This window comes from Erpetoichthys calabaricus, chromosome 10 (genome assembly GCF_900747795.2).
Source record: "Erpetoichthys calabaricus chromosome 10, fErpCal1.3, whole genome shotgun sequence".
Classification (NCBI taxonomy): Eukaryota; Metazoa; Chordata; class Cladistia; order Polypteriformes; family Polypteridae; genus Erpetoichthys; species Erpetoichthys calabaricus.
In genome coordinates this window covers 5,998,818-6,142,996 of record NC_041403.2, presented here as the reverse complement: position 1 = coordinate 6,142,996, position 144,179 = coordinate 5,998,818, and the positions used below count along the sequence as shown (strand labels likewise).

The 144,179-nt window shown below is 42.1% G+C and overlaps 2 protein-coding genes and 1 long non-coding RNA gene across 12 annotated transcripts; 2 read left to right on the top strand and 1 right to left on the bottom strand.

Annotated features, from left to right (window-relative positions):
• Nucleotides 1-23,078: 23,078 nt before the first annotated feature.
• LOC114658749 (tapasin-related protein-like) lies at nucleotides 23,079-33,346 on the top strand. The gene is made up of 4 exons (XM_028810791.2): nucleotides 23,079-23,215; nucleotides 28,384-28,725; nucleotides 32,607-32,903; nucleotides 33,012-33,346. Exons 1-4 carry the CDS (start codon nucleotides 23,170-23,172, stop codon nucleotides 33,344-33,346), a joined length of 1,020 nt encoding a protein of 339 aa, XP_028666624.2. The 5' UTR covers nucleotides 23,079-23,169.
• Nucleotides 33,347-60,056: 26,710 nt separating this feature from the next.
• Nucleotides 60,057-93,108, bottom strand: LOC114658745 (cytochrome P450 2J4-like). Its single transcript, XM_051932733.1, has 9 exons — nucleotides 92,774-93,108; nucleotides 70,229-70,391; nucleotides 66,967-67,116; nucleotides 66,719-66,879; nucleotides 66,392-66,568; nucleotides 64,949-65,090; nucleotides 64,574-64,761; nucleotides 64,333-64,474; nucleotides 60,057-60,492 (listed from the first exon to the last, which is right to left on the bottom strand). The coding sequence occupies exons 1-9, from the start codon at nucleotides 92,978-92,980 to the stop codon at nucleotides 60,317-60,319; spliced, it is 1,506 nt and encodes a 501-aa protein (XP_051788693.1). The 5' UTR covers nucleotides 92,981-93,108; the 3' UTR covers nucleotides 60,057-60,316.
• Nucleotides 65,020-110,930, top strand: LOC114658748 (uncharacterized). 10 transcript variants are annotated; one of them, XR_003717456.2, is made up of 5 exons: nucleotides 65,020-65,157; nucleotides 74,966-75,147; nucleotides 81,716-82,051; nucleotides 102,408-108,265; nucleotides 110,585-110,930. It is a non-coding gene; the product is annotated as an uncharacterized LOC114658748 (long non-coding RNA). The 10 variants fall into 10 exon arrangements; XR_007936059.1 differs by lacking the exon at nucleotides 74,966-75,147 and having other exon boundaries at nucleotides 65,022-65,157; nucleotides 102,408-104,152; nucleotides 105,001-108,265; XR_007936063.1 differs by lacking the exon at nucleotides 74,966-75,147 and having other exon boundaries at nucleotides 65,022-65,157; nucleotides 102,408-105,145; nucleotides 106,167-108,265.
• Nucleotides 110,931-144,179: the final 33,249 nt, after the last annotated feature.

The following is a 144,179-nucleotide window of genomic DNA, read 5'->3' as shown; positions in this document are numbered from 1 at the left end:
CATGTTTGTTAGCGCCTCCACCTGTGCACTGAGCTGTTGTATGGTCTCATTACCTTGTTTACTGGAGGTCTGATCCCTTTCTTTTACTGGGACACTATGTGCATGTGTTGTCTTCTGGTGCAGAGCTTGACCAAGTCTACGCTGGTGTTCAACAACAACAACATTTATTTATATAGCACATTTTCATACAAAAAAAAGTAGGTCAAAGTGATTTACATAATGAAGAAAAGAAAAATAAAAGACAAAGTAAGAAATTAAAATAAGACAACATTAATTAACATAGAATAAGACTAAGGTCCGATGGCCACGGAGGACAGAAAAAACAAAAAAAACTCCAGCCAGCTGGAGAAAAAAATAAAATCTGCGGGGGTTCCAGGCCACGAGACCGCCCAGTCCCCTCTGGGCATTCTACCTAACATACATGAAATAGTCCTCTTTGTATTTAGGGTTCTCATGGAAGGACTTGATGATGATGGTCATACAGACTTCTGCCTTTTAATCCATCAATGTTGGAACATCACAGTGCTTTGGTAGGTGGTGGTGGAGCAAGCCGCTACCACAAAGCAACCAGAAAAAGAAACAGAAGAGAGAGTAGGGGTTAGTACGGATTTTAGAGCCTCCATGAATAGTTATTATAATGAATTGGATATACAGAGTATCAGGATTAAATTAAAGTGAAGTTATGAGAAGGCCATGTTACAGTAATGTGTTTTCAGTAGTTTTCTAAAGTGCTCCACTGTATTAGCCTGGCGAATTCCTACTGGCAGGCTATTCCAGATCTTAGGTGCATAACAGCAGAAGGCCGCCCGCCTCACCACTTCTTTTAAGTTTTGGTCTCGGAATTCTAAGGAGACACCCATTTGAGGATCTAAGGTTACGATTTGGAATATAAGGTGTCAGACATTCCGATATATAAGATGGGGTGAGATTATTTAAGCCTTTATAAACCATAAGCAGAATTTTAAAGTCAATCCTGAATGACACAGGTAACCAGTGTAGTGACATCAAAATTGGAGAAATGTGCTCTGATTTTCTTTTCCTTGTTAGGATTCTAGCGCCTTTAAACCTAGGTCTTTTATTGTCCGCTTCGAGCGACTACGATGGAAGCTTGATGTGGTGGCACTTCTCAGACGCAAGCAAGAGATTATATTCGAAAATAATCTTATTCGTATTTTTCCCGACTTCTCACCATCAACAGCTGAAAAACGCAGATCCTACATCGACATTAAAAAGTTGCTACGGAAAGCCGATATCAAATACAGTCTCTTGTATCCCGCCAAACTGAAAGTGGAAGTTCAAGATCAACATTATATTTTCTTAAGCAAAGAAGAAGCTGAAAAAGAACTAAAGAAGCTGTTTCCGACACTTTTTTGAAAGTTAATAAATTGAAAAGTTGAAAGTTAATAAGGAGCCATATTCTATCAAAGCACGGGAAGGACCTATGATCTGCTCTCTGGATCCATGTTTAAAGAGACTGGTATTATAATTATACATCCCTTTTTTTTTTTTTTTCTTTATCTGGACTTTATATGTTTATGTTTTAATCAGAGTTATAGAGTTATAGACGTGAGTGTGAAAATGTGGAAGTAATTAAAGTAGGATTTGTTTTTTTTTTTTCTCTTCTTTTTTTTTATTTTACTATACCTTAAAGTAGACTGTTTAACTTCATACCCTTGGTTTATTGCTTGTTCTACTATTTATACTATTACCATTATACTATTACAGTAGGAATTACCAGGTTTATCCTAGACTATTTTTTAAAATCATTCCCAGGGTTGTTTTCTTTATTTTCTTTATTTATTTTTTTTTCTTTTAATCTTAATATCTTAACTTAAAAGCGCTGAAGATTATTTCAAGCTTAAATATTGTTAATGAGAACATCTTTGGCAGATAGTATTAAGAATTTAACTGCAAAAGATATCTCTGTTTTAATTCTGTATCGCCGCTGCAGGGTGGGGTTTGTTTTGTTTTGGACATGCTCTGTCTCTTCGTATGTCAGAGGACCGGGACATCGCGAAGTGGGATCTAGCCTCATGTGGGGAGGCAAAATGGGGGGTGGGGGTGGGGGGATAAAGGGGGTAGAGAAGGAGAGCAGGTTATATCTAAACTATTCTTGTAATTCTTATAATTATAAATATCAATGCAACAATAGGCTAAAATGCAATAACTCATGGGGAATCTTGAAACTAAGATTAAAACTGCCATATTACCAATTAAAACTATAAATGACATTAAAAACTCAGAATCAATGTCTCCATGATGGGACAGTTAACTTTGTGAGCTGGAATGTTAAAGGCCTGAATCACGAATTAAAGAGAAAGAAAGTATGCTCTCACCTAACAGGCTTAAACGCTAAAATAGTATTTCTACAGGAGACCCACTTACTAACCAAGGATCAGTTCAGATTACAAAAAGACTGGACTGGCCAAATGTTCCATTCTAGCTTTATAAAGAAAACTAGAGGGGTGGGAATTCTCATACATAGAACAGTTCCATTTGTAGCATCAGATGTAGTGTCGGACCCTGAAGGGAGATATGTGATGGTCATGGGCAACTTATATAACAGTAAAATGATTTTGATAAATGTTTATGCACCCAATGTTGATGATAAGGAATTCATGCAAAATCTATTTGCATCCATTCCCAATGTGAACACTCATAAAATTATAATGGCTGGGGACTTTAATTGTGTTTTAAATCCACTCTTAGATAGGACTCCTGTGACAGGGGGGACGACATCTAATACTGCAAAGATAATTACACAGTTTTTCAATGATCACAACTTATCAGAACCCTGGAGGTTTCTTAACCCAAACTCAAGAACATATTCGTTCTACTCACCAGTGCATTATAGCTACTCAAGAATTGATTATTTTTTTATAGATAATAATTTCCTGCCTACAATTAAATCATGCAAATATGACACAATTGTTATCTCTGACCATGCCCCTCTAGTCTTGGAGCTAAAATCAATAAGCCCCTCACACTCACCTCGCAGATGGCGTCTTAATCCTCTTTTATTGGCAGACGAGAACTGCACAGAATTTATATCCAAACAAATCAGCTTCTTCCTAGAGACAAACGCGTCCACAGAGGTTTCTGCAGGAACACTCTGGGAAACTCTAAAGGCCTTCTTAAGAGGACAGATTATTTCATATCTTTCCCACAGAAATAAATTAGAAACCAAGAAAGTGTCAGAGCTAAGAAATGAAATTACTAGAATAGATGAAGAACAAGCCAGGAATCCAAATGAAGTTTTCCACAGGAAAAGGCAGGCCCTACATACAGAACTTAACATCTTAACAACTAAAGAAACTGAACAACTTATTTATAAGTCTAGACAGCATTACTATGAACACAGAGAAAAAGCTAATAAGCTTTTAGCTCAACAAATTCATAAACAAGAAGTTCACAATGCAATACCAGTAATCACCAACAAGAATGGAGAAGAAATCATCGACCATAATAAAATAATGCACACATTTAGAGATTACTATAAGTCTTTATATTCCACTGAGCCCAAAGAAGACAACACACAATCTAATGCATTTCTGGATAATTCACAAATACCACAAATAGATGCTTTAAGTGCTGAGGAACTGGATAAACCTCTAACGCTAACAGAATTACTAGACGCTATAAAGTCACTACAAAGCGGGAAATCATCAGGCCCTGATGGTTACCCCGTAGAGTTTTATAAGAAATTCTCCACTCAGCTAGCTCCACTCTTATTGGCAACATTTACAGAAGCTAGAGACAACCAAATACTACCTCAAACATTTCGACAAGCATTAATCACCGTCTTTTCTAAACAAAATAAGGACTTGTTACAATGTGCATCATATAGACCGATTTCACTCCTGAATAATGATGTTAAGATACTCTCAAAAATCCTAGCTAGAAGGATGGAGAAAGTGCTGCCCTCGGTAATATCATAAGATCAAACTGGATTTATTAACCTCTTAACCGCCGTCTGCCGGATATATCCGGCATCGTAGCATTATTGCTGACGCCTTACTGCCGGAATTATCCGGCACATTTGCCTGTGGTTATGTGAATGCCTGGCACGTAGTATAACTGACAGTTTGGCGTGGGTATTATTACTACGTTGTATTTCGACAACTATGTTGTATTGGCCGCTCACGTGATGTGATTCGAAAGTGAAAGCTGTGAATATGGCGAAACGTAAACTGACTTCAAGTGAGGTTTTGCAGGCGATTTTGGACAATAATTCTGATCATGATTGCAGCAGTTCTGAAGATTTTAGCGACAATGATGATCAGCAACGTGTGCTGCATGATACTGTGAATGACGACGCATCGGATGATGGCGATGAGTGGGTGTATCCCCAGCATCTCAACTGGACTGCTGCCCGTTATCTGAGCCAGATATGAAAGATCCAAACCGTGACCGCTTGTTCAAGCTACGTCCTTTGATTGACCATTTATTTGAAACATTTCAGCAGGTATTTCAGCAGGTAAATACTGCTTGAATAAATGTAAAGTAAAAAAACGAAAATTGTTCAGATTTCTCCTGGCATGGGGAAAATTTAGGGAGTTGGCGGTTAAAAGGTTAAAGGCCGACACCTATCTTCAAATCTCCGACGCTTGTTTAATGTTATATATTCACCAGCAAAATCAAACACCCCAGAGATATTACTATCATTAGACGCAGAAAAGGCATTTGACATGATCGAATGGAATTACCTTTTTACTGCATTGGAGAAATTTGGGTTTGGCCCGAATATTTGTGCTTGGATCAAACTACTGTATACCAATCCAGAAGCTTCAGTTTGTATTAATAACATTTGCTCAGACTACTTTAAACTAGAACGTGGTACCAGACAATGATGTCCCTTGTCGCCACTGTTGTTTGCAATCGCTATTGAACCACTGGCGGTTCACTGCCGAAATTCTTATCAGATAAAGGGGATTGTCAGAGAAGGACTGGAACAGAAAATTTCTCTATATGCAGATGATATGGTCTTATATATATCAGACCCAGAAAACACTGTCCCCGCTGTTTTAACAGCACTAACAGAATTTCAAAAGATATCTGGTCTTAGAATTAATCTGAATAAAAGTATACTCTTTCCAGTGAACTCACAAGCATATAATATTAGATTAGACATCCTACCTTTTACCATAGCAGATCAGTTTAAATACCTAGGGGTAAATATCACAAGTAAACATAAAGCTCTTTATCAACAAAATTTTGGCGTCTGTATGGAAAAAATTAAGCAAAACTTGCATAGATGGTCAACCCTTCATCTCACTCTAGCCGGAAGAATTAACATTGTTAAGATGAATATCCTTCCTAAACTTCTCTTTTATTTCAAAACATTCCAATATATATCAATAAATCGTTTTTTAAACAGTTAGATTCAACAATAACCTCATTCATTTGGAACTCAAAACACCCACGTATCCGAAGAGCGACCCTACAAAGACCTCAGGCAGAAGGTGGCATGGCTTTACCTAATATTCAGTTTTATTACTGGGCAGCAAACATACAAGCCATAAAAACCTGGACACAAATGTATGAACATACACAGGCTTGGTCCGCAATAGAAATAAAATCCTGTAGTACTTCTTTATATTCCCTGCTCTGCTCTCCAATAAATGAAAGTTATCGCAAATATACTAATAACCCAATTGTGCTTTACTCACTCAGAATATGGAACCAAATTAGGAATCATTTTAAGATGGAAAATCTTTTATCAGTGGCACCTCTGCAAGAGAACCACCTCTTTCAACCTTCGCAAGTATATCCAGTTTTTAATACCTGGAAAAGTTTTGCGATTAAAATGCTGAAAGATCTTTATATAGACAACATATTTACATCTTTTGAACAATTACGTTCAAAATTCAACCTCCCAGCTACACATTTCTTTTACTATCTTCAAATTAGAAATTTTGTTAAACAGAAATTACCCGATTTCCCCCACCTTGTACCCACCACAATGCTGGAAAAAATACTACTCAATTTCGAGGAAATAAACACTATTTCCGCAATATATAAAATCTTATTAGAGTCCCTACCTTTCAAAGATCCAAGAGGACATTGGGAAGAAGATCTCTTAATCAATATATCAGAAAAGGAGTGGAAGGTAGCAAAGCAGAGAATTCACTCGAGTTCTATATGCGCAAAGCATAGAATTATTCAACTAAAAATTATATATCGAGCTCATCTGTCTCGCTTAAAACTGTCCAAAATGTTTCCAGGGCAGGATCCAACCTGCGAGCGCTTCAACCAAGCTCTTGCCTCACTGGCTCACATGTTCTGGGCCTGCACCAAACTAACATCATTTTGGACAAAAATGTTTAAGTGCCTCTCAGACAGCCTTAGTATCACAATCCCTCCTAACCCACTAACAGCTGTGTTCGGTGTTCTTCCAGACGGACTTGAAGTGGAGAAGGACAAGCAAACGGTGATTGCATTCACTACACTTTTGGCACGCAGACATATTTTGTTAAATTGGAAGAATCCTAATTCTCCTCTTATAAGTCAGAGGGAAACCGATGTTTTATATTATTTGAAATTGGAAAAAATCAAATTTTCTGTTAGAGGATCTGTACAACATTTTTTCAAAACATGGCAGGATTTAATCAATATTATTTTAGAATAAGAGAAATAATTATTATTGCATTTAACTCCCTTCTCCATCTCTTATTTACATAGATATTTACTTCTCCCTTTCTTTTGTTTAATGTTGCCTTATTAAAAAGCCTAAAGCCATTTTCCTTTAGCTAAGCTCTCCTTCTCAGGGGTGGGGTTTGATTAGTCTTCAAATTTGTTGGGTTATAAATTGATCTGTTTGTATGGAATGATTACAATGAAAATTAATAAAATAAAAATATTAAAAAAAAGGATTCTAGCAGCTGCATTCTGCACTCGTTGCAAACGATTTACGTCTTTTTTGGGTATTCCTGAGAGGATTGCATTACAGTAATCTAGTCGACTGAAAACAAACGCGTGAACTAATTTCTCAGCATCTTTCAATGATATAAGAGGTCTAACTGTTGCTATGTTTCTTAAGTGAAAAAATACTGTCCTAGTGATCTGATTAATATGCGATTTAAAATTTAGATTACAGTCAACAGTTACCCCTAAGCTTTTTACCTCCGTCTTGACTTTTAATCCTATATATCCAGTTTGTTTCTAATAGCCTCATTGTATCCATTATTGCCAATCACTAAGATTTCAGTTTTCTCTTTATTTAGCTTGAGAAAGTTACTATTCATCCATTCAGAAATGCAAGTCAGACATTGTGTTAGTGAATCAAGAGAATCGGGGTCATCAGGTGCTATTGATAAATACAGCTGTGTGTCATCAGCATAGCTGTGGTAGCTCACGTTGTGCCCTGAGATAATCTGACCTAATGGAAGCATGTAGATTGAGAAGAGCAGCGGACCCAGGATAGAGCCTTGTGGAACACCATATAGAATATCATGTGTCTTTGAGTTGTAATTACCACAAAATTTTCTCCATGCCAGGTAGGATTCAGACCAATTTAAGACACTGCCAGAGAGGCCCACCCATTGACGATTTCTAAGAATATTATGATCAATGTTCATTTTCATCAGTGATTATCTTCATAACCTGACTTAGGATTTTCTCATCAATGACAAGGCTCTTTGAAAGGGATGGTCTCAACTGTTGCCTGATTTCTGTGTACTTTGGCCCTAGGCCCTGACAGATTGTATGGAGATAAAACTTCTTGGATAGTCTTGGGGTCATAGCGAATATCGGTTCTCACCTGCTTCAATTGGAAGAGAATTTTCTGTTTGAGTCCAATCATGTGGTACAAAAACTGCTGAGGGGACTCTTGATCGCTTTGTTTTGCGCACATGAGCTCCTGGAACAATTCATTGCTGGTCCTCTCCCCAAGATGTGACCTGAGGAAGCCCTTCATTTCACTTATGGTGATTTCATCCTGATTGATAAACATGTCCTTGAAGACACCTGGCTTGGCTATCTTCAGCACACCTCGGATCTCTTCTGTCTCGGTGAAACCTTCCTTGACGCCCTCATCAATCTGTTTGCAGATACTACTATATGTGATATAAAAATTGTGGTCACCAATCTGCCCCCCGTGTACCTAAAACTCCCTGCGTGGAAGGTAAGGGAAATTGCTTAGAGAGGCTATCCTCTCTGGGGCTGGCTGTGGTAGTGTATACCATTTTGGTGTGAGGGATTTTGGCACATCTCTATTGCTAAGCACAACAGGTTCAGTGCTGGTTATGCTTCTGAAGTGTTGAAGCTGCCCTCCCAGCCCATCATGGATAAACAGGTTCTGCTGTATGTTCTGGCTTGTAATTCTAGAATATGTACTACGTTTAGGGTGCTGTCATGTGGCATGCACTGCCATAGTGGTTGTGCATGTGTCTTGTGCCTGGGTTACCCCATTCGTAAGGGCAACTAAATCATGATTTTCAATAATTCTACATACTTGGTCATTTGACATTAATAACTTGTTCATACCTTCATCCTCAGAATTCAACAAGTCATCACATTGTATATACAGTACTTCAGTATATAGTTAATACATCCCTCTTCATCAGAAGTTCAATTGCGATGTCTCTGCAAGCTGGGAAGCTTTGATACCTTTGAGTCTATACAGATTTTTCCTGATGCCCCAGATGAGTTCTTTGCACACTGTTGTGTCAGAGGGAGACATTTTTTGTACACTGGGTGGTTTCTTTCCTCTCTTAGGCAAAGGAACATGATCAAGTCAAGTTTTGACTTTGCGTGCGTCTTGCGCTCTGACAGTTAAACAGGAGCTCAATGATGAGAGGTGCGCACGTCTGGTGTTTTTGTGATTAAAGTTATAGATGAAGAGTGTTTAGAAGTTTGAATTATATTTGGATGTTGTATGGGTTTTGTTATTTGTTACTGTGGATTTATTTTGTTTTTGTTTCAAATTTTAATGAAGTGTACCCTATGGTCACATTTTTATATTTTTTTTCTTTTTTTCCTGAGTGACTGAATAGGCTACATGAAATGTTTTTTTATTAATAAAATACGTTTATGAGTGGAATGATTTGTGTTTTTAAATGTACCTGTTGTTCTTTATTTCATGATAAGTTTGTTAATAAATGTGTCTTTATTTTAATATTTTTTAAGTGCATCCCTTACGCTCTGACAGTTAAACCTTAGCGCTATGATGAGAGATGGACTGAACAGGCTACACAAAATGTTTCATTGTTTTTTGTTTCCTAAGTGCATTCTTTAAAAAAATGTTTGACAGAATTCTGTGGCACTGAGACATTTTTTGAGTCTTTTTGGCTGTTGACGAAATTCAAAGCCGTCTTTTTTGACCAACACTTCAAACTTTGTGGAAGGGTATGCAGCATTACCATCCAGACACAGACAGCATCTCGGCTGTGTAGATTCCAGACTCACAGTTGAAACTGCAAACCTAATCTATGCACTGGGGATTCCACTGACAACTACAGTGCATCCAGAAAGTATTCACAGCGCATCACTTTTTCCACATTTTGTTATGTTACAGCCTTATTCCAAAATGGATTAAATTCATTTTTTTCCTCAGAATTCTGCACACAACATCCCATAATGACAACGTGAAAAAAGTTTACTTGAGGTTTTTGCAAATTTATTAAAAATAAAAAAACTGAGAAATCCCATGTCCATAAGTATTCACAGCCTTTCCTCAATATTTTGTTGATGCACCTTTGGCAGCAATTCCAGCCTCAAGTCTTTTTGAATATGATGCCACAAGCTTGGCACACCTATCCTTGGCCAGTTTCGCCCATTCCTCTTTGCAGCACCTCTCAAGCTCCATCAGGTTGGATGGGAAGCGTCGGTGCACAGCCATTTTAAGATCTCTCCAGAGATGTTCAATCGGATTCAAGTCTGGGCTCTGGCTGGGCCACTCAAGGACATTCACAGAGTTGTCCTGAAGCCACTCCTTTGATATCTTGGCTGTGTGCTTAGGGTCGTTGTCCTGCTGAAAGATGAACCGTTGCCCCAGTCTGAGGTCAAGAGCGCTCTGGAGCAGGTTTTCATCCAGGATGTCTCTGTACATTGCTGCAGTCATCTTTCCCTTTATCCTGACTAGTCTCCCAGTCCCTGCCGCTGAAAAACATGCCCACAGCATGATGCTGCCACCACCATGCTTCACTGTAGGGATGGTGCCAGGTTTCCTCCAAACGTGATGCCTGGCATTCAAACCAAAGAGTTCAATCTTTGTCTCATCAGACCAGAGAATTTTCTTTCTCATGGTCTGAGAGTCCTTCAGGTACCTTTTGGCAAACTCCAGGCGGGCTGCCATGTGCCTTTTACTAAGGATTGGCTTCCGTCTGGCCACTCTACCATACAGGCCTGATTGGTGGATTGCTGCAGAGATGGTTGTCCTTCTGGATGGTTCTCCTCTCTCCACAGAGGACCTCTGGAGCTCTGACAGAGTGACCATCAGGTTCTTGGTCACCTCCCTGACTAAGGCCCTTCTCCCCCGATCGCTCAGTTTAGATGGCCGGCCAGCTCTAGGAAGAGTCCTGGTGGTTTTGAACTTCTTCCACTTACAGATGATGGAGGCCACTGTGCTCATTGGGACCTTCAAAGCAGCAGACATTTTTCAGTAACCTTTCCCAGATTTGTGCCTCGAGACAATCCTGTCTTGGAGGTCTACAGACAATTCCTTTGACTTCATGCTTGGTTTGTGCTCTGACATGAACTGTCAACTGTGGGACCTTCTATAGACAGGTGTGTGCCTTTCCAAATCATGTCCAGTCAACTGAATTTACCACAGGTGGACTACAATGAAGCTGCAGAAACATCTCAAGGATGATCAGGGGAAACAGGATGCACCTGAGCTCAATTTCGAGCTTCACGGCAAAGGCTGTGAATACTTATGTACATGTGCTTTCTCAATTTTTTTATTTTTAATAAATTTGCAAAAACCTCAAGTAAACTTTTTTTCACGTTGTCATTATGGGGTGTTGTGTGTAGAATTCTGAGTAAAAAAATGAATTTAATCCATTTTGGAATAAGGCTGTAACATAACAAAATGTGGAAAAAGTGATGCGCTGGGAATACTTTCCGGATGCACTGTACTTATTGTGGTTCAGTGCTTTTTGCTCATTTGTTTTGATATAAATATAGAACTACAGTACATGGTTCATTTATGAAGTGTTGTTCCACACTTTATAAAAAGTTATCTTGAAACTAATATCCATCCATTTTCCAACCCGCTGAATCCAAACACAGGGTCACGGGGGTCTGCTGGAGCCAATCCCAGCCAACACAGGGCACAAGGCAGGAAACAATCCCAGGCAGGGTGCCAACCCACCGCAGGACACACACAAACACACCCACACACCAAGCACACAATAGGGCCAATTTAGAATCGCCAATCCACCTAACCTGCATGTCTTTGGAATGTGGGAGGAAACCGGAGCGCCCGGAGGAAACCCACGCAGACACGGGGAGAACATGCAAACTCCACGCAGGGAGGACCCGGGAATTGAACCCAGGTCCCCAGATCTCCCAACTGCGAGGCAGCAGCGCTACCCACTGCGCCACCGTGCCACCCTGAAACTAATATTTAAGAGTGAAATGTAAATGTATAAGCTGAATCTGCTGTCTCCTCATTCATAACAAATTATAAGAGAAAATGGTGTTTGTTGGTTTTTTGAGTCTGTGTCTGTACAAGAAAATTGATGTATATTTTGTGGGTGGGGTTAGACTTCGGATTCCCAGTCTAAATAAGCTCCCTGGCTGCACTCCATGTATACTTTGTGTCACACACATGTGCATGGGAGGCAGCTAAAGGGCTGGAATGAGGGCAACTCTGAATCAGACCGGGATGTGGCAGAGTGCACTGATTCTTTTTCTCGCTTTCCTGCAGACTATTCACACCCTGTTGACATTACTTCCGGGTCAGAACCAATGGATGAACACCTTTTCGGTTCTACCCCCCCTTGATGTCATGTCTGGGCCCAAGCCTATGGTTGAAGAGCCTTCTGGTCCCGGCCCCTTTGACGTCACTTCCTACACTGACCTTCAGAAACCTCCAACTTTTCCCTATTCCCTCAGTTCTGTTTTGGACTCTGATCTTTGCACACCAGTGCAATCACTTGTTTTTTCAATTTTGCAGCCAGGATACACAATAGGGCAGCACGGTGGCGCAGTGGGTAGCGCTGCTACCTCGCAGTTAGGTGACCCAGGTTCACTTCTCGGGTCCTCCCTGTGTGGAGTTTGCATGTTCCCCCCGTGTCTGCGTGGGTTTCCTCCCACAGTCCAAAGACATGCAGGTTAGGTGCATTGGCGATCCTAAATTGTCCCCGGTGTGTGCTTGGTGTGTGTGTGTGTGTGCCCTGCGGTGGGCTGGTGCCCTGCCTGGGGTCTGTTTCCTGCCTTGTGCCCTGTGTTGGCTGGGATTGGCTCCAGTAGATTCCCGTGACTCTATAGTTAGGATATAGTGGGTTGGATAATGGATGGATGCACAATATATGGGCGGCTGCCCCAAATCTTGCTATGGCCCTTGTTCGAGTTTGTGACACCTGAAATTATGCAATCAATCAATGTCATTGTCTGTGTTGCCATCAAGTGAGTGGAAAATCTACTTGTGTATAAATTTGTGTTTAAAGAATGTATTGTCCACAACAAGGTATCTCCCTGTTATTTGTTGTTGCAACAGCAAAGCCTTGTGGTCTGACTGTAGTTAATGTGCCCCACCTGTTTCCATCAATCTACACATTAAAGTCACCGATGAGTAGTGTAAAGTCATGCTTGGGTATTTCATTAAGAATGCCTTGTAATCGATGATTCTTCTTTATCTGGGTCCTAGGCCAGTTCAGTAGGTGCATATACTTGAATCAGTGAGATCTTTGCATGTTGTGTTTGCATTCTGGCTGTTATTATGTAATGATTTACCAGCTTCCAGCTCACAAGAGCCTTACCTGCTGCCTGGCTCAGGATGATTCCCACACCATGTGTGTGTTGTCTATCTTTGCCGGAGTATAGTATTGTGTATCCATCATTGGTGAAGCTGCCCTATCCTAACCATCTCATCTCGCTGACATGGAGAACATCTGGCTTGTATGACTGACTGCAACTCTTTCAGTACTTGTACCCTCTTCCCACACTGAAACATCATTCTGACATTTCATGTATCCATCTTGGTAATGGTGGTGCCGTTAAAGATCGGGGTCTTCAGCATACAGGCATCCTTGTGGCTTTGGCTCAAATCGTTTATAAGCACATTTTTTGATGTACCCAAGTATTTCTCTTGTCACTGACATTTACCAGTGTGGCTGCCTCATGCTGATTCTGTAGTAATGAGCGTTTTACAGAGTGAGGAAACCAACCTCATATCCTTTCCCCCGTCCATGTTTGGGACCAGTACAGAAGCACCAAGGGAGCTACCCAAGGTGGAATTTGGCAATACCAGTGATGAACTCTTTTTTAGATTGGATGCGATCATTTGTCGATGTTGTACCCCTGAAGGCAGATGGTGACAAAAGTTGACATTCAGGGTCAGAGGGCAACCATCAGTTATTAACGTCGACAAAACTTGCCATTACATTATAGGTATCTCTCTTTGCTAGGAGGAATGTTAGAATCGTTGACTTGACGTCTAATCCCTGTGTGAGTAAACAATGTCTAGGATGGCATCAACATCTGTCCAGAGAGCGAAGCAAATGGGCAAAGCAAAACACTCAATGCATACTATTTACTCATTGATTGATTGATTGATTGCATATTATTGCTGAATCGGACTCTGACTTATCAAATTCCAGTTTTGATGCAAGTGATTTGGAAATCGAAAATGAAAGTCAGGTATACCTGCATCAGCTGATCAATCCCCACTTGATCAAAGTTCTGAACACGCTCATGTAGCTGATGCACCTACAACAACACTTACCTGGGAGCACTACCCAATAGACCTGTGGGAGACGAGCTGGCTACTGGACTTCATCAAATGACATGGCGGGCTAGTGGACACTCTAGATTACCAGGAACTCAACTGCTTCAAGATGGGGTTTATTTTCCCATGAAAGTGCCTTTCATCTTATGAGTGAGGAGACAAACAGGTGTGTAATAAGTCTGTGAATTTACATACTGGAGAGGCTCATGAAACAGAGTGGTACTTGTCATAAATAAGTATTTTATGTTGATTTATGTGTGAAACCATTGCTTTGTGTGCTTTTTAGAAAACTTAGAGCCCTGGACAAAAGAAAAAAAAAATTACCTCTAAAAGAGTTAATCCAATAGTTCAGCAAGGTCCCTACTTTATTTAACTTACCACCTTTCATTGTTGTAGTCAGTGGACTGAAGTCTTTAGATTTATAACAAGGTAACTGAAGCACTCTTGTTTTAAGAAACAGAAAAAAAAAAAATTTATTGATAAGCACAAGGATTACAGAAGTGTAATAACTTGATGTACTGTATATGTGGACATACACCAGATGCAGACACACTAGACAGACAAATACATAAAACAGAGGATTTATTGGTATTTAGTGTTCTGCTTTATCTTGGCACTAATAAATAGTTTTGTGATACCAAGTGTATTATCGTGGTATTTCCCTCTACTTACCCTTTACCTGTTTTCTTCAAGGGTAACTGTACTCATCAAATTCATTATCGGGTTGGTCTATTGTTGCACTTTAAGTTGAACACACACATACATAGCTATACGTATACACACAGACCCTAACCACAGCAGTGCCCCATGAATGACACACACGCTGATTAACCCTTAGCACTTTAAACCACACAAGTGCTTTAGGAATAACACAGCCTGTCACTCAGCACTTCAAGAGACTTACTTATAATCGGCACGATTAACATACGATGTTTTAGTGATATCTCAGACCTAAATATTACTTTTGGTCTACATGAATACATTTAAACATACAAAGACTCAGCACTCTTGACCATAGGCCATTTACCAGCCAAGAATACCTTCTTTATGTCCTGTTCCAACTATTGAGTGGCTCTCCTCACTCTCAGCCAAATAAACCCCGCAGCACAGAAATAATGGCAAAAGTCCGGCTGCACCAGGTGCTCAAAGAAATCTAACTTATTACTTCAATCACGCTAGACATTAAGACAAAGCATAGAAAGTTAAAAGCAGCATGGTATTTATTAGAAGAAGAATAATAATACCACTGGAAACAAAGAATAATAGAAAATAGGTACTGATAGGAAAGTCTGAATATATATAGTCTTTAGGAAAAGCTTACGAAAAAGTTACAGAGAAGACAAGGATGAATGTCCGAGGAAGGCGTTTGATTTAGCAATCGATGTTCATGATGCTTTTCTGACGACCAGTGCCGTCTTCGTCCGTTCCTCTTCTTCTCCTTCTGTACTTTCTTCTTCTCCTTCTCCTGACATTGCTTTCAAATGAGGCATATTTATTATGAAATGTCATGCCGTGGTTTCACAACACATGCACCTGATTGGTTGGCTGTCAATATGATTGATGAATTTTGCTCAAACTCTTTAATCTATCTTTTCCCAGATAATAAAGTTCTTTGACTTTTCCTCATGTCCGTCTTTCCCAGGCCGTAAACTAAATTGTTGTCCCAGATGTCCATATCAATAGCCTGAGGTGTCGACTCGGTCTTCCTTTCCCAGGTTATAAAGTAATTGAGCCACCAGCATGTCTTCCTTTCAATGTTGAAACAGCTGTTTTAAAAATGAGGTGTACGAAAACCTGCTTTGATTTGCTTTAAATGTAGTTCATCTGTTCTTTTATCTTGACCAAAATATAATGGAAAATTAAACCAAAATGTACAGATTTTATACACCATAACACCAAGTCTTTATGGATGGTGTCCAGTGCTGTTTGGAGTTCTTGCTCTGGGTTTAAGTAGAAGATTCTTCATATGCTGGAGTGCCACTCTTTCTCATTCCTGTTTGATCCTTGTCAGAGCTGCTGCTGCTGCTGCTGCTGCTGCTCCCTCAGCTTGTCTTCTGCCATCTTTTTGCCACCTCATAGGGAGAAGGCGTCACTCGTTCTGGCCCAAGTGTTTAGATGCTCAAGTTCCCTTTCTAAGCAGACAGGGCTGAGTGTGTAGCTTGGTCAACTGGATATCAGCTCTCTGGATCACAAAGAGAAGAGTTTTGTTGGCTTTGGCTCATAGCTTTTAGGTTAAGAGATCAGGATTCAGATGTTTAAGTCATTTTTGAGAGTTGCCCCCAGAGAGAATCCCCAGGGAGTTTGGTGAGTGTCCGTTCTTTCCTCCCCTTGCTTCTTTTAATAATACCTTGAGAGATGAGGGTGCATGTGGATTTAAAAGAAGGTTGAATGTTCTCCTGATTGGATTAAAGTCACTTTCATGTTGCAAAATCAGTATCTTCTAATAGGCGAGTTCTTCTGTCCATCATAATTGTCATGCCTTGAATTACAGATCTTTGCCCCTACTTGTGTGAATTTCCCACCTTCTGACTCGAGAGGTCTGCAGAGGGGCCTCTGGAGAGATGTCAGGTCACCTCTGATTTACACCTTTGTTATCAGCTGAAGTCCAGGCAGATCCTGGTAAAAGCTGGAGTTCAGTCACTTAGTTTGGAATACAAGTTGGGTTTGGTGCAGCTAAATGCATGACTCCCTTTTAAATCTTCTTCGTAACAGGCCTGGTGTGCCACAAAAGCCCAGCAGAATGGACAATGCACACTTTGTCCTACATATCTCCCTGTTTGGAAGTTGACATCTGTTGAAGCATCCCATGCTTTGATTCACAAATTGTCATTAGGCGTTGGTGTCCACAAGGCAGATGTCAATTATTGAATCCAGTTATGCCAAGAAGATTACATCTAGCGTCTTTGGTTGATAAGCCAGCATATCACAATGGTTTGCACTGTTTACAATAAGTTGCAACAAGCAACAATCAAAGTTCTTCTGCCCATCTTAGTTGTCATCTCTTGAATTGCACCTCTTTGTCCTTGAGTCCATTTTGCAGATTCTCGCTCAAGAGGTCTGTAGAGGGGCCTCAAGAAAGGTGTCAGTTCAACTCTTGGTTTGCATCTTTGTTATCAGTTGAAGTCCAGGCTGGTCCTGGCACAAGATGGACTTCAGTCACTTACTTTGGAATGCAAGTGGAGGATGGTGCAGCTGGATGGCTGCTAAATCTGCTGCCTTAACTGGCCTGGTATGCCACTAAGGTCTAACAGAATGGGCAATGGCCATTTTAGTTCCAACCCTACACTGTAAAAAATGTCAGTAAATTTAACGGTAAAAATACTGTAAATGGTAAAAGTAAAAGACCTTTTCTGAAAAAAAGGAAAGTAACCTTATGTTCTACTGAAAAGTACCTGTATATCTTAAACAATACATTTCATTATTTTTTACAGCCAAGTTCCGTAAAATCGATATTTTTCTACCTTCAAAATATGCTAAATACCGTTTATTGATGTATTACAGTTACACTGAAAAAATCTGTTAATTGTACAGTGTAAAACTGTTAAATAGCGAAGGTACACAACTGTAAAATGGAAAATGATAAATCGCTGTTTCAGTAAAACCGGTTTGGATATTTGCATAAGGACACACCGCCTTTTAACATATTGTTCTTGGTCAACCACATACCTTTGAATAGTAGGGAAAAAAACTTAAACTAAGTTAGCAGACTTATTTTTCCCTGCGTGCTGAAGGTTTTTTGAGGTTATGGAAGCTGATTTATGGTGGGTTGCATTCGATAAGTAGGACACCATACATCACAAAAGCAAACTTTACTTCCCCACCAGACAACGTGCCATAACTTCCTTAAACATTGAATTGTTTTCAATGTGTATAATTAAATGGTACATGCTTGCTATTGGCTGTTGTTACTTTACTGATGCAAACTGTGTATTGGGGTTTGACCCTGACAATACATATTGTTTATTGATTGGCATATTTATTACACTGCGGTGGGTTGGCACCCTGCCCGGGATTGGTTCCTGCCTTGTGCCCTGTGTTGGCTGGGATTGGCTCCAGCAGACCCCCGTGACCCTGTGTTCGGATTCATTGGGTTGGAAAATGGATGGATGGCTAGATGAATTTCTGCTTATGGTTAAACATTCCCTTCTGTTGGAATTTGTTGCAAAGAACAAATAGGTTTTACTAACAAAATTATACTGTAGACCTAAAAATATTGTCACCTTACTTATTACAGTAAAATTTTGGCAACCCAGCTGCCAGTATTTTACCGTAAATGTAACATTTTTTTAAAGTGTACCGTAGACCAAGAAATATTGTCACCTTTTTTTTTACGATAAAATTCTGGAGACCCCAGCTGCTGGTATTTTACCGTAAATTTAACATTATTTTTTTTACGGTGTACACACAAAGCAGCGGGTCCAGATGGAGTATCGCCACGACTGCTGAAGGTCTGTGCATCGGAGCTGGGGGGTCCTCTACAGCGCATCTTCAACCTGAGCCTGGAACAGGGGAGAGTCCCGAGGCTTTGGAAAACATCTTGCATCACTCCAGTCCCAAAGGTATCACGTCCTAGTGAGCTGAATGACTTTCGGCCTGTTGCTCTGACATCACATGTGATGAAGACCATGGAGAGGCTGCTGCTTCACCACAGGTTCAACACGCCCTTGACCCTCTGCAGTTTGCATATCAGGAGAAGGTGGGAGCGGAGGATGCCATCATCTATATGCTACACCGATCCCTCTCTCTCTTGGACAGAGGCAGTGGTGCTGTAAGAATTATGTTTCTAGACTTCTCTAGCGCCTTCAACACAATCCAACCTCTGCTCCTTAGGGACAAGCTGACAGAGATGGGATTAAATTCACACCTAGTGGCATGGATCGTGGACTATCTTAAAGACAGACCTCAGTATGTGCGTCTTGGGAACTGCACGTCTGACATTGTGGTCAGCAACACAGGAGCGCTGCAGGGGACTGTACTTTCTCCGGTCCTGTTCAGCCTATATACATCAGACTTCCAATACAACTCGGAGTCCTGCCACGTGCAAAAGTTCACTGATGACACTGCTATCGTGGGCTGCATCAGGAGTGGGCTGGAGGAGGAGTATAGGGACCTAATCAATGACTTTGTTAAATGGTGAGACTCAAACCACCTACACCTGAACACCAGCAAAACCAAAGAGCTGGTGGTGGATTTTAGGAGGCCCAGACCCCTCATGGACCCAGTGATCATCAGAGGTGACTGTGTGCAGATGGTGCAGATCTATAAATATCTGGGAGTTCAGCTGGATGATAAATTAGACTGGACTGCCAATACTGATGCGCTGTGCAAGAAAGGACAGAGCCGGTTATACTACCTTAGAAGGCTGGCGTCCTTCAACATCTGCAATAAGATGCTGCAGATGTTCTATCAGACAGTTGTGGCGAGCGCCCTCTTCTACGCAGTGGTGTGCTGGGGAGGCAGCATTAAGAGGAAAGACGCCTCACGTCTGGACAAACTGGTGAGGAAGGCAAGCTCTATTGTTGGCATGGAGCTGGACAGTTTAACATCTGTGGCAGAGCGAAGGGCGCTCAGCAGGCTCCTATCAATTATGGAGAATCCACTGCATCCACTAAATAGTATCATCTCCAGACAGAAGAGCAGCTTCAGTGACAGACTGCTGTCACTGTCCTGCTCCACTGACAAACTGAGGAGATCGTTCCTCCCCCAAACTATGCGACTCTTTAATTCCACCCGGGGGGGTAAACGTAAACATTTAACATTATACAAAGTTATTGTCTGTTTTTTCACCTGCATTATTATCATTCTTTAATTTAATATTATTTATTGTATCAGTATGCTGCTGCTGAAGAATGTGAATTTCCCATTGGGATTAATAAAGTATCTATCTATCTATCTATCTATCTATCTATCTATCTATCTATCTATCTATCTATCTATCTATCTATTACTATAAATCAATGGTTTAATGGATGGTGCAGTGGTTAGCGATGCTTCCTCATGGTTCCAACATCCTGGCTTTGAATCTAGCACCGGGTCACTGTCCTTGAGGAGCTTTTAGGTTCTCCCCATGTCTGTTTCTGTATCATTCCAGCTTCTCTGATTTTTACTCCCACATTCTCAAAGATGTGTAAGTGAGGCTGACTGGCATTTTTGGACCAGTCTGATTTTCAGGGTGTGTGTGTGTATGAGTGAGCATAGTGATGTACTGGCCTAACCTGTCCAAGGCTGTCTCCATTCAGGCGAATTTTAATTTCCACAAACATAATTATGTAAATTACATCTTTTTTTTTGTTTGTTTTGTGTTTTTCTACCTGTCTACTTCAGGTGAGTGTGACTGTGTGCATGAATGTACTCTGTGATAAAGTGTTATTCAATTCTAGGGTTAGTTCCTGCTTTGAAATTCATGCTACCTGAAAAGTGTCCCGGTCATGTCAGCCTTGTAATGCAAAACATGGATTCTGAAAATGGATTGTAGGATATACAGCAGGGGCGGCACGGTGGCGCAGTGGGTAGCGCTGCTGCCTCGCAGTTGGGAGATCTGGGGACCTGGGTTCGATTCCCGGGTCCTCCCTGCGTGGAGTTTGCATGTTCTCCTCCGGGCGCTCCGGTTTCCTCCCACAGTCCAAAGACATGCAGGTTAGGTGAATTGGTGATTCTAAATTGGCCCTAGTGTGTGCTTGGTGTGTGGGTGTGTTTGTGTGTGTCCTGCGGTGGGTTGGCACCCTGCCCGGGATTGTTTCCTGCCTTGTGCCCTGTGTTGGCTGGGATTGGCTCCAGCAGACCCCCGTGACCCTGTGTTTGGATTCAGCGGGTTGGGAAATGGATGGATGGATGGATATACAGCAGACTTCTTTAAATATTGAAAACACTTAAATAATATTGAGGGCCGTATTAACAACCTCTGCATTTTTTCCAGTTGATTCTGGGGTTCATCAATGGTGTGTTCTGCTCCTACTCTGTTCAGTGCTTGTATGGACTGGGTGTTGGGCAAGGTTGTGGGGACCAGCGGCTGTGGGACACCTGTTGGTAAAGAAAGATTCACGGATCTTGACTTTGCTGACGGTGCTGTGATCTTCGTGGAGTCAATGGAGGCTCTGATCGGGGCACTCGAGAAACTGAGCGAGGAGTGTCTGGATAAAAACCAAGAGCCAGGCCTTTAATGACCTCCTGGGAACAGCCATCAGCAGTGTGTCTGTCTGTGGAGAGAGTGTCGACCTCGCTGAGAGGTTTACTTACCTTGGCAGTGACATTCATGACTCAGGTGACTCTTCCTGTGAAGTCAGTAGATGGATTGGGAGAGCATGGGGGGTCATGAGGTCACTAGAAAGGGGTGTGTGGCGCTCCTGATATCTCTGCAAAAGGATGAAAATCCAAGTCTTTAGAGTCCTGGTGCTTCCTGTCTTGCCTCGAGGCACAAACGCTATCCAGTGACCTGAGACGAAGACTGGACTCCTTTGGTACTGTGTCTCTCCGGAAAATCCTTGGGTACCGTTGGTTTGACTTTGTGTTGCTAATGGAGTCCCAAATGAGGCACATTACCTGCATTGTGAAGGAGAGTCAGTTATGGTACTATGGCCATGTGGCGCATTTCCCAGAAGTTGATCCGACTCGTAAGATCCTCATTGTTGGGGAACAGAGTGGCTGGACCAGGCCAAGGGTTCGCCCACGTAACACCTGGCTGCGGCAGATAGAGGGTCATTTCCAGAGGGTGGGACTGGACCACGTGTCTGCCTGGGGGGTTGCAAATCGGGATTCCGAGTTGTTTCGTCCTGTATTAGGTGTGGCAACGCACTGTACCAGTGCATGCTCCCCAACTTGACTTGACTTAACAGCATCATAGCCCCTTGGGGCAAAGTAGTGTTGGGGAAGGGGGTGCTGTTTTGATAGCAAAACAGAAATATACATAAGCATCAGAAGCATACTGAGCCCCTATGCTCCTGGTGCCCCCGACCAGTGGCCACTGTGCCCAAACGTTTAAATGTTCCTGAAATTTACCTATACAGTGGCCCTGAAATGTATAATCACGAGGCCCGATCTTAGGTATTAAGGGGCCCTAGGCGAAGGGGGGGTCTAGGGGCCCCCTGAGGGGGGTGGAGCCCCCCTGGAAGCTCTGTGAAATGCGTGAAAATTAGACCAAGGAGTCGATCCGGGGCCCCCCAGACGCCGGGGCTCTAGGCGGTCACCTACTTCGCCTATGCCTAAGGCCGGGCCTGATTGGGACAAATAATGCTGTAGTATATATGACAATTGCTCACTCTGACAATTTGTTTTGGGGGCCCCCAAGAAGGCGGGGGCCCTAAGCTATAGCTTGTGTAGCTTATACGTAAATCCTGCACTGATAATCACCCAAAAAAGGCCAAAGCATCACAATTCAGGATGGCATGCACGCTTGCATATATATAAATACGAGCGGATCGGCGCTGGCCAGTTCGATGTGGCCATGCACGGCTATGGCACGAGTGGGAATCTGCTGGCCTTCGCTATTCACGTTCCACATGCAGAGGACGCAAAATAAACGTGCGATCGAGCGCTTTACAGGTCTTCGTTCGCTCTGTTTCTGTCTTATCACGAGTTACACGAGTTATCCTCCCAAGGATAATTGTTTAGGCTGCAAAAGTGAAAGAAGGAAGTGAAGTTCTTGAAAACAAATAGCACGAATGTGTGTCAGAGCAGAGCAGGAAATCGCCATACATCTTAGGCATTAACTGCGCGTTACACCGCTGTTAACACCGAAACAGGACCATGGCAGTGGAAGGCTTGTAAGTAGTTACTGGGCTGTTCGCGTTGAAACTTGTTTTTTTTTTTGTTTTTTTTAATAACCGGCAGGTTTCGATAGGTTTGGTGAAAACAGGGTCTTATTCCCTTTGTGTTTAGGGTGATCCTTCTCCAAGCTCTTGCAATCTCATGTAACCTTAAAACACTGTCTTAACCGCATAAAGTGGAAATAAAAATTTTGGTTTGTCGTCTACGCGATGCTTCTTAAACTGTACACAACTTATAACCTAGCGATAGTCCCCCTTGACCACACCGGGGTTTCGATTTCGATCTTTAGTGGCTTTGACACCTCTTGACTTCTCCCCAATAACCACGCGCCTAACCACGCCCCTTTCCTCGCAGTAATAAGAAGAGCTAGCAGCCCGTACTACGTCATTCATAGGTACTGAGGAGTCATTGGGGTTCTACTCTGCGGTGTTTGCATGTCCCGATCTTAATCGTCTTCATTAAACTACGCACATTTTCTTTCTTATTTCTTAACCACTTCGAAAGAACTGCTCCAGATGAAGCTGCTACCTCTGATCCTACTGATTTTTTTAGGGTCTTTGGGTAAGTCTCAATAATTCATTTAGGATGGCATGTTCAAACTCCAGACGGTTAATTCCAAATATTTGCACGTATTCAGATGTGCTCTGTCGCTATAGCTGGGGGGCTAATGAGCTCCGCTGTCAAGCGCCTGTGACAGACAGCTCAGTGTTTTGAGGGGTAAGGGGTCTAGATCGGTTAGCCATATAAAATATGTCTTTAGAAAGAAACGTCTGAAAATCCGCGAGTGCATCTCTTACGTATCTGTGGTGTTTTACATTCTTTTATAGAAGAGAGATTAGTTTAAAAAGTTCGCGAAATAAATAAGCTAGGGACTCACGGCGGGTTAGTGTCAGTCTGTTGGTTTTTTTTCTCGGCTAGAACGCTTTCCTCTCTACTACGTGATTTTTGGACATCTGTACAACTGTGTCTTGGGATGAGATGTCCCTGTTTTCCCATGGGACTGAGTAAGAAAGGCTAATACTGAAGCAGCAATTAACGTACATGTTTAATATGTGGAAGGAAAATTGGGATTTCACTCGAGAAAAAAAAACAACATAAAGAGGCAGGGAAAACGTGAACAATTCACATCATATGCCCCCTACAGCCATGGTGTATCTCGGAACAAAACGTTTATGGTCTCTGATTTTCAAGCCTGTGTATAATTTAGATTGGATGTGTAACTGGTGTCTAAAGTGTCAATTTTATAGTTATTCAGAGCTCCACCAAATTCCGATAATATTCTCTGTATTCTATGCTTTCACTGTTTTGTCCTTCTCTAGTAGTTTGATGGGCGGCATGGTGGCGCAGTGGGTAGCGCTGCTGCCTTGCAGTTGGGAGACCTGGGTTCGCTTCCCGAGTCCTCCCTGCGTGGAGTTTGCATGTTCTTCTCGTGTCTGCGTGGGTTTCCTCCCACAGTTCAAAGACATGTAGATTGGCGATTCGTGGTGTGTGTGTGTGTCCTGCGGAGGGTTGGCACCCTGCCAGGGATTGGTTCCTGCCTTGTTGGCTGGGATTGGCTCCAGCAGACCCCTGTAACCCTGTGTTTGGATTCAGCGGGTTGGAAAATGGATGGATGGATGGATAGTAGTTTGATTGTCGTGTGTTATGTCATCAGTGTTCACTGCGAGAGAAAGTAGCCACGCCGTACTCTCTGTAGAGCAGAATGAATTACTGTATACTATTTTAAATCGCTTCAGTTAAACTTTTTGTATGCAACAGTAATTGTAATGTGATCTTTTTTTTCAATAATGTGCAGTGTTTGTTTTTGAAGTGTTTGGAATGTTTGTTTTCTTTTTTTTTTTTTTGGTATTATTGTATTGACAGAGCTTGAGCATTCATGTCTTGTGTTTCCTGTTTTAACATTTCAGGCTGCTAATAATAAATGTTAGCGACACAGTTTACTTGAGATTTTTGCAAATTTATTAAAAATAAAAAAACTGAGAAAGCACATGTCCATAAGTATTCACAGCCTTTGCCATGAAGCTCAAAATTGAGCTCAGGTGCCTCCTGTTTCCCCTGATCATCCTTGAGATGTTTCTGCAGCTTCATTGGAGTCCACCTGTGGTAAATTCAGTTGACTGGACATGATTTGGAAAGGCACACACCTGTCTATAGAAGGTCCCACAGTTGACAGTTCATGTCAGAGCACAAACCAAGCATGAAGTCAAAGGAATTGTCTGTAGACCTCTGAGACAGGATTGTCTCGAGGCACAAATCTGGGGAAGGTTACAGAAAAATTTCTGCTGCTTTGAAGGTCCCAATGAGCACAGTGGCCTCCATCATCCGAAAGTGGAAGAAGTTCGAAACCATCAGGACTCTTCCTAGAGCTGGCCGGCCATTTAAACTGAGCGATTGGGGTAGAAGGGCCTCAGTCAGAGAGGTGACCAAGAACCCGATGGTCACTCTGTCAGAGCTCCAGAGGTCCTCTGTGGAAAGAGGAGAACTTTGCAGAAGGACAACCATCTCTGCAGCAATCCACCAATCAGGCCTGTATGGTAGAGTGGCCAGACAGAAGCCACTCATTAGTAAAAGGCACATGGCAGCCTGCCTGGAGTTTGCCAATAGGCACCTGAAGGACTCTCAGACCATGAGAAAGAAAATTCTCTGGTCTGATGAGACAAAGATTGAACTCTTTGGTGTGAATGGCAGGCATCACATTTGGAGGAAACCAGGCACCATCCCTACAGTGAAGCATGGTGGTGGCAGCATCATGGTGTGGGGATGTGTTTCAGTGGCAGGAACTGGGAGACTAGTCAGGATAAAGGGAAAGATGACTGCAGCAATGTACAGAAACATCCTGGATGAAAATCTGCTCCAGAGCGCTCTTGACCTCAGACTGGGGCGACGGTTCATCTTTCAGCAGGACAACGACCCTAAGCACACAGCCAAGATATCAAAGGAGTGGCTTCAGGACAACTCTGTGAATGTTCTTGAGTGGCCCAGCCAGAGCCCAGACTTGAATCTGATTGAACATCTCTGGAGAGATCTTAAAATGGCTGTGCACCGACGCTTCCCATCCAACCAGATGGAGCTTGAGATGTGCTGCAAAGAGGAATGGGAGAAACTGGCCAAGGATAGGTGTGCCAAGCTTGTGGCATCATATTCAACAAGACTTGAGGCTGGAATTGCTGCCAAAGGGGCATCGACAAAGTATTGAGCAAAGGCTGTGAATACTTATGGACATGGGATTTCTCAGTTTTTTTATTTTTAATAAATTTGCAAAAATCTCAAGTAAACTTTTTTCACGTTGTCATTATGGGGTGTTGTGTGTAGAATTCTGAGGAAAAAAATGAATTGAATCCATTTTGGAATAAGGCTGTAACATAACAAAATGTGGAAAAAGTGATGCGCTGTGAATACTTTCCGGATGAACTGTACAAGTATTATTTTATTTTATAAGGATGGATCGTAAACCCAATTTCATCCTGAATTTCATTCTTGGAATGCAGTGTTTGTGAATTTAAATTGGAACTTAATTTAGACATTCCTGACAGGCATTTTAGTTGCGAGAGAACATTTTGAAATTGTTCATAAGTTTTATGTAGTCTCTTAAAAAAATCTTAATACATTTAATTTATATAGCACCTTTCCTATGCTCAAGGTGTTTAAAATCCTGGTTCTTTATTGGCATTTTATGGATCTTCACTGGGTTGTGTGGTTTCTCGTAGGACTATTACTTGACAAAGCATCATTTCATTCTGGAAAGAGCTCCTTGCATATGAAGCTGGTCCTTTGTGGTTTGATAAAGTTCTCAATATGCAGAAAAATAAAAACCTGAAATCTTTTATGTATGGTAGGCTACCTAGCAGGACACTAACCAGTTACGAAAACTTGAACTTATAGCCTGAGTTGTTGCATGCAGTTAGAGTCCTTTTAAAATCAGGAGCCACTTGGATTTCACAAATCTGTTACCATCTCTGTATTGAGCCTGTTAATGGCTCTAAATAAATAAACAGTTCTTTCTAGAACCTTCATTTGAAGGGATCTCTTGGGGACCAAACATGGTTCCCTTATGGAATCCCTCTGAAGAAACTACACTTGGATTTTGAAGAGTGTAGTTAATTTGCTGCTTTATAAGTTTGATAATAAGCACAGTGATTTTTTATTTTTTTTTCATACTGCTGAAGGGGAGTCTGTGGTGCATCTCTTAGCTAACTGTATGTGTTCAAAATTATTCTGGACTCCTTAGCAAATCTTTATTCCTGAGGACTTAAGGTTTATTTTAAGTTTAAAGATTTCAATATTTTATTCTATTGTAAAAGAATATGTATCTATTATAAATGCATTAATTAATCTGAGTAAAGTTCGTATTCATAAATCAGAAAGGTCCAGAGATGGTTCAGCATCTGTGAGGTGAATTTTAAGTATAATTTAATGTCTATAAAATGTTGGAAAACTGAAACAAATTCAACTTTTGAATTATGTAAAACTAGAACCAGTTACATATCATTTAGCGTATTTTGTTACCACTAGATGTAATTAATATAGGTTCATTATATTGATGAAATTTGTTTGTATTGGCTCTTCTTTGTATGTTTAGCTTTTCTTATGGATTTGGTACAAAACGGACTCTTAGTTGATACAAATTACTTTTTGTCTTTGCAGAAATGATTAGTACACATGCATCTCTTTCCCTCAGCTAACATCTACTAATACTATCTGCTCTTACGGCTGCTGGGACGTGTGACCTGAAATGTAAGATGGGTATTCTGATTGGTGCTGCCTGTCTAACACTCAGAATCAACAATTAAAATATATAATAACGCGCATATCCTTTACAACCTGTAGCCACAGCTAAAATGTCTGGGGACCCTTCCCCTTTGGTTCAATATACAGACAGCATTGGCAACAGCAAATCAAATTTAATGTAATTATAATAACCATACAATACTGAGAACATCAAAGCACATTGAAAGAACATAACACATCTCACAAATTGAAAACACTAAAATATAAAATAGCCAAACGTAATGAAGGATGAATAACAAGATGCACCACCTTAACAAAAAGAAACAGGGATGAAGCTCTGATACAGTAAAAGTATAATAACCAGATATTGTTAAGATAACGGTTCAGGCACTGTTGCCTATTATGATGACTTAATATGGGTTCAACTTTCAATGTCTCTGTTGTAGCTTGTTACATGGCCATGCATAAATTTTCCAAAAGACTCCAGCTGCTGGAGCTCCACACCATTGAGGAGGTTGTTGCCTTACATTTATATGTCAGCAATACGCTTGGTCACACTACGGTTAAGATTAGGTTTGGGAGGAGGAGTTATCTGACTCAAGTCAAGCAAACCATGTGACAAAAACCTGCAATCTAATTGGCTGGCCAGCAGAGCTGCGGAGGTCTGTAGCTGGACTCATCTCAGATTTTTGCCTGCTTGTCTCCATTGTTTTTCACTCTGATTTTGTATCTTCTAAAGACATATTGTAACAACCCTGGTCAATTATGCTAATTCCCCTACTCTGCATTCTTAAATATTTTGGTGCTGTATAATAAATTCAGGACTTGGCCAACATCAAAACAGATTTCCACATATAGTCCAAACAGCAAGACACATACACAGTTGTACAAATTAAATTAAAATAACACAATGAGTTCAGTACATAATCTTTGTTGTCAGCTGAGCGAGTACAATTAAGTGCCTTGTAATTTTAAATGAATTATTTTTTTTTTATTTTTAGGCCCATGTCTGGCATTGAACGTATTTGCTCCACTTCATCAGATAACCGTCATGCTATATTCAGATGCCCTGCTGCTCTGCTCTTTCACTCCATCCAGCCCTGACAAGGGCCTTAAGTTTATCTTGATAACCTGGACGCATAAGGAATTGAAGCTGCCAGATTTCAAGTTTGAGAAACTGAAAAACACTGACAGAGCGATGATGTCTGAAAGTGAGCTGCAGGAATATAACGCCTCCCTCCTACTTAAACATGTCACCATTAAAGATGAGGGAGAATATACGTGTCAGGTGTCTGAAACTATGCTCGAGACCAAAGCAGTCAGAGTTTGGCTTAAAGTTGTTGGTGAGTAAAAGTTACTTCTTCTCTTTATCCTTCCATTTGTCTTCTACTGAATTTGCTTAATACGTGTACTGTGAGTGGAGAAAAATCAGCAAGCCGTGATGGAGGATTAAAAAATGGACCAGAAGTTGAATTACTAAAAAGTGATCAGAGACAAGCAGAAGTCAAATCCAGTAAATCAATGGAACACAGAAATATCAAACTTCACATGACAACTGAATATCCCAGTCAAAGAAAATATGCAAGATCGTATCTCCCTATAAAGTTTTAAAAGAGGTGCAACGCAAACGTTTGCTCGGTATCCTGAAAACTGAGCAATGCTGATAGCATGCCAGAATTTTAAATAGTAGAGCCATGATGATGTGATGTGCCAAATGTATAGCAGCCATGTGGTAGCAACAAAGTGTTCTTGATAACAACAACTCGGCTGCCCTGAAGTAAAACCAATAAAACTGGCAGCAAATGCACCCTAAAACTTCTTCTTCCTCTTTCATCTGCTCCTGTTAGGGATTGCCACAGCGGATCATCTTGTTCCATATCTTCCTGTCCTCGTCATCTTGTTCTGTCACACCCATCACCTTCTTGTCGTCTTTCACCACATCCATAAACCTCATCTTAGACCTTCCTCTTCTCCTCTAGCATGGTGGCTCTATCCTTAGTACCCTTCTCCCAAAATACTCAGCATCTCTCCTCTGCAGTTGTCCAATAAAATGGAATCTCGCCTCTCTAACTTTGTCTCCAAACCGTTCAAACTAAGCTGACCCTCTAATGTCATCATTTCTAATCCTGTCCATCCTTGTCACATCCAATGCAAATCTTAGCATCTTTAGCTTTGCCATCCTCCAGCTCTGTCTCCTGCTTTCTGGTCAGTGCCACCGTCTCCAGCCCATATAACATAGCTGGTCTCACAACTGTCCTGTAAACCTTCCCTTTCACTCTTGCTGATACCCATCTGTCACAAATCACTCCTGACACTCTTCTCCACCCATTCCACTCTGCCTGCACTCTCTTCTTCACCTCTCTTCCACAATCCCCATTACTCTGTACTGTTGATCCCAAGTATTTAAACTCATCCACCTTTGTGGACTCTACTCCTTACATCCTCACCATTCCACTGACCTTCCTCTCATTTACACACATGTATTCTGTCTTGTTTCTACTGACCTTCATTCCTGTCCTCTCCTCTCATATCTCCACCTCTTCAGGGTCTCCTCAACCTGCTCCCTACTCTTGCTACAGATCACAATGTCATCAGCAAACATCACAGTCCAGGGGGACTGCTGTCTAATCACATCCATCAAACTGACCATCACCATTGCAAATAAGAAAGGGCTCAGAGCCGATCCCTGATGTAATCCCACCTCCGTCACTTCTACCGCAGACCTCACCACTGTCACACTTCCCTCGTACATATCCTGCACAGCTGTTTTATACTTCGCTGCCACTCCCGACTTCCTCATACAATACCACAACTCCTCTCAGTCACCAATTCATATACTTTCTCCAGGTCCACAAAGACACAATGCAACTCCTTCTGGGCTTCGCTAAACTTTTCCATCAACACCATCAGAGCCAACATTGCATCTGTGGTGCTCTTTCTTAGCATGAAACCATACAGCTGCTCACTAGTCATCACCTCATTTCATAACCAAGCTTCCACTACTCTTTCCCATAACTTCCCCTTGTAGTTTCTACAGCTCTGCACATCCCCCTTATTCAACACTGTTCTCTATTCAACAGATTGTGGAGATATGATAATAAAGAATTCAATGCATATACAGAATATCAGGGTTACACTAATATGAAGCTGTTAGAAAGCCATGTTACAATAATAGGTTGTTAGTAGTTTTTTAAAGTGCTCCACCATATTAGCCTGGCAAATTTCTATCAGTAAGCTGTTCCAGATTTTAGGTGCATAACAGCAGAAGGCCGCCTTACCACTTCTTTTAAGTTTAGTATGCTTATTGCCACAACATATTACATTCATATTCAAGTTGAAAAGATGGAAGTCAGTAGACGGATTGGGAGAGCATGGGGAGTCATGAGGTCGCTGGAAAGGGGTGTGTGGCGCTCCGGATATCTATGCAAAAGGACGAAGGTCCAAGTCTTTAGAGTCCTGGTGCTTCCTGTCTTGCTATATGGTTGCGAGACATGGACGCTATCCAGTGACCTGAGACGAAGACTGGACTCCTTTGGTACTGTGTCTCTCTGGAAAATCATTGGATACCGTTGGTTTGACTTTGTGTTGCTCATGGAGTCCCAAATGAGGCACATGACCTGCATTGTGAAGGAGCATCAGTTACAGTACTACGGCCATGTGGCGCGTTTCCCAGAGGGTGATCCGGCTCATAAGATCCTCATTGTTGGGGATCCGAGTGGCTGGACCAGGCCAAGGGGTCACCCACATAACACCTGGCTGTAGCAGGTAGAGGGTCATTTCCGGAGGGTGGGACTGGACCGCGTGTCTGCCTGGGGGGTTGCAAACTGGGATCCTGAGTTGTTTCGCCATGTAGTGGGTGCCACAACGCACCGTACCAGTGCATGCTCCTCAACTTGACTTGACTTGACTTGTTCATCAAGAGCATGGGGATACAGTTGGAAACCTAAGGGTAAATTACACGCAAACATTAGGAACTTTTTCTTCACCCCAAGAATCACAAACACATGGAATAAGTGACCAAGTATTGTGGTGGACCGTAGGACTTTAGGGACTTTCAAAAGTCAACTTGATGTTATTTTAGAAGAGTTAATTGGTTAGGCCTGTTGAGCGCTGTTGGGCTGGATGACCTGTTCTCACTTAGATTGTTCTAATAGCAAAGTCAAAGCAAGAAAGCACACAGCTGGAACATCCACTGAAGATGTGCTTCCCTCAAATTACTCCACATTTCCATCAAATGACTGTTTCTTAACAAATATAATCATACAAATCAGGAATGTCATGGTCTTAGATGTGGGAAGCATCTGAAAGGTGAGGCCAGAGGTGTAGTCTGAACAACACTTGACAGGATTCTGTTTTGGGGAGTAATGGCTCACGCTAGTATTTTCTTTGTCCTGTTACTTACAGAGACCAAAGAACATTTTTCCTTTGAAGTTGCCAAATTGAGCCAAGGTTTGTAGACTTTTGTTACATGTGTTGGGGCAGAAGAAGCGCCAGAGGTTCTCACCTCAATAGAAGGCTCTAGGAGTCAGAGGATAGGCGAACAGAGTAATTAACTTTATTGTAATAATCAATAATGCGGACTCAACCCAATTAAACCAAACCGAGTTGAGCACCGAACAAGCCAAAGGTTACAGTTAATATAATAATTTCTTATCATCCTAACCTCGCTCAACACAGCTCATTCGCTGCTTATTTTGACTCCTTTCTCCAGCTGGCCCCTTTCAAGCTCTTATGGAAACCACCAATGTTTCTCGTGTTTTGCTATTCATCTTCACCTTTTGCTCCCCTTATTTTCTAGCCAGCCTTTAACTTGCAGGTGTTCCCCCCTCTCTCCGATCTCGGGCTGTCTCTATTTACTGTTCTCCCCCTTCTCCGTCCTTCAAGTTGATAAAGCTTAGCGTGAAACAACTAATATCTTAATTAAAAAGAAATATGGCATGTGACTTTATTTAACTATTTGCTTTGCATACCTGATTTGTGTTAACACTTACACTAAGTTTAATGCTTATAAGATTTATGCTAATACAAAAATAAAATGACATTTTATTTTCCATTCATGCTTTTATATGAGTAATGCAAATAAATAAAGATAATTGGGTATAAAGTTGACCTCATAACAGGGAGCAAAACCTAAAATCTTTGTTTTGGGAATGTTGAAATTTACAAAAGTTTAGCTTATGGGCAAGCGTTATCATGTGGTCTAACTAAAATTTCCTTTTTCCAGCTCAGCCTAAGATATTTCTGAAGCCCAGTATGATTATAATGGATCAGCCAAGCACTGTGGAGTGTCACGTGAAAGGCATCTATCCCAGGAACTTCACTATCGAGTGGGTGACCGACTCGCAGCCATCTTCTCATCAAGAACCTCTAAAGCTGGAACAAAGCGAAGACCAAACCTTTAGCGCTGTAAGCTCCTACCAATACTCACCCCCAACCAATGACCTGCCTGCTAACGTCTCCTGCTTGGTGAAACACGAGTCTCTGGAGGGAGGACTAAAGGAAATTCCACTCCAAATATGCAGTAAGTAGCAGGTGAAAAATCAGTTCAGGTGATAATCAGGAGCTGGCATACGACATCATGTGCACCGTTAGGCCTCATGTCTCTCCCCTTTTTGTTCTCTTCTTCCAGAACCAAATCTGACAACCAAAACTCTACTCAATGGCACCAAATGGCGGGTGATTTGTGAAGTCAATGGCTGTGTCTTCAGCGGTGTGACTGTCTGGCTGAAGATGAACAATTCAACACTAAATGGATCAGAATGCCATGACATAGCAGTGTGTGCAACTGAAGCGGCCATCGGAAAGAACACCAGTGAGAAGGAAGAGAAGCTCTTCTGTGAGATGGAGTTAGAAGGGATTGATATGCCATTCACTAAAAATATTACACTTCCAGATCAAGGTAACATAACACTGGGTATAAATGGCGTTGGGTGTATGGGGCAGCTGTCTCTCAGTCAGGGTTAGCTGCAGAACATATTTAGCAGGGGGGCATTGGAATTTTATGTGGGGGGAATGGGGTGCAATACAAATAAATCCCACAGTATTTTTAACTTACCGCAAATATACCGGCGAGTGCACAGAAAACACAGATGAGAGCAAACGGAACTTCTGCACAATTTAATGTCACAGATTGGCATTGTGGAGCGGTCGTATTGATGAAACACATGCAAGGCACACATATAGAAAGCCAACACAGAGCACTGCACATCTGGAGATCATAACATCCATCCATCCATCCATTATCCAACCCGCTATATCCTAACTACAGGGTCACGGGGGTCTGCTGGAGCCAATCCCAGCCAACACAGGGTGCAAGGCATTGAAACAAACGCTGGGCAGGGTGCCAGCCCACTGCAGCAGATTATAACATAAAAAATAAAAAATACATAAAAAGCCACATAAATCAGTATTGTCTCATGAGCAGACCATTGTGTAATGGTTTGTGTCATATAATGGGCATTAGATATGCGCTGCCATGTGAAAGTATTCATCCCCCTCTGTGTTTCTCCTGTTTTGTCGCGTTACAGTCTAGAATTAAAATAGTTTTTCCATTTGCATTTTATGTAATGAACTTAACAATATAGTCCAAATTCTTGAAGTGGAATAAAAATAAAATACCTTATGTATACATATACAAAAGCTGAAAATTTGGGAGTGCGTATGCATTCATTCCCTTTGCTGTCAGGTGAGGTTGGCGAGCATGAAGTGGTACAGCATGTTGCCACACTCACCTGGATCCTGGTTGGCAATCCCCCCATGCAGACACGCGGTCCCGTCCCCCCACTCCATAAATGACCATCTATCTGCCGCAGCCAGGTTTGACATGGGTGTCCCCTTGGCCTGCTATCCAGCCAACAATGAAGATCATCCTCGGGTAATTGCGCCACAAAACTGACGCTCCCTCACAATGCTGGCAATGTGCCTCACTCGGGACTCCATGAGCAACCAATCATTCGACACAAAGTCAAACCAGCGATACCCAAGGATTCTCTAATGAAAGACAGTACCGAAGGAGTCCAGTCTTCGTCTCAGGTCACTGGATAGTATCAGTGTCTCGAAACCATATAGGAAAAGAGGAAGCACCAGGACTCTAAAGACTTGGACCTTCATCCTTTCACAGAGATATTGGGACCACCCCACACGCCTTGCCAGGGACCTCATGACCTCTCATGTTCTACTGACTTCATAGGAAGAGTCACCAGAGACATGAATGTCACTGCTGAGGTAAGTAAGCCTCTCGGTGATGTCGACACTCTCTCCACAGACAGACACACTGCTGATGGCTGTGCCAAAGAGGTCATTAAAGGCCCAGATCTTGCTGTTTATCCAGGACACTCACAAACCCAGACACTCAGACTCCTCACTCTGTCTCTTGAGAGATCCAATCAGCCCCTTTACTATGAAACCCCTAAATAAGCTTTGGTCCACCTGTGTGCAAGCAAAGTGTCATATGATCTGTCATGTGATGTCTGTTACTGAAAACCTCCTGATTCTGCAACACCGCTAAGCACACAACATGAAAACCAAAGTGCACTCCAAACAGGTCAGAGTCAAAGTTGTGGAGAAGGACAGATCAGGGTTGGGTTATAAAAAAAAAAAAATTCCCAACTTTGAATATCCCACAGAGCAACATTAAATCTATGATAACAAAATGGCATTACTCCAAACTTGACATGAGAAGGCCGCCCACCAAAACTCGCAGACCAGGCAAGGAGGGCATTCAACAGAGATGCAACAAAGACGCCAAGGAGAATGCTGATGGAGCTGCAAAGATTCAGAGTGTAGATGAGAGTATCAGTCCACAGGACCGCTTTAAGCCATACACTACACAGACCAGGGGCTTTATGGAAGTGGAGCCAGAAAAAAAGCTATTGCTTAAAGAAAACAATAAAAAAGACGCCTTTGCATTTTGCCCAACAGCATGTGGCGGGCTTTCCAAACACATGGTAGAAAGTTTTCTGGTCAGATGAGACTCAAAGTGAACTTTTTGGCCATTGTGGCAAATCCCAAGTGGTGCAAACCCAACACCAGTCCCACAGTGAAGTGTGACGGTGGCAACATCATGCTGTGGAGACAGGAAAACTGGTCAGGAGTGAAGGAAACATGAACAGCACTAAATGTAGACCTGTCAGAGATTTGAGCCTGGGATGAGGTGTCACCTTCCAGCAGGACAATGAGTCACCTTAAACAGACTTCTAAAGCGACGCTGGAGTGGTTTAAAGCACGGGTGTCAAACTGCAGGTCTGGTGGGCCACAGTGGTTGCAAGTTTTTATTCTAACCTTTTCTTAATCAATGACCAGTTTTCACTGTGTGGTGGGCAACCGGGTCCCAAGCCTGGCCGGGATGCCTCTTCTACTTATTTTCCGGGGGAACAGCCATGGGCTCCTCAGTACCTCCCCTGGGACGCTTGGTGCCAGCCTCCCTGGCTGACGATGGTGCCTCAGTTTCCTGCAGGGTTCCATTGGAGATGGAGTTCTCCACAACCCTGTGGGGATCTGGGGTGGCCAACAGGGGGTGCTGCATGGATCCCAGAGCCAGCCTGGACACCTCTACAGCCCCACCCAGAAGTGCAATCAGGAATAGGTGATCAAACACCTGGAGTACTTCCGGGTGGGCTATAAAAAGGACCGGCAACCACCACTCAGGGCCAGAATCGGGAGGAAGGGGATGAGGTTGCCTGGGAGGAGGAGGAGGAGGAGGAGTGGTGGTTGTTGTGGTGGTGCCAGTAGAAGGGTTGTGATTTGTGTTGTGCTTAGTACTGTGTTCTGGCTGGGGGGCTCACGGGGAAGATGTGCCCTCCAGCTGAAGAAAGAAATAAAGTCTTTGTGTTTTTACATGTGCCTCCTGTGTAAGTCTGTACCGGGTCGGGCGCTATATAGTGTCCAATTCACAACTGCTAATTAATTTCTTTTCCCTTCATTTCAATAGCCCTGTTTTTAAGGATTCAGTCCTCTGAATTGTTTTCTTCATTAAATGGCAGCCAAACAGAAACGAGACGTGAAACAAGCTGACAGATGACCAGCTAAATTGGAGCGTCAAACCCCAACCAGTTTCTTAATGAGAAGCCGATTTTTGCTTTTAAGCAAACCCGTTATTTAATTCCGTGGCCTGTTGCTGCTCTCATTCTGCCACAGCAGACATTTCCAAAAGTCTTGATTTTCTGTTTTTTCGAAGACCACCGTCAAGATGTTTTGGTGACCCGAGAGATCAACCTTACTGAGACCTTCACCTTTCTTTATTTTCAGATATTGTGTGATGGGCACAGGTGAGCTGGTCATGTGACGGCTTGTTTTGTGTCTCATTGTTGTTTGGCTGCTAATTAAAGAGACAACTGGGGGGGGCGGAGCCAAGTTAATTAAAACTAAGGCAAAAGAGGTTAATTAGCAGCAATGGTGAGAATGAAAACCTGCAGCCACTGCAGCCCTCCAGGACTGGAGTTTGACCTCCCTGGTTTAAAGGGAAACACTGGAATGTCTTGGAATGGCCGAGTCAAAGCCCAGACCTCAGTCCAATGGAGAATCTGTGGCATGACTTGAAGATGGCTAGACACCAACGTAACCCATCCAACTTGGAGAAGGTGGTGCAGTTTTGCCTGGAGGAATGGCTGAAAATCCCAGTGAGGAGATGAGCTGAGCAAATAGAGACATTCACCAGGATACCTGCAGCTGGAATTGCAGCAAGAGGGGGCTCTACAATGCATTGACTTTATTTGGGAGGGGATACCTACACACACTTAGGATTTCTGTTTTTTAGTGTTTGTTTTATTTGTTGTTTGTGCCACAGTCAAAAGTAATTTGCACCTCCAAAGTAGTAGGCATGTTGTGTAATTCAAATGGTGTTAATCCCCTAAAAAGTCCAATTGAATTCCAGGTGATAATACAACAAAAGAGGACAAATGCAAAATACTGTGAAATATAATGTGCCTTTAAGAGCTCCAGCACAAACTGCTCTCTACTTTGTAACACTTTGTGCTTGCGGGTGTCTTTAAATGCAGGAGAACACGCTGTTACGATATATTGCTGGATAACTGTGCAGTGGCGTAGCTTGGGGCGGGCGGAGGAGGCGGTCCGCCCCGGGCGGCACATTTTTGGGGGCGGCATTATTGGCCAAAAGGCTCAGAACACTTCACGTGTAAGCAGCAGGGTTCGGAAAAATATCACTCATAAATGAAAAAAGTCAAATTCTCTGATTTTCATCCACGAATGCTTCAAAAATCATTTTCAGACGGTCCTTCTGTGATGGCATCAGACGCAGCAGTTTGTATTTATGAGGCAATAACAAAAATAAACAGAAAGATTACACCGATAATAATTTCTAGGAAGATAAACAACTAATTCACAATGTATAATTTCGTTTCGTTAACAATCCGAATGCGTTCTTGCTCATCCCCACCTATCACTTGTACACCACACCGGTTCTGGTTTTCGCAGCGTAATTATATTAAACTAATAATCAGAATAAGGCTTATCAGTGCGTCTGTACTATATTCTTGTCTAGTTGATGCTTATAAATAATGTGAAAAAATATTGCTGTTTCTCTATATATAAATAAATATATACAAAATATATCTTAATTTTTCTCCATACATCAATTTAATTTTCTATTTAAATAGGTTAACATATTCAGATACGTTGGAGGGCGGCAAATTGAAGCCCCGCCCTGAGTGGCGTGAACTCGAGCTACGCCACTGTAACTGTGCATTAAGTTACATGTTCATTAAAACTGGAGTGGATCTTGTTTTTAAAATCTTTTTAACAGTTTGGATGCAGGGGGCACATCTATCACAAGGGAACAGAACTCAAAACTAATCACATTTTAATGTACAGGCGAGCTAGTTCTTCATTTTTGTTAGGTAAAAATAATATTATTTATATAGCGCCTTTCCCATGCTCAAGGCACTTCACAGAGTTTAAGATAGAACGGCAGGGTATACAGTATATAGCATTGTACAAATCAGATAAATAAATAAAGAAGATTACGACAGTAAATTCAGAGAAAAAGCCTAACAGACATCATAATTGATGGTCTCACACACACACATACAGGTTACATGAGCATCTTGACATGGAGGTAAACTGAGAGAAGGGTAATAAAGTCAAGTAGAGGTAAAAGCCTTCATGAACAGGTGAGTTTTGAGTTGTTTTTTAAAAGAATTCATGGAATCAGCTGACCTGATTAATTTCGGTAGGTCATTCCAGAGTCTGGGCGCCATACAGCAGAAGGCCCTGCTGTCACCCATGGAGTGTAGATTAGTGTGGGGCACAACAAGATGGCCAGAATCAGAGGACCTTAGTGGGCGGACAGGCACATAGTGATGGAGTAGGTCACTGATGTAATTTGGCGCAAGATCATTTTAAGGCTTTGTAGGTTATTAGATAGATAGATAGATAGATAGATAGATAGATAGATAGATAGATAGATAGATAGATAGATAGATAGATAGATAGATAGATAGATAGATAGATAGATAGATAGATAGATAGATAGATAGATAGATAGATAGATACTTTATTAATCCCAGGGGGAAATTCACAAGTAGGATTTTATATTCAATTCTCTAAGACACGGGGAGCCAATGAAGATGGAGCAGGATGGGTGTGATGTGCTCGCTGCTGGTGGTCCGTGTCAGGACTCTTGCAGCCGAGTTTTGAATAAACTGGAGCTGTGATATAAGATTAGAAGGGGCACCTGCCAGCAGTGAGTTACAATAATCAATGAGGGATGTGATAAAAGCAGGGACAAGTGTCTCAGCGTTAGAGAAGGAGAAGAAGGAGTGAACACGGGATATGTGACAGAGGTGAAAGTAAGAAAGTTTCTTAATGTGGTTTATGTGGGTGGAATAAGAAAGGGAGGAATCAAAAATGACACCAAGACTTTTTACAGTAGAGGCAGGTCTGACGAGATCACCGCCAAGATGGACTGGGAAGGAGCTCATTTTATTAAGTTGCACTTTTGTCCCAACTTGCAGGAGTTCAGCTTTGTTGCAGTTTCATTTTAAAGAGTTCTGCTCCATCCAGTTATTAATTTCACTAAGGCAAGTTGTGAGCTGACAAAGTTCTGATGAAGTTCCACTTTTAACATTGAAGTAGAGTTGAGTATCGTCTGCATAAAAATGATAACCCAGTCCATAGCTACAGATAATATGGCCAAGATAAAGCATGTAAATACAGAAGAGAAGAGGGCCGAGGACAGAGCCCTGAGGAGCTCCTTGTCTGACTGGCGCTGAGCTGGATCTGCTGTTGCCAAGACTAACAAACTCCTGCCTATCAGTCAGGTAGGACTTGAACCACTGGAGGGCAGTGCCAGAGATACCCGGCATGTTCTCCATTCTGGACAGTAGAATGTCATGTCTGACCTGAGTGTCAAATGCTGCACTGAGGTCTAACAGAATTAACATGCTAGTTTGTCCAGAGTCTGCTGCCATAAGCAAATCATTGGTTACCCGTAGCAGAGCAGTTTCACAGCTGTGCTGCATCCTGAAACCAGACTGAAAGGGTTCCATCAAATTATTAGATTCCTATTTTTCCCAATTGCAACTGTCTGAAATGGAAACCAAAACCCCCAAGCTCTTCCACTGCAGTGACAGCCTGATTTCTCATTGCATCCATAATGGGTAACAGGGTGCAACATCCTACAACTATCAGCATTTACTGATTTAATCAGAAAGCAGATGGGCTGAGAAGCTGCAGCCACTGAGACCCTCCAAGATCTGAGGTTGACACTCCTTAATTATGGTGTCAGAGTCTTCAAAAGCAAGTCAGCAGTTCAATTTAAGAAAACAACAACCATTCTGTCAGCAGCAGTACTTGACTAGTAATTAACAAAGTGGTAGGAATGAAAAACTACTGCCATTGCATCCCGCCAGGAAGCAAGTTTGGCATCCCAGATCATACTTGCTTAGAAAACTCTTCTTGCTCATTCTAATATTTAGCTGAACAACAACTAAACCTCTTGAGCGAGATGGCATGCTGTGTAGACTGAGCTGTGGTTAGATGTTTTGAGGAGCGGACGGTACGGTTTACATTATTGAGGTTTGAGCTGTTAGGTATCTGCCAGTATTTACAACCGGTTCTGGTCAGTTAGCTCAGCTGGTTAGCAAGCGGTGCTAATAACGACAAGGTCGTGGGTTTGATCCCCGTACAGGCCAGCAGCGATCTGATCAACACTGGTCTTTACAAGCAGAGTGGTGGCTCTGAGGCTAGGGATCTGCACTGGCAATTGGAAGGCTGCCGGTTCGATTCCTTTAAATGCCAACAGGGACTCTGCTCTGTTGGGCCCTTGAGCAAGGCTCTTAACCTGCAATTGCTGAGCGCTTTGTGTAGTGAGAAAAGCTCTATATAAATGCAAAGAATTATTATTATTATTACAACAAAAGCCTTAATTTAGGACCGTCTTAACAGCATTATAGGCCCCTGGGCAAAGCAGTGCACTGGCACCCCTAATTACACAACCACTCATAGGAATCCATCCATCCATTATCCAACCCACTATATCCTAACTACAGGGTCACGGGGGTCTGCTGGAGCCAATCCCAGCCAACACAGGGCACAAGGCAGGAAACAAACCCTGGGCAGGGCGCCAGCCCACCACAGGGCGCGCACACACACACCAAGCACACACTAGGAACAATTTAGAATCGCCAATGCACCTAACCTGCATGTCTTTGGACTGTGGGATGAAACCAGAGCATCCAGAGGAAACCAACGCACACACGGGGAGATGCAAACTAACTGCGAGGCAGCTGCGCTAATCACTGCGCCACCGTGCCGCCCAATCATAGGAATAAAAGTGTAAATGGTCGATTAAATTAAACATATTGTGATGGATGGCTGGCAGGTCAACCCAGCCGGGACACCCCTGGAATGGAAGGATGGGGAAAGGCAGCTACTTTCCGACACTGCCTCCCCCCAAAGCGCTAGGTGGCAGCTCCTCTAGAGTGTAGCGGTGCCCCAGATTCCCACAGGGCATCCTGGGACTTGGACTTCGGCTTCTCAGCCCTGTTGGGTGCCGTGAGTGCCGTGCCACCAGGGGGAGCTGTCGAAGGACCTGGGGACTCGTCCTTTCGTTATAGCCTGGAAGTATGAGGTAGTCATGAGGATGAAGACCCGGAAGTGTCGGCCAGTCACGTGGTTAGAAGGACAGAAGCACTTCCGGGTCAAGGACTACTTAAAGGACTGATGGGAACCCAGCAAGCGAGCCGGAGTTGGGAGGAGTAGGACAGAGCTTGCTAGGAGGTGTGGAGGAGAGAATTGTGATTTACTTGTCTTTATTATTAGTGTATTTACTTGCCTGTTTATTGTGGCGGAGGTGCTTTGGGAGCTATTTATTTAAAAGAAGAAATTTAAACAACTTCTCGGTTCTTTTCACACGTGTGATCAATGTCTGTATGTTGGGTTAAACGCTGATATAGCGCCATCTAGTGTTACAATATATTTATTGTATTGGTACGTCCAAAAAAATCAGTGTTTAAACATTAAAAAGCATGCTATACAGCAAAGAGTAATCAACACAAACATTTGAACAATATAACATGAGCCTTGAAAAATGCAAAAATTTCAACATATAAATGATACTTCATTGTTAAAGCATACAGACAGAGATGGCACAGTATGAAATTACTGTGAATTATTTATTATGAATCAAATGTTCGACACAAATATTTGTGAAATTCCTTTGCAGAGAATTGAGTTGAAGTGACGTTAACATGTACGCTTTTAAGTTATGTAGTATGTGAGATCCATACACATACAGGTGACTTGTTCACTTGTAACACAATAACAAATATTTATAGTTTAGTATAGTATAATATTTATTTATTGACAGCAAGTCACAACATACACAGATTAGCATGGGGTCCCGATGCTTACGGGGCAACTGCCCAGCGTGCCCATGTGTTAAGACGGCCCTGCCTTAATCGCGTATTCTGTTCTGAATTTTGGTGAAATGCTGCTTACACTCCAAGCTCATTCCCAAATCTGTGTTGACCGTGAGTTTGATTGAAAGTGTGATCTGTTTTTTTGCAGGTACTTTTGGAGTAATTGATGGAATAGCTATTGGCTCCATACTTGTACTACTGCTGGTATTCATCATTGTGTATCGCTACAAAGAAAGTAAGCACCGTTCTCCATAATTCTTTTTAAATGTTTCCAGTATTTCTATTTTGGACATCCTAGGAGCTTTTCCTTTTAATGTGAGTTTAAGATCTTAGAAACATACAGTGTCTTAATATCCACAACAGAAATGGTTTTGCACTTTATATTTGAACTAAATAAGGCAAATTTGTCAAGTCTTGAATCTTTACAAGGTGAATACAGCCCCATTTATTAATTAGTAATTCACAGTTATTCGAGCCCTTAAGCTGTCTCCCATGTGCGACAAAACATTTAGCTTGCTCTTTATTTTCATAAAAAGTATCATAACTTTTTTCTTCATAAAGGACCAAGTAACAAATTAGCAGTGGCCTGCCGTTTCTATGAATTGTCCAGCCAGAAACTCACATGCTGAAGTAGAAAGTGAAATGTCAAAATGTGGAGTGTTGAATACTCCGAGAACATGTGAATGCAGCGTTAGTATTGAAATCACGCCTGGACAGTAACATCTATTTTGTCCTTACTCTGTGTTCTTCATATTAATTTTTTTTCCTACTATCCACTCATGAATACACAAGACACATACTAAAGTTACCTGGATAAATAAAGATCTATCTATTTATCTATCTGGACATATTTGTGTATCTTTGTTGTACCTGAAATCTAAAGCAGACAACAGCAACTCACACTTGGATGTCTTTTTCCTTTGCCCACACAGGTCTTTGGAACATCTTCAGGTCATGTCACCGTACAAACGGTACCAGGCTTGAGGATGTGTCAGTGAGTAAAGGCTGCAACAGCAAGAATATTGAGCTACGTGACCAGCCAAAGAAACCAACAAGTCAAATGAATGGTAATGGCCAAGAGGAGCGCACAGAATTACTGACACCACCACTCCCGCAGTGTTAACAGAAAATTGGGTGGAGAAGGTGGATGGTTACATATACCTTGATGTCCACATCACAGAGTTCCTGTCACTTTGGTGCAGAAGGCATGACAATGTCTTTACTATCTCAGGGATTTTAGGCTACCTTCCCAGTTACTAAAGAACTTCCACACATTGACCATCGAAAGTGTCCTGACAGGAAGCCTGGTCCAGAAACAGCACACAGCAGGACTGCAAAGCTCTACAGAAAGTGGTGCGGTCAGCTGACTACATCGTTGGCACTGAACTGTCTAACCTCCAGGACATCAACACAAAACAGTGTCAGACAAGCGCAATGAAAATTATTAAAGATACCCACCATCTCAACAATGGCCTCTTCTCTGTGCTATGGTTAGCTAAACACTACTACTGCCTGAAGACCAGCGCAGAGAGACTGAGGAGGAGTTTCTGTTAAGGGACCATCTGCATCCTGAATGAGGGCAATGCCTACAGCTACATGGTGCCCTATTGTTAATTCTCTTATACTAGTTGTGTAAGCCCATGCTGTAAAAAGACAGGGGTCCTGGAAACTATTGAAATCATCAGAAAAAAAATTGAAATGTAGAAATGTCAGGTAATTGAAAAGAACGACTCTGGGCGTCTCTCTCCTAGGAGGTTTTGTTTTGCTGATGTGCTCGCATTGCTTATGCATTTATGGCTAAGCAACTTTGTCTTTCTTTGGGGGTTTCGTTTTGCTGACATACTCGCCTCGCTTGTGTATTAGTGGCTAAGCGACTTTGTCTTTTTTCTGAGGTTTTGTTTTGCTGACGTGCTCACCTCACTTGTGTATTAGATAGATAGATAGATAGATAGATAGATAGATAGATAGATAGATAGATAGATAGATAGATAGATAGATAGATAGATAGATAGATAGATAGATACTTTATCATTCCCAAGGGGAAATTCCCATACTCCAGCAGCAGCATACCAATAAAAAAACAATATTAAATCAAAGATTGATAACAATGCAGGTATACAGACAGACAGTAACTTTGTATAATGTTAACGTTTAACCCCCCGGTGGAATTAAAGAGTCACATAGTGTGATGGAGGAACGATCTCCTCAGTCTGTCAGTGGAGCGGGACGGTGACAACAGTCTGTCGCTGAAGCTGCTCCTCTGTCTGGAGATGATCCTGTTCAGTGGATGCAGTGGATTCTCCATGATTGACAGGAGTCTGCTCAGCGCCCGTTGCTCTGCCACGGATGTCAAACTGTCCAGCTCCGTGCCTACAATAGAGCCTGCCTTCCTCACCAGTTTGTCCAGGCGTGTGGCGTCCCTCTTCTTTATGCTGCCTCCCCAGCACACCGCCGCGTAGAAGAGTGCACTCGCCACAACTGTCTGATAGAACATCTGCAGCATCTTATTGCAGATGTTGAAGGACGCCAGCCTTCTAAGGAAGTATAGTCGGCTCTGTCCTTTCTTACACAGAGTATCAGTATTGGCAGTCCAGTCCAGTTTATCATCCATTAGCAGTGGGAGGAAAAGTATTAGGGATACCAATTTGCCGATGTACTCACCTCGCTTCTGTATAAGTGGCTAAGGGAGTGACTCTTTCTTCGGAGGTTTTGTTTTGCCGATGTGCTCGCATCGCTAAGCAACTTTGTCTTTCTTCAGAAGGTTTGTTTTGCCGCCATAGTGGCCTCCCTTGTGTAATTAGTAGCTAAGCGAGTTTCTGTTTCCTTGGAGGTGCAGCCCTTACCCCGACTCCACCTCTCACTTCCAGGCTGGACAGACAGACACATACATTTCCACGCATAGATGTTTATATATAAGATTAAGTTATTGCTTTACGTCACAGAGGAAATATAATAATATATTCTTATAATATTAATACAATGCTGTCATCTAAAAGGCAGGCGAAGGATCGTTGTCCAGAATTGGTGCTTTTGGTGCTTTTGGAGTTTTTGGAGTTGTGAGCAAAGAATTTTGACTAAAAAATTCTTAATATTTTCAATCAGAACGATAAAGGGGTCTGACCCCTATCTGACCCCCCCACCCCCCAACTTTCAAAATGGCGGCAATTTGAAAAAACACATTTTTTGACCAATTTCTGCCCATAACTTCTGCACATGCAAAGATTAGGCAGCTGTTTTTGTAATGAATTGTTATATGAATATATACAAAAATAAAACATATTTATAGGATTTTTTTTTTTTTTTTTGCTTAGACCCCTGCAAACATAACAATCTTTTAAAAATACACTCAGTGCTAAAAGAAAGGGTTATAACTTATCAAACTGTCAAAAGAAAAACTTAATGGTACAAATATTGAGTGCCTATAGTAATACATTTGTATGGAAGGTCTAACTTTAATTTGTCAGTTAGCCCAGTGGTTCTCAACCTGTGGGGCGGGCCCCCCTAGGGGGGCGCGAAGATGTGAAAAAAAGAAAGCAAGAATCGAAAATATGAAAAATACATCTATTGAAACCAAAACAAATTAACTAAAACTACATTCTGATACTAGAAAAATAAATATAAAGTTAGATAAATGTCGATAAAAGTTAAGTAGGTATAATAAAATATCTATCTATCTATCTATCTATCTATCTATCTATCTATCTATCTATCTATCTATCTATCTATCTATCTAAAATATGCATCTATGATATATCATTATTTAAAAAAGAACAAATTGGTATTAGTCGGCTCCTTTCAAAAAATATGTTAGGGGGGCCGCGATTAAAACTGTTATGAAAACTCGGGTTGCAAATACTTAAAGGTTGAGAAACGCTGAGTTAGCTCATAAATGAGAAAAGTTGAGGTGTTCCATTTTTTTGCCGTTGAGTGTATGTAAATCTAATAAAAACTAAATGATTCACATTCTTTAAAAAAACTGATAAATGAATGTATAAAATTTTCCAATTTTAAGGTAAATAATAGTTGCATTTAGTCACAATCAAATACTGAAACTTCTTAAAGGACAATATGTAGAGCAGGATCAGATCAAATTCCCATCAAATTCATTAATTCTCTCATTACACATACATCAACTTAAATTAAATAGAAGCCATTATTATTCAATTGCAGAGCATTAATATCAGAAAAAAGATTATGTAACGGAACAAGACCTATTGTTGCACTTTTGCATATAAGTTGATACATATTTTGCATGCCTTTGTCTATCATTGATAAGAAAAGCGATGCTTTGATGGTTAAGAACCCGTTCTTTGTAATTTTACGACAGGGTTGTTAGAGGTGCCTGAAACAAGTCTGGCCAGTGATTCTCTGCTGGACTCTCTCAGTCAACCCAAACAAAACCAATCTACTGACTTGGCGAGTTTCACCTTAACAAATGGTTTTGGGTGGCGGCAGGTGTAAAGGTATTCTGTGCCCCATTGGTCTGAAGTATGTCTGTTTGGAATTGGCATGTATCAGAAGCCTTTAAGTATCATGACGCCCCTGTTGGCTGTAGGGTGTGAACAGAGAGTCTATAAATTTGCTTGCTTTACCCCTTCCTCTCTCTCTCTTACACCATCTGATGAAAGACCATCTCACACACCATGAACTGAAAAGGACAACACAATGAAGAGCACAGCTCGGCAGCCATTTTGAGAGAGGCATGAGGCCTGTTCTGAAGAAAGCTGACCACAAATGAGGACTTAACTAGACACATTTTAAGTAACTAACATGGTGCTCCATTTGCCGGGAAAATCAAACAACGCATTTTTCTCTAGTTCAGTTATCCGTATTCAGGACAGTTTTTATAACCGGACTCAAGTTCACAATCATTCCGTATATCATTCATTTTTTGTTATTCGTGTTGTGTGTTATATGTTACGGGGCAAGGGAGGGTTTTGTTGTATTTATATATGGTGGTGTCTCGTTGTTAATGTGGTGGAGGGATGTTTATATTTATATGTTTCTTTCTATTTTTGCATTTGTCTTGTTTCATTTAATACATTTAATCAGTATAATTTTACATATCTGCTTTTGTGAGTTTATATTTACACCGGCGATTGTGGGAAAAAGTGTACTTTGTTAGAGGTACGGCTTGATAGTTAGATTCATCTCAGTAAATTATCCAGGCCACAGGTCTTGGAGGTGTAGCTGCCGGCTGGGTAAGGGGTCGGCCGTTACAAACAAGTCTGTGTGCCGCCTGAAACTACACATCACCATTTATCAGGTTGTATGGTTGCCAATATTCCAATGTACTTTGCATATTGTTATTATTTATGAATATTATCAATAATACATTATTTAAAGTGTAACTTAACTCCTGCTTGTCTTTTACTACACCTAATTGCCTGATGTTATAAATGTAGAAGGGAAGGTGGGAAGAAGTTATATGGTACAATACCTTTATAAACAGTGGTAAGTCTGTTTGAGATTTGAGGCATTCTGACAAAGGCTACACATAAATAATACTGTTGTGAAGAAAGGCAGACTTGCAATACTCTGTAGTCGCTGTGGTGTGTCGGTTAGAACACAGGAACTAATCCAACCATTTCAGGAACATCGCTTTAATGTTGAGATGCCAAAATTTCACATGAAGTAGAACAACTGTACAGGTAGGTGAGTAGGTATATGTGTGGTTCTAACAGGCAAACAACAAAATAAGACATTTAATACATATACATGTTATCTCACTATGCTATACACAAATGTCCAATAAGTGGCACTATAGCTTCACACTTTCAATACAAGGTGTTTGCAATTACAAGTTCAATGTGGAAACGTAGAGTATTAACCTAACTACTAATTCAGAACAGTTTTCTCTCTAGCCTTTAACACTTAACTTCTAAATATGTACATAAGCACTTACATCTGGTCAACAACGCACAAACTTAAACTTTCTCCAGCGGCTCCAGTAGTTCCGGCTTTCACGAGGTACATCTCACAAAACACGCATGCACCCTGCACACGCCACGGTTTTCACGTTATCATGCTTCAGCGCCTTAAAGGCACAGGAGCCTTTTCTACAAATACAAAAGTGGAAAATAGAGTAAAATATCACTCTACCAAGACAAAACACACAATTAAAGCCTAATCTCAAATTCAGAGAAGTTCTTAATGGATCTGCTGAAGGACAAACAATTGCTATAACATGGATTCTCCTGAATGGTCAAAGTCCATGTAGCAAGAAGGTTATTTTCTGCCAATATAATCTGTGAAATTGATTTCAAAGGCATGCAATTGAACTGAAAGAGAGAGAGAGACTGGGAGAGACGATAGACAAACGACAACTAGAAGACAGAAAACATGTGGAGGACACACAAGCAGGTTATTTTAAAAGTGCTGATGTCTGCTTGACCAATATGGTTAAAAAACCAGTCTGTGATAAATGATGAGAACAGTTGAAGGGATTAATAACCAGACAGTTTGTCTGGCAGTTGCTCGTATCTGACAAGAATTTTATGAAAATATAAATATGTGAGTGGTTATAATGACAAGGACCCAGCATGACGTCAGCAGCGCCTACTCTGGTCATCAACATTCCCACAGGATAGGATGTCTGGTTGGCAGCATCCCCCCTCTTGGCTGTGATGTCCCTTGGCCTCTTCTCCTATGTGAATATGGATGTATACAGGATTAAGCATTGTATTAATCAGAATAAATGTTATCCTTTAAAGCAGGGGTCTCCAAGTCCGGTCCTGGTGGACCACCACAGCTGCAGGTTTTCATTCTAACCATTTTTTTTAATGAGTGCCCTGTTTGTGTTGCTAATTAACCTTTTGTGATTTTATTCTAATTGAATTGCTTTTTTAAGATTTGTTCCTCTGAATTTCTTCATCGTTCCTCTAAATTGCTTCATTTCTTTCCTTAAATGGCACCCAAACAGAAAGGAAATGTGACGTGAGTAAGCCAACAGAAGACCAACTAAGTCAAGGGCTCAAACTCCAACCTGTTTCACTCCAACCAGCTGCTTAATGAGGTTCCTATTCTTGTTGCTAATTAAACCCGTTCTTTAATTTCATGACTTCTTGCTGCTCTCGTGGTGCATTAGCAGACATTTCTGAAATTGTTTGATCTTTTCTTTCTAAGAGCTCTGTTAAAATGTTTTGGGGACCTGAGCAGATGGACATTGCTGAGACCTTCATCTTTCTTTGTTTTCAGATATTGTATTATGGACACTAGATGTTTTGGTTCATTTTGTATCTGATTATTGTTTGGTTGCTAATTAAGGAAAAAGAAACAATTAAGGGGTCAGAGTCTTCAAGAGCAAATCAATTAAAATTACTTCAAAAGAATTTAATTAGCAGCAAAAACAGGTCACTCAGTAAGAAAAGGGTTAGAATGAAAAGCTGCAGCCACGGTGGTCCTCCAGGACCGGAGTTGGCAACCCCTGCTTTAAAGAAATTTAAATACACATATCTCTTTTTATATCATATTTCCCTCTTGTAATTCATTTCTGCCATGGGTACAAAACAGATGGTATTGGCATTAAGAAACACATCCTAGGGGAGAAAGAGTGCCCCCTGCTGGATACAGTCCATATATTCCTTTTAAACTTAAACAACGACAATTTCGTACAAGAGTAGCATTTGTTATGATAATTAACAAGTCACAAGGGCAAACTCTTCAAAAGGTTGGAATTTATTTACCCTACCGTGTTGCGTACTCCCGTTTCCACGCTCAAATCATGATGTATAAAACCTAAACTTGATGTAAAGCCACAGACATTTTCATGCTAGCTCAAACCCTGGCGTACGCAAGTTCTCTGCTCGGTTTTGCAAACAGGAGGCACCTAGCGTCTAAGCAGTGCTTTTGTTCCAGTGTGGTTTCCCTTTCTTTTTTATATCCACATCCCTGACGCGGCTTTATTATATAAACTGAAATTAACCGCATTAAAACATCTGATTGTAATTGACCTGTAACAATACTGTATATAAAGGTCCACGTACCAAATACCATAACTGCTTTAGCGTTGTTACTCTCACTGCACCTTCTTATTCTTCTTTCAGCTGCTCCCATTAGGAGTTGCCACGGCGGATCATCTTTTCCATATTACTCTCAGTGCGCCACAAGGAGTATTTATATCGCTGTATCTGAGTGTGGAATCACAGATCTACAGCAGCTGATTGGATTATCAGTATACAGCATCAAGCACACGCTGCCTCAGCCATGCTGTCTATTTGAATTGCTCTCATACGTCAAACGCTTCAGAGCCTTTCCTGTACGGACCTAGCAGTTCAGAAACAGTTTCATCCCAAGAACTCTAAACGCACTCAATCAGTCCATCAAGTACTCCTTGTAGAACGCTTTGTATTTATTAGTACAATCACCTCACTGTAAACTTGCACTACAGTTATAATATTTCACAACCTGAGCCACTTTAGTTCATATTTACATACTGTATGATGACAATATCATTTTTAAGATGAAATGCAGCAAAATATGTTTATTATATTATACAGATAAAACTTTAACTTCATTTAAATAATCTATATTGTTAGTAATTAAACATGTGAGGACACTGTGTCGCTGTGCTAGCGACAAGCTGCCGCCCTGTTCACATATTGTTCCTGTCTCGTGCTGTATTCTTGCTGGACTGGCACGATTATCTATACTAATAAAAGGCAAAGTCCTCACTGACTGACTGACTGACTGACTGACTGACTGACTGACTGACTCATTACTAATTCTCCAACTTTCCGTGTAGGTGGAAGGCTGAAATTTGGCAGGCTCATTCCTTACAGCTTACTTACAAAAGTTAGGCAGGTTTCATTTCAAAATTCTACGCGTAATGGTCATAACTGGAACCTCTTTTTTGTCCATATACTGGAATGGAGTGCAGCTCGATGGCCGTGAGAAGCGGAGTTGCGTGTCATCACGCCTCCCACGTAAGCACGTGAACTGACTGTGAACTCAGTACGTAGAAAAGAAGGAGGAGCCCCAAAGAGCGCTGAAGAAAATATTCATTACACAATTGACAAGGTAGCGAAACAATAAGAAGCGAGCGAGTGACGCATACAAGCATCTTCATAAGACACGAGGTATAAAAAAGCACGGTGTAAACCAGTTATTCCATGAGGGACACCAGCAGATGAACTCAATGCGTGTTTAAAATCCATGCTTCTCCCACAGTCAGTTATATGTCGCGTTATATTTGGGTAGGTACACCAAAAAATGTATACATTTATGCATGTAATGGGCAAACAAAAAATGTAGTATACCTGAAAGCACTGCAGTAGTACTCAATGTATCTTTACTTCTTAAACATTAATGTTTTACTGTTTAATAATTTATACGCTTCTTATATGTTGTTCAAATTCTTTTATCAAAATACCAGTAACAGCGCACTGCACAATAACGTCGAGTGAATACACTTGACATGAGCATTCATAGTATTTATCCTCTTTCTTTGTACGTTTATCATTCGTTTGCTCAGAGGTTGATGCGCATGCTGCTTACTGAGCAGCTCTTCACCCTAGCGTCCCGCTGCTTCTCTTCTTTCGTCGGCATCTTTTCCCGTTAAAACTGATTAAATTAGTTTTTGTGTTGCAATAACTTAGTATGTTTTCTTTAATTTTTCAGTTAAGCTGGCACTTAAGTCTTCAATCTGCCTCAAGAATGATTAGCGAAGGTGGTAGGAGTGAATACACTTGACATAAGCATTCATGTTATTTATCCTCTTTCTCTGTACATTTACCGTTCGTTTGCTCAGAGGTTGATGCGCTTAATGCTTACTAAGCAGCTCTTCACCCTAGCGTCCCACTGCTTCTCTTCTTTCGTCGGCATCTTTTCACGTTAAAACTGATTAAGTTACTTTTTGTATTGTGATAAATTAGTATGTTTTCTTTAATTTTTCAGTTAAGCTGGCACTTAAGTCTTCACTCTGCCTCAACAATGATTTGCGAAGGTGGTAGAGAATGAAAACTGCACCCGAAAAATGTACTATACCCGAAAGCACTGCAGTAGTACTCAATGTATCTTTACTTCTTAAATGTGGTAGGGAATGAAAACTGCACCCGTACGCATCCGCCCACGGCCACCCTGGTGCGCGCAGCTGTGAGTTCATTCTACAATAAAATAAAATAAAGATAAAAAGACTAATAAAAATCATCACCCCAGAATCGGATAGTAGATGTGACGTAGTATATGTGTACCAAATTTCAAGTCAATAGGTGAAACGGTTTGCGAGCTACAGGTGATTTAAAATCCTAGACAGACAAACGAATAGCCACGGTAGCGTATTATAGAAGAAGATTTTACTGTTTAATAATTTATATTTATATACAATGTGCTTCTTATATATTACTTCATATTCTCATATGATAATGATGTTAATGTTGTTTATATTCATTACTATGTTATTGTAAGTGCTCTTTATTTGTGGAAAAATAAATTTGTCAATTAATGAACTTATTTTATAAATACTACATTTTATTTTTTTCTCTTGCACTCAGTGAGCGAAGCCACTGGGTAATCATATATATATATATATATATATATATATATATATATATATATATATATATATATATATATATATATATATATAATATATATAATGTATGTATGTATGTGTGTGTGTGTGTGTGTGTGTGTGTGTGTGTAGATATGTAGATATGTACTGTGTATACAGTGGTGTGAAAAACTATTTGCCCCCTTCCTGATTTCTTATTCTTTTGCATGTTTGTCACACAAAATGTTTCTGATCATCAAACACATTTAACCATTAGTCAAATATAACACAAGTAAACACAAAATGCAGTTTGTAAATGGTGGTTTTTATTATTTAGGGAGAAAAAAAAATCCAAACCTACATGGCCCTGTGTGAAAAAGTAATTGCCCCCTGAACCTAATAACTGGTTGGGCCACCCTTAGCAGCAATAACTGCAATCAAGCGTTTGCGATAACTTGCAATGAGTCTTTTACAGCGCTCTGGAGGAATTTTGGCCCACTCATCTTTGCAAAATTGTTGTAATTCAGCTTTATTTGAGGGTTTTCTAGCATGAACCGCCTTTTTAAGGTCATGCCATAGCATCTCAATTGGATTCAGGTCAGGACTTTGACTAGGCCACTCCAAAGTCTTCATTTTGTTTTTCTTCAGCCATTCAGAGGTGGATTTGCTGGTGTGTTTTGGGTCATTGTCCTGTTGCAGCACCCATGATCGCTTCAGCTTGAGTTGACGAACAGATGGCCGGACATTCTCCTTCAGGATTTTTTGGTAGACAGTAGAATTCATGGTTCCATCTATCACAGCAAGCCTTCCAGGTCCTGAAGCAGCAAAACAACCCCAGACCATCACACTACCACCACCATATTTTACTGTTGGTATGATGTTCTTTTTCTGAAATGCTGTGTTCCTTTTACGCCAGATGTAACGGGATATTTGCCTTCCAAAAAGTTCAACTTTTGTCTCATCAGTCCACAAGGTATTTTCCCAAAAGTCTTGGCAATCACTGAGATGTTTCTTAGCAAAATTGAGACGAGCCCTAATGTTCTTTTTGCTTAACAGTGGTTTGCGTCTTGGAAATCTACCATGCAGGCCGTTTTTGCCCAGTCTCTTTCTTATGGTGGAGTCGTGAACACTGACCTTAATTGAGGCAAGTGAGGCCTGCAGTTCTTTAGACGTTGTCCTGGGGTCTTTTGTGACCTCTCGGATGAGTCGTCTCTGCGCTCTTGGGGTAATTTTGGTCGGCCGGCCACTCCTGGGAAGGTTCACCACTGTTCCATGTTTTTGCCATTTGTGGATAATGGCTCTCACTGTGGTTCGAGTCCCTTGTATGAAAGGGACCCATTGTCCTCAGAAATCCGCAAACCAGCAAAAAATCCGCGATATATATTTAAATATGCTTACATATAAAATCTGCGATCTCCTTATTGCAAAGCAGCAGCACTACCACTGCACCACCTGTTGCAGTAAGGAAACTGCGGAAGATTGTGGGTTCGCTTCCCGGTTCCTCCCTGTGTGGATAGCGCTTTGAGTACTGAGAAAAGCGCTATATAAATGTAATGAATTATTATTATTATTATTATTGTACTTGGAGTTCTGACAGGAGAGTTCAATTTTTGTCTCGTCGCATCAGAGAATCGTCTTCTTCCTCATGTTCTCAGAGTCCAAGCCAGCTATTGTATGACCTTTAGTTAAGAGTGGCTGCCATTTGACACCATCTAGACCATAAAACACCTGACTGGTGGAATGCTGCTGAGATGATTGCCTCTCCACCAGGTTCTCCCATCTTACTGCTCTGTCTGACGATGACCAGGTGCTGCTCATCACTATACCTGCGGTGATGTATGGCGGTGGAGGAATCAAGCTATGGGCGTGCAGGGACATAGAGACTCCTCTGAATTGAGGGAAAGGATGAATGCAACCAAACCTAAAGAGACCCTTGAAGAAAACCTGCTCCAGAGTGCATGCCACCTCTGACTGAGGTGACAGTTCACTAACCTGAAGCATACAGTAAAAATAAGAGTCCTGACTTAGGGACAAGTCTCGGAGTGGCTGGGCCATAGCCCAAACATAAACCCCATAGAATATTTGTGGAGAGACCTAAAGATGGCTATTCACAGACACCTCCCACCCAGTCTAACAGCGTGCAAGAGGGTGTGCCAGGAGGTTTGGAGTAAGCCGCCCAAATCCAAGTGTGCAAAGGTTGAAGAGACTAACCAAGAAGACGCAAAGCGGCCACAGGGGCTTCTGATAGAAGGGTCTGAATACTTCTATGAATGAGAGATTTCAGTTCTGGAGTTTTAATAAATTTGCAAATTTTTCTGAAAACGTGTTCACTTTGTCATTATGGGTTATTGAGTGAAGTTTGACGGACATTAATGTCAAATGCATCGACTTACAATTAAATCTACAATGCAAAGTGCGCAGTGAATGAAGGGGTCTAAAGACTTTCTGAACCCCACCCCCCCGCAGGTGTATTCCTCCACGTAACTTCACACAAACTGTGTCCTCTCCTTGTGGTTTTCCTCCGTCACATTGCCTGTTTGTTGTTACTTTATTCTAATGCAGCACTTTGTCTTTCATGGATTTCTCTGGTATTTGGGGTTTAATGTTTGTCTTCAGTGTAATTTTTAAGTGACATTTTTCTGTGCTTTCATTCTTATTGCACCCTTTGGATTATTTTAAAAAGCAGTTTATTATTCATGGGAAAGGAGCTACGTCCATAAAATGGTATCCCGACAGCCCATAATGAAAAGGCGCCTTATAAATATCATCTGGGTCAGTCCCCACCCAAGAATCCTCTGGGACCCAATATAACTCACTTTGCCAGCAGTGCTCAGGTTGTAGAAATATTGAAACAAGTGTACTGTAAGTTAAGGCACCTACCTGATGAAAGACACTATATAGAGAGTGTCTATGAACCAGAACCATCTCCTAATAGCATTATCACTGAAGAAATGTAGAAATGATTGTATTGCAGGGAGTGGAGGAGATGGTGTCCCCAATGGCAAGGCGCTATATAAAGTCACCAGGATGGATCAATCTCCAGTGCTGATGCCCTGTCTGACCAGGAGTGAGTCACTTCAACTGAATGGTCCTAATGTAGCAGTTAAGGACACAATTGTACTGTATATGGAAAATGACTGGTGGTGCTGTTCACTATGTAAAGGCGCTATATAAAATCAGACTGAGCCATAAACTGATATGAAAGCCACTAGCTGGCATCTTAAGTGGCCATATAAGAAAACAGGCCTCATAGTTCACTCACAGCTTTACACTGAGCACTTACTTCAATACAGGGATGCCCTTAACATGGCTCGCTCCAACTATTATTCCTCTCTCATAAATGGTTCCTAGAACCCTTTTAGGACTGTTGTTAAACTCCTCTCGCGCCTTCCTCTAGCATACAGCTGAACAGTGTTAGGCTTTCTTACATTTCTTGGATACCAAAACTGATCAAATCTATCAGAGTTTCCCCTCCACACCTCAATCACTCACTCATTCCGATCTGACATCTCCATCATCAACACTTACTTGTTTCTCGACGTCTCTGAACTTATTAATAAGTTAATAATTTACTGCACAGGCTAGAAAATGATGTTGGGCTTTCAGGCACCGTGCTCGCTTGGTTTAGTTCTTATTTATCAAATCGATTCCAATATGTACAGAAATGTGCTGACAGGACTCCATCATTATACACAGAAGTTCAATATGGTGTCCCGCAGGGTTCAGTACTGGGACCTTTACTGTTTTCACTTTACATATACGTAAATAACGTGAAGAGTGCTGGGCTGAGCACACAACCCTGTGGCGTGCCTGTGTTCAAAACCAGTGTGGCTGATGTACGATCTCCAATTCTAACCACCTGAGGCCTGTTGGTGAGAAAGTCCCTGATCCAGAGACACAACGATGTGGACAGACTCAGATTATGACATTTTTGTACAAGCTTGTCCGGGATTACGGTGTTAAACGCTGAACTAAAATCAACGAATAGCATCCTAACATAAGTGTTAGGGCACTGCAGATAAGTCAGGGCTGTGTGAAATGCTATTGAGACGGCATCCTCTGTAGATCTGTTCCTCCAGCAGGGATGGCATCCTTGATGTACTTTAGGAGGATTCTCTCAAAGCACTTCATTATTACTGGGGTCAGAGCCACAAGGCAATAATCATTAAGGCAGGTGACCACTGATTTTTTTAGGCACTGACACAATAGTGGAGGATTTGAGGCAGACAGGGACCATTGCAAGTTGTAGAGAAAGGTTGAAAATGTCCAGAAAGACTCCTGCCAATTGATCAACACATATTTTCAGTGTCTTACCCGACACCATATCCGGTCCTGCAGCTCTGTTGGTGTTGATCCCCCTTAGGGTGGACCTCACTTGGTGTAGTTGCAGGACTAGAGGCTGATGCTGCTCCTCCAGCCAAGTGAGACATACATAGCACCTTGACATGTGGAGTACAAGTCCAAGGAGGTTCTGCTCAAGCTTTATAACACACTGGTGAGGCCTCATCTGGAGTCCTGTGTGCAGTTTTGGTCTCCAGGCTACAAAAAGGACATAGCAGCACTAGAAAAGGTCCAGAGAAGAGCGACTAGGCTGAGTCCGGGGCTACAGGAAATGAATTATGAGGAAAGATTAAAAGAGCTGAGCCTCACGCTTGCATTAAGTTTAGGTCTTGTTAGGTCTGAATACACAATGGGAGGTCTGAATATTGAAAGTCCACCTTATGAGAAGAATTTAGGAGTTGTAGCAGACTCAACACCATCGACTCCAGACGGTATTCAGAAGACATTAAGAAGGCTAACCGAATGTGAGGTTATGTAGCGCCTGGACTTGTGGAGTACAAGTCTCAGGAGGTTCTGTTCAAGCTTTATAACACATTGATGAGGCCTCATCTGGAGTCCAGTGTGCAGTTTGGATCTCCAGGCTACAGAAAGGACATAGCAGTTCTAGAGAAAGTCCAGAGAAGAGCAACTAGGCTGATTCCAGGGCTACAGGGGATGAGTTATGAGGAAAGATTAAAAGAGCTGAGCCTTTACAGTTTAACCAAAAGAAGGTTAAGAGGTGACCTGACTTGTGTTTCAAATTATGAACGGAATTAGTGCAGTGGATCGAGATGGAGACTTTAAAATGAGTTCATCAAGAACACAGGAGCACAGCTGGAAACTTGTTATGGGTAAACTTCGCACAAACATTAGGAAGATTTTCTTTACACAAAGAACGATAGACACTTGGAATAAGAGACCAAGTAGTGTGGTAGACAGTAAGACTTTAGGGACTTTCAAAATTCGGCTTGATGTTTTTATGGAAGGAATCAGTGAACAGGACTGGCGAGCTTTATTGGGCTGAATGGCCTGTTCTTGTCCAGATTGTTCTCTCCCAACTTCACTGGTTACTGGTTCCATCAAGGACTAAATTCAAGATTCTGCTTCTCACCTTCAAAGCCTTACATAACCTTTTCTCCTCTCTACCTAAATAATTAATAAATATTATAAATAAAATTAATAAAGTATCTATCTATCTATCTATCTATCTATCTATCTATCTATCTATCTATCTATCTATCTATCTATCTATCTATCTATCTATCTATCTATCTAATTATTATATAGTGCCTTTCATATCTATCTATCTATCTATCTATCTATCTATCTATCTATCTATCTATCTATCTATCTATCTATCTATCTATCTATCTAATTATTATATAGTGCCTTTCATATCTATCTATCTATCTATCTATCTATCTATCTATCTATCTATCTATCTATCTATCTATCTATCTATCTATCTATCTATCTATCTATCTATCTATCTATCTATCTACCTCACTCAGCTCCATACACTCCTTGTCGCTCTCTCAGGTCCTCACACAGTTATCTCTTTACTGTCCCACACACCAGACTCTCCACCCTAGCAGGCAGCTCCTTCAGTGTTATGGCCCCTCTTCCTCAGTCTCTCCCAAGTTTGCTCCTCTTTCTCCACCTTTAAATCTCAACTCAAAACTTCCCTCTTCTACGTACTTTTGTCTTCTGTGTGATTGCTTTTTAATCCTCTCTATATGTAAAGTGACCTTGGATTTGTGAAAGGCACTCTATAAATGCAACTTATTATTATTATTATTATTATAATGTTGTGCCAGAAGTGACACTCTGGTTCTCCTGCTCCAACTATAGAAGTTTGGAAACACATCTACTGAATCTAGATAGGGCTTTTGGAAAGTGTTGACTACAGAAAGGTGCTATATAATGTCATCACCCACCACTCCTGGTGTGACCCTGAGCCGGTCCTGATACCCAAAGTAGAAAGATGAAAATTGTGGTATTGTGTTTATATACATATTGCTCCTTGGCAAGGCACTGTGTAAAATCACACCAACTTTTTCTACCTCTAACTAAAAGCTTAACTTGTGCAAATGACTTCAACTGCAAAGCTAACATTGTAGAGGTATAGAAACAAGCAAACTGTATGCATAAAGCACTTATGAGAGGCACTATATGAAATCATCTACATCACTTCCTCCAATGTCTCTGTTAGATCCGTTGCAAGTCTGTTGCTATGCGTTTACTCGAGATCACAGAACTACTTAAGCAATCGTACTATATGCATAAATCACTTTGGAAAGGCGCTATATAACATCACCAAAAACAGTCCGTTCTCTTGGCTACTCATGTAATGTGACTAAGTCACTGCATCTGTAATGATGAAATTTTAGAAATCTGGACATATTAGCTGTATGTACCTTTGGGATGGATGTTTGCTAGGGAAAGGCGCTATATAAAATTACTGAAAACTATCATTATCACGGACTGTGTGTTCTCAAAGCCAAGTCACTTTACAGGTATGTGCTTATGATAGTAAAATATTCAAAACAATCCCATTGAATGTAATAAACACCTTGTGATGATACCAATTGCCGCTATAAAAAGTCTCTGATTGACTCGCCAGCTTTTTGTTTTTCTGCTGAACAAGTTGCCACCTTCTTGGCACATCTTGTACAAATGCCAAATGTAAATGCATTATGGCTGGGATGCACCAGAGGTGCTGCTCATCACAGCATGGCAGTATAAAGGTGCCTGGAATACCAGGGTCTGCCATTGCTATAACAACAGAGAGGTGCTGAGAATGAGCAGGAATCTGGCAAGGGGTGGACTTTTGGGTGTTTACGCTGCTAGTGGTGCCCCACCTGCTGAAGGGTGAGGATGACATCAGGAAATGCCAGCGACAGTCATGTGACATTTTATTTCTGAGAGTGTCTACATTCTGGTAAGCTGTTTGATAACTAAGACAATGAAAAAGAAACCAGAGTTCAGGAAGAGTGGAGGACATCACTTTAATTAAGAAAAGCAGCAGTTGTGTTACTCTAATATGTCACAAAGCGAAAGTGAGAGTGCCTGCCTATTAGATACCTTGCCAGTCTGCTTTTAGTCTTCTGGTTGGGCTATCGTAGCCCTGTCTTGAAAACCGGTCTATGGATCTCACTGACTGGTGCAGTAGCATATAGGGCACCATCCTTCTTGATCATATGCAAAATTGGAAGCTGCAATGCAGAACTCTCAACAGCAGGGGGCACTTTAGCGGGGTATGGCACGGATGTTGTATAGCACAGGTACCCGGGTGAGGCCCATCTGGAAGTCAAGGGTTGGCTCAACTCCTTCAGGGGGCTGGAAGGTGAACCTCTGAAGAAGAGACGTGAAGAAGAGAAAGAGCTCCATGCGGGCCAATGGCTCCCCTAGGCAGGAACGCTTACCTGAGAAGACAAAAAAAAGAAAGGAAGAAATAGGGAGTTGAAGTAGAGGATAATCTAGCTGGTGTGCCCACCCTGAAATCAATAGATATCCAGCCATCCCTTTTCTTAATCCTACTATCCTGGAACAACACCCGGACTGGGTGCCAGGCCTTCACAAGAGTGAACATACAAAGCATCGGCAATCCACCTAACCTGCATCTTTCTGGACTGTAGCAGGAAACTGGAGCACCTGGGGAAACCCACATGGACTCGGGATAACACGTAAATCACAGTCTCCTTACTATAAGGCAGCAATGCTGTTTCTGTACCAAGATGCCACCTGTATGGAGGACTATCTGTGCCAAATGCAACATATAAAATAAAGAGACTGTGGCACGAGTTCCTTGTGTGAAAATCAGAGGGGTTTCTGGTGTTACACTTTTGCCTTGGAAAAATGAGCCAAAAATGCTGAATTTTTGTCAACGGGGAAAAAGATTATTATGCGTTACAGCAACACGTAAATACCAAAACGGCAGCATACTCTCATGAACCTCTCTGGAATTCCCATGAGCGTAAAGAGCTTACCCAGTTTTCTGTAACTGAGATGAAATCCACATTGCTCCTCCTGTACTAAGGTTCAACCTCCAGCTGGACCTTCCTTTCTCGCACCTTGGCACAGACTTTCCCTGAGAGGCAGAGTAGTGTGATGAACCTAAAGTTGGAGCACACCAAACGCTCCCCAATCTTAAAAAAGGGGAACCCAGTTTGCCAATCCGAAGACACTGTTGCATACTTCTACACAATGCTGAAAAGGCAATTTCAACAAAGACGACCCCACAACTTGCAGAGCCTTCAGTAAGTCCAAGCAAATGTCATCCACTCCTAGAGTCTTACCACCAAGGAGAACTTCCAGTAATAGATGGAGGAGGAGGAGATTGTTATCATGTGCTAATAATGCCCACCACACAACAAACAACCTAGATTGGCACCTGAGTGCAGTGGGTGACAACTCAGCACCACCCTGGCAGCCCCCCTAAGTCCCCAGACTGTGCTTCCTCTGAGAAAGGTGTGCCAGTGGGGTTCAGGAGGTCCACAAGTGCTCCTTCCACCACTCGACTTTTATTATATCCCCAGAAGAGGTCATCAGCACTCATTCCTGCCACACACAACATGGCCGAAGCACTGGTTTCCCCTACTGGGTTGCCCAATGGTTTTCAAGAATGGCTTTGAGGCAGGAATTATGCGGACATTTGTACCGGTCAGGCACAGCTCCTGATTACCAGTCGATCTAAGTTTTTACCCTCACCTATGGCCATAAGCTGCGGGTAGTGACCAAAACAACTTGTTTAAGGATGTAAGTGGCAGAAATGAGCTTCCTTTGTAGGGTGAGTGGGCTCATCAGCTTTAGAGATGGGGTGAGGAGTACAGATATTCAGAAAGAGCTCAAAGTAGAGCTGCTGCTCCTCCACAGCAAAAGCACTGTGAGAAGTTGTGTCCAGGTGGGTTTCCATGGATGAATTTAGAAGTGATTTTTAATGGGTTTTAGAGCATGTCCTAGAGGTTGAACCATTGACAAGTGGCTTCAATTCCCAATTATGAGAGGAGTGAAGTGATAATTAACCACACGCTGAAAAATTAGATAAGGTAAATGCTAGAATAAAGGAACGAAAGATCAAAGAAAAATGAACAAAGGAGAAGAACAGTCATTCATGTGAGGGTTTTGTCTGAGGTCAGGTACTTTTACAAGGAAGAGCTGGACAGATGGCATGGGTTATTATGCCGATTGTTTTTTCGAAGGAGCAAGACCGATTATGGTGAGTTCAGTAGGCTACCAGTGTTTGAATCTTCTAAATAACCTTAATGAGCAGAGAAGAATGGTGGAGAGTTGCTAGACAGCAGAAGGAGATGAAAGTGTAAGGTCAAATCCTGGGTGTGGTGGCAATAGAGCAATGGGACCCGAAGGAAAGAAAGTTGTGGAGGTCTTTGTCATGCCGCCTGACCCTGACATGGTGCCCTGGCTGCAAAGAAATTGCTGAGGTTTTCACTGGAGTGTTCTGTGGATAACGGAGGAGATGGTAGAAACCTGGAGATGTGTCCTTCGTGAAAGGGCTAAATGGTTACCGAAGGAGGCGGCTGAACGTAAAGATGAGTTGAGGGTTTCACGAAGGGGATTTGTCCGGTGTTCTGGCTGTCAGATATGGAAACATCATGAATGGATTTTATGTTGATCACTTGGAGTTTTAAAAGTTTTCATTTTTGCACTCCTGGGTGATGTTATGCGAATCTAAGAGATTTATTTATCAAAATGTTTTAATTTATTTTGGACTTTTGCACTTTAAATTGTTCAACACAAAACAAATATTCACTTTTTAAACCAAGAGTCTCATCTGCCTCCTGACTCTGTCTGGTCCATCTCAGTTCATAAACTACTTGATGTTCGGAAAGCAGTCCATTGGGTGTTGCCCAGAAGTGGTGGTTGGGGTTTCTGTTTAGGGTACCTTCTGAATGGCTCCCGGTGGACTTCCAACCTGGAGGAGACCTTGGGGCAAATGCAGGACATGCTGGAGAGATTATATGTCGCAGCTGGATTCGGAACAACTGAGCATCCTCCTGGAGGACCTGGAGAATGAGGAGGTTGGTAAAAAGGAACATGTGGGCATCTTTGCATAGACACTTGCTTTCACAACCCTGACCAGATAAGTAGTGGTAAATGTTTCTGGTTGTGATGTTTGCTATGTCATTTTTGGCATTGTCTTTTCTCCTGGTCATCCATCCATCCATTTTCCAACCCGCTGAATCCGAACACAGGGGGTCTGCTGGAGCCAATCCCAGCCAACACAGGGCACAAGGCAGGAACCAATCCTGGGCAGGGTGCCAACCCACCGCAGGACACACACAAACACACCCACACACCAAGCACACACTAGGGCCAATTTAGAATCGCCAATCCACCTAACCTGCATGTCTTTGGACTGTGGGAGGAAACCGGAGCGCCCGGAGGAAACCCACGCAGACACGGGGAGAACATGCAAACTCCACGCAGGGAGGACCCGGGAATCGATCCCAGGTCCCCAGGTATCCCAACTGCGAGGCAGCAGCGCTACCCACTGCGCCACCGTGCCGCCCTCTCCTGGTCATTCCTCATGAAAATTTTCTGTCATTCATTCATTCATGAATGCATCCCAGAAGATTTCCTTCCGGGCTCACTTGAGGTATGCAATTCCACTCTGGGACGAGAGAGGGCGCTGTCACTAATGATCTTGTCTCATTTCTCCCAGACAGTGCCAAACAGATGTCCAATGAGAGAAATGAAATCAGTGAAGCCCAGACGGTACAAGACCTGACGACATCCCCGAAAAGTGGTGTCACGTTTTGCACCTGAGTAGCCAGGGGTACGGAGCTTCGCCAAACGCCTGACCCAAGACCAATGAAGCCATAATGAGATGTTAACCCAGGCCACTGCCTATTCCTCTTGTTTTGGGACTCACCACAAAGTACTCATTTAGTTTTTTTTCTCTCTGTCTTTTCATTTACATTAAACGGTGAGTCCCAGCTGTCACCCCAACATTTCGTGGGCCTCATTCTGTTTGTCATTCAACCCCACTGTATAAATAAAGTTTAGTAATAAACTAACTAACACTAACACTAAAAATGAACCAAAGCCAGAATTCCAACAACGATATCCATCAGAAGAGCAGTAAGTTCATAGGTCAAAGAACACAATGTGAAATTCTAACTCCAAAAAAGATAAACGGAATCCAAAAAAAGGAGCCAAACAACACAAGCAGGGGAGCAGATGTCTCGGCACAGAGCTTGAGTTGTTTACCATATCGCTGGGAGAAGTACAGGTAAATGTTTTACCAGCTGAGAACACAAAGAAGGCGTCATTTTTCGAGAACTTTCCATTGGCATCAAGGAAGCGCTCGGGTTTAAACGTGAACGGGTCGTCCCACTCCTCCTCGTCGAAGAGCACCGAGTTCAGATTCACAAGCACTGTGGTGTTCTGGAGGGAGGACAGAGAGAGAGAGGGAGAGAGAGTTACGATTCCCTTCAAACGCCACTCGCCGCACTCCTAGGTGCCACAACCTTGTGTTCATCTCACCTTTGGAATGATGCATCCACCCAAGGAGAACTCCTCGTCAGCTTTGCGGGCCATGTTGAGTGGGACAATGTCGGCCATTCTCTGGATCTCATGAATCACGGCATCAGTGTAGGGCAGGTTGGTCCGGTCCTGCATTGACGGAGGCTGGTCTCTACCAAGTACGGCATCAATCTCCTTCTGGACTTTTTCTACCGGGAAGGAGAGTGGGAGCGACAGTCTTATGCAACACAAAGATCTCCTCCTCCTCCTCCCAAAAGAACTGAGACATTGACATAGCAATCCTCATTTCTGAGCCTCCATGAATATTAACTTTTACACTCCCTACTTCAAGAATGTATGATGGCATGCAGTCAGAAGCACATGGCCAGATCTTACCCTGAACATCTTGATATTTCATCAAGTAGAGCAGCGCCCAGCGCAAAGTCGTGGACGTCGTCTCTGTTCCTGCCACAAAGAGGTCCAGAAGGGTATAGCTCAGGTTTTCTTCATGGAATTCTGCCTCTACATCCTTTTTACGCTGTTGGAAACCATAACAAAAAATAACTAAATCCCACCGCTGACTCCCTGTGAGGTTTGCAAAAAAGGTAATCATTTATATCTCTAATATTACACATCTTTATGTACCTCAAAAACTGTTTTTGTTTGTTTGTTTGTTTTACAAAAGATAAACGTGAGATGCACATTTTTGCCTACTTAATGAAATCTGAGATTATGACTTGCTAGACTGTGGCCCTTCCATAAAGGTGGACAGAGCCTCAAATTCTGAAAAGTGGGACAGAATACTGAAATACTCAACCTATTGAACACAAGAGTATTTGACGCCTGAACTTCTCTAGGTGACCACAGAGAAGGTCCGAATTCGATGTATTGTACTTTAGAGATCCATCATGGGGAAGGACACCCAACTTCATTGACCTTCAGTGGCGGTAACACAATCATAAAAGGCCAGAAGAAGTGAATTATGGGAGGCATCCACTCGAGGGCAACACTCTATGAATAGTTAGGTTTCATGGGGCTTTCCAGGCTGAACAAATGAAACTTGTGGTTCTGGCCATCTTTGGAAGGGGAGATGTAATTAGGGACAAAGTCATCAGGGGGCATTAAGGGTGACCTGTGAACCAATTGTCCCTCACCCTGCAGCTTGTAGAAGGTTGGGCATATACGTTTTTACTTTCTCGTATGCAAAGTATAGGGAAAGTATTGTAATCGTCCAAAGATTCGATTTTGAAATTTTGATGAATCTCGATGTTTAAGACGTACCCGAGGCCGAAAATACAATTTTTGGAAATATGTCTGTGTGTGTGTGTGTGTGCGTGTGTGTGTGCGTGTGTGTGTGTGTATGTATAAACATGATAACCCGAGTACACTTTCACTTGGCTCAACTAAATTTTGCATACAAGTATTCGGTACAAAACATCGATTTCTATCAACTTTTGGGTTATTTCCGCTAACCAGAAGTGGAACTTTACCTTTTATTCATGCAGCTGCAGAGTTCGATTTATTCAGCTTTACTTTTATAATAATTGTTCAACATACTATTAATTAGATTTGTTGTTGATGGTTCTTTAATATACATAATATAAAACTATAATTGTTGTCATGCAGTTTACTCCTCAAATATCCATCCCCATATCTGAGTATGTGAGAAAGTCGAGGGGAGACCACTCCCGATTTTGTATTGTTAGTGTGACTGCCACACGAGTTCCATGTCACCCCACATATTTATCACAAGTGTTGTTTCCGCCTTTTACTTGAGTCGTGTTGAAGACTTCAGTGAAAGATGGCATGACTTTGGCCTCATTGTCCTCAATACGTTACCATCTCAATTTCCTCCAAGTAGCAGTCGATGAAGTCGCGTGGTGCTGCAGGGTCCCAGTCCTTCTTGTGCTCTTCAATCTCCGACCTCAAAAACTCGACCACCTTGTCGTAGTCTGAAAACATGACATGGTGGCGCCCAGGCAGGACCTTCATTATCGTGGGGAAGGCATTGTACAGCTGGAAGAGAAGTGGCACCAGAAGCTTTTTAGAACATGGCAGTGAACCCGGAGGCATTCCAGAAAGCCTCTCCATGTGTTTCAATGCTTTAGAACATCCGGAGCCCAAAGACCAAGTTACATATCATTCACCCTGACACAGTCACCTTACCTGTGCCCAAATGGTCCCTTCCAGAAACAGAGCCTCAAAGATGAGATGCAGCAGCTCCTGGAACCTTTGGTCACTGTACTCGAAGCGGCGGCCAAAAACCATTGAGCAGATGATGTTGGCGATGGCATTGTTAATGAGGAAGTGAGGCTCGAAAGGTCTACCTGCAGGTGATGAAGGGGACATGAAGGTACGGCAGGACTCACACCCATATTATGATACCAGGCTGTCCATGGCACCATGCTACTTACCCTGCTCTTCTTGAATGGCCTGCCGAAAATACCCAAGCTCCTCAATGATGGTGGACTCCAAGCTCTTCTTGCCAACGCCAAAGTTTCGCAGAGTTGTCAGCATGAATCTACGGTGTTGTTTCCAGCGGTACCCACTGCTGAGCACCACGCCTGGCCGGGTAGAAGGGGACAAATTTGAGGTTAAACACCCCATTCTCCATGCTCACAAAGCTTTGGACTGGGAGCAGATGGACCTTCTAACTAGCAGAGCAGCTGATGTCCAGTTCAGAAACTACCATTGTTAAGGCTCAGGGACAAAACTATGGCCAGCAGGTTTTGAATTCACTGTTACACATCCGCGGAGACGGGCAAAGAGGACATCCTAGTTGGACTTCTCTCAAGGGGGGCGGTTGCCCTGCAGCACAGGGCATGGGTTCAAATCTCAGTTCTGCACAGCCTTGTGAGACCCACTGTGCCAGTTTGTGCTTCAGTCAAAAACAATGTTAATTACAAACAGCTGCTCTTTGGGATGAGGTGCACCATGAAAGGTGCTATATAAAATGGAAATTGCACATGATTGTTTTTAATTCCTGTAGATTACAAATAGTGGTATCAAGAGAGTGTGTGCTTTAGGCAGATGTTTATCTTGAAAGGCGCTATACAAAGAGTGCAGGTAACTATTCTTATTTCCTGGCATTGCATTCATTGATAAGAATGAGCACTTTTGGTAGAGGTTCATCTGGAAAGGCGCTATATACAGGTTGCAGATCATTGTTTTAATTTCTTGGCCCTTACAAAAACTAGAATTGACAATTTGGACTTGGTAAGTGAAATGCTGGACAGGTGAAATGCAGGTAAGTGCATTACAGTCACTGGTACTGATGAGGTTGTATACTTTTAGTGAACCTTTTTGTATACTGTTAAAAAAGTCAGTTCTGAAAGACAGCGCTTTTAATTTATATAGTGACTTACTTTAATGAAAGCTATTCCAGTTAATGCTCATTGTAGTTCCAGGGGGTGGGGTCACTAAGAATATTATGGCTGAGGAGGATTCATTCTGGTGATTCTATATAGCGCCTTTCATAGCAAACGCCATAAAAGATGCTTCACAGGGGCAGCACTCTTGTGGACTCTGACGGGTGAACTGACTGGGTATCTGTGACGATGCGACTCTCTTCACGACTGTTTCGTTTTCTGTTTTCCGTCACCAGCTTTCAACGAGACAGTGTAGTGTCTTCCCGTAGCGTCCTGTTGAATATAATTAACTGTGCCCAGTTAGTCGTCAACATTAAAAGTAAAAGATCAGAGAAGTGGCATGTACCTGCATTCTTTGCAGGATTTTGGACAGCGTTGTTGACGTCACTCCTCGAAGAGGTCCTATCGGCCGCCGCCTGTCCCGTTTCTTTTGGAGTCGTTTACTTTGCTGTCGCTGGTTTGGAAGCGGCAAGACGGGAAAGTGCGGTAAAGTTTTAAAGAAACACACTTTTTTGTGGCTTAGTTGTCGGCTGGGAAGGAGCGTTTCATCGGCAGGAGGTGTAGGTGAGCGCGCAACAGCGCCATCTGGTGACCAGGTGAGCGATCACGCACGCACGCACGCATGCACGCGCGGTCAGTTCATATGTTTAAGGAGGCGCGTGACAGGGGAATGGGTGTGCAGATCCCTGGTCAGCTGATGTCGGGCGAAGCTTATAAAAGCTTATCGCGAATGCAGACGAGAGAGAAAAAAAAGAGCTGAGAGAATCGGAGGTCATTCAGGATGGCTTACGGATGTTTATAATGAAAGGCGCTATATAAACATTGCAGGTATTTGTTTTTTTTTTTTTTTTGTGATGATATGGGCTGGAATTCTATTGTGATGGAAAGCTTAGTGACCACCCTGAGCTTTAGTGAGAGGAAAGACAAAAACATAATTAAATGCTGAATTAAAAGAAAGCTCCTTGAGACTAAATGTGCTTGGAGGTGAAGTGCCCAGATAAGAAGGCAAACTGAGTGAGTGCAATTTTCACAATTTTTTTTAGATATCTATTGTGGATTTTTATTGCATGTTTTAACAAATTGATTTATTTTTTATTTTTTGGATATTTTTGGGGCAGCACGGTGGCGCAGTGGGTAGCGCTGCTGCCTCGCAGTTGGGAGACCTGGGGACTTGGGTTCACTTCTCGGGCCCTCCCTGCGTGGAGTTTGCATGTTCTCCCCGTGTCTGCGTGGGTTTCCTCCGGGCGCTCCGGTTTCCTCCCACAGTCCAAAGACATGCAGGTTAGGTGGATTGGCGATTCTAAATTGGCCCTAGTGTGTGTTTGTGTGTGTCCTGCGGTGGGTTGGCACCCTGCCCGGGATTGGTTCCTGCCTTGTGTTGGCTGGGATTGGCTCCAGCAGACCCCCGTGACCCTGTGTTCAGATTCAGCGGGTTGGAAAATGAATGGATGGATGGATATTTTTGGAAAGTGCACTTTCTGAATTGTTTTTATCTGTTTATTGCACAGTAAATTGCACCTCTGTGTTCATCTCTCATACTGTTGCACTGGCCTCTGTCCCTCTGTCAAGGCTCTGGGGTCTGCCAGATTTACCCGTTAAGGACCTGAGGGCCTGACAACCGCTTTATGCAAAAAAACAATCAAGGGAGCCTCAGGGCACAACACAAGCGCACCTCTCAGATCAAACCCCATCTCAAGTGTTTTGTTCATTGAATTATTAAACTGGTAGAATGCCATCCATCTCTTGACTATGTGCTCTACACTTGTTAATGTAATTCTTTACTTTGAGTAACATTGGGTGAAACAACATGCTTATGATCACAAAATGAGGTATTTGTGGGGAGGTAATGGTACCTTTTTATATAGTGCCTTGCACCATGGTCAGCAATCTACGCTGCATTGATTGTTATGGCACAATCTGCAGTGTGCACACTTGACTCACTACAGTAGGGCTTGAATAGAAGTGAGGCTGCTGTTCAGGGCAGTCACCACTAGAGGGCTAACTGATACACTGAATGTCTCCTAATCTGTAAATCCTGGCAGGCATAGTCACAAAGCCTGTAGGGGGCACCATTCTACTGATTTGGTGTCCTGCCACACAGCTGCACTTACACTCACAGCCGAGGATGGTGTGCAGTCACTCATTAACCTGACAGCATCATTCTGAGCTGAAGTCCTGAGAGGAAACTCTTTAACTGATCACAGGGAGAACCTGCCAGCATCACACAGAGACCACTCCAGCCCACAACTGTCCCAAGCACAAGTGCTTTGATGCCTTACCACTCACAACTGAATTATAAAGAATTTACCATATAATTTGTTGATCCTTTCAAACATGGGGTCTGAGGGTCGGCTTGGCACGGCATCTGGTTGATTGACCAACGCCTCCTTGGCCATCTTATAGCCGTTGACAACCACAATGCGAGATCTTCCCAGGCGCAGGCTGAAGACATTGCCATACTTTTGTGCAAGCTGGAGGAAGAGATGAGGGCTGGTTAACAGTGTATTAGTGAAAGGTACTATATATGTTATTCATACTACAGGAACCTTATGTGATTTATTATAATTCAACAAAGAGGTTCAAATGAGCTTTAAATGTGTGGCTGTCCAACAGCTGCTCCTCATATCAAAATGGACCCTCAGAGCAAGTTACTGAAATGTCCTAAGACGTCTCACCTTCAGTCGCTCTGAATTTGGAATAAACTACTAAAACATGGAGATGAAGCAGAAACCTTAGCAACCTTTAAGGAGTATCTGGATGAGATGATGGGTCACCTATCAGCTAAACAAAGAATCTTGATGAACTCAATGGTCTCATCTTTCTTATGTTCACTCTTCCAGCGTCTGTGGCCTTTGGTTTGGGGCTGATGTCATGAGATGGTGACCTTTCTCGGGTGTTTTAACAGGTAGAGTAGCCATGGGCAATTTCCCACCCACTCGGAGCCCCCACTCACCCAAATTTTTAATTTGCCCTCATTGAGGCGCTGATGTTCAAGTCCTATAAACCACCACATCTGCGTGAAATTTTATTCGCCCACCTAGTTTCCTATATGCCCACCCACCAACAAATTTCTGGCTACGCTGCGGGTTTTAACCTCTAACCGTGAGACCATCTGGTTAGTGGGTTGGCAGTGGTGGCCAAATGACTGTCCGTCAGCTCCTGCCCTCCAGTCTAACTGCTCCCTTTCTCACCATAACTAGTAGGGGGCTCCTTCTGCTGCTTCTCCAATTCTATTACCTAAATCAGGTGACTGAAGTGTCCACTTCATCTTTTCCCACTTCTATATGGACTTGATGTGCTTGATCAGCCTTCTCCAAACAGCTCAGTCCTGCACCACCTCGCCAGTCAAGCCCTTTTCCTTCAGGTTTTCCTTTACTTTATCCATCCACCTCCACTTTGACCTCCATACTTTCTCCTCCCCTGGACTTCCATCACTCTTTTGCTCACATATTCATGGTCTCTCCTGATCACATGTCCGTCTCCTTTCCTGCACTTTCTCCGATGTCTCTCTTACTTTTCGTTGTACCTCTGATTGTCTCATTTCTTATTCTGTCCTTATCTGTAACTCCACACATCCATCTCAACAGTCTCATTTTTGCCACAGCAAGCTTCTTCTCCTGTTCTCCCCTTACTGTCCATGTCTCAGCTCCGTACAACACTGCTGGTTTTACCACCATCATAAAAGCCTGGCCTTTAACAGTCGTCTTAATTCTTTCTTCATACAATACTCCTGATACCTTCTTCCAATTTTTCTATCCACACTGCATTCTATGGGTTATCCCTTCTAATTTTCCATCTCACTCTAACACCGATTTTATATATTAAACATCCACTCTTTGTAATACAGTAGTTCCACCTGCAGGCTAACTTATGAATCACCATTAAACTTCAGATTTTCTTTCTTCTTCCTATTTGTCTTCAGTTCTCCATCTTCCAAAGCCCTTCTCTGTTCCTCCTACTTCCTCTCCACTTTCTCTTTACTTGTGTTACACAACACAATGTCATCAGCACAAAGGCTGCACCAGGGGGACTGATCTTTAATCTCATGAGTCAACACATCAATAACCAGATCAAAGAGGTGAGAACCTCTGGTGCAGACCTCCTCTAACTGGGATCTTTGCCTGTTACCCCAGTACTGCTTTTAACCCGAGTCCTCACTCTCACATACACATCCTAGACATCCTCACACACTTCTCCAGTCCACCTTTCTCTGTGAATATGAGGTTTGAATTGAAAGTCCACCTTATGAGAAGGATTTAGGAGTCATGGTGGACTCATCACTATCAACTGCCAAACAGTGTTCAGAAGAAATTAAGAATGCTAATGGAATGTCAGGTTATATAGCGCCTTGATATGTCGAGTAAAAGTCATAGTAGGTTCTGCCCAAACTTTATAACACACTGGTGAGGTCTCATCTGGAGTCCTGTGTATAGTTTTGGTCTTCAGGCTACAAAATGGAAAAAACAGCACTAGAAAAGGTCCAAAGAAGAGCAACTAGGGTGACTCCAGGGCTACAGGGGATGAGTTATGAGGAAAGATTAAAACAGCTGAGATCAACGCTTGCATTAAGTTTAGGTCTTGTTAGGTCCAAACACACAATGGGAGGTCTGAAAATTAAAAGTCCACCTTATGAGAAGGATTAAGGAGTTGTAGTGGAATCAACACTATCAACTGCCAGACACCCTTCTTGGATCGAGGCCTTGCCATGGCAGAAGGGCTTGCGTGGTCTAGTGATCCTCTGAGCTATGTTGTCGGGAGCTACATGCTCCTGGTAGGGCTTCCCAAGGCAAACAGGTCTGAGGTGAAGATCCAGACTAACTCGATCCTGAGACCCCATATGGCTTTAAACCAAGGATCAGTGTTTCCCTTGCCCAGGAAAGGGTACCCAGGGCCCCAACCTGGAGCCAGGCCCAGTGGCTGGACCTTTGACCACGGGGCCCAGTCGGGCTCAGCCCGAAGGAGCAACGTGGTCCGGCTCTCTTGTGGGCCCACCACCTGCAAGAGAGGCCATAGGGGTCGGGTGCAATGCGATATGGGTGGTGGCCAAAGGCGGGAACTCTGGCGTTCCGACCCTCGGTTGCCGAAACTGGCTCTTGGGACATGGAATGTTACCTCTCTGGTGGGGAAGGAGCCCGAACTGGTGTGTGAGGTTGAGAGGTACCGGCTAGATATAGTCGGGCTCACCTCTATGCACGGTCTGGGCTCTGGGACCATTCCTCTTGAGGGAGGCTGGACTTTGTTCCACTCTGGAGTTGCTGTGGGTGAAAGGAGGCGGGCAGGGGTGGGCTTGCTTATGGCCCCCTGGCTCGAGGCCTGTATGTTGGGGTTCTCCCCGTTGGACGAGAGGATTGCTTCCCTGCGCCTTTGAGTTGGGGGAAGGACTCTGACTGTTGTCCAGAATACCCAGCCTTCTTGGAGTCCCTGGAAGAAGCACTGTGAGGTGCAGCTCCTGGGGACTCTATTGTCTTGCTGGTAGACTTAAACACTCACGTCGACAACGACAGTGAAACCTGGAGAGGTGTGATTGGGAGGAACAGCCTCCCTGATCTAAACTCGAGTGGTGTTCAGTTGTTGGACTTCTGTGCTGGCCATGGATTGTCCATAACTAACACCATGTTCGAGCATAAGGGTGTCCATAAGTGCACTTGGTGCCAGGATACCTGAGGTCGCATCTCAATGATCGACTTTGTAATCGTGTCATCAGATCTGTGACCTTATGTCTTGGACACTCGGGTGAAGAGAGGGGCTGGGCAGCAAATGACCCAATTTTGTCACCTTATATCTTACCACCAGAATGCCACGTCCACCTGATATCCATAACAGGCACTCGCTGTAATTAAGTTTTCCTCTCACTTCAGTTATTCCCAAACATTTTGTCGTAACTGATTAGCTCTGCAAGTCCCATTTCATGAAAATCACATTTTTTTTATGGATTCTTGTTTTTTGTTTTATTTATGTTATGTTAATTAGCATTTGCATACTGTAATGTGTACGAGTATGGGGTGTGTGAGTGGTCCCTGCGATGGACTCAAGTCCTGTCCACTTCTTTTGGCCAACCTGGTGAGAGTGGGACCTTTGGCTCCTACAACCCTGAAATGGATTGAGAAAATTCCAGAACCCACATACAGAATTCAGTCTACTGGGGCCTACAGAGCCTGCACAGCCTTTGAACACACCTCAATGTTTTTCGCCAGGCGTACATCTTGTGTTTTGTCACAGGTGGCTGGGTGTGGTCGGCAATCAGCTGCCTATTTAAAGGTCCGCCTCCTGACAATCAAGGCTGGAGTCGGGTGAGGAGCTGGACGAGGTCGGTGAGAGAAGGGGGCAAAGAGAGGCCCTGTGTGTGAGAAGAGTTTGGGAAGAAGAGAGATGGCTAATGAGAGCCGGGACTGTGGGACTGTGGGGAGTAGGGTTGGTGCACTTATTGACTTTGTAAATAATAGTATGCATAATATACGCGTGGTGATGGACTTAGACGTGTCTGCCTGCCTGTGTCCGGGTCGCCCTATTCCACAGTGGCGTAGTCGGCAGGATGCTCCACCTGGGTCAAGGTGGGGGCCTGTGAGTAAGAAATTGTCTGTGGACGACCCAGCATGGCAGAAGACCTCACACACATGCCGCAGGGGCGGCGTGCACCTAACCATGCAGGGGCATATGGTAACCCGGACCGTTAGCGGTCCACGGGAGGACTATGTGTTTCAGGGGCGGCTCACCGACTCAGTGGCAACGCAAGGAACTGCCGGGAAGGAGAGGCTGCAGCTGGGAAAGTCGCAGCAGCAGCGGAGCTGCCCAAAAGCTCGTTCCCCTGTGAGAGAGGAGGACGAGATGGCCGCCAACAGGAAGTCCCTCCTCGTGACAGGCACGGGATTGGACAGCGTGTCCTGTCTTCCCGCCTACGATTGGCCGGAGGCGGGAGCAGGGAATGTCCATCTCATGCCAGGAAGAAAGCCGCGTGGGCCAGAGGGAAGGGCCCATGGAGAGCAGTCGGCGAATGGCGCTGCTCAAAAGGTAAGCTCACCGCCAGCTGTTTCTCTCTCCTTGGCAGTGATTCTGCAGGAGCTGCAGGAAGGCCTACAACTTGTGTGATCGCTGCCAGCCGAGCGATGTTCCCTCCAGGCGGAGACGCACGATTCAGGAGGGACAGCGGTGGCGTGCGATCGAGAGCCACTGGCGAAGGAGGATCGGCGTGCTGCTGGAACGTCTGACTGGAGAGGCACAGCGGGGAAGGTAAGCAAGACCGACCCCGTGAAGCTGTGGACGCCAGCGGGGCTGGGTCTGCCCTTTTGCAATGGGCAGATCCGAACCGTCACGGCATCCCAAAGTGAAAGGAGGAAGCGGCTAGAGAAAGCCAGTTCCTCCGATACGGGAGGACGTGCAGCTGGGTGCGCACATCTCTCGAAGGGCCGTCCATCTGTGGAGGCAGAGGAATAGCCCGCATTCTGAGAGGAGACAAGCGAGTGTGCTCCCGCTGGTGGTCCCGTGGCGGGGATCATGGACTGCTCGAGCGGGGAAGCCAGAAAAGGGAGCATCGGGGTGCCGATCGGAGCGGAGAGCGTTGGCCCAACCTAGAAGACGAGCCGAGGAGCTGCGTCCGGGCAACGTCTCCGCCCCCTGTGTTTCTATTTTGTTTATAGGATTGGGCCCTAGGCTACAGTGTGTCGGCTTGCCGCCGAGGAAGGCCAGTCCTCGCGGATCGGTCCGCTGGCCCCTGGAGGTCTCAGCTTCCGGGGGAGTCATGTCACAGGTGGTCGGCAACCAGCTGCCTATTGAAAGGTCCGCCTCCCGACAATCAAGGCTGGAGTCGGGTGAGGAGCTGGACGAGGTCGGTGAGAGAAGGGGGCGAAGAGAGGCCCTGTGTGTGAGAAGAGTTTGGGAAGAAGAGAGATGGCTAGTGAGAGCCAGGACTGTGGGACTGTGGGGAGTAGTGTTGGTGCACTTATTGACTTTGTAAATAATAGTATGTATAATAAACGTGTGGTGATGGACTTAGACGTGTCTGCCTGCCTGTGTCCGGGTCGCCCTATTCCACAGTTTTTAATCCCATCGGGGTGGTCCCTGATCTTTATCCTGTTCGTGTTTGCTTTTGACATTTTTCGTTTTCTCCTGATATCCCCCCGACTGTTTGTACACTACAGTAGCCTCTCGTGGTGCTGCTTATGCTGAGGGTCTCTTTCAAAGCTCATCATCAGACCACCACAGGCTCTTTGCTGTGCCTCTGGCCCCCTTACTGTACCCCCAATGCTTTGCTTAATGTTATGCTTACAGTTTTGTGTTGTTGACTTCTGGTTTAATCAGTGACCGCTGTTTGTTTGTTTTGTTTTCTGCGTTTGGACTTTGAATAAGTTATTTCTGGTTGTTTGTCTTTGGATTATTAATTTCTAGTGTTTGATTAACTTGATTAGCGGCCCTTCTTTGGCTTAGATTTTCATTTACTTATTTATTTTTTATTTTTGTTTTCTGCATTTTTTTCATTGGTAGATTACTATTTAACCTTTTTAAATTCAACTACAGTATCTCTAATTTAATTAGTTACTTGGTCGTTTCTGTCTCCTTCTTCTTCTTTTTAATGTTTTATGTTTTTTGCTATCATGTTTGGAAAAAAAAAATCAAAACCCAAGGGCTGCCAGCCAATAATAAAATGGAAAGACAGAGCAGGGTCTTTGTAGTTTAGAAGTCTCCGCCATGAAAACACAACGGGAGAACATCAACACACCATTGTCTGAGAGTCTTAAATGAAGAACAGTGAAGAACAATGTGTAACATACAGTCGTGGCCAGAAGTGTGGAGAATGACCCAAGTGTTGGTTTTCACAAAGTTTGCTACTTCAGGTTTTTTAGATCTTTTTGTCAGATGTTCCTATGGTACACTGAAGTAGAATTATCAAGCATTTCTTAAGTTTCAAAGGCTTTTATGGACAATTCCATTAAGTTTATGCAAAGAGTCCATATTTACAGTGTTAGCCCTTCTTTCTTTTTCAAGACCTCTGCAGTTCACCCTGGCATGCTGGCAAATCAACTTCTGGGTCAAATCCTTACTGATGGCAGCCCATTCTTGCAGAATCAATGCTTGGTGTTTGTCAGAATTGGTGGAATTTTGTTTGTCCACTCACCTCTTAACCACAAGTTCTCAATGGGATTAAAGGTCTGGGGAATTTTCCTGGCCATGAACTCCAAATTTCGATATTTTGTTCCTGAGTCATTTAGTTCTCACTTTTGCTTTATGGTCTGGGGCTCCATCATGCTGGAAAAGGCATTGTGGGTCACCACACTGTTCTTGGATGCTCTCGGTTGATGTTTTGGTCCCATTCTTTATTCATGGCTGTGTTCTTAGGCCAACTTGTGAGTGAGCCCTGCACTGCCTTGGCTGATATGAATGGTCTCAGGATGCTTTACTGTTGGCATGACACAGAACCAATGGTAGCGCCACTCACCTTTTCTTTTTTCCAGATGCCCTAAACAATCGGAAAGGGGATTCATCAGAGAAAACGACTTTCCCCCAGCAGTCCTCAGCAGTCCAATCCCAGAATATCAGTCTGTCCCTGATGATTTTCTTGGCTTCTTTGCTGCCCTTCTTGACACCCACCAGGCCATCATCCAAAAGTCTTCACCTCACTCACAGCTGCCTGCTGCCATTCCTGAGTACGCTCTGCACTGGTGGTGTGCACAGCTGAATCAACTGCAGGAGTCGTTCCTGGCACTTTCTGGATGTTCTTGGGTGCCCTGACGTCTTCTTCGCCTCTGTATTGTAACTCAGTCAGCATGACAAAGTGACCTCCAGCCTTGTCCTCGTCGACACTCTCACCCGTGTTAACGAGAGGATCACTGAAATGATGTCAGAAGGTCCTTTGGTGGCAAGGCGGACATGAATTGTTTTTTTAGGTTTAAGTTCATTTTCATGGCAAAGAGGGACTTTACAATTCATTACAATTCATCTCATTACTCTTCAGAACATTCTGGAGGAGATGCAAATTGCTATCATAAAAACTGAGGCAGCAAACTTTGTTAAAATTCATATTTGTGTCATTCTCAAAACCTTTGGCCACAACTGTACATACATACATAAATACAGACATACATAACCCTTGTCCTGTATCTCAGTTGGTCATGAAGGACATTCCCAGATTCCAAATGCCCGTCTAATGCCATTTAGAAAGGGAGACCTTCAGTACCCAGACACTTCAGTCCCATGGATGGCATCATTGCCCTGGCTGCTCATCCCTTCAGGACACCTCAGTCACTTGGCACATCCAACCTCATGTCCTTTTGAGAAGATCCATCAACCGTGCATCAGGCAAGCAATTAGGTGCACTGTGGATTGCTGCTGGGTCTTCTCCTCTTCACTCTTTACAGATCCCCACTAGGCCTATCATCAAGTTCCATGTTTTTGTTTTTTATTTTCATATCCATGCTGTGTCAATGATTCACAGCCATATCTTTTGAATCGTCCAGAAGAACACACGGCTATCAGCTAGAATCTCCGCATGTCTGACTGATATTGTAAACTGCATGAAGGAACACCATCTCCAGCTCAACCTAGCAATGCAGGACCTTCTTGTTATCACAGTTTGTCTGTCTGTTCAGCACCCCATCGATGTTCAGCTTGGCTCACTATGGCAAAACTTCCACCAATTCGGAGGTGGGTGCTTGGGGTGGTGATTGATGACCAGCTGTCCTTCACTAAACATGTCACAACAGTCGGTCGGTCTTGTAGATTTACTATACACAACATCCACAAAATCAGACTGTATCTGTTGCACCACAACTCCTGGTCCAGGCATTGGCCATGTCACATCTCTGCTGCCATTAGCACGGGCATATGTCACAAAGCCTCTGCAGATGATTTGAAATGTAATGGCACGTCTGCTGCACATGTCACTCCTCTGTTCAGATTACTACATTTGCTCCCTCTAGTGGCACGTGATAAGGTCATATCCATGATGCTTGCACAAAGAGTACTCAGTGGGTCAACAAACACATATGTAGGTACACTTGTGAGGTCCTCTGCTCGTTCTTGACTAAGCAGATCTGGTGATGCCTCCTCTGTATGGTTTGAAGTCTCGAACCAGACTCTTTTTGTCTGCAGCTGGTAGAATGAGCCGTCCACCTCCATCCAAACCACCGACTCCCTCAGTGTGTTGAAGAATCTCTTAAGGACTCTCTTGTTCTGCGAATTTCTGTCTAACTGACAGCAGTTTTGATGTAAAGGTCTTATAACTAATGTGGCCAGTAGGGGGCGTTGCAGCACCCCAAACCTCAGACACTGCTACAGAAACACAAGTCCCAGGTTCAAATAAGCGATTTATTAACCACAATACCTTCACAATGTGCCTTCCAATACATACAACTGCTCTTTTATTTCTCTCCTTCATCTCCTCCACACCTCCAGGTGAGCTTTGTCCTCCTTCTTCCCGACTTGTCTGGATGTGCCAGGGTGGTTCCTTTTCTCTCAGACCTGGGAGTACAGCATCAAGTGACTCCGTGAAAAACCCGAACTACAAAGAGGACTATTTCATTTATGTTAGGTAGAATGCCCAAAGGGGACTGGGCGGTCTCGTGGCCTGGAACCCCTACAGATTTTATTTTTTTCTCCAGCCTTCTGGAGTTTTTTTTGTTTTTTCTGTCCACCCTGGCCATCAGACCTTACTCCTTTCTATGTTAATTAATGTTGTCTTATTTTAATTTCTTATTTTGTCTTTTATTTTTCTTCTCTTCATTATGTAAAGCACTTTGAGCTACTTTTTGTATGAAAATGTGCTATATAAATAAATGTTGTTGTTGGTGCCAGGGCATAGCACGATGGAAGTACTTCTGGGTCAATTAGAAGCCCCAAAAACTACAGAGCACAGCTCCTATTAGCAAGCCCTGGTAGTAACCAGGGACTCCAACAGGGCTGTCTTACAGCACTACAACTCCCATCATTCCCTGAGGGTGTCGATTGGTGTGCCTGACTCCAGGGTCCTGGCACCTAGGAGTTCAGGGGAGCGCGTAGCTTTAATAATTCAGCTCCCCCTGTGCTTCCTTCAAGCTGGCCTCTCCAGCTAATCCTGACAATATACCAGCGTACCCATACTTCGGATGGCATGCTATGCCCAGATCCTTGTGTAGGCAGGGAACCTCCTGCCTCTTTTCATGCCCATTTGCCACCTGGGCTTCCCAGCCAGGTACAGGAAGGGAGTTCAAACCGGTGTCCCTGCCTGCCATCCATTACAGTAAGAAGAGATTCTCTAGTCTCTTCACTTGTGGCATTCAATTTTGTTAGCGTGTCCTGCACAATCCTCTGACTGATACTTATTTGATTATGTTGACCTCTTTGTAAGTCACTTTGGATAAAAACATCTTCTAATTGAACGAGTGAAAAATGTAAATGCAGAACATCCCACACCTGAATACTCCTGGGATGGAGGGTCTTATGGCTGACTTTATTGCTTATCCATCCACGATGAGTTTGTCTCTTTTCTGATACGTGAGTCTCAGATCATGAAACATGTCATTGAGGTCAGCGCACCATGAAGCCTAATCCAGCTTTTCTGCTTGTGTTCCTCATAGTGCATCCAAAATAACAGACATAAACTTTGTGTGGGGCAACAGCTGGGGGCAGCGTTATACCAAAGGGGGATTGTGTTGAGCGAAATATTAAATTAGTAGAGCGCCGTCTGTCTATGGATTATGCACAATGTGTCCAACATGCAGGTCATCACATGGAGAAAATGGCTTTTCTGCTCCCAGTCAATCCAGGTGTATTTTACACAGAGCCTCTCATGGCTTCATGTTATGATCACACAGAGAACATGACCAAATATTTGTGGACACCTAACCATCACACCTATCTGAGCTTGTTGGAAATCCCATTCAAAACCATGGGCATTAATAAGGAATTGGACCCCCAACAACAGCTCCCACTCCTCTATCCACAAGATTTTGTGAGTGTGTTGGTTGGAATTAGTGCCCATTCCATCAGAAATGAATTTGTGAGGTCAGGTACGGATGTGGGATGAGAAGACCTGGCTCATAATTGGTGTTCCAATTCATCCCAAAGGTGTTCAGTTGGGTTGAGGGTCAGGGCTCTGTGCTGTCAAATTGAGGTCCTCCATGTCTTGATGCACCTGAGGTGCAGTCAAAGGTCTTCCCCAAAGTGTCACCACAAGGTCGTCTCAGATGTCTTTGTATGGCGCAGCGTTAACAGCACCCTTCACTGGAACCAAGAGGCCGAGCCCAAACCTGACGTTATCCCTCCTTCACCAAACTTTACAGTAGGCACCAACGTTATTATACTGTAGTTAACAAAAACTAAAATAAAAACTGAAACTATTATTAAAAAAACATTTTCGTAAACTGAAATAAAATAATTTACACAACCGAAATGAGAAACTAAAACTAAACAAAACTATTAAAGTTTCTGGAAAGACTAAATGAAAAAAAAAAATAATTTACTTAAAATATTTTTTAGTTTTCGTGTTTTGAATGAATATTCTTGCCGTTAGTCTTCAACCCTTGTAATTTTTAACTCTAAAAACAGAAAGTAATTCACCACAAGCCGCCCGCATATATTCATCCAGTGAATGGCAGCTGGTGATGGAGGGCAGGCGTTTTCAAAGCATTAGCGGTGATTGAGCAAGCTGAATACGGGCGCGTAAAGCATGCGAAATAGAAAGAGATTTACTTTGCTGCCTTTCTTTGCGCTTGTTGTATACCAAGATGTAATTCAAATGCTTGAAATTGGAAAGTGCTGTTCAACAAAACTTTTACCGTATGGACAGAAAAATAATGAGTGAGTAACGTTTTTATTTACTTCCCAGGTGGATGCTTTTTTGTTGACAATAATTTACCTGCCACTTCACACAGAAGAAATCCAAACATCTATCTATTATCCTAACTACAGGGTCACGGGAGTCTGCTGAAGCCAATCCCAGCCAACACAGGGTGCAAGGCAGGAAACAAACCCTGGGCAGGGCGCCAGCCCACTGCAGAGAAGAAATCCTTTTTGAAAATAAAACAGCACTGATCGAGAGACATACTAGGTCATCATACAAGATCAGCGTATCGTTACTGATCCTTTAAAAAAGTCATTTAACAACGAAGAGTAACAAGCCTTGTAAAATTCCTGAGAGGGCAACGTCTCTACTGAACTACAGGTAGGTAGGCGAAGAGCGTCTGCCAACTGGTGAAAAACTAAACATACTGGTGTGTTTTTGTATTAATTTTATATTTATTAATCTATCTTTTTAGTTTATATTAACAGCTCAAAATACCTGATACTGTGAAAATAATCCAGTAGCAGAATTATGTATGGGTGGTTACCTACCAGGTTCGATTCTCGAGAGGGAGTGCAGTGGAGTGTGTACGCCTGATGAGCCCAGAATGAGGGCGAAACACGTGTCGCGTACTCTTTGCATTTATTTGACAGTAAACTATTTCAACCATTCTATGATCTGCTCCTCACAAACTGAGGGCACCGTGGCGGATGTTAGCAGATTGCTGGCCAACCACAAGCGTTACCTGGTAGGTAACCACCCATACAATCAGATTGTGACACAGACTACGAATGCCGTGAAAAAAAAAATATATATATATATGATTCAGACTACGAATGCCATGAATGTAATTACCCCGATCTACATACTGTCAAATAAACGAACCACACGCTGTGGCGCAACGTAAGAGGCTTCACCGCTTATGTCCGAGGTTCGATTCCCGTGAGGGAGTGCAGTGGAGTGTGTACGCCTGATGAGCCCAGAATTAGGGCAAAACACGTGTCGCATACTCTTTGCATTATTTGACAGTAAAACTATTTCAACCATATATATATATATATATATATATATATATATATATATATATATATATATATATATATATATATATATATATATATATATATATTGCTCCTAATCTCAGCTGCTGTTTCTGTCGTTTTGTGCCTGTCCATACTCTTATTACCTACTACCAACCTGTTCTGTTCTGTGTATCGTGTTGTATTGACCCTATTGACCTATTGAACCTATTGACCCCCTTCCTTTTGACACCTACTGCACGCCCCAACCTACCTGGAAAGGGGTCTCTTTTTGAACTGCCTTTCCCGAGGTTTCTTCCATACACAATGAAGGAAAACTAAAACTAAACTGAATTTCCAAGCAAGGTCAGAAAAAATATAGAAATAAAAACTAATGTAAAAAGGCAAAAGTATAATACCCTTGGTAGGCACTATGCAGACCAGAGGGTCGTGTCTTTCTGGCATCCAGATTCATCCCTCGGACTTCCAGATTGTGAATCATCATACATTCTTCGCCCCAGAGAACAGAATTCCGCTGCTACAGAGCCCAGTGGCGGCATACTTTAAACCACTCCAGTTAACACTTGGCATCGCACATGGTGATCTTAGCCTTGGCCATGGAAATCCATTTCATGAAGCTTACGATGCACAGTTCTTGTGCTGATGTTGCTCCTGGAGACAGTTTGGGACTCTGTTGTGAGTGATACCGCAGAGGAGAGGCCATTTTTTATGAAGCAATGGAATCAGCATTGTCGCTCTTCCTTGGACATTTTCTAGTGCACCAATGTCTTTATAGAGACCAAAACTGCACACAGGACTCCAGATGAGGCCTCACCAGTGCATTATAAACCATCTGCAGAATCTCCTGTGACTTGTACTCCACACATCAGGGCGCTATATAACCTGACATTCTGTTAATGTTCTTAATGGCTTCTGAACACTGTCTAGCAGGTGATAGTGTAGAGTCCACTACGACTTGTAAATCCTTCTCATGAGGTGGACTTTCCATCCTCAGACCTCCCTTTGTGTAATCAGACCTAACAAGACCTAAACTTAATGCAAGCATTAGGCTCAGCTCTTTTAATCTTTCCTCAAAACTCACCCCCTGTAGCCCTGGAGTCAGCCTAGTCGCTTTTCTCTGGACCCTTTCTTGTGCTGTTATGTCCTTTTTGTGGCGTGGAGAACAAAACTGCACCCAGGACTCCACATGCGGCTTCACCAGTGTGTTATAAAGCTTGAGCAGAACCTTCTGTGACTTGTACTCCACACGTCAAGATGCTATATAACCTGACATTCTGTTAGCCTTCTTAATGGCTTCTGAACACTGCCTGGCAGCAGATAGTGACAAGTCCACTATGACTCCTAGATCCCTTTCATTGCGGCAGTCCATCCATATTCCTAACCCATTTAGACCAGCAGTGAGTCATAAGGAGTTGCTGCTAATTCAGAGCAGTTATGATAAATGATGAAGATGCAGATGTGTGCTGTGGCCCGAGAGTCCACTTCATTCTGTCTGCCCGCTCTTCTTGTGTAGCTCACAGAACTTTGCGTGCACAGAACTTATCAGAGGTCAGCAGGTCTTGACAGAGTATGTACGCATTTCAAAGTAGACCCCTCATCTTGTGCGTTTGAGTTTTTGGACTTTTGTAACATTGACCTCCAGCTCATATGAAGACAGGCCTGCAGGGGTACCTGGCACTACCTGGGATGGAATAAAGTGCAGGTGTGGTCATTAAAATCCAACAGGGTGGAAAAACCTGGCCCTAAACCAAATTACCACTTATTAAACCTACCATGGTGGGTAACTCTTCATACTTGTGCCCAATGCCAAAAATGTCTCTACCCTAATAAAATGAATGTGTGGTCACTAAACTTAAAGTTTCCCAAAGGGAAAGATTTTTGCCTCCAAACCAAAACTAACAATGGAGAGAAACATGTGCCACTTTGCCCAATGAAATATTCTGAAATATTTCAGAACAAAAAATAAATAAAACGGAGCCAGTGGTCTTCACCAGCAGAAATAGGGATTTCCTTGCAAAATTTGGTGGAGGTACATTCAGTGGGTTTGTATATCGGTGAAACCCACCTTCAACTTTACATACCGTCATTGAGCCAATGATAAGGAAGACCTGTAGACCTGCTTACCCATGCAGTTATCTCATCAGCCAATCATGTGTCAGCAGCACAGAGCCTTAAATCCTGCAGAGACACGTCAGGAGCGTCACTTGATATTCACATCAAACACCAGAATGGGAGAATGATGGGATGTCAATGATTGTTGGTGCCAGACAGGTTCGTTTGAGTTATTCTATTCTTTAAGTTCTGATCTCCAGGGATTTTCACGGCCAACAGTCTCTTGAGTTTACTCAGAATGATGAGAACAAACAAATAACATCTGGTGAGAGGCAGTTCTGTGGAGGAGAGGAGAATGGCCAGACTGGTTCAAGCCGACAGAAAGGCCACAGTAACTCAGATTATCAATGCATACAACTATGAGGAGCAGAAGATCATCTCAGAATACACAACAAGTCGAACATTGAGGTGGATGGGTTACAACAGCAGAAGGCCACGTTGGGTTCTGGCAGTGTGCACCAAACCTGGACAATTGAAGACTGGAAAATTGTAGTCTGGTGTGACAAGTCTCAGTTTCTACTGATGCACACAGGTGGCAGGCACCAACAGCTTGAATCCATGCAGCCTTGTGTCCATAGTTCCCAGCTGGTGGTGTTGGTGTAATGGCGCAGAGAATGTTTTCTTGGCACAGTTTGGGCCTGTTAGTATCAATCAGTCATCGTTTGACCGCCATGGCCTATTTGAGTATTGTTGTTGACCAGGAGCATCTCGTCATGGCCACAAATGACACATCTTCAGATGGTTACTCCCATGCACCCGGTCACAAAGCAAATATGCTCCAGGGACACGACAATGAGTTCAGTGTCCTTCAGTAGCCATATCTGAATTTAGTAGAATGGAAGATTCACAGAATCTGCAGACATTTTGTCAACATGGAGCAAAATCTGATCGGAATGTCTCAGACGTCTATCTCATAGAAACAAAGCCACAAAGACCTGAGGTAGTTTTGGGATCAAAAGAAGGCCCTACCTAGTAATTAGTATAGCAGCCCTAAGAATTTGCTCAGTAAGTGTAAATCTTGACCTGATCACAATGTGGGATGGGTTACAGAGAAGAATTTTGCCTCCTGACAAAGTGGTGCCAAGACAACAGTCTCTCCAAACCAAATAAGTGGCCACAGACTTCAAGTTAATAAAGGCAGACTACTGTACACTCACGTCTACATCTGAGAGGATCAGCAACCTGAAATCAGTTCTCCTGAAGTGGGCACCATTACTTCTTGGCTATTCCTTTACTTCCTCAGATGTCTGAAGAAAACCCAGATGTCTCCATCTATGATTACCAACTTCTGCAGCTGCACAGTGGAGTTCATTCTTACCGTCTTCATCATATCCTGGTATAGCACCTGCTCGTCCCAGAGCTTGCAGGCCTTACAGAAGGTGGTGAAGTCTGGGTTCATGAACATCACAGTGAGTTCAGAGTTCTTCAGTGGCCTTCCCAGTCCCCATATTGGAACCAATAGAACAACTTGGGATGTGGGAGAACCAGAGATTCATAGCACGGATGGGTGGCTGACAAATCTGCAGAAACTGTGTTGTGTAATCAGGTCAACATGGACCTGAATCTCAGAGGAATATTTCCAACATCTTGTGGAATTCATGCCATGAAGAACTGAGGCTGTTTAAGAGCAAAATGAGGTCCTATCCAGGATTAGTGTAGTGGACCAAAGAATTTGTTCAGTGAGTGTATATAAGAAATATATGGTGCTTTTCCTATTGTATTCATCTTTAATAAATATTTAGTAATACGTAATATATATATATATATATATATATATATATATATATATATATGGCATTCGTAGTCTGAATCACAATCTGATTGTATGGGTAGTTACCTACCAGGTAACGCTTGTGGTTGGTCAGCAAGTCGGCTAACATCCGCCACGGTGCCCTCTTTCAGTTGTGAGAAGCAGATCAGTTCATTGGTCAGTTCATTTGGTGGATGTTAGCCGACTTGCTGACCAACCACAAGCTTTACCTGGTAGGTAACCACCCATACAATACCAACATGCTGGAATTCAATGATGAAGCAACAAAAGGATATGATCAAAGTCGAGCTTATGATATTATTTATCTGGACTTTCAGAAATCATTTGATGAGGTGTCACATGAGAGGTTGGGCATCAAACTAAAAGAAGTGGGAGTTCAGGGTGTTGTTTTTAGGTGGGTGCAGAATCAGCTCAGACACAGGAAGCAAAGGGTGATGGTGCAAGGACCCTTATCTGAACTGGCTAATGTTAAGAGTGGTGTTTCACACAGATCAGTGCTAGGGCCGCTGCTATTTTTAATATTTATAAATTATTTGTATAGAAAAATAAATAACAAGCTGGTTAAGTTTGCAGATAATACCAAGATAGGTAGATTAGCAGATAATCAAGAATCTGTTGAATCATTAGAGGGGCTTGGACAGCACATAGGGTTGGGCAGATTTTGTGGCAAATGAAATTTAACGTCAGTAAATTTAAGGTTAGGTCTGAATACACAATGGGAGATCTGAAAATTGAGAGTACACCTTATGAGAAGGATTTAGGAGTCATAGTAGACTCGTCATTATCAACTGCCAGACAGTGTTCAGAAGTCATTAAGAAGGCTAACAGAATGGCAGGTTATATAGCGCCTTGATGTGTGCAGTACAAGTCACAGGAGGTTCTGCTCAAGCTTTATAACACACTGGTGAGGCCTCATCTGGAGTCCTGTGTGCAGTTTTGGTCTCCAGGCTACAAAAGGGACATAGCAGCACTAGAGAAGGTCCAGAGAAGAGTGACTAGGGTGATTCCAGGGCTACAGCGGGTGAGTTATGAGGAAAGATTAAAAGAGCTGAGCCTTTACAGTTTAAGCAAAAGAAGATTAAGAGGTGACCTGACTGAAGTGTTTAAAATTATGAAGGGAATTAGTGCAGTGGATCGAGACTGTTATTTTAAAATGAGTTCATCAAGAACATGGGGACACAGTTGAATACTTGTTAAGGGTAAATTTCGCACAAACATTAGGAAGTTTTTCTTTACACAAAGAACGATAGACACTTGGAATAAGCTACCAAGTAGTGTAGTAGACAGTAAGACGTTAGGGACTTTAAAAACTCGACTTGATGTTTCTTGGAAGAAATAAGTGGAGAGGACTGGTGAGCTTTGTTGGGCTGAATGGCCTGTTCTCGTCTAGAGAGTTCTAATGTTCTAATGTTCCAGATTAAAATCTAGACTGATCACATTACTTAGGTTTAGCGGCTGGCACAATTTGGGCACAGTGATACATAGTTAAAGTGCCCATGTCAAATGATCTGTCACAGTGTTATATAAATGTGCAAAGGGGCACCACAGGGTGATAAAACAAGCAAGAAGATAATCACAGGGGGCTGCCTGGGGGGCCGTTCTGATCTCACTAAGATTTCTGTTATTCCTGAAATTTCACATTTTCCAGCCATGTGGAGTAGATCTGCGGGTCATGGAGTTCATAGTTCTATTAATTTACTAAACAAGTAAAACTGATTTGAACAAATTCAACAAGGCCATCGTTACATAAGAATGTTATGTGACATCTCGAGTGTAAACAGGATTAGATTAACCCGAAGCTGGTGCCCCTGGGTAATGACAATGTGAAAAAAGTTTACTTGAGGTTTTTGCAAATTTATTAAAAATAAAAAAATTGAGAAAGCACATGTACATAAGTATTCACAGCCTTTGCCATGAAGCTCTAAATTGAGCTCAGGTGCATCCTGTTTCCCCTGATCATCCCTGAGATGTTTCTGCAGCTTCATTGGAGTCCACCTGTGGTCAATTCAGTTGACTGCACATGATTTGGAAAGGCACACACCTGTCTATATAAGGTCCCACAGTTGACAGTTCATGTCAGAGCACAAACCAAGCATGAAGTCAAAGGAATTGTCTGTAGACCTCCGAGACAGGATTGTCTTGAGGCACAAATCTGGGGAAGGTTACAAAAAAATTTCTGCTGCTTTGAAGGTCCCAATGAGCACAGTGGCCTCCATCATCTGTAAGTGGAAGAAGTTCGAAACCACCAGGACTCTTCCTAGAGCTGGCCGGCCATCTAAACTGAGCGATCAGGGGAGAAGGGCCTTAGTCAGGGAGGTTACCAAGAACCCGATGGTCACTCTGTCAGAGCTCCAGAGGTCCTCTGTGGAGAGAGGAGAACCTTCCAGAAGGACAACCATCTCTGCAGCAATCCACCAATCAGGCCTGTATGGTAGAGTGGCCAGACGGTAGCCACTCTTTAGTAAAAGGCACATGGCAGCCCGCCTGGAGTTTGCCAAAAGGCACCTGAAGGACTCTCAGACCATGAGAAAGAAAATTCTCTGGTCTGATGAGACAAAGATTGAACTCTTTGGTGTGAATGCCAGGCGTCACGTTTGGAGGAAACCAGGCACCATCCCTACAGTGAAGCATGGTGGTGGCAGCATCATGCTGTGGGGATGTGTTTCAGCGGCAGGAACTGGGAGACTAGTCCGGATAAAGGGAAAGACGACTGCAGCAATGTACAGAGACATCCTGGATGAAAATCTGCTCCAGAGCGCTCTTGACCTCAGACTGGGGCGACGGTTCATCTTTCAGCAGGACAACGACCCTCAGCACACAGCCAAGATATCAAAGGAGTGGCTTCAGGACAACTCTGTGAATGTCCTTGAGTGGCCCAGCCAGAGTCCAGACTTGAATCTGATTGAACATCTCTGGAGAGATCTTAAAATGGCTGTGCACCGACGCTTCCCATCCAGCCTGATGGAGCTTGAGAGGTGCTGCAAAGAGGAATGGGCGAAACTGGCCAAGGATAGGTGTGCCAAGCTTGTGGCATCATATTCAAAAAGACTTGAGGCTGGAATTGCTGCCAAAGGAGCATCGACAAAGTATTGGGCAAAGGCTGTGAATAGTTATGGACATGGGATTTCTCAGTTTTTTTTATTTTTAATAAATTTGCAAAAACTTCAAGTAAACTTTTTTCACATTGTTATTATGGGGTGTTGTGTGTAGAATTCTGAGGAAAAAAATGAATTTAGTCCATTTTGGAATAAGGCTGTAACATAACAAAATGTGGAAAAAGCAATGCGCTGTGAATTCTTTCCAAATGCATTCTATCTATCTATCTATCTATCTATCTATCTATCTATCTATCTATCTATCTATCTATCTATCTATCTATCTATCTATCTATCTATCTATCTATCTATCTATCTATCTAAAAAGTAGAGATGAATGGGAAGTCCTGAGGTCCAAGAAAAGCCTCAAAAAAACTGGCATCAGTTTAAACTTAAATGGGTCTCCCGTGAGCTACTCCATTGTAATATACACTTGTATCCATACAGACTTTAAAAGGGGACCCTAATCCTGCCCCTCCGAAATCACTTACATTTACTGGAAAGGGGATGGACCACTGAAACACAAACTCCCGTTTCTCCAAACTTCTTTGCATTTGTGTGTAGATATTAAAGAAGGACCACAGACAACAAACACGAAAGAAACACTTGAGTGAACAACATGATCAAATTGAAATCGTCAACACCTAATGATGATAATAATATCTACTCAGAAATCACTGATTACCCACTTCAAGTCAAAAGAATGCACTTTCCTTTAAATTCGCGACTTTCAGCAAGTCACTAAGAAAACCGGGACTTGATCTGTGGCAATGTAATGTTTAATTCACACTGTAAAAAGCTGACAGCACGTCACAGGAGCTGGCTGTCATTTTTCACAATGAACAACGTCTTGGGTAAGAAAGGCAGAGCCATCCAAACTTGCATACAGCGAGCGTACGGGGGGCTTAGAAATAAAGCTGATGTCAGCGGGTGGCGTGGTGCAGTACATTAAGGCAGAGTTGATTTCAGTTTGTACTTTAATGTTATATTTAAAGAAGAAATATAAATGTTCTGTTTGTTCGTGACTAACTGTTGCGGGTTTATACGTATATCTGAAAGGAAAAGGGGCAGACGCCGATTACTACACTTGTTGAACTTGTTATTTGAACGCACCAGGATTATTTAATAAAGAATAGGCTACCGAAGATTACGTGCCTTCTGGTCTTCGTTCCCTTTATGAAGGTGTAAAGCAAGCCTTCCTGATGGGTCTGTATCGAAGGAGTGACACTTCAAAGGAGTGACATAACAAAGGAGTGACATAAATACCGTATTAAAGGAGTGACAAATTATGATTAAAAATGTATTTCAATATAATTTGTTATCGTGCTTCAACAGAGAGCAGGAACACAACTGAAAGTAAAAAAAATCGTTGTCGCCTCACTTGGATGGTTGGTTGGATGGTTGTCAGTCCTTTGAAAATTATTTTTGAGGTTTCACTCCTTTGTTATGTCACTCCTATGACATGTCACTCCTTTGAATAGGACCGCTCCTGATACGTCTGTGTGTTTAATCGACGCGCTGTCGCGAAGAGAGCAACCCGAGTCGGCGTCCTATAAGTGAGGGTCCTGAGTTGAGTGTGTACCCTACTCCACATCTTGTGTTCTCACAGCTGTCTAAGTCAGAATGTGTTTGGACCGGACCGCTGTGCATTGCGGGACATTTTCAGTGTGTGCCATTTTCATATCGCTTCACTTATTTGTGTGGTGAGATGACATTTAAAAATGAAATCCTGGCTACAGGGACTCTGAAGGAGCCTTGTATGATATCAGGACATTGGAAAATGTTTCATTTACATGCAGAAAAACCAGAGAAACGAACAGTAAGGGACCAAATAACTAGGTAGACAGGAGAAAGAGTTAAGGAGCCTTCGAAACTCAACCTGATTTAAAGTTTGTGGAAAATAAGAGAATACGCTGTAAAAAAAAAATCCTGCCAAAATATCCATCCATCCATTATCCCGCCCGCTATATCCTAACTACAGGGTCACGGGGTCTGCTGGAGCCAATCCCAGCCAACACAGGGGGCAAGGCAGGAAACAAACTCCGGGCAGGGCGCCAGCCCACCACAGGGCGTGTACACACACACACCAAGCACGCCAAGCACGCACTAGGGACAATTTAGAACCGCCAATGCACCTAACCTGCATGTCTTTGGACTGTGGGAGGAAACCCGCGCAGACACGCAAGGGAGAACATACAAATTCCACGCAGGGAGGACCCGGGAACTGCGAGGCAGCAGCGCTACCCACTGCGCCACCGTGCCGCCCTCCTGCCAAAATACATTACGTTAATTATGCATTTTCACAGTCCAAAATCTGCAATGCACTAAAAGGTAAAGACAATGATTTTAAATATTGAATACGCATAAAGATATTTTAAGCAGTGTTTATCAAATCATTATTTCAAAAGTGCATGTGAATAATTGTATGACCGTAAACTCACGATGGCACAGAAAACTAAATTTGCTAATGTGAGTCTATTTACATAAATAACGCCCCCTTTGCAGCAGCGTCGTCGGTTGTTCCTGATGACTCGAACACCTTTTGCACTGTGAGAAACACAAACTTAAAGATGGATAGCAAACTCGTTTTTCTATGTGTTTAAGGTTATTTTCGTAGTTATAGAAGATGATTATTGGCATTTTATTTCATGTAGCAGACGCTATGCTTTTCCAGAATTAAATGATGGATTGTGAAACAAGGATCCTATACGACGAACCACACAGCCCCGCAGTTATCACCAGCATTTTTAAGAGTATGTCGCGCTTGTCCTTATCTTTTTCCAAGCTAGTTTCTAACTGTGTGCTGATGGCTTATGACGGAGAAAGTTCCCTCAGTTCTGGTCCCCTGATATACCATAAAGTGTCTCATTATTAAAATATCCAGACGCGTATGCGTTTGTATAATTAGGCGTGCGTTGAGGATGTCACCGTCCTCAGAGACGTCCAGACTTCTTGTCATCTGTGCAAAATAACGCGAATAGTCGGAACAGTGTGACGTTGTGGTAACCTCAACACTTTAAGGCACTATATAAGAGATGAACATAATCCATTCTGGCACTTAAAAGACGAAGCAAGCGACACTCACCTTTTTCATGTTAATATGCGGCTGTTTAGGGTCCAAGTGAAAGACATTCCCAACGAAGGGCAGTCCCGGTGGACTCGGTGGAAAGTTCTTCGGAGATCTGTTCTTGACATAATCGGTGACCAAGAGGAAGACGGCGATGAACACCAAAAGATACTGCAACTCCAGGCGCTCCCACAGCGGAGCGGGCAGCAGATGCGTAAGCGACATTGCGACTCGGAGTTTGTCGCGCGCTGTGCGCACTTGGGGCAGATTCACAGGCGAGCGCCTTGGCAGCTGAACGCCAACACACCTTACAGGAGCAACGCGATCAGCGACTGGCAGCGACTGGCAGCAGGGTGCAGAATCGCACCTGGGAGAAAGGAGCCTCTAGATGAGCACAGAAAAAGGGCGTGGGCACTTCCTGGAGCTCCCTAATCCCTCGTCAGGTCGGCCCCACCTCCGGGTCGGACATGTTGGTTTTGTTTCACCTTGAACATTCCGTTTCTTTCACGGTTCAAGCTTAAATCGCCAGTTTGTCGTCTTCAGGGTGGCTTCTTGTCTTTCCATTCCGTATTAAATAAGCCCATCCGTCCATTTTCTGAACTCGCCTCTCACGCAGGAGAACTGAGATCTAATTCTTCTTTGTCGGCATTATATACATAACGATGCAATGACCTTAATATCCAGACCTTCAAAATCAATCAATCAATGTTCATTCTCAAATCTTTGTAATCCAAATACAAAATGAGGTCTGCCCAGTGTGCCAGTCATTTATAGTGCTCACACTTGCCTGTCCAGGATGCCAGTTCCTTACACAGCTAACCCCATATTTGCCTGCCAAGGCTGCCAATTCATTACAGGGCTCACACTCACACATGTCTGCCCAGAATGCCAGTCCAATGCAGAACTCACACTCACCTGCCCAGGATGCCAATTCACTAGATGGCTGACCACCACACTTGTCTGCCAAGAGTGCCAGTACATCACAGGTCTCACACCTACAGTCGGCTGCCTAGATGCCAATCCATTACAAAGCTCACAACCACATTTGCCTGTGCAGGGTGCTAATCCATTACAGGGCTCACACTCACACGTGTCTGCCAAGGATGCCCATTCAATACAGGATTCAAACTCACAGTTCACTACAGGGCTGACCACCACATTTGCTTGTCCAGGGTGCCAGCTCATTATAAGGATGACCCCCACACTCACCTGCTCAGGGTGCCAGTCCATCACAGGGCTCACACCTACAGTTGGCTGCCTAGAATGCCAATCCATTACAAAGTTCACAATACAGTTGGCTGCCCAAGGTGCCAGTCCATCACAGGGCTCACACCAACCCAAGCATTTTAGCCAATACAAGTTCTAAGTGGCACCTTGTACATGCATTGGGATGTGTCATCAGTGATATTCCAGGGGGTCTTGTCTGGTGTCTTTCAACTTCATAGATCCTCACCCAAGGTGACACAGCTGGCATTGATCATGTCTTACCATGCATTCCCAGCAGCAATGTCCCATTGATCCATAATCACCTAGTGGTTTAGCTCTGGTCATGGCTTTTATGGCTCTCCTGTTTGCAAGCCCCCATTATTACCCCAGTCAAGAAAATAGCCTGCAAAGCCCAGACAGCCCACCTTTATCAGCTGACAAAAAGTCCACCAACCACTAATCCTGTAGTTCTACATAAGCTCCTGGCATTTTACTTTCTTCCCCTCATTTTCCTCCTCAATATGTTCTCCGCAGTGCACTGTGATTTATGATCAACTGCTTGGTGGCCTCTGAAAAGATGATCATATGTGGAAACTGGAGAGATATTTGTGTGATGTGGTCTTGAAATGTTACCTGCTTGCTCAGATCTACACTTATCTGCCAGTCAGAGACTGTGTTGAGGAGACCACACCTAGATTTTGGTAGAGTGTGGGGTTTCTTTCCTGCTTTGATGAAGGAGATGACCTTCTGTGGTGACAATGGGGTCTGCTGCTGTTGATTGCAATACTTACACTGATGGTGACTGCTTTCAGCACCTGGTCATGGTGCCAGTGGTTAATAGCCATCTCCAAGTGCCCATGGGCAGCTCCTAAAGAGATGTTGCAACGTACCATACTCGGCATGATGATGGCAAGCAGATGATCTCCCAGATATGGAGGTTCAAAGGGCATGAAACAAGGAACTGACTGTGATGGAGGTCTGTCTGTCAGATGTTCTGCCAGGTTATACTGGAGTGCACCCTCCCACCTTGTCCATGCTCACTGCTGTTTAAGTCCCACCACCCTGCTTACTCAAAGGTCCTCCTGAAAAAGATGGTGTCTTTCTTTACCTTGGGCCTTCTCTTAGAGGGTCTTGGGGAAGAGGTCTAGGTCTGCTCTTTTCCTTGCCACCATTCCCACTAGAGTTTTCTGTATTAAGTGGGATTCTGCCATCTCCACCAATTCTTCTATCCATTTCCTATCACTTCATACTTCTACTCCAGTTAACTTTGAGTCAGTTCTCTATACTGAAGAGCATCCCTTGTTCATGCAACCTTAAATTGTTCAGTGAGACCACTAAAAGGGTCCATACAGTGCTGCACTGCTTAGGCTGCTGGAGAAACCCAAACACCCCTGGGCAGAGTAACTGATCTTCCTCTCTGAGGCCTCCATTGCACGTACTGGGGGTGAATATACGTCAACAGGGGCCACCCAATGCAGGACAAGATGGCATGTTGGTCCAACCAGGCTTTGAATCTACCAGGCAGACCTGACTTACCCACCTTGGTAAGCCAGTCCTTGAGCTCCTTATTGGTCTTCTGAATGGCCGCACTGGCATATGGACAATGCAGAGTTTAACCAAATGACTGGCTGATTATTGCAAGACATTAGGGAAACAGGAGGAGAACCAACACAGATTTTGGGAGAACATGCCGAGTCCACACTAATTAGGAATGCCCATGGAATTCAAAGTCAAGGTCAGGTCAGGTTGGGGAGCATGCATTGGAGTACAGCACATTGCTGCACCCACCACATGACAAAACAGCTATGGATCTTGGTTGGCAACCCCCCCAGGCAGACACGCAGTGCAGTCCCACCTTCCGGAAATGACCCTCTATCTGCTGCAGCCAGGTGTTACGTGGGAATCCCCTTAGCCTGGTTCAGCCGTTCAGGTCCTCAACAATGAGGGTTCACCCTCAGGTAACTGCGCCACATGTCCATAGTACCGTAACTGATGCTCCCTCACAATGTTGGTAATGTGCCAAATTCGGGACTTCATGAAGCAACACAAAGTCACACCAGCGGTACCCAAGGACCCTCTGAAGAGACACAGTACTGAAGGAGTCCAATCTTCGTCTCAGGTCACTGGATAGCATCCGTGTCTCACAAATAGGAAGCACTAGGACTCTAAAGATTTGGACCTTTGTCCTTTTTCAGTGATATCGGGGGCGTTATGCACCCCTTTAAAGTGTCCTCATGACCCCTCATGCTCTCCCAGTCCATTTATTGACTTCATAGGAAGAGTCATCAGAGACATGAATGTCACTGCTGAGGTCAGTAAACCTCTCGACGAGGTCGACACTCTCTCCGCAGACAGACACACTGCTGATGGCCGTGCCCAGGATATCATTAAAGGCCTGACTCTTTGGTTTTTATCAGGACCCTCGCAAGTCCAGACACTCAGACCCCTCACTCAGTCTCTCGAGAGCCCCGATCAGAACTTCCACTGAAATTGAAATTCATCTACAAATGGAATAGATTTCCCACCACTTCTAATGTGTCCTGGACCGGCAGGTTCAATGTAATCAACCCAAGGAATGACCGACACTAAAAGAGATCTCCTCCAAGAACCCCAACATGTCATTGTGGGATCTACAGGTAACTCTTGAAACAGTTGGCTGTCAAAGTACAGGCATCTACAATCAGAAAGAGATTAGACAAAGCTGACCTTGCAAGCAAAAAGCCGTTGTTATCCAAAAAGGCAGGATAACCATTTGGCAAAGACCAGACCTTCTGGAACAACGTGCTCTGGACAGGACGAATCAAAAGGGACAGACATTTGGCCACAGTAGCAGTAGGCATGTTTGACAGCATTTCAGGAAAAGAATCTCCTACCAAGAATGAAGCATGGAGGTGGAACTGTTCTGGTTTGGGGTTGCACTGCTACTTGAAGGGTCAATTCTGCATCACATCAAAGTGTGCTTGAGGAGAATTTGAGACTACCTGTCTGAAAGTCATCTGAGTGTAGCAGTTAAAGTCACTCTTGAGTAAACATTTAAAGGACTCAGAGCATGATGGGAAAGATTCTCTGGTCTGATGAGACAAAAATGTAACTCTTTGGGTAGAACTCCAAGCACTTTGCCTGCTGAAGACCATGCAGTGCTCATCACCCGCCTAAGACCATCCCTAAGGTGAAGTAGGGTGGTGGTAGCATCATGCTATGGGGGGGGCGAAGGGATAGAAAGACTAGCCACAATTGCGGAAGGATGAACGCAGCTAGAGTGCACGTGACCTCCAACTGGGCTGCAGGTTCAATAACCTCAATCAGCCAAGACAATGGCGGAGTGTACCAAAATGTTTTGGGCGTGGAGCAAATTAACATCTGGACAAAAATGTTTAACTGCCTACCGGACAGCCTTGATGTCCCAATCCCTCCTAACTCATTAACAGCTGTGTTTGGTGGGCTCACAGAGGGGTTTAAAGTGGAGAAGACCAAACAAATAGTGATTGTCTTTACTTCACTATTAGCACGTAGACTTGTCTCTCTCAACTGGAAGAATCCTAACCCACCTCTTTTAAGTCAGTGGGTAATTGATGTCATATACTGTTTGAAATTGGAATAAATCAAATTCTCACTTAAAGGATCTGATCAAAACTTTTTTAAAAACCTGGCAGGACCTAATCAATAACATTTTAGAATACACATTTATATCACTGGGAATAGACTCCTTTCTCTCTTTACTAATCTCCATAGTTTTACTTGGGCTGTTGGCCTTCCTCTCTTTGTCATGGGGTGGAGGTTGATTTGAATTTAGTTTTGTTAAGTTTGACTTGACTGTATGGAATGTTATACGCGTTTAATAAATTCAATACAACATCAAAAAAAGACAAAGCCGGAGTGGCTTCAGGACAAGTGTCTAAATGTCCATGAGTAAGAATTCGCTGATGACACTGCTATCGTGGGCTGCATCAGGAGTGGGCTGGAGGATGAGTATAGGGACCTAATCAATGACTTCGTTAAATGGTGCGATTCAAACCACCTACAACTGAACACCAGCAAAACCAAAGAGTTGGTGTTGGATTTTAGGAGGCCCAGACCCCTCATAGACCCCGTGATCATCAGAGGTGATTGTGTGCAGATGGTGCAGACCTATAAATACCTGGGAGTGCAGCTGGATGATAAATTAGACTGGACTGCCAATACTGATGCTCTGTGTAAGAAAGGACAGAGCCGACTATACTTCCTTAGAAGGCTGGCGTCCTTCAACATCTGCAATAAGATGCTGCAGATGTTCTATCAGACGGTTGTGGCGAGCGCCCTCTTCTACGTGGTGGTGTGCTGGGGAGGCAGCATTAAGAGGAAAGATGCCTCACGCCTGGACAAACTGGTGAGGAAGGCAGGCTCTATTGTTGGCATGGAGCTGAACAGTTTAACATCTGTGGCAGAGCGAAGGGCGCTCAGCAGGCTCCTATCAATTATGGAGAATCCACTGCATCCACTGAACAGGATCATCTCCAGACAGAAGAGCAGCTTCAGCGACAGACTGCTGTCACTGTCCTGCTCCACTGACAGATTGAGGAGATCGTTCCTCCCCCAAACTATGCGACTCTTCAATTCCACCCGGGGGTGTAAACGTTAACATTTAACATTATACAAAGTTATTGTCTGTTTTTCACCTGCATTATTATCATTCTTTAATTTAATATTATTTATTGTATCAGTATGCTGCTGCTGGAGAATGTGAATTTCCCATTGGGATTAATAAAGTATCTATCTATCTATCTATCTATCTATCTATCTATCTATCTATCTATCTATCTATCTATCTATCTATCTATCTATCTATCTATCTATCTATCTAAACCCACTGAACAGGTAGGCACATGAAATAAGCAATCAGTCGGACTTTAGGAGCTGTCAAAACTAGACCTGATGTCATTGAGGAATTAAGTAAGTGAGAGTGGCAAGCTTTGTTGGGCTGAAGGACCTGTTCTGGTCAAAATTTTTCTGACATTCTAATGTGTGTGTCACAGTGGAGTGGTGGCTCTGAGGCTAGGGGATCTGTGCCAGCAATCGGAATGATGCCAGTGTAGCAGTAGGGGGCGCTAGAGCTCCCTTGAACCCTCAGGTACCACTCCAAATACCGGGTAAAATTATAATTATTATTTATTTTATAATAACTATGTGCACAAAGCACCCTCCACTCCACACTACACATACAAGTACGATAATCACTAATCAATAACAATCCTCCACTCCCAGACACTTTGCCACCCTACCTCCCAGCTCAGCTCTGCGTCTGGGCTTTCCCACAGTCCTTTTATATTCCCTGACCCGGAAGTGTTTCCCCTCCTCCAGTCAATGTGATTTCTTATCACTTCCGGGTCAGATAAAAAGTCCTTCTCTTCAACCCGGAAATACGTCGTTCCTTCTGGTCATATGATCATGACGTGTTTCCTGGTTATAGGGCACATACAAGTCCTTGAGTCTCCCTGCAGCGTCCTCTGGTGGGCCCCACAGTGTCCAGAAGGGTTGGGAATAAAAACTCCATTGTCTATAATTCCCTGCTGGTCTTCGGGGCACTTCCATCCTACAGGGAGGGCTCCATCTAGCGACCTGGAGGTATTGGCCGGGATGAACAGCCTGCCATCTCCCACTATTCTGTCCCCGAACGCCGTATTAGCAAGGCTTCTCTTCCAAGACCCAGTCTGTACGGAGTGTGCATCGCCCCACTGTTTCTAGTGAACGTGGACAGATAGTTTACTCACCAAGAAGTCAAGGCTGTGAATCCGTATACTTTAATGTAGATTTCTTGCCAGAAGTAATACAAGTATAAGGACGTAAAACCATTGATAACTTGAAGGTAAAAGGACAATAATTTCCTTAACCTAAATACAATATGGTGGGAACTAAAGTAAAAACAAAAGCAGCGCCAATAGCAAAAGGGAGCTAGGGACATACCAAATGTATTAATTAAATGGGGGTGGAAGTAGGAATGTACCAAACAGTTTAATAACAATATTAACACGGGCTGCTGTAGCAGCACACCCACACCAGTCTGAATCCAATAAAAACCAGAAGAGACTCTGCTCTGTTGGGCTCTCGGGGAAGGCCCTTTAACCTGCCATTGCTTCATCCTGGGTAGGACCTTAATCTGCAATCAGTACCTCCAACTTACAGGGAAAACTTGGGGATTAGTGGGCAGGATTGGCACCACAAAAAAAAAAAAAAAAACATCACCGTATTCTAGTGCGGTGCTGAGGTGTCACCCGCTGCACTCAGATCCCAATCCAAGTGGTTTATCGTGTGGTGGGTGCGACAAGGTGTTATCAGTGCATGCTCCCAACTTCTCTCTAATGTGTGGAGAGACCTGAAGATGACAGTTTACAGACATTTCCCATCCAAATCTAACAAAGCTTGAGATGATCTGCCAGGAAGAATGGGATAAACTGGCCAAATGCAGGTGTGCCAAGCTTGTAGAAAGTTACCCAAAAAGACACAAAGCTGGAATTGCTGCCAAAGCAGCATATACAAAGTACTGCATAATTCTATGAATGAAAAATTACAATATTTTATTTTTAATAAATTTGCAGTCATTTCTGAAAACATGTTCTCACTTTATGAATTATGGAGTGCAGATTAATGGGCAAAAATATAAAATGTGTCCATTTCAAATTAAATCTACAACACAATAAAGTGTATAGAAAGTGAAGGGGTCTGAATACTTACAGAATCCACCTTAACTGTGGACAGGGCGCCACACCATCTTCTTCTCTAGCCGTCCATCACACGGGCCCGGTGTATGTCAAGTTGAAGGTCACTCAATGTACTTCTTAAAGCCCCCATTGGTTAGTGGTTCTTAAATGTACTTTAGAGGGCACAAATACAGTAAGTCAACAAGAAGGAGAAAGTCAGAGACAGGCAAATAAACAGGAGGAGTGAGCCACCCAGTTGAAAATCGAAGCCTTCAGAAGTGCTGACTCTGTGGAAATGGTGTGTGCTAATGGAAGTCAAGCCTGCCTTGTGTGTTTCAATGACTAATCTGCTCAATGCCCGATGAGAGCCCCAGGCAGGTGGGGCTTTACCAATGTATGGCCTCAGACTTTTATGCATGTATGCTGTAGTCTAGAAGATAAGATTATCCATTGTGGTGCCCGGCGGGCGTCCATGCCCGGCCGGGATGCCTAGGAGGAGTGGAGGAGAGGCTTGTGCCTCCTCCAGGGCACGAGGGGGCACCCTCCCTGGTGGCTTTGGGGACCGCGGGTACGGAGCTTGGAAGCTCAGCCCTGTAGGGGCCCGTGGTCACCGCCAGGGGGCGCCCCAATGCCTTGGGAGTGTTGGCCCTCAGTACTTCCGCCACACCGGGAAGTGCTGGGGGGAAGAAACTTGAGAGCACCCGGTGGACTTCCGGCAACACCTTGGGAGCTTCTGCCACACAGGGGTGTGGCCACAGGTGCCCTAATGCTGCACCTGGAGCCCATCCGGGGCATATAAAAGGGGCCGCCTCCCTCCAGTCGAGGCGAGAGTCGGGAGGAAGAAGACGTAGCGTGTTGGAGAGGAGTGGAGGCGGACCAGAGAAAGAGAAAAGGCATTGTGTTGTGGCCAGGACTTTGAAGGGGTGATTGGTGCTTTGGCACTGGATTGTGCACTGTTTACTGTAAAGATGATGTATAGTAAACGTGTGTTGGGTGACATGAACGTGTCTGCCTGTCTGTATCCGAGCCAGTCTCCACACCATGAAGGATGAAAGGTCCGTTAGGTAAATGTTTCACAGAAGAACAAATACGATCTGCAGATTTTTGATCTTGTTAAACATTCCACCATATTAAAAATAAGTTAAATGTTAGGGAGAGGTTGGGGGGGGGGGGGGGGGGGGTACCACAGTTAATGTGTAAATAAAGTCTTGTCTTCTACAGTTCAAACATACAGTATACTCATAGAACAGAGGTAGCAAAAGAGACAGAAAACTCCCATCTGCTGAAAGGCTGTTAGACAAGAGGACTGTCAGTGGGTCCCAGTCACTTGCTATTCCGAAACAGAGGATGTCAGTGCCAAGAAGGAGCCCAGTTGTACTCTTTTGGCCAATCAGACTCTTGCGAGTGTGTTGTAATGTTAGCTGTCAAGATCAGAAGTATCAGATCCTGATGGATTTTTTTACTCCAGAGGACCTTTGAATCAGAACTGAATATAGTCTCTTGGATGAGCCCATTTCTTAATTTACCTCAATCCTAATACTATAACAGAAGTCTCTTCCATATCCAGGATACACTACTTTTTGTGACGTATAGTTCCATATGGGTACCATGGGCTCTTCCATAACTACTACACACTACATGTAACATGTATATATAGAGTCGGACACATGAGCCAAAGGAGCACTTCTGGGAGTCTGTTCAGGTAAGAGATATAGAGGAAATGATAAAGGGTTGACCAAAGTCATTAACTTCCTTTCTCTCTTTCACTACAGAGTGAAGGAAGACATCCTGGAGGACCTCTGATGACATTTCCACCCAAACTACAGAATTCTGTCCCTTCTGGTCCTTTCCACTATTTAAGAAGAGCTCAGTCCAGAAGTTACCATTTATCGATGGACCTGGTACTGGACAGGAAAGATCCTTTTACGAGGAAGCAACCAATATCGGCTGAGGAAGCCATACTTTGGAGCAGAATGCCCTTGGATTTTTGTTTCCATTTCTGTTTGTGTCTATTTACACCAGATTAAGTGGAGCATCCATCTTGGTACCCCAACATTTGAACTTTTCATGTTTCTATTTATTATAGTGGCATAATCGGCAGGATTATCCCTAGAAGATGATGGACCAAACAGATCTCAGGAACTAATAGAGCAGCTGCGAGACCAAGTAAGGCAGGTTCAAGTGAAAATGACCATGCAGAATACAAGGTGAACAGCCAAAGAGACCCAGTGCACCGAACAAGCTAATGACCCTACATAGGTACATAAGCCACTTTGAACAAAAGATGACATTGAAACTCACTTACTATTCTTTGAATGCACTGCTACTCGACATCACTAGCCAGATTCAATAGGGATTCCCTCTATGGACCCCAACCCTTTAACGGTCACTGTTCCTATTTATTACAGTGGCGTAATTGGCAGGATTATTCCTGGAAGATGACAGACCAGACAGACCTCATGGGACTAATTCAGCAGCTGGCTGACCACGTAAAGCAGTTACAAGTGCAGATTACCATTCACAATACAAGGTGAACAGCCAAAGAAACACTGTTTCTATATATTGCAGTGGCGTAATCGGCAGGACAGAGCTCATGGGACTAATACAGCAGACCAAGTGAAGGTAGTTACAAGTGCAGATGGACACGGATTGGAAAAGTGAAAATGCACTGAACAAGCCCAAAGCCCTTGTCACTTTAAGCAAAGGACAACATCAAAGCATTTGTACTATTGTCTGAATGTACTGCTATTAGACATCACTGGCCTGATTAAACAAGGCATCCATCCCTCTTGGGGCCCCAACCCTTTAACTGTTCTCGTTTCCTTTTATTACCATATACAGTCATATGAAAAAGTTTGGGAAGCCCTCTTAATTCTTTGGATTTTTGTTTCTCATTGGCCGAGCTTTCAAAGTAGCAACTTCCTTGTAATATATGACATGCCTTATGGACACAGTAGGATTTCAGTAGTGACATTCAGTTTATTGGATTAACAGAAAATATGCAATATGCATCATAACAAAATTAGACCGATGCATAAATGTGGGCACCCCAACAGAGATATGACATCAATACTTAGTTGAGCCTCTCTAACAGCCTCTAGACGCTGTCCTCCTATAGCCTTTGAGGAGTGTCTGGATTCTGGATGCAGGTATTGTTGACCATGCTTCATACAAAATCTCTCCAGTTCAGTTCAATTTGATGGACAGCCTGCTTCAAATCATCCCATAGATTTTTGATGATATTCAAGTCAGAGGACTGTGACGGCCATTCCAGAACATTGTACTTCTCCCTCTGCATGAATGCCTTTGTAGATTTCCAACTGTGTTTTGGATCATTGTCTTGTTGGAATATCCAACCCCTGCGTAACTTCAGCTTTGTGACTGATGTTTGACATTATCCTGAAGAATTTGTTGATATTGGGTTGAATTCATGCGACCCTCAACTTTAACAAGGGTCCCAGTGCCTGAACTAGCCACACAGCCCCACAGCATGATGGAACCTCCACCAAATTTAACAGTAGGTAGCAGGTGTTTTTCTTGGAATGCGGTGTTCTTCTTCCGCCATGCATAGTACTTTTTGTTCTGACCAAATAACTCCATTTTTGTCTCATCAGTCCAAAGCACTTTGTTCCAAAATGAATCTAGCTTGTCTAATTGAGCATTGGCATACAACAAGCGACTCTGTTTGTGGCGTGAGTGCAGAAAGGGCTTCTTTCTCATCACCCTGCCATACAGATGTAATTTGTGCAAATTGCGTTGAATTGTAGAACGATGTACAGGTACACCATCTGCAGCAAGATGTTCTTGCAGGTCTTTGGAGGTGATCTGTGGTTGTCTGTCACCATTCTCACAATCCTGCTCATATGTCGCTCCTGTATTTTTCTTGGCCTGCCAGACCTGCTGGGTTTAACAGCAACTGTGCCTGTGGCCTTCCATTTCCTGATTACATTCCTTACAGTTACAGAAACTGACAGGTTAATAATAATAATAATAATAATATCCATCCATCTATTTTCCAACCCGCTGAATCTGAACACAGGGTCACGGGGGTCTGCTGGAGCCAATCCCAGCCAACACAGGGCACAAGGCAAGAACCAATCCCGGGCAGGGTGCCAACCCACTGCAGATAATAATAATAATATATCTTATTTATACAAGGCACCTTTCTGAGAACGCAAGGACACCGAACAAACAATAAATAAATAAATAAGAGACACAATTATAAACAACTACAAACATCAGAAAATATAAAAATTAAAACCAAACATAACCACTGTAATCATAAAGAAAAAGCCATTTTAAACAGACGCGCTTTAAGTTTACATTTGAAGGATGATTATGATTTGATATTTCTAAACTCGGTAGGTAATGAATTCCAGAGCTTGGGAGCAGAACGACTGAATGCTCTGCTCCCCATGGTGGTTAGACGGGCAAGAGGGACGGTCAGATGGATGGAAGAAGAGGATCTAAGGTTACGGGAGGGAACGGCAACATGAAGAAGGTCAGACAGGTATGGAGGGGCGAGGTTATGCATGGCCTTAAATGTTAATAACAGAATTTTAAAATCAATTCGAAACTTAATCGGGAGCCAATGAAGCTGCTGCAAGACTGGAGTAATATGGTGAATATAGGGGGTTCTAGTAGTGATGCGTGCTGCAGAATTCTGGGCCAGCTGAAGCTTATGGAGAGATTTATTAAAGAGACCAAAGAGGAGTGAATTGCAATAGTCCAGCCGAGAAGTAACAAGACTATGAACAAGAATGGCGGTGGTATGGGGAGTGAGGGAGGGGCGGATGCGATTAACATTACGTATTTGGAAGTAAGCAGACCGGGTGACGTTATTAATGTGAGATTGGAAAGATAGAGTACCGTCGAGGATGACACCCAGACTCTTGACCTGAGGTGATGGGGAAACAACGGAGTTATCAATAATAAGTGAAAGATTATTGGCTTTGGATAATGATGATTTTGAACCAATGAGGAGAACCTCAGTTTTGTCACTGTTTAATTTAAGAAAATTCGAAGTTTAAACCTCTGAGATAGCTTTTTGTAGCCTTCCCCTAAACCAGGAGACTGAACAATCTTTGTTTTCAGATCTTTGGAGAGTTGCTTTGAGGATCCCATGCTGTCACTCTTCAGAGGAGAGTCAAAGGGAAGGTAGCACAACTTGCAGCTGACCACCGTAGCTCTTTTAGGGCGGATGTCGACTTTTGTCGACAGGAGGGGTTGAGGGCGAATGTCGACAAAAGTCGACATAGAGGGATAGAGGGCGACAATCAGCTGTTAATGGCGACAAAACTCACTGTCACGTCGCAGGCATTCCCTCTGTGCTTGGAGGAATGCTAGACTCGTTGACTCGGCAACTAATCCTTGCGTGTGCGTGAGTTGCGAAATGTAAACAAAGGCAAGATGGCATCGACATGTCACAAGGGAGCGAAGCGAGTGCAGAAAAGAAAACACTCGGCAGACCATGTTTTGCGCATTATCGCGGAGTCGGACTCTGATTTTTCAGAATTGGATTTTATTGACAGCGATCAGGAGATCGAACAAGAGAGTGAGAAGCCGGCATCAGCTGATCGGACACCAGCCGATGCCACGCCAGCTGATCCGCTGCCAGCTGAACAATTCGTGCAGCCGATGCATCTACGGCAAAGTTCGCGTGGGAGGAATACAGAGACATTGATCCGTGGGCTACCGGACTTCACAAGACGGCATGGCTTGCTGTTGGACACGACAGATCACCAGCTGCTGAACTACTTCAGGCTGCTCTCTCCTGGTGCTGCTTTTCAGCTACTGTCAGATGAGACAAACAGGTAGGCAGAGAAATTTTTTGAATCGCGGGCTGCGCTTGCATCGCATTCTCATTTTTCAAAGTGGAAACCCACAACAAAAGACGAGATGAAGCGCGCTGTGGCATTACAAATAGAGATGGGACAGAACTGGTGATATAACTTCAGAGAGCATTGGTCCAAACGTGCTTTGTCCCCTGGTGGCTTTGGACAGGTTATGCCGCGTGATGATAGGTACATGCTGCTGCAAAGTTTTATTCAGAAAACTTGGTGGCAGTGGCATGGCACGATGGCAAACGGGTGACTTGTCTCTCTACAGTACACACTAACAATATATGTGAGAAAGTACAGCAACAGACAATTGAAAAGTAGGCACCAAAGCAACACATATGGTAAGCAGTGCAATGTGGCAATGACTGAAATTGGCTGCTTTGAGCGAGATCAGGCTTTGCAGGACTTTGCTGTGTAAAATGTGTGTGATATGTATGTGAAATCATAGAGTATGCAGGCTCATACAACATGCAAGACAGTAACATTTGTCAAAAGTAAATATTTTTGGTTGATTTCAATTGCTTTGTGTTTTTTTTTTTAAAAAAGTTAGTTTTTGGAAAAATATTCAGCCCTGGGAGAAAAGAAACAAAAAAAAATTAGCCCTAAAAGAGTTAAATACCTTTATATCTCATGATTGGACACACCTGTCTATGAAGTTCAAGGCTTCACGAGCTCATCAACCAAGTAATCAGCATTGAACAGTGACAGGCATTCAAATCAGCAAAATAACAAGAGGACCCACATTTGTGCACAGCCAGTTTTTCACATTTGATTTCACTTCATACAACTAAATACTGCGTCACTAAAAATCTTTGTTCAGAAAACACCGCAGTACTCAGATGTTCCTAGGAAATGAAAGACATACCACTGCTATCTTTCTGGTTGAAAGTCAAGTAAATTATTATGCAGGCTGAGAGGGGTTCCCAAACTTTTTCATATGACAGTGAATTGAATGCCATTGCTCACCCATTCTGTCTGTTGCCAACCACTTCATGGATGTGCAGAAAGTTGCTGTTGTGGTAAAAAATATTATAATAAGATAAATTACATCTTGCCTGAAGAAGGGGCCTGAGTTACCTCGAAAGCCTGCATATTGTAATCTTTTTAGTTAGCCAATAAAAGGTGTCATTTTGCTTGGCTTTTCTCTATAATAAGATAAATTAATTAATAGTTGTGAGGTTTGGATTTTATATCTTATTAAGTACATTTAGCAAAGTTCACTATATAATGTAAAAGCGTTTTCAGGTAATCAAGGGCAGCTGAAACAAGATGCAAGCAGACTACATTAGGCTGTCAGCAGTAAACTCTCTGTTTATTTGCTGTATGAGGAAGGTATCTGCCTTCAGCTTCTGTGCTAATAAAGAAAGAAGCTGAAAATGGCAACACAAACACGTGATGCTTGGCATTAATGATCTACGTGTTTTTGCTGACAGTGTTTACTTATAATTTAGTACGGGTCATTTTGCCCTGTGTCCAGCTAGCAATTGCAAACAACAAATGATGATAAGAAACTTTGTATGATGTAAGCAATCTAATTCTGTACCTTTTACTTTTGTATAAAAAAGACCTCATCTAGCGAAAAAGGTGGGTATCTTGTTATGGAATGCTGTGTGCGACTCTAAGCAGGCTCCTATCAATCATGGAGAATCCACTGCATCCACTGAACAGGATCATCTCCAGACAGAGGAGCAGCTTCAGCGACAGACTGCTGTCACCGTTCTGCTCCACTGACAGACTGAGGAGATCATTCCTCCGCCACACTATGCGACTCTTCAATTCCACCCGGGAGGGTAAACATTAACATTATACATAGTTATTGTCTGTTTTTACCTGCCTTATTATCAATCTTTAATTTAATATTGTTTTTTGTATCAGTATGCTGCTGCTGGAGTATGTGAATTTCCCCTTGGGATTAATAAAGTATCTATCTATCTATCTATCTATCTATCTATCTATCTATCTATCTATCTATCTATCTATCTATCTATCTATCTATCTATCTATCTATCTATCTATCTATCTATCTATCTATCTATCTGTGTAATAGATATCAAAGGCACTATATAATAGATAAGTGCTGCTTCAGTTTGATCCTCCAAAATCTATGCCCCAGCCCAAATTTTATTCACCAGTCACTACTGTTTGTTATTTTAAACAAATCAAGAATAAAATGGGACTTTACTTCAAACAGAGGGCTCTGTATCCATCCATTAGCCAACCCTCTATATCCTAACACAGGGTCACGGGGGTCTGCTAGAGCCAATCCCAGCCAGCACAGGGAGCAAGGCAGGAACAAATTCTGGGCTGGGCACACATACCCACACACTAGGGACAATTTAGGATCGCCAATGCACGTAGCCAGCATGTCTTTGGATTGTGGGAAGAAACCCATGCAGACACGGGGAGAACATGCAAACTCCTCGCAGGGACGACCCGGGAAGCAAACCCAGGTCTTCTTACTGCGAGGCAGCAGCGCTATACTGCGCCACCGTGCTGCCTGACTCAAGAGGTGCTGGAAAAAATATAAAGACACCATTTTTAATATGTTATAGCGAAAAAACACATGTCACCACGAGGTCAAGCTTTGTTATGTGGTGAATCCAAAGGAATCTATCGGGCTTTGAGACATCGAGGGCTTAAAACCAACCTCATTCATACACACTCAAACTTCTGGAATGAAGACACTCACTCTAAGCCCGTTGTACTTCTCTTCCTATTTTTAGGATAAATGGGGAAGGTTACGTCAGGAACGGCATCCGGTGTAAAATTTTGCTAAATCTATATGCGGACAGATGATCCGCTGTGGCAACCCCTAACGGGAGCAGCCGAAAGAAGAAGAAGATTCTCTTTCTTAACACTTTACCGCTATTTTTGACTACTTAGCCATTATATGACCACTAGATGGCGCACAAGCACGAGAAAAAAGTACATGCGTTTCAGTGTAAATAAATATCTTGCCTGTAAAACTTGATTTATTCACGTGTTTTAATTTACCAGTGTCGCGCAATTATTTATTAGCAAATGATGCAAATAAATGACAGCACAATCTACTCGCTTTGGCTCCTTTTCGGTAAGCTTTCTCTCGCATTTCATTTAACTCAGTTAGGAACTGGTATGATTTTTATTTTCAGCTTTTAGTAGCTACAGTCCGTCCGACTCGGACTGGCCCAGATGTGCGCTGTATTGTACTGTAAAATAATAACAAAAATAGCTAACTATACGCAAAATAATCATTACTTTAATTAATAAAAATGGGTTTTACCCTTTTTATTGATTATTTAATTCTAATTCAATAAAAAAAAATTAAGAATAATGTTAATTTATTATCCATCCATCCATTATCCAGCCCGCTATATCCTAACTACAGGGTCACGGGGTCTGCCGCAACCAATCCCAGCCAACACAGGGCGCAAGGTGCAGGAAACAAACCCGGGCAGAGATGTTAACTTATTATTTTTCTTAAAATGTAAACATTTTTTATAACTTATTCTAAGTAAAAGAAATATATACTGTGAATTGAACACATTTAAGTTAAATTTAATGACACTGCACTTCCTCTCACATCGATTTCTTGGTCTTTACAACAACGCACTCACCTGTAACGTTTATCCATAATAAGAGCTATTTTTCTACGAATTTGTAAGTATAAAGCATATTAGTTCCGTAATGAACAATTAGTATTTCATTTCGTTACAGACGTAAGCAGTTGTCGTTTTCACGAAACATTTCCCTTCATGTGGGAAACATGGCGAGCAAGGTAGTGTCTTTTTAACAGCCTCCCTTGCTGGTGTGCTTTAAAAAGAAGGCACATTTCTTGGATAGTTACGTATTTCTTATTTTTTTTATCGTTTAAAACTTTTATTTTTACACAGAAAAAGAAAATGACACTTTGAGATAAGTTTGAGAAGGATATGGCGTTTGTCCTAAACTACGACTTGTAAACAACATAAAAAGATATTTGCCTAACCGTCATGGTATTATTTGACCTCTTATTTAATTAGTGTTCTGCATATGTCATATATTTTCTGGTTAATTTTTAACACTGTGATTTATTTAACAATGCAAAAAAAAAAAACTGTTGTGATTTCCTACGTCCTATTTTATTTCAGGATTTTCGCTACCGCATACTGAAAAATAAAGGCGGCCATTCATTTAAACGGATATGTTGGCGTAAATGCAGGACGTGTCTGAAGAGCGGCATCTGCCAGGGGATTTCACTCTTTCACTCTCTACATTTCTTTCCTGTTTACCTTTAATTCCTGGGACATTATTTGATTGAGATATACTTTTTGTGCAAGTTTTAAAAATAAAGAAAATTTGCATTGACATTTGAATGTCAGTAATTCAGTAAAAATTATCCTTAGACATTTGATTTCATTTTTTTTTTGAAAATATAACTCAGTTGTTGTTGACTATCTGTGTATGTTCAAATAAATAAAGATATATGGAATTTTAGCATTTATTTGTTAAACAGTCATTACTGTCCAGCATTGCATTACTACTCATTTTTTGAGTAATTCAAATGAAAATCGGAGTAAAATAAAAAAAAAATTTGCCACTACTTATATTTAATCAAACTCAATTATTTCAGGTAAATTTGAGTAAATGAATAAATTAAGTTTACTCAATAGTGCAGTATATTAAATCTACTCAAATATATTGCTTGTAATTTGTTGCCTTATTTTTTTAAGTACTTTTAAGGCATTATTTTGTACAGTGTGCACTGCAGATCCCGCTATTGTTTTTCTGGAAGTGAACGTTAAGCCATTTCAGGATAGAAAGCAACATAACTTTGCTGCAGATATGCGTTTACTTGAAGTCAGTGGCGGCCCAACACCAAGTCCAGCAAGGTCCCAGGACCCGGTAAAACTTCTAGGGACCTGTTACAGGACCTGGTAAAAATTTGGTGACTAACCGAAAATTTTGATGAGATTTCTTGTCACTGTTCTTTCACTGTCATAGTATCACTTTCCATATTTATATCAAATAAAACGGCAAATAATGAACCGCATGTACTTATCAACTATACTGCGAGCTGCAGCTCCTTGCTCGATCACTCAGTATAGCCCAGCAATAGCCAAGAGGCTGGCATTAAGTCAACGAGTGTCATCAGTTTATCACAGACATGGAGTGAATCGCGTGATCTCAGCAATTGATTATTTCGTACCTAGCAGTGAAAAGTTCGTAGACGATGAGAATTTGACTCCTCTGGCAAAGCAATACAAGACAAACACTACCGATTTCGACATTGAAATAAAGCAACTACAGCGTTCAGTTTCGCGAAAGAAGGACAGTTGTGAAATTGTAGCCACTTCTTTGCTGGACATGTTGCAATCCATTGAAAAATACGAAGACGCTGTCCACAATACCAGTGACATCTTCTGAGGCCGAGAGATCATTCAGAAAACTTACGTTGATCAAAAGACATCTGCCATCAACAATGACAGACGTGCGGTTGTCAAATATCGCAGTAATTTCCATGCATGCCAAGAAATTAGATTTGGATGGTGTGATTGACGAAGTCTTTCAAATATTTAATTGTCGCATTATAAAATGAACATACACTTGTGGAATACTGGACTAGTATGAAAAGTCAAGAATGTGTTGAATGTGTTAACTTCACTGGAAAAAAAGGAAATGTCAGGTTGTTACATTTACAAAAATGTATTTCCTTTATATTACATGTGCTGTTTATGTTCCACTTCTGAACATAACTCGATCGTGTTTAATTTATTGCATCTTGTGGGATGTGCAATATGCTAATTTCAGTCATTTAGGTAGAAGTCAGAATAGTTCTACTTGGTTCTCACCGGAAATTAATGAGCACCAAGCGGAGTCTTCGTCACCGGAGGTCGGATAACGCGAAGGTAAAGTCACGTGACTTTCAAAGAAGCAAAAGGTCAGTGAAATAAAAGTAAAAAAAAACAAAAAAAAAAACACGAGAAATATTCAGATATTCATTTTAAAAACTTCATCACACAGACTACCATTACGCGGTTTTGCGTTTTTCTTTGTATTCTCTTTTAATGTTTTATCAAACTGTGCTCACTACGTCACAAGTTAGTAAATATACTATTAAGTTGTCGAGATTTATACGTTTACGTACTTAGATTTCTGACTTTCGTTACGGGACTACAAGTTTTAGCATTGTTGTTCACTAGTGTTACCATAACTCAACCAGATAAATATTATTAATACAGACAAATAAATAATACACCCGAATACAATACAATGCGGTTGCCGAATTTGCTCGTTTGAAAATAATTCATTATTTTGTTAAAGAAGGTGCCAAGTAGCAATTTTTGCACTTTATAGTTTGCTAATATTTAACATTTATTCTACAATATATACAGTTATACAAATATGAAATAAATGTATTTTATAATATAACACTCTATCCAAGGTACATTTTGTGTTCATATTTAGTTATACATTGGCCATGGCATTCTGGCACAACCAAAGAAGCAGTGTTCTTGTACAGCTGGTGTACAATTCAGCTTTTGAATAACAATCTTTTGCATTTGGTTTTAATTGTTTTTACCAAATAAAAAGGTATAAGAAACCTATTTATTTCTTAACAATAACTTTGAACATGAACTATAAAACGATACTGGAATAAGTATAATTGACAACCTAAAAAGGTTATAGCTAAGTAACTTGGTGAGTTTATAAAACAAATACTTTATTGACATGTTCATTTAACATAATACTGTATAATAAATGTAACAGGCAATGAAAAAGTTTCATTCATTTAATATAAAAATATCGTGTTTCAGGATATATTAATTTAGTGCATTAAGCATAATTAAATTATTTTTGATAAAAACAATTTTATTATGTGCAACTGATATACATATTTTTATTATTTTAATCTGACATGCCATTTTTTTCAGTGCACAGTTTAACTAGGGGTGTGTCCAAGGTGGAATTTTTTCGGGGAGGATCAAGGACGTAAACCCCTGGTCTCCTTATGGGGAGACAGCAGTGATGCCATTGAGCCACCTAATCGGGCCAATTACCTAACTACACACAACTGAGCTACTACTGTTCTTAGCAGAGCAGATGTAGACAATGTATTTTGTTTGAGATATGCATGTTAAATTGATTGCATTGACATGAGAGTATCATTGCTATATTCTCCTAAGAATGAAAAAATATATGTGGAAGAGAAAGTCTGTGATACGGTTTGCATATTTGCAGCTGGAGATCCACAAAGGGAGAAAATTAATCACGTGTCATGAAGAAGTTTTTATTCCTGAGCTGTTAGCCCCTGCCAGCGGTCTTCATCAGAGGATATTGCTTAGACTTACAAGAATCAAAGGCAATATATAGCAAAAATTACGTGGGGGAGTGGGGTGGGAGCGGAGCTAAGTCAGTGTGTTCAGGAGGATGGGGGTATTGGTTGGAAAGTTTTATTTATTATGAACATGTTCTTCTTAAGTTTGCATATGCTGGGTTTATGACAAAATATCTACTATATGATGCACAGTTTTGTTGCCAATCTGTAGCTGCGAATAATAAAATAAAAGTGTAATACTTTGCGTAACGTTAATGCAGATAGCCAGGACATGTCACTAGAGAGATGTGTGTCAAATGCTTCGAAACTTCGACACGATTTCCGACACAATTGATTCAAATGTTTCGATCCTTTGCGAGGCTTCACTCCGCCCATTACTAACATTGCGGCTCCTATAAATGAACGTTCCTCTTTTTACAGGCCATGAACGGATCGTGAATGTCTTCCCAAGGCGAACTCGTTTGCATGCTCCACTCCTGTACATGAACGATTTTCATGGAGTTCGGAATTTTTCACCATGCGTGTTTAGGCTGGTGATCATGAACTAGAATAGGCAGAATGAAGATTGTCCGTCCATTTTCTAAACACATTTAAAAGACACACGTTATGGGTGTACAGAATGTTATGTTTTTAACTTTACATACAGTAGCCTATGCGCGCCATTCAAAGAGGGTGATCCTAATTGGAAAATTCGGCGAAAATCATGCTATCCGAATAAATAATGTCACCGTCTCGCCTTCTTCGTTAAAACAGCGTAAAAGAATAACCTGGTTGGGCAGAAATGGCATTTTATGATCGTATTAAATTTGGAGGATGTTAAATTTGCCAGGGAAAAGGAAAAGAGGCAGGCCTAAGCGAAGGTTTATGGATTTGGTGAGAGAGGACATGCAGGTGATGGGTGTGACAGAAAGATATGAAAGAAGATGATCCGCTGTGGCAACCCCTAACGGGAGCAGCGAAAGAAGAAGAAGAAGATTACATTTGGAGGATGTGTAACGTTTAATGCATTTAGATAGATTTTTATTTTCACAAAATATACGCCAATTGCTTTTGTCACTAACTAGCAAATAAACAGCAACCTAGCTTGGTTTGATTAAATGTCATGCCCATCGTCCAATTAAATAAGAATGCGCTCTTTGTAATCGTCAAAGTTCCTTTCTCTTGACCAATTAAAAATTGGTGCGACTTTCGAGGCGGGGACAAGAAACGCGTGCTTCCGGTATTATTACGGAAGGCGCTGTTACTAGAGTAGTGTGAAATATAAGAGAAGCGGGCTCATGAGCTCAGTTTTAATACGTCGAAAGCACAACACATAAAGGGTTCACGAAGTGGGTTTAGTGAATGCTTAAATACTAAAAGTCGTCATTTATGACGTCTAGACCGTATAACCTGCTGTTACTGTATTACAGCTCCTTGCACGGTAGTGATGGGAACTCCGGCTCTTTTCAAAGCTTCGGCTCTTTTGGATCGGCTCCCTTTAAAGAGCCGGCTCTTACGGCTCCCGAATGGCTCTTCGTTTAGTATCACTTGGATGCTTATATTTTAGCCTAATTAAGCAATTATGAATGGTTTGTGTATAAGCAATTTATTATTCATTGTTTTCAGACATTACGTATTTTTATGCATTTTTTCCACAGCAAACAAATTAAATAAAGGCCAAACTCAACAACAACAACACAACACTATGACTCTTTGAATAAAAGTTTTTAGGCCAGGTTGGCATTCAGAAATGCCAGATGCCTCAGCTTAGATGGGCTGATGCGATTTCTCCTCTCCGTGATTATTTGTCCTGTTTTTGAGAAGACTCTTTCTGAGGGGACTGATGTAGCGACAATGCAAAGTCTTCCTACCATTACCTTAACCAGGCGTGGGTAGACTGCAGCTTTGGCCTCCCACCAGTTCAGTGGGTCTTCAGCTCTTTGCATGAGGGGCTCCTCAAGATAGGACCTCAACTCCAGCATAGCATCAGCTGTGGGATTTCTCCTTGCAGTGTCTCCTGTTACTCTTTCGTCAAAGAGCCTCCACACAGCAGAAGCTTGTGGTTCCTGTGAACACGGCCCTGCTCCAATTTCTTCCTCTTGGCCCTCTGATGGAGGATCAGACAGGCTGCTGGGGTTGCATCTTGCTACTGCTGCACTTATTCTTTGAAATGCCTCATCCACAGCTCTGTTGTCATTAAATGCTACCTTTTTTTCCAGAGCAGTGGTTTCTGAAAGCACAGTGTTGTACTCCATCCTCAGATATATACAGTGGTGTGAAAAACTATTTGCCCCCTTCCTGATTTCTTATTCTTTTGCATGTTTGTCACACAAAATGTTTCTGATCATCAAACACATTTAATCATTAGTCAAATATAACACAAGTAAACACAAAATGCAGTTTGTAAATGGTGGTTTTTATTATTTAGGGAGAAAAAAAAATCTAAACCCACATTGGCCCTGTGTGAAAAAGTAATTGCCCCCTGAACCTAATAACTGGTTGGGCCACCCTTAGCAGCAATAACTGCAATCAAGCGTTTGCGATTACTTGCAATGAGTCTTTTACAGCGCTCTGGAGGAATTTTGGCCCACTTATCTTTGCAAAATTGTTGTAATTCAGCTTTATTTGAGGGTTTTCTAGCATGAACCGCCTTTTTCTAGCATCTCAATTGAATTCAGGTCAGGACTTTGACTAGGCCACTCCAAAGTCTTCATTTTGTTTTTCTTCAGCCATTCAGAGGTGGATTTGCTGGTGTGTTCTGGGTCATTGTCCTGTTGCAGCACCCAAGATCGCTTCAGCTTGAGTTGACGAACAGATGGCCGGACATTCTCCTTCAGGATTTTTTGGTAGACAGTAGAATTCACGGTTCCATCTATCACAGCAAGCCTTCCAGGTCCTGAAGCAGCAAAACAACCCCAGACCATCACATTACCACCACCATATTTTACTGTTGGTATGATGTTCTTTTTCTGAAATGCTGTGTTCCTTTTACGCCAGATGTAACTGGACATTTGCCTTCCAAAAAGTTCAACTTTTGTCTCATCAGTCCACAAGGTATTTTCCCAAAAGTCTTGGCAATCATTGAGATGTTTCTTAGCAAAATTGAGACGAGCCCTAATGTTCTTTTTGCTTAACAGTGGTTTGCGTCTTGGAAATCTGCCATGCAGGCCGTTTTTTGCCCAGTCTCTTTCTTATGGTGGAGTCGTGAACACTGACCTTAATTGAGGCAAGTGAGGCCTGCAGTTCTTTAGACGTTGTCCTGGGGTCTTTTGTGACCTCTCGGATGAGTCGTCTCTGCGCTGTTGGGGTAATTTTGGTCGGCCGGCCACTCCTGGGAAGGTTCACCACTGTTCCATGTTTTTGCCATTTGTGGATAATGGCTCTCACTGTGGTTCGCTGGAGTCCCAAAGCTTTAGAAATGGCTTTATAACCTTTACCAGACTGATAGATCTCAATTACTTCTGTTCTCATTTGTTCCTGAATTTCTTTGGATCTTGGCATGATGTCTAGCTTTTGAGGTGCGTTTGGTCTACTTCTCTGTGTCAGGCAGCTCCTATTTAAGTGATTTCTTGATTGAAACAGGTGTGGCAGTAATCAGGCCTGGGGGTGGCTACGGAAATTGAACTCAGGTGTGATACACCACAGTTAGGTTATTTTTTAACAAGGGGGCAATTACTTTTTCACACAGGGCCATGTAGGTTTGGATTTTTTTTCTCCCTAAATAATAAAAACCATCATTTAAAAACTGCATTTTGTGTTTACTTGTGTTATATTTGACTAATGGTTAAATGTGTTTGATGATCAGAAACATTTTGTGTGACAAACATGCAAAAGAATAAGAAATCAGGAAGGGGGCAAATAGTTTTTCACACCACTGTAGTTATGGAATAATTGTTTGGGACAAAGTTTTTCTGCTAGGGAGAACATACATGGGGTTTAAGGCCTGTACAAAAGTTGTAAATCTTCTGTCCTCCACAATGGAAAATGGTTGAAAGTCGCCAGCTATCATTTTAGCCAGCTCCTCATCGACACTTATTTGTTTGTTTGGCATAATTTGTTTTGGAATAAATGTGCTTATTTTGGTTTGAACTGAAGACCGTGTTATACCTGCAGTTTTCGGTAAGACAGTGGATGCTGCAGCAGAAGCTCTTTTCCAGGGTCAGCGGATGGCAGGAGAGAGGGCACGCTCTCCTCCAGTTGCACGGATGGGTGGGTGGTTCTTATATGTCTGTGCAGGTTTGTTGTTGACCCTGCCCTAATGGATATTTTCATATTACAAATTCTGCACTTAGCTTTGCAGTCTCCAGTATCACTGAAATGCAGCCAGATGCTGCTTCTTTTTCGGCTTTCACTCATTTCTTCACTCTTCTTTTTTTCTTCACGATGCGCTTGCATTTAAATCTGGCTCCTCGTCTGTCGCAGCGACAGATACACAGAGCGTACCTGGCCTGTACCAACACTCGCTGTCTTCGGAGTGTCTGCCCCCCTTCCTTCTTTCACATAATGGTACGATCCTAGTCCGATGTGTTGTTTGTGAACGAGCCGGCATTATGAGCCATTGTTCTGTGTGCCCATATAAGTAAAGTCCCTCCCCTGCCGAATGGATTTTCAGCAGAGCTGAGCAGGAGCCGCTGAAGCTTCGGCTCTGCTCGACGGGCATCAGCTCTTCTCGTTCGCTTCAAAGCATCGGCTCTTAGAGCCGGCTCGTTCGCGAACTACACATCACTATTGCACGGAAACACGCACCGTCTCAAAAGACGAGCATGCAGTGCGCAGCTGTGGCGTTAACTAGATTAGATAAATGAATGTAGTAAAAGGACTGCAAGTACCTTTAAGGTTAATTGTTTTTAAATTTTACCTGCTGAAAATACCTTATCTTATTGCAACAACGAGCAGCTGACAATGGTATGGGAGAGTACCCCGAGATAGAACCTGTTGCCGTTTGGTGCGATAATGCACGTTTTAACTTAGACAAAACGAAAGGGAGGATTTTTTGATTTCAGAAATACCTGCCCTGAACATGTATTACATCGCATCAATGGCACAATGAGGGAGTGAAAAGTGCCGTGTTTGTGGGTGTACATCACATGGATCACCATCCTGGCCAAGAAAGTGTAGCAACTTGGCCAATTCCTTCCATGGCTGAGGAGAACAAACCACATCTCTCCACCTTTGCCGCTTTCTATTGGCATCCTGAACAGACGCATTTAGAAGCTGCCCTGTCACAGACTTCAAAACTCGGCAGCAGACCTTGGAGGCAGCTATGGACATCATCGGAGTGTCTCTCCCTCCCTTCTAAGCAGGACCGTTTCTAACTTTTAAGCCCTTTAAGATTAATCGTGGCGATGGTACAATCTGTTACATTTTAAGAAGAAAACCGTCTAGATTTGTAAATCTAAAATTCAAATGAATGATCTCAAGTTGACCCAAGCAATTTAAACCTACAGAAAATGACAACAAGTAAACAATGAGGCACCTCTATAGGCCTATCCATAAATTCAACCGTTGCAGCATTTTCCTCAAATTTTCAATTGTGTCACACTAAAATAGAAATGTATTTTTTTTAAATAAGCATAAATATAAATTTTACAGCATGCACCCAATTTCAAAGTTGTCACTTTCAGACTTGTTCTGCTTTTATCTCTTTAAGGTAATAATAACAAGAATAAATTAATGATATATAGAGAGAGAATCATTATGATTGCAGCAGTCAGCAATCCGAGAGAGAGACAAGAGAGGCACTGCACAGCTTACAATTAAAAAGATTTACCCCAGTGGTTCTCAATCTGTGGGGCAGGCCCCCCTAGTGGGGTGCGAAGTAAGAACAAGGGGGGGGCGGAAAGATGTGAAAAAAGAAAACAAGAATCAAAAATATGAAAAATACATCTATTGAAACCAAAACAAATTAACTTAAACTACATTCTGATACTAGAAAAATAAATATAGAGTTAGATAAATATCGATAAAAGTTAAGGAGGTATAATAAAATATGCATCTATGATATATCATTAATTAAAAAAGAACAAATTGGTATTAGTGGGCTCCTTTCAAAAAATTGTTAGGGGGGGAGGGCGCGATTAAAACTGTTATGAAAACTCGGGTCACAAATACTTAAAGGTTGAGAAACGCTGATTTACCCATTGCAGGGGTGACAGAAGTACAGAAATGCGTACCTTAAGTAAATGTGCAAGTCCTCATCTATAAAAATACTCTAGTAAAAGTCAAAGTATACAAAGTACAGGTGAAAGCTCCTGTCGCACCCTACGCAACTGTGTTTGATCTTACTCAGGAAAAGATCCTAGTCGCCCCACGGGAGAAAGACTTTCCAAGACTAAGGTCAGAAAGCTTATGAAACCGTTTCTAGAAAGGCAGAACCATAACAACAGTTGTGTGGAGCTTCCACTTGCAGCTAAAGTCACTTCAGTACACATGTACTGTGTCAGCGTGCCCGCGTCCTTTTGTCTCACTGCCTTGTCTCTCTTCTCCCCCAAACATCCTCAAACACTATGCGATCTCTTTTCGTTGTTCCGTTATTTCACCAAGTAATATTTTCCATTTGTTTGCGCCAATGCAATCTTTACTCTCATTTTTTTGACACTTTCGAATTTTCCTACTTCCATTATCTCTAACTGCTCTGCATGTGTATCACGGGACTTGTTTCCAAAGGTTGTAAGTATGACGTGACTTGTCCGTCTTGCTGGACGTGAAAGTGTCTGTCTCTCTTCAAAAGATCACGTCTCATCACAGGAAAAAAATCTCGTATCATCACAAGATTTTTTTTTATAATAGAGAGATTATTATTTATATAAAGACCATCAGAAAACATAATTACAAATAGGACTTTGGCCGATACGTTGGCAAGCTCTGTAAGCCGTGCTTTTTCTTTGAAGGACAGGTGTGGGGCAGACTGACTGGCAGGATGACGCCCGGACCTCTTGCTTCATTCAAACGGTGCCATCTTTCGCCTTTACGCCTGATGCAGCTGCGTTGTTCTTATATGTGAGTGGACATTTCATGGGCGGAGGGTGTCTGTTCTCTTTCTCTGATGTAGAACTCTCGGCCTCATCTGAGTTCACCTCTGCTATAGCACGTCTTTATTTGAAAACAGCAATGACAGATCAGGGGGAGTGTGAACACGACTGAGAGAATAAAACTGAATTAAAAAAAATGCTAACTTTTACAATTGCCGTACATTTACACCGGCTGTTACAGACTCAAATCAAGTGTATGTTTTTATTGTATAATAGTAACAATAAGAGCAGCTCCATGGCTCTACCTAACTTTCAGTTTTATTACTGAGCAGCAAATATACAAGCTATAAAAATCTGGACATGGACACAAATGGACAAACACACACAGGCTTGGTCCTCAATAGAAATAAAATCCTTACAGTACTTCTTTATATTCCTTGCTTTGTACTCCAATAAGTACAAGTTAATCGCCAATATACTAACAACCCAATGGTGCTTCACTCACGCAGAATATGGAACCAATGTAGGAAGCATTTTAAGATAGAGAAGCTTTTATCTGTGGCACCTCTGCATGAGATCCACTTTTCCCACCTTCTCAAACGTATGCAGTTTCTAATGTCTGGAAAATATTTGGGATTAAATCACTTAGAGATCTGTAGATAGATAGATAGATAGATAGATAGATAGATAGATAGATAGATAGATAGATAGATAGATAGATAGATAGATAGATAGATAGATAGATAGATAGATAGATAGATAGGAAAGGCACTATATGATAGATAGATAGATAGATAGATAGATAGATAGATAGATAGATAGATAGATAGATAGATAGATAGATAGATAGATAGATAGATAGATAGATGGCCGGTGAGAGTTTCCGGCACTCACCCCCAGGCCACCAGGAGGAGCTCTCCCGACAGCATGGATGGGCCCCAAATTCCAGCAGGGCCTCATGGACTATGTAGTTTTTATGCACAGCCCTGCTGTATACCTTGGGGACCACCGTGAGTCGCTGTAGGGGGGCTCTTGGACTCTTATATGCCCTATAACCCGGAAGTGCATCATAATCCCACGACAGGAAGTAACGACATGCTCCTGGGTTGAAGATAAGGACTGTTTACCCTGACCCGGAAGGAATAAGGACTTGTGGGTAATGGAACAGAAACACCTCTGGGTCAGGGGGTATAAAGGACTCTGGGAAAGCCCATACATTGAGCTGAGCTGGGAGGTAGGGTGGCGAAGTGTCTGGGAGAGGAGGAGTGAGAATTGGAAGAATCCTAACTCTCCTATTCTATGTCAGCGGGTAACTGAGGTTATATGCTATTTGAAATTGGAAAAAATCAAATTCTCACTTAGAGGAGAACTTTTTCAAAACCTGACAGGATCTAATCAATAACATTTTAGAAGAAGCATTTAAACTGAGGAAGCAGATTATCTCCCCTCTTTTACTCCATTTATCTTTATTCATTTGGTAAACAGAGCACTATATATGCGCTCGACCCGACACAGATTGGACATGGAGGCACACGTATAAATCAAATAAAGTTTTATTTTTCTTCAGCTGGAGGGCACGTCTTCCCCGTGTCCCCCAGCCACAACACAGTCCCAGAAGACCAACACACAAATTAAATGCACTGCTCCTCTGTACCACCACTCCTCCCAAGCTAGAATTAAAGACCTGTTGCTGGGTTGCACTCGGGTCCTAAACTGGGATCCAGAGGTGGTTCGTCGTGTGGTGTTTGTGGCAAGGAACTGCATCAGTGCACGCTCCCAACTTTAATTAATAAGAATCGGCTTCTAATTAAGAACCTGGTTGGAGTGAAATTTCTTAGAATCAGAGGCTCCAACTTGGCTGGGTATCTGATGACTTGTTTCACACCTAGGCTGCCATTTAAGGGAAAAAAGAAGCTATTCAGATAAAAGGCAATTAAAATGAAGGGAATAGAAGTTAATTAAAAGGAAAATATTGGTCACTGATAAAAAAACAAAATGGCAGCCAGTGTGGCTCTCAGGGCTACTGCATTTGTTGTATTATTGCCCAGTGACCACTTTGTGCAGTTTATACATGGGGTGTTGTATTGCAGTCATGCAGTTTTGTTTCACTGTGTACTTGTGGTTGAGATGACAATAAAAAATGACATCACTTTATATGCATGATGACAGTGGAAGCTTAATCTTTCAAGGCAAATACATGCATACATATTGAATTCCCGAAAACATTATTAGTTTAAAATAAAATAATAAATAAATAAATATCTGTACGGAGTGATCCATCTAGTGCTTCCATGTAAATTTCACTTTAGTGATACTGCAGGAAATCATTCAATGGTAGATTTTACAATACAATATAACCAAATGTACTGTACAAGACTATAGAATCAAGTCCATTAACTTATATAAATAGTGTAAAATGAACAGGAACTTAAATATATTTAAATTGAAACCAAAAACATTGGGTCAAACAAAGTAAAGAAGCTGCATAGACAGACAGGCTGGTTACAGGGGCGGCTAAATGTCTCTGTCCATGTTGACCTGCACTGATCTGTGTGTGTGTCTGTGTGTGTTCATTTCTTTCTTTTCATCATCCAGCCTGTGGTCTGGTAGGAAAAACAAGCCATCAGCTTCCTTCACTTGTAAATGCCATGGAGTGTGAGTGTTCGTCTGAGCATCTTTTCACTTGGACAGAGGAAGTGGTGCTGTAAGAGTTATGTTTCTAGACTTCTCTAGCGCCTTCAACACAATCCAACCTCTGCTCCTTAGGGACAAGCTGACAGAGATGGGATTAGATTCATACCTAGTGGCATGGATCGTGGACTATCTTAAAGACAGACCTCAGTATGTGTGTCTTGGGAACTGCACGTCTGACATTGTGGTCAGCAACACAGGAGCACCGCAGGGGACTGTACTTTCTCCGGTCCTCTTCAGCCTATATACATCAGACTTCCAATACAACTCGGAGTCCTGCCACGTGCAAAAGTTCGCTGATGACACTGCTATCGTGGGCTGTATCAGGAATGGGCTGGAGGAAGAGTAAAGGAACCTAATCAATGACTTTGTTAAATGGTGCGAGTCAAACCACCTACACCTGAACACCAGCAAAACCAAGGAACTGGTGGTCGATTTTAGGAGGCCCAGACCCCTCATAGACCCAGTGATCATCAAAGGTGACTGTGTGGAGAGGGTGCAGACCTATAAATATCTGGGAGTTCAGCTGGATGATAAATTAGACTGGACTGCCAATACTGATGCGCTGTGCAAGAAAGGACAGAGCCGACTATACTTCCTTAGAAGGCTGGCGTCCTTCAACATCTGCAATAAGATGCTGCAGATGTTCTATCAGACAGTTGTGGCGAGCGCCCTCTTCTACACAGTGGTGTGCTGGGGAGGCAGCATTAAGAGGAAAGATGCTTCATGCCTGGACAAACTGGTGAGGAAGGCAAGCTCTATTGTTGGCATGGAGCTGGACAGTTTAACATCTGTGGCAGAGCGAAGGGCGCTCAGCAGGCTTCTATCAATTATGGAGGATCCACTGCATCCACTAAATAGTATCATCTCCAGACAGAAGAGCAGCTTCAGCGACAGACTGCTGTCACTGTCCTGCTCCACTGACAGATTGAGGAGATCGTTCCTCCACCACACTATGCGACTCTTTAATTCCACCCGGGGGGGTAAACGTTAACATTTAACATTATACATAGTTATTGTCTGTTTTTCACCTGCATTATTATCATTCTTTAATTTAATATTATTTATTGTATCATTATGCTGCTGCTGAAGAATGTGAATTTCCCATTGGGATTAATAAAGTACAGTATCTATCTATCTATCTATCTATCTATCTATCTATCTATCTATCTATCTATCTATCTATCTATCTATCTATCTAAATGGCACGATGGTGGCTTCGCCTCTAGAACTGGGCCTGATCTTCTGGCTTCCCTCACCATTATAAATGCTCACACATTTTGCATATTTTGTGAGCTTTCTGTTAACCTTGCTAGGTTTTGTTATACCATCTGAGCTATGGACTGTGCCCTTCTAAGACCAAAATAGAATCTTTGTTCCTACCTGCATGTGCACAGTAGACCTGCTCTAATCATTCATGGCCTTTGCCTGAAAGTGATGGCTCAGGACTGCTTTAATCAACCAAAATCTCTGCCTGAAAGAACTGACCCCACTCGAGCTCACAAATCACAATTATCAAATAATAATTTCTCAATTCTAATTCCATATGGTAGGCTACCCAGCAGGACACTAGCAGACTGAGAAAACCTGGACTGAGCCTGTGTTATTGTGTGCTGTGAGAGTCCTTTTAAAAATCAGGAAGCCACTGGTATTTCACAAATCTTTTACCATCTATTTGAGGTTAGCCTGTTACAGATGTGCAGTGGGCTGGTGCCCTGCCCGGGGATTTGTTCGTGCCTTATGCCCTGTGTTGGCTGGGATTGGCTCCAACAGACCCCCGTGGCCCTCTTTTAGGATATAGCGGGTTGGATAATGACTGACTTAATGTTACAGATCTAAAGGTTCTTTCTGGAACCTTCATGTGGAGGGGTACGTCTTTTGAGAACCAAAAATGGTTCCAACTATCAGAGCCGGGCCCAGAGGTATTTTCACCTGAGGCAGGAGGATAAATTTGCACCCCTATGTATACAAATAGTTTTTAATTAATTAGGTATTAAATAAAAATAAATAAATAAATGATTGAGAACAAAATAAATGTATTAATTATTAAATAAAAAAATCACAGAATGCAAAGATAGTACAATAGTAATAGGAACATAAAATTGAACATATTAAAAATAAAATCACACCAACCTTAACAAAAGAAAAATAAAATAAGTATTACACTGTGGGAGATGGCTGGTCGTTCATCCCGGCCAATACCCCCAGGCCACTAGATGGAGCCCTTCCTGTAGCATGGGAGTGCCCCGAAGGCCAGCAGGGAATTATGGACAATGGAGTTTTTATTCCCAACCCTGCTGGACACCATGGGGCCCACCAGAGGATGCTACAGGGAGGCTCAAGGACTTATATGTGCCCTATAACCCGGAAGTACGTCATAATCACATGACCAGAAGGAACGACGTGCTTCCGGGTTGAAGAAAAGGACTTTTTAATCTGACCCGGAAGTGATAAGGAATCATGGACTGTAGGATTGGAACCACTTCTGGGTCAGGGATTATAAAGGATTGTGGGAAACCCCAGACGAGTGAGCTGAGCTGGGAGGAAGGGTGGCAACGCGTCTGGGAGTGGAGGATTGAGAATATTGTATTGGTGATTGATTATTGATTTATTGTATGAGTAGTGTGGAGTGGAGGGTGCTTAGTGCACGTTATTATTATAAAAATAAAAAGTCTTGGACTTTTACCTGGTGTTTGGCGTGGTACCTGAGGGTTCAAGGGAGCACTAGCGCCCCCTACTGTTACAACACATAAGATGAATTATCCATCCATCCATCCATTTTCCAACCCGCTGAATCTGAACACAGGGTCACGGGGGTCTGCTGGAGCCAATCCCAGCCAACACAGGGCACAAGGCAGGAACCAATCCTGGGCATGGTGCCAACCCACCGCAGTAAGATGAATTAGAATATTACAAATGTTTCAGTAATTTTATTTAATAATAGAGACAAAATAATATCAATAATACTTAGACAAAACAAAATTTAATATAATTACAATGAATAAATAATTAAATAAATGCCCAATATAAAATCTTTTTTTAAAGTTTTACTTTTATTGCTTTTAGCAAAGAAAATTAATCCATTATTTTATCAAAATTAATTTGTTTTGTCAATTCCTGTTCGATTGATAAAATTGCCATATTTGACATTTTTTCCTGAGCAAGTGACGATCTTAAATATGTTTTGATAATTTTTACTTCACTAAAGCGTCTTTCACCAGAAGCTACAGTAACAGGTAGTGTTAGGAATATTCTGCAACTTCTAAATTTGGATTGGACCGAACTAAACTCTGTTCACGAATCGTTTTTAAAAGATCTAAACTTGTAGCTGCTTTAAGGTCTGGAATTAACATTATTGCCTGGTTTTTTAAACTGATTATTTCTGATAAGAATTCTACAGAATTTAAATCGTTTGGATATTTAAGGGATAAATCACAAGCTGTTTTATTTTAATTTGCTGTATCCATCGACTTTAATTTTTCACCTGTTAAAAATTCGAGGAAATGAGTGTATCGAGTGAGAGCGTCCAATGCGAATCGTCAGTTTGCTTAAGGTATTTGACGAACATTGCAACATACATTTGGCTTTTTTCTTTTGCAATTTATTAGTTTTCATTTTTCATCAATTTGGCGCCCTTTGCTATTGTTCACCTCGTTTGCTTCACCCTTGTCCTGTCTCTGCCAACTATGGCATCGCTCTGAAGAACCACTCTGGCACCTTTAGTTCTATGAGCGACTCTGAAAGCTCTACACTGAAAAAAGTATAAACTTCATTCAACTTCAAATAATTAAGGTAATGATTCACACTTAATATTTTCAATCTGAACCAATATAATTCTTTTTATCTTATTGAACCCACAATTTTTAAGTTGAGGCAAATAATTTAGAGTGATTGGGTGTAATTCACTTGTTTTATACTGAACTAAATCTATTTTTTAAGTTAACCTGATTTTATGCTATTAGAAATATGAAAATGACACATTCCAATGCTGTCCTTTTTACATTTATTTAAAAATCTAGTGCAAATACACAAGCATATTTCAGAGTAAATCTTGAATATACAACAAAAAATAAAGGTTTCTACAGCTTAGAAGCTTTGCAAAAACCTCAAGTAAACTTTTTTCATGTTGTCATTATGGTGTGTTGTGTGCAGAATTCTGAGGAAAAAAATGAATTTAATCCATTTTGGAATAAGGCTGTAACATAACAAAATGTGGAAAAACTGATGCACTGTGAATACTTTCCGGATGCACTGTAGCTGAATACTTTAATGAGAAAATCCGGTGTATGTTAACATTATTTTTATATAAATTCGCGCGCAAGTTTATACAGTCCACACAACAGCGTTTGAAGTAACCGGCCCAGCGTGGGGTTGGTCAGCCCACCGCACACCCCTAAGGCCGTCTCTGGACACCATCATCATTTAGATAATTACTAACTGAAATAGAAATGGGTACAGAAATTAGATGTCTCATCTTTGTTTGTAATATGCAGGGGCAAAAGTAATTAAAAAAAATAATTTCTTCCTCTTCCTCCTTTATTCGCGTGTTCTTTCATACATGAAGGTGTGGGCGAGTGTGTATGCATATCTACATGTATTTGTATGTACAGTGTATGCATACAGTACACTCACACACGCTTTCATTTTCACATATCCTATATAACTGCATTATTCTGTAATTGTTAATTGTATGTAATGTCATAAGCAGCTCCAGTGCTGACATGTTAAATTCCTATAGGCTGCATTAAGAACTGGCTATTAAAACGAAGTCTGATTCTGATTTTGTGGGTTTCCAAAACGCATACCTTGGATTACGAGTTTTTTTTTTTGGGAGATTACCATGCAGGAGGAATGCAGGAGTCACTGATTGGTGGGACACTTAGGATGTCTGTATATCACGCATACGTTTGGTTCGCCTTACAGTTGTTTTTAAGGTATCGACGCCTTTCTATCCCATGTCTATGGTTAGCCCCGCTGAATAGACAGATCAAATTATTGTATCACATCTCGTTTCTACACACGTGTTTCTCCGCCGTTCTTAAAGCTTGATTAATATTAAAGTCTCCACGGCATATCTCAGCTGGTGAAAGCGATTTCATAACTTTTCCGCGAAGTTCTGTTAAACGCTACAACAAATGGATTTTTCTTTAACACTGGCTGTCAAACTTGAAACACCCTCCATGAACTGATATAAAATACAAAACAAACAACTATTAAGGCAGTACTCCATGAATCTTGAATAACCTTTATCGTCACTATTGTCAGGCGTGTATTGTGTAGCAGTAGCGCCCGCTGAAGCATGCTTCGCGTGAAGTATAAACCTGGCCCTCTCAATCCAGCGTGGCTGTATGCTAATACTGTATGCAATTATTTGATTTGCTTTAAGCTGAGTGTACAATTTCGCAAAAGAAAAGACCCGTTTTCGGAAACAACGATCAAAAGGCGTTGCATGGATTACTTACTTAAAACCAGTAATAGATCTCAATGTTTCATTATGTGTCACGTGAGCCAATATAACCCGCCCTTTCAGAGACGTAACAGGCAACCCGGAAATCGCCTCACTCACAAAAACTTTTAAACGTGTAGGCGCCAAAAACCGTTGACTCAGACAACTTAAGTTCCGTAAACAGTGTATTTGTCGTCTTTATGTGGAATATTTGAACATGGAAAACATTTACTTGGTGAGTACGTTTTAATTTCGCCCTTTAAAAAAAAAATGGTTGGCAAAAGAGTTTGTAAGTGGATATTTACATACTATGACAGAATATTCAAAGCCTGGACTGAGCACACTGCCCTGACACTCGCTCAGGGCCGATCTAGTAACAGCAATCAGTCAGACATACACGTTTTTCCTGGAGAAAAACACACGAGGATAACGTGCAAACTTCACATAGACTGACAACAGGCAAGAATTCGAAAACGCGACGTCTAGGCGACTCCGCCACTACGAATGCTCATGTGTGCTGATTTTGTCAGTTAAATTATAAAACTGTTTTTAGAACTTTTGGATTCATAGGCTTAATGACGTTGTAGTTATCGTATGTGTTGTGTTTATCGAGGAAATGCCCCGAGATGTGAGATAAACCGGATTTATTCAAGGAAATAATCGGAGAACGTGAAGGGATGTAATTTATCGCTTTCTTTGACAGGCGGTCGAATAGTTTTACTCTCTTTATCTCACTCCCCATTTGACATTTTAGCATTTTGATGTGCTTTATATATTTTTTAATTCAGAGCAATATTGACAACTGTTTGCTGAGTATTTCAGAAGCAGAAGTGAAGCAAAATGAGAAACCTTGTATTGGCTAATTGAACAGATTACAATCTGCAAGATATAGAGGCAGCTCAGACCCCTTCTACACGCAACTTGTCTAGAAAGGCCGCAGATTATAATCTCTTCAATTAGCAAATAAAAGGGGTGTCATTTTGCTTCACTTCTAAATTGCATCAATAATGGCTAAAACGGTACAACACCCCACACTACAAAATTCCGTGATGATTTTTATTTTGCTGGAAAAAAGTACCTCAGACGGATTATACTTCTGTTTAACTCTGTTTCTGTCACCGGTTCTAACATCAATAAATTGTGCCAAGGTGCAGCTTAAAGAGATCAATAACAAAATGACGAGAGACAATTACGTACCAGCAAACACGACCATTTCAAGTTAAATGAAATAAAAAGTAAATATCGTCATTAGTTAATTTGTGTTCGGTACAATAACTGTTACATTATTCACCTATTTTAAAAGTAATCTTTCTCAAAATTAACACGTTTTATACACCAAACATGCCAATGTTAATGCATTAAGTCGATCTAACTTAAATTAAACAAGTTATGTATAGGGTGGCACAGTGGGTAGCGCTGCTGCCTCGCAGTTGGGAGACCTGGGGACCTGGGTTCGCTTCCCGGGTCCTCCTGCGTGGAGTTTGCATGTTCTCCTCCGGACACTCCGGTTTCCTCCCACAGTCCAAAGACATGCAGGTTAGGTGGATTGGCGATTCTAAATTGGCCCTAGTGTGTGCTTGGTGTGTGTGTGTCCTGCGGTGGGTTGGCACCCTGCCCGGGATTGGTTCCTGCCTTGTGCCCTGTGTTGGCTGGGATTGGCTCCAGCAGGCCCCCGTGACCCTGTGTTCGGATTCAGCGGGTTGGGAAATGGATGGATGGTATCATGCCCATTTCAGAAATCTTATTAGTCAAGATCGTTTCTCACATGTCATAATGAGATAGATAGATAGATACTTTATTAATCCCAAGGGGAAATTCACATACTCCAGCAGCAGCATATTGATAAAGAAAATATTAAATTAAAGGGTGATAAAAATTCAGGTATAACAGACCGACAATAAGTTTGAATAATGTTAACGTTTACCCCACCGGGTGGAATTGAAGAGTCGCATAGTGTGGGGGAGGAACGATCTCCTCAGTCAGTCAGTGGAGCAGGAAAGTGACAATGGAGCTGTTCAGTGCCAGTCCAAGCCCATGCAGAGTCCTAGGCAAGGTTCAACTCTGGCACCCACCCAAAAAAAAAAAAAATGCAAAAATAAATGTACAAAAGTGGTTGTAAAATCACAGCTGCCTGAGACTGGAATCAAACCCTGCTGCTAACACGGTGTGACCACGAGCAAGCCGATTCACCCAGCTGTGCTCCAATAGGAAAATCAAAAGAAATAGAAACATTTACACTTTTAGTTACTCGTGCCTTTAAGTAAAGGTTTTCTTGATTAGCACATTTTAACATCATACTTTCGAATTATTACATAAAATAAATGCAAAGTAAGCCAGCATCTTGCCACAACTGACATCAAACCAATGGGAGATGCTAAATGAGTTTCTGTGCACATCCGTTCAGCTCAGTCAGAACTACACCTTTTTAAAAGACTGAAATTTTATAAGGGATCCTCCCTACCTGGTACTTTCACCCTGGAGATTAGTAAATGGCAGCTTTGCCCAAACTGCTTTTCAAACCACGTGCATTTAGAAGGGGAGTTGGGAGTTTACCATTGACGTGTCCACAGTCTTAAAATGAGGTGCAGTGTGCTTAGAGGCTGCTGATGAGCTCATTTAGATCTTTACTGAGCAGGAGCTCATTGGATTCCTCCATCAGCTTAAACCAACCTCTTCTTCTGTGAATGTCACATCTAGATTGCTTAAAGAAGTTAGTAGCTGCCTTTTGTTATTCATTTTGATCAGTACTGGTGTGCTTCCTGACTATTTTAAAAAGGCTGTTGGGTAGCCCTTGATCAAGAAACCAAATCTGGACCAGTCAGATCTGAGTCATTATCGACTAAGGTCCAAGTCTTTAGAGTCCTGGTGCTTCCTGTCTTGCTCTATGGTTGTGAGACGTGGATGCTATCCAGTGACCTGAGATGAAAACTGGACTCCTTTGGTACTGTGTCTCTCCGGAAAATCCTTGGGTACCGCTGGTGTGACTTTGTGTTGCTCATGGAGTCCCGAACAAGACACATTACCCTGCATTGTGAGGGAGCGTCAGTTACGACACTACGGCCACGTGGCGCCATTACCCGAGGGCGGTCCAGCTCATAGGATCCTCATTGTTGGGGACCCAAGTGGCTGGATCAGGCCAAGGGGTCGCCCACATAACACCTGGCTGTGGCAGATAGAGGGTCATTTCTGGATGGTGGGACTGGAATGCGTGTCTGCCTGGGGGGTTGCCAACTGGGATCCTGAGCTGTTTCGTCATGTAGTGGATGCGGCAACGCACTGTAGCAGTGCATGCTCCCCAACTTGACTTGACTTGATAGGCCAAACTACCATTTTTAGCCAACGTATTGGAAAAAGTGGTAGCCTCACAACTGCTTGAATTGGTTGAATGCAATAACACTTTTGAGAAATTCTGATCTGGTTTTATTGTAAACAGAAACTTCCTATCTTAGGGTTACAAATGAGCTTCTAATGAATGAACATGTGGGTAATGTGTCTTTAGTTGTGGATTGAAGAGCTGCTTTTGACATTATTAAACGTGCTATCACAATCAATGAAAACAGTGGGTTTGAATATCAAGTATGACACTGGATTGGTTTTCCTTGTATTCATCCAATAGAACGTTTATAGGAGCCATTAGAAATGAAGTTTCTTCATCCTCTGTGCTTACTTATGGAGTTCCTCAAGGCTCCATTTTTTGGTCCTATTTTATTTTTATAGATATGCTTCCACTTGGATATGTCATCTGGCAACTTAATATTAACTGACAATGTTTGTATTGATGACTTACAGCTTTACTTGTTTTTGAATCCAAATAATGTGTCTAATTTGTTGATTCTGCAAGCCTGTATTGATGATAATAAGTAATTGGATGTCTTACAACTTTCTTCAATTAGATTCTGATAAAACTGAGATTGTAACAATTGGCCAACAGCAAAATACAGTTCAGGTAAAGCAGGCCCTTAGGTGTTTGGCACCGAGTATTAAATCACTGTCCTGGAATTTAAGGGTGCCTTTTGACTTCAGGTTCAGTTTGGAAACTCACGTAAATAAAGTGGTACAGTTTTTTTTTTTAATCAATTGAGAAACATTGTTTTGTCTTGGCAGAGTAATATATTGCTCTACTTTCCCCTTTTGTAATATTAATAGGTTAAGCCTTTGTCAGAATGCCTCTAATCTCACAGACATACACTGTTTATAAGGTATTGTACCATATAACTTCTCACATTCCCTTCTACATTTATAACCTCAGGCAATTAGGTGTAATAAAAGACAAGTAGGAGTTAAGTTACAATTTAAACAATGTATTATTGATAATATTCATAAATAATAACAATATGCAAAGTACATTTGAATACTGGCAACCATACAACCTGATAAATGCTGATGTGTAGTTTCAGGTGGCACACAGACTTGTTAGTTACTTTAAATGTCTCTAGTTAAGTCTTCATTTTTGGTCAGCTTTCTTCAGAACAGGCCACATGCCTGTCTCAATATGGCTGCCGAGCTGTGCTCTTCATTGTGTTGTCCTTTTCAGTTCATGGTGTGTGAGATGGTCTTTCATCTGTTTGGTAAAAGAGAGAGAGAGTGCGGTAAAACAAGCAAATGTATAGGTTTTCTGTCCAACCCCTAGAGCCAGTAATAATAATTCTTTGCATTTATATAGCGCTTTTCTCACTACTCAAAGTGCTCAGCAATTGCATTTTAAGGGCCCCCCAAAGCATATGTTAAGGTAAAGCTTGGCAGTTAGGCAGCCTGGCTTTCCTGTGGGGGTTGAAAAGGAGAAACAGCAGAGAAACAATTTACCAAACTTATTTGAGACACTTTCCTTAACCCTGTCGTAAAATTCAGAGAGACACATTGCTACAAGGGGGAGGGGGGGAGGGGGGGTGTTAAACATGAATGCTTCTCACTAATGTAACACTAATATTACATTTGCTTTGCCTAAGTTACAAAGTACTAGGGTGTTGTACCGTGTTAGCCATTACAACAATTATAAAGATTAGAACTTTTTTTTGCTCCTCTCATGCTCGGCATCAGTTGGTAGAGAGGATCAAAACTTTGAGATCATATTAGGCCAAAACTGACATCTGTGTACACTAGTGCTGGACGGTATGACCAAAATTCTATATCACAGTATTTTTCAAAATTATCCTGGTTTCACGATATTCAACGGTATTTTTTTCCCATGCATGAGTGGATGTTAACCACATTTTCCACTGCAATTACTGCAGTAGACTGGCTAAGAATAAGCTACTCCACTGTCATGAGAATTGTACATTGTACAAAAAAACATTTTAATGTGCGCAGACAAGTATTAATACAGGTTTGCATTGCTCCATAAAGTGAGGTGGTTTCAAGGGGGTGGCACTAATGGAGAGAAGGAATCACATTGCATGACAGTTGCAGTCAAAATATAGAAACTTTTTATTGAACAAATTTTGCAAACAACTTAAGCTATAATTTTGACAACATATCTTCAACCATCCAAAGAGGCATTTAGACTTCGTAAAATATCCAGAGGTGCTTTTCAAAAGTTGTATTGCACTGAACATGTCTTAGAAAAGGAATAAATAAAATATTTTTTGTAAACCAACTACACTTTCTGTTAATGTTAACAATCTGTCCACTGACACATTAGCTATATGGACTGTAATGGCGTTGGTTATCTTGATCCACCGCTTGCTTTTTTTTGTCAGAGACAGTACCTCTAGCAAACGTGTCTACAAGTGACGTCTGACTCGAGTGTCCTGTCACTTTTTCAGTTTTACCTGAGGACGTGGAGGGTGCCAATCTTAGTTCCATACATTCATGGCACTCCAAAGCATATCTGCGGCTAAGGTGGTGCAGCAAATTGCTCGTGATGACAACTTTAGCTCGACAGCATTGGCAGTAAATAGTTGTTTGGTCCACATCTGACCTTTTAAAACCAAAGTATCTCCAGACAACAGACACCTCTCCTTTTTTTGGCAAAAATTCTTCTGTGTCATCATTTTCAACTTTATCATCTGCTACAGCTTCAGTTTTGGAATGTTCTCTGTCCATTTTCAACGCTCAATTCCTCCACTAACGCATGTACTCCATTACATGCGTGTTTAGCAGTGTAGCAGTGAAAAAGGTCCCCCCTTAAACAGTTTCCCACTGCGCCACGTTCTGAACGTTGTTTAGGCTATTTAAGCCAGTGTTGCGGTATAAGAAAAATCCATATAATAACAAAAATAAAAAACGGTTTTCGATATGAAACGGTATACCTCCCAGCACAAGTCTACACGCAGGACTTTGAGGACTTTCTGGACAGTCTTTTATGTTTACTGCAATTCCAAGGGGTCTTGCTGAAGGGCCCAGCAGAGTAGGATCTCCTTTGGCGGTACTGTAATGGGGACTCAAACCGGCAAACTTCCAGATACCAGCGTAGATCCTTAGCCTGAGAGCCACCACTCCAAGGGCTTTCTGGATAATCTTGTTTATTTACTGTACTGCCAAAGTTTTCTCTCTTTAAAAGGGTTAAAGCAAAGGAAAAGGAGATGAGCTGCATAGAGCTCCAGGCGTTGTCTTTTTATGAAGCAGAAGAAAAAAGGGGTTAGGAGCTAAAGTGGAAATAAATAAGCAAATAAATAAATAAAAAGTACATTTATATGGCCATCTTTATAATTCTACAAAAACCTTGTTTTGTGATTTTTCAGAAAACAGAACTTTGGAAATTGAAATCAGAACCAGCCATTTCTATTTTCATTATTTACAAATAGTTGCAACTTGGCTTCTGAATTATTTTTCTGATTTATGACTCTTCTGCAAATTTTATGCAATTGTTAATCATACCAAATGTACCTCTCTATACTATATTTAACCTTTTGTGTTTTGAAGTGTTAATATATTTTTATCATTAGATTATTAAAGCAAAATCATGTATTTGGTTTAAAATAGTTATGTTATTACATTTTATTCATCACCCAAATCTTATGGATAAAAAACAGTTTCCTGTGATATTTGAACCCACTCTTAAGTACGCTACACAATAAACAAAACACATTTAGCACCTCTGACAGAGAAACAAATGTTGTATTGTCATTGCTTGTCCATTTATTGCTACCTGTTCATATGGCAAGCCGAATTAACATTTAGAGAGATCTCAAAATGAATTTCAGATATCTTAAAATTGTTTCCTTTACATTTTAAGATATCTGCAATACATTTTCAGATTTATCAAAATAACTGTGATGAATTCTAATGAATTTACAGATATCTTAAATTGACCTATCATGCATGTTAAGGTATCTTAAATTCATTTCAAGATATCTCAGAATCATTCCCTGTAAAAATGCCTATTCTTTCAATGGGACTTCCTGTTTATTATATGATATCTTAAATTGTATTATAAGATATCTTTAATAGAACAGGAAGTGATTTTGAGATATCTGAAAATGTATTTGGGATTTCTGAACATGGACATGAAGCTGTTTTGAGATATCCGGAAATGTATTTCAGATATCTTAAATTGTGTTGTAGATATCGGAAAAAGCTTTTGAGATATCTTTAAAAAGACACTTAATTATTTCAAGATATCTTAAAATGTATTTTAGATATCTTGAAATACAACTTGAGATACAGTATCTAGAAATATATTTTAAGATATCTGAAATGGAGCAGAGACCCATTTTAAGATGTCATGAAATGAATTTTACATATCTCAAATAACAGTGAATTTTAAGTTATCTTAAATGCTTTTTAAGATATCTTAATTGTATTTCAAGATATCCTAAAATAATTTCCTGTGCACTTCAAGATATCTCAAATTCATTTTAAGATATCTGAAATGCATTTTCAGATATCTCTACGTAACTTCCTGCGCATTTTAAGATATCGCGAATACATTTTCAGATATCTGTAAATAGCTTCCTGTCCCTTTCAAAATATCTCAAATACATTTTAAAATTGACAGGAAGTCCCATTGAAAGAATAGGAAATTTTACAGGAAGTGATTTCAAAATCTCAAAATGTATGAGATATTTTGAAAGGCACAGGAAGTTATTTACAGATATCTCAAAGTGCGTTTATTTCAGATATATTAATGTACAGCATATCGTTTCAAGATATCTTAATCTATTTGAGATATCATAAAATGCTTTTTAGAAATCTTAAAACGGATGCATTTTTAGATATCTGTAATTCAATGTGACACATCTAAAATGCATTTCCAGATATCTTAAAATTCATTTTGAGAGATCTCTAAATGTTAATTCGGCTTGCCATATGTTTCCGACCTGGCCCACTTAAGGCGAATGCTGAATACTATTGAATGGTAAGCTGCAGCACTTTGGACCAACTGGTGTCTGGATAACAAGGTCTGGGTGACCCCAATATGAGGTTGGTGTTTTGACCACAAGTATTAAATCAGTGTCCTGGAATTTAAGGGTGCCTTTTGACTTCAGCTTCAGTTTTGAAACTTGTGTAAAGAAAAGTGGCAAAGTTATGTTTTTATCATCTGAGAAACATTACAATGATTTGAACTTTTTCTATAATTTGAAGATCCTGGAGATGTCATACAGTACATGCCTTTAGTACATTGCATCTCCAATATTACAAAAAACTGTTTGCTATACTGAACTGCTCCCCTCTTGCTTGGCATCAGTTGGTGCAGAATAATAATAAATGAGTTACAGTATCAAAACTTTGTGATAATGTTACACCAAAACTGGCATCTGTGTACCCACAGGATTTTGTGTTTTTTTTTTTTTTGTTCTTTTTTTCCTCTTAAACTATTTCTTGTATTAGGAATTTGTTCATTTTCATATACCCCTTGGGGTCAGAGCACAGCGTCAGCCATTGTACAGCGCCCCTGGAGCTATCGCAGGTTAAGGGTTTTGCTCAAGGGGCCAGCAGAGTAGGATCCCCTTTGGCAGTCATGGGGACTTGAACTGGCAATATTCCACATACTGTACCACATATAATCAGGCAACAGTAATTAACCTATGCAGGCACAGGGAGAACATGCAAACTCCATGCAGGGAGGACCCAGGAAGCGATTCCTGGTCTCCTTACTGCAAGTCAGCAGCACTACCACCGTGCCACTCCATGTCAGTTATGTACAATTCAATACAACAGAACATATAAAGGCAGCATCCCAAATAAAGAAAAATTGGAAATAAAAATAAAAACATAAGCTAATTTCTAAAGAATATATAAAAGCTATGAAAACATGCTGTTTAAGAGCAAAGCTTAAAGTTAGTTATTTTTCTGTGTGAGAAAGAAAAAAATAAAAATATCATATCCCATTGATGTTTTTTTTTTTTTTTTTTTTTTTTTTCTTAAAGATTTTTCACAAAGCAAATGCAGGGTAACAACAACATTTTTTTCTAGATCACATTTTCCTTAAAATAACTTAGCTGTTAATGTTAACAATCTCAGTCCACTGACACATTAGCTATATGGATTGTAATGGCGTTGGTTATCTTGATCCACTGCTTGCTTTTTTTTATCATGGGCAATACCTCTAGTAAACGCGTCTACAAGTAACATCTGACTCAAGTGTCCTGTTGCTTTTTCAGTTTTACCTGAGGACGCGGAGAATGCCAATCTTAGTTTCATACATTCATGGTACTCCAAAGCATATATCTGGCTAAGATGTTGCAGCAAATTGCTCGTGTTGACAACTTTAGCTCGACAGCATTTGTAGTAAATAGTTGTTTGGTCCACATCCGACCTTCTAAAACCAAAGTATCTCCAGACAACAGACACCGCTTCTTTTTTCGGCAAAAATTCTTCTGTGTCATCATGTTCAACTTTATCATCTGCTACAGCTTCAGTTTTGGAATGTTCTCTGTCCATTTTCACCGCTCAATTCCTCCACTAACACATTTACAAGATGAAAAAAGAAAAAATATAAAAATAAAATTAGGCAATACTAATTCACAAAGAATAAAGTAAGGTCCAATGGCCAGGGAGGACAGCAAAAAACAAAAAACTCCAGATGGCTGGAGAAACAATTGGGTGTCCACTTATTTCTACCTGTTTGTGACCTGGCCCATGTTAGGTGAGTACAGAAAGCTGCAGCATTTTGGACCACCAGGAGTCTGGACAGCAAGGTCTGGCTGACCCCATTACGAGTTGCACTGCGGTAATCTAGTCTGGTCAATAGAAAAACATGAACTACTTTTTCAAAGTCCAAGTGAAACATCAACTTCCTCATTGTTGAGATCATTGTTAACTCTTAGAAAGAGGCGCAAATAACTGAGTCAATTTGTGAAATGTTAAACATGAGTCAAGCACAATTCCTTTCTTAACAAAAGGTTTACAGCAAGAAGCAAGCGAACCGAAACATCACATTATGTGGCATCCTCCTGTTAAAGAGGGGACCGAGACATGGCCCCTTCTCTCTTCAAGACTACATAGTTATTGTGGGGTGTGTGTGTGTGTTTATATATCTTTTTAATGATGGATTGCTATTGTACTTGATGTTAGCTCTTAGGGTGGCATGGTGGCACAGTGATAGCGTTGCTGCTTCACAGTAAGCAAACCAGGGTTCATATCTTGGGTCCTTCCTGAGTGAATTCTGCAGTTTTTCCCCTTCATTGTGTCTTATTAATGACAATTAAAAATGAGCAGAGCAGACACGCTGGCAAATAACACGGAATAATCAAAGGCTGCAAGAACTTTAGCCTCAGACTCACTAATTAGTAAATAATGGATTAATTAAACAATTAGAACACCTGGAAAAGTAGAATGAAAATGAAGATGAAAATATTGTTAAAAAGAAAACAAACATTATTCCCATATAACTGCTTGTACATTTATTTATTTATTTTAAATTATATATATTATAATATTTGCAGCTGGAAATCCACAAAGGGAGAAAAAATGAATCACGTATCATAAAGTAGTTTTTATTCCTGAGCTTTCAACCCCTGCCAGGGTTCTTCATTAGAGGATAATGCTTAGACTTACAATAATCAAAAGCAATATATAGCAAAAAAATTACGTGGAGGGGGGGTGGGGGAGGTGGCTAAGTCAGTATGGACAGGAGGCCCCCACTGTCCACACTGAATATGCAAACCGTATCACAGACCTTGTCTTTCATATATAAAAGAAAATCCTGGAATGGAAAGCAAATGCAAGGCTACGATACGTGATCATCTCGGAAGACATTTTAAAGACCCGCGAGACCAAGAAGACTTGCCACGGTGCATCTCGCGGGGACCATAAACATGAGACTTGGTGCCAAGAGATTGTCCCAGGGCCGTAGCAGAAAGGACAGCAGCTGTACAGGCTTTAAAAAGATTGAAGGGCAGCGCGACAGCAGCTACTCCAGCCAAACGCAAGCAGCGTTATACATCCTGCAAGAAAGAATTCAACCACGCCCGGGGCCAGAAATAAAAAAAGACAGGTATTGCTTTTATAAAGTCACGCGAGACCAGGCACTTAGCCATCATTTAAAACAAGTCAACAGACCTCTAAGCTAGCAGTTGTTGGATTGCTTTTGGCAGGCAAGCATCATGTGCTCCGAGCTCTTAAAACAGCGACATGCGACAGGCAGAAGAGGCAGCTAGCAAGCAGCAAAAAGACAGCAAATGATCCAAAGGCATATCCTTAGTCTACCTTCAGCTGCAACACCCTTCAGAACACGAGCAGTATTATACGTCTAGGAAGAAAGAGATGTAACTACGCGCGGGGCAGGGAATAAAGAAACAAGTATTGTTTTTACAAAAGTTTTTAAAGTAAAAGTGAAAATAAGGCATATGTAACAATTCACAAGAAAACAACAATCCCTTTAAATTGTAGATTGCCTGCCTAAGGTAAAGTCATCCCTGATGAATGGGGATGTGGGAATGAGGGGTCCTTTCATCGGATTAGCGCTATTTCAGATGTGGAATGGCAAAATGGGGGAGGCAGCTTGTTGAATGAGGTCTCCAGGACTTAAAACAAATCCAAATCATATTATGTGATACCATCTATTGTGAAATTCTACTCCGTACTTCTAGAATTTTTATTTTTATACTGTATTGAGGATTTATTCTGTTCTGTGTATTGTATTGTATTCTATTGACCCCCTTGTTTTTCACACCCACTGCATGCCCAGCCTACCTGGTACGGGGGTCTCTCTTTGAAGTGCCTTTCCCGAGGTTTCTTCCATTTTTTCCCTACGAGGGTTTTTTTGGGGGAGTTTTTTCTGGTCTTCTTACAGGGTCAAGGCTGGGGGGCTGTCAAGAGGCAGGGCCTGTTAAAGCCCATTGTGGCACTTATTGTGTGTTTTTGGGCAATAAAAAAAATAAATTGTATTGTATATCCGGTAAACCAAACACAGGGGTTGGCGAGCGAAGACTTAGTTTTCTAACTTCTATATTGTTCCCAAAACACATCACTTAATTAGCCTAGGAGTCCAATAGAAACAGAAGGTGGTTCTGGCCTACTATACATTAAAGATTTTAATTTTTAAATCGACATATTAGGAACCTCTTCAAAGACCAAAGAAACAACTTCACATACAAACATCCCTTTCCAGATTTTTTTTTTTTTTTTTTTTTTGCCATCAATGGAACCACACATCGCATTAATTGGCTTTAAAGAGGTGGTGTTTTTAAGGGATAGTGCAGTGGTATCACTGCTGCCTTGCAGAAAGGAGACCAGGATTCATGTTCTGGGTCCCCTCTACGTGGATTTCTCATGTTTGCGTGGGTTTTCTCCGGGTGCTCCCGTTTCCACGGATAGTCCAATGACATGAAGGTTAGGTGGATTGACGATAATGAATTGTCCCTTGTGTGTGTGTGTGTGTGTGTGTTTGCCCTGCGATGGACTGGCGTCCTGCCCATTGTTCCTGCATGTGCTATGCTAGATGGGATAGAATCTGGCACCCCACGCGACTCTGTTCAGGACTAAGTGGGTTGGAAAACGACTGACAGACTATATCTTCTTATAAGAGTGTAGTCATCTTTTTAAGGCTGGTAGCAGTTTACTCCTGTAATGCAAAAAATATTGGTGTCATCTGTAATCATCGACCCCTCTCTCGTATTCATTCAGTCAGTGGCTTCGCAGCTGTATTTAGCATATTATTTAAAACGGGATGCTCTTTAGGTACAGAGTTTGCATGCAGGTCTGTCAATTCATTAGCCATATAGTATGGGATATTCAGTATTATTGTAACGTGCAGGCAGTGCTTGCTAACCTTGCCTGAAGGAATGGTAGGGCTGGAAGGGGAAGTTTCTTATTGTAAGGGGCGGACACACCTTGGAGGTGGGCTGCAGGTGAAGGATCCCTGGAATTGCGGAGTCAACGAGAGTGCTCCATTTTTGCATAAGACAGAGTAAATAAAATAAAATCGAAGAGGCCCTGACAGCTGTGAGTGCTCCTGTTCTTATTTACACCGATCGTCACATTATTCTAAGTGCCTCTGACAACACCAAGACAGGCTAACTTCTTTTTATGATATGTTCCCACAATGGATAAGCAAAATATCCTCACTAAAATAACAGTTCTAGCTTCTCAATTTTGTTTTTCAGCTACTCCGTTAACTTCTTTTGTAATCGCCTCACTTTATTTGCATATTCCTCAAGTCCCATCTGTGATACCCAAATAATCAACAGAGCTCCTAAAATTTGACACTAGGCGGCAGAATTTAAATAACAGGTATTAAAAGAGGGGTGGAGCGACAAACACGTGTAAAAAAAAAAAAAAAATTCAGACCCGCCTCTCAACTGCGTATGAATTTAAATACGTGAAAGGGCGATTAGGCAGAGAGGTTTTGGCAGACTACGGTTTTTAGACATCATGAAGATGGTACTGCTATTTGCAGCGATGCCTCTGATTCAAAGTAAGTGATTTTTATATCTTCGACAACATAGTTAAGTAACTCAGTCCAGCGTTTTTACTAAATGAAGGTCTGTTACAAAGTGAGCAGGAGTCGGGATCTATATGAGCGCAGGTTTAAGATTTTATTGAATCGCTCACGGCCTTCGCGAGCAAGCGTTTACGTAGCGCATCCGCTCGTGAGGTGATGTTAGGCAGGTGTTTAAAGTCGTGAGTGACATAATGAAGGATAAACGTTTGGGTTTGTGAAATTCATAGTATAAATCGTGTTTTCCCGCGGTGACGGGAGCAGCTGACCATTTGATGTTTGGAGTCTTTTTAAAGTTCGCGCCGTGTTCATAACCTAACCTAACAGGACTTTTCAACTTAAGAATATTTGCCCCGTTAAAATGCATTTTTCACCACAGATAAACTTGATTCAGAGCCACCCTGCAACTCATATCAAATTCCTCGAAGAGAAGACGCCTGTTTGCCCCGCCCCTTGTTTTTTAATGGTCCTCCGATTAGCGCCAGGTAACGAGATTCCACTACTCCTCTTTTCCAGCTAGCAAATATCTACAGATTTGTCTTCCTCAACCTTAAAAAATGAGAGGAATCGATGTTGAGAATAGAGCGTTTAATAATAGAGTGAGAAATATCGATTTGTACCTGTTTTAACAAAACTTGTTTGTCTGCTCTGGAAAGAGTATGCTGCTGTCACGAAAGACTACGGTTTGAGAAGGCACTTGAATACAAATCATTCAAATCTTCATTTTCTAGCAGGCTGAATTGTTCGTAGACGTAATGTGCAAAGCCTAGTAATGGGCCGTGAAAGCAGATGAGCTATCGTGGTTCGATCATGTTCTGAGCTGGGAAAAGCTACAGCAGCCTCCCTCAGTATAGCATGGATTCTTGGAAAAAATACAAAAATAGCATTCACTGACTCGGCGATTGTAAAAGAATGAATGTAAGCGACAATAGAGGAGGTAGTGACAGGTGACGAAGTAACATTGCGTGATTTAATAAACTACTCGGCATCTGGACAAATAATAACAGACGTTTTAGGGAACGTAAGGGCGAACTTTGCAGCGAAGTTTGACAGCTTTGACACTCCCACTAAGCTCTTGCAATTTTCGAAGAATCCGTTTACGATTGATGTAGTTGGAGGGTTTGCATCAAAAGCCAAACAGGTGCTTGTGTCACTTGAGGAACGATCCCTGCAACAAGGACTGATAGACATGCAAAAATCATCTGAATTGAAACGGGCGCTTCGATCTGTGGGATGTGTACAATTTTGGGGCAGAACTCGGCGAGGTCCAGTTCCCAAAGGCTAAAAAGGTTGTCTGCTTTACTTCTACCAATGTTTGCCATGATGTGCATGCAAGTCGAGCTTTTCGCATATCAGTGCAATAAAAGCGAACACTTGTCTTCACCTTACAAGCACTGGCCTCCATGGATGTTTACAGATTGCTCTCACTTCACCCAAGTTTAATGCTCTTGCAAAGTGAAGTAAGTGCAATTTTAGTCAAAAGAAAGCAAATCTAGTA

Coding starts and splice junctions, on each gene's coding strand:
- LOC114658749 (XM_028810791.2), top strand. CDS start 23,170: ATGAAGCTGCTACCTCTGATCCTACTGATTTTTTTAGGGTCTTTGG. Junction 23,216..28,383: donor GATTTTTTTAGGGTCTTTGG/GTAAGTCTCAAT, acceptor TTTTATTTTTAG/GCCCATGTCTGGCATTGAAC. Junction 32,904..33,011: donor AATTCCACTCCAAATATGCA/GTAAGTAGCAGG, acceptor CTCTTCTTCCAG/AACCAAATCTGACAACCAAA.
- LOC114658745 (XM_051932733.1), bottom strand. CDS start 92,980: ATGTCGCTTACGCATCTGCTGCCCGCTCCGCTGTGGGAGCGCCTGGAG. Junction 67,117..70,228: donor AAGGATCAACAAATTATATG/GTAAATTCTTTA, acceptor CTACCCGGCCAG/GCGTGGTGCTCAGCAGTGGG. Junction 66,880..66,966: donor GGCCATTCAAGAAGAGCAGG/GTAAGTAGCATG, acceptor CATCACCTGCAG/GTAGACCTTTCGAGCCTCAC.